Source organism: Dufourea novaeangliae, unplaced genomic scaffold, assembly GCF_001272555.1.
Source record: "Dufourea novaeangliae isolate 0120121106 unplaced genomic scaffold, ASM127255v1 scaffold124, whole genome shotgun sequence".
In the NCBI taxonomy this organism is placed as follows: Eukaryota; Metazoa; Arthropoda; class Insecta; order Hymenoptera; family Halictidae; genus Dufourea; species Dufourea novaeangliae.
In genome coordinates, this window is record NW_015374010.1 from 1523262 (window position 1) to 1629925 (window position 106664).

Genomic DNA, 106664 nt, shown 5'->3' on the forward strand with positions numbered 1-106664 from the left:
CTCCCTATTATAGAAAACAAAAAACGTGAACAATATATAGAGCTGTAGAGAAGAGAGAAAACGGTGTGTCATCGAAAGAAAATCGTAAATGGGACTAGTGACTCATTCGTTCGCACGTTCACCTTATAATCACGTTATAATTCACCTTATAATTTTTGTCTGTCGAATTCCCATTGTTTTATTGCGATCAAGATCAAGAACTACCGTAAACAGAAATAAATTGATAATATCGATTCAACAACAATTATGTTGGAACTAAACAGAGTAGGTATGTGTTCACCGTTTTTTTAGTTTGTCCGCTTCAGCAATGATGAGAAAATAGGATATAATACACAGAGTACCATTAGAACGTCGATGCAATGATGTGATAAATATATGACTTTTAATTCCCTTATATCTAAATACTTTACTGAAATATAATTTTAATTACGCTACCGGTGTATATGTACAAAATCCTACTAAATATTAAATCTAAACCATACAGATTATGCCGTTCACGTCAAAACAGAAATTTCCTTTTTTTTTCCTATCTAATATGTAAATATACTTCCATCTCTAAGTGTCCTTTAAGGCAAAGACCGTTAATTTTCATATTCTTTCGGATAGAAGGTTCAAGCTCGACGATAAAAATTTCTATTTTTTCTCTCGACATTATGACACTTTTGTGAATTGTGATACATGAATGATTCAAATTATAATAGATAACGCACGATGATTTTCTCTGATGAAAGTATGATTCGGAAATTATAATACAATTAGAATATAAAACAATAACAAACTCTATGAATAGACTCGACGACGATAAGACCCGTTATGAGACGACGAAGGGTTCATGCGAATGATAATGGGAAAATATACAAATGTCGACAATTACGGCGAATTGTCTAAGAGATTATTATAACTATGGAAATTAAATACGGTTACGCTGATAACATTTTGCGGTGTTATGAGACTGAATCCTTTTTGTTTTCGACTCTGCAAGAAAATGTAACGATAGATACGAGAATTGATGTTACTGTAATGTCATATACAGGGTGTACTGATTGACATGATCACCCAAAACATCTTAATTGTTTCTGGAAAAAAATTAACAGAATGCAAAGTGTAAATTACATTTTTAATATTCAATAAATAATAGTCAATGAACAGTAATAATACTAATTCTTCAACTTTAGAATAATTTAATTAAAATGAATAATAAAGAATATATAAAGGATAAAGATTAATTGCCAAATCCCTTCGACGGAGACAAAATTGAAGAAGAAAAATAAAGGATATTTATGACACAACTGAATAAATGATATAGAAAATATCCTTATAATAAAAATATAATACAAATTCAATATAAAAAAACATTTCTCGGAAATTATTAAAATCAAGATGTGTACCATCTGCTCCTGTCGAAAATTAAATATCTTTAATACTTTATAATATATAATAATTAAAATATTTACATATTTTCCTATATTATTAAAAACAATGAAGATGTTTCATGCAGCTACATTAAATGGAACACCCTGTAAAAATGTATATTTCTATTAAATTTACGAATTATATTAATCGCATAAATTATAATAACGTATTACAATAATATATTAATGTGACGAAACTTGAAAGGAATGTCCTCGGTGCTGAAAAATCTGAATATAATATTAAACAAGAAAATTGAAATTCTTCCGAAGCTTGGAATAAATATTTTTGAACTGCTCGATTCGAAATAATTGTGATGTCATTACGCGATAACGAGGACTTATGCTACAACATATTGCCTTATACTTGCACTTCGATTACGTGTTATTGTACAATAGCTCGTTAACAAATTTTTTTTTACATGATTCACGTATATGAAAATTATACGCGCTGATCGTAAGCTCGTTGCCTACGAGCTGATCACGTAGAAATACGTCGATGAATAGGATTAATACATATACGTTTATAAGTTAGAGTAAATATTTCTTTCTATAAGGAAGAACGCATGGACGGCAGAAATCTTGTGTACACCATCTATACTCAAGCATAAATAAAAATTTCAAATAATTTCGAATGAATTGTTGATCGTCTAGTATCATGAACAATTTAAAATAACACTCTGTTTTGGGATGTTTTAACTATTTTAAAAAACAGGAACAAATTTTATGCAAAAGTATATATGTACGACAATCCCTCCGGATCGTATTATTTCAGTAAGACATCTTAAGTCCAACTTAGAAATAATAAACGGAATTGTGATGCTTAAACTGCGGATGTTTATACCTCATTTATGTTTCTTTTGTTTTTAATAAACTGATTTGCGAAAAGAGTTCTATTGAGTTGAAAATGGAATAAAAGTTTTATCAAAGTCTTAAAATTAATATTGAAATCCTTTTAACGTTGCCTGTGAGTACATAAAATCCACAGTCTCAGTGATGTGGGGTTGTTAAATATTATCGAGACTCTTCGATTACACTTAGAAATGAATTATTTAACAGCACAACTTTACGAATCTCGCAAATGGAAATCATCACTAGAATTCACTGCATACGTTGATTATACATAGCGACGTTAGGTAATAACAGCAGCATAAGTCTGATTACAATAGTATTGCGGCAATAATAGCAGCAGTAGCAACAATAATGATAATAAGTGGGTAATCTACTTATATGCAATTAATAACTATATTCATGTGGGTGGTGCAAATAAGGTGTATCCGCCTAAATTCTAACATACGAAATTACACAATTATTATACAATACCATTTAGGAACTTGAAATTCTATGATATCGCTTGTTGTTTTTTTTTTAATAAACATCTATTATTAATCAGATTAAAGTAATCGAGCGTAGGATTCGTTTCAATGCTTTTCGTAGAAGAGATACGAATTTTTAAATGAAATATATTCGGAAGAAATCAAACCCCGTGAATGATAATATTTCTTTAAACAACAAAACACGAGAGTAGGCGCTTTGTACGTCGCTTCGACTTTGATCGTCCGATTGCTGATCACAAAATTAAATTAACTGAGATTGTATCACCTGTTGTCACGTTTTCTTACGCTACGTATTTTGTTCTTGTAAAACCTCTGTTAATACAGATTCAGATATAATATTAATAACTTAATGCGAAGACGTGGAATATAGCGTTAATTGAAATATCGATACGATGAAAATTTCTGTTGATCATCGTTAATGGACCTGTCTGATAATATTTTTGTACATAAGTATAAATAATGTAAAAACTACTGAAATAATGTACTAATTCTACGGTGTGTGTAGTTGATGGGTGTATTGTTCTTGTATGTTCCTGTATGAAAAAATATTTACATTGTTTGATCATTAAAATTTAGGATTTAATGTTAAATAGTTCTGTTCACTTTGTACATTATTTTACACTTGACGTTGTCACAGCACCGAACCACAAAATTGATCGAATAAACGTGTAAAACATAACTATTGTTCCTGCGTGATCAACGAAGTGTGTAAAGATCGATAGTTCAATCTCTTTGAAAGTTTCAGCAAACTTCCTCTGTCACCCATCAACTACATTTATATGATATATTTTCAGTATTATTTCATAACATCCAATATATCTTCGACGAACTTCTCTAATGAAATGAACGTTCTAGTGTCTATTCCGTTACATTTACTTCTTGAGTCTGTAAGATCTAACCGTATCTGTTGATCATCATTCTCACACTACATAGTAGATCCCAATAACATATAAAATACAGATGTAAATTTATTTGATAATATATACATATATTATCAAACATACTATATATATATATATATAATTTTATAGCTGGACAAAATAGAGACGGAATACGTTTTTTTTTTTGCGAAGGCACGAATAGGGCCTGCTGAATAGATTTAAAACCAGTTATTCAGATAAAAAGGTAAACTTTTGTCATTGAATTCTCTGTGAAGTGTGATGACGTTTAAAAAAATTATTTACTCGTCGCAATCTCGATAGAACTGCAATGTGTACTCCGAGTAATCGACACCTGGTTTATTTTTACAAATATTCTGGAATAAAAGGGAAATTTATTAAACGGTAATGTAAAATTGTTTTACCTTGGTGCAGATCTTTATGTAAAGAGTGAATAAATCACCTCCTGAGGCTGTACAGTAGGCACACGAAACCTCAACGTCTTCCTGAGATAATGAGCAACATCAAGAGAAAACGACTGATCCCCTGGCTGATTGTTATTCTCCATGTATTGAGCTGGTTGTTGCACCGTGTACTTTCGACCGCACATCATCGTCTCATCTACCCCAGAATTTGTCGATAGAGAGCATTGTTGTACCACTTGCCAGTACCAAGGCATTCCACTGAAAATATAAAATAAAGGAAGAACGAGATTAGTTCGTTTACATCATTCTAGTGGGTAACTAATTGTATTTGGTTATTAATAATGGTTTAAAAAGTATTTCCTACGATATAAAAGAGATTCATAGAATTATTTATAGAATTATAAATAGTTTAGGAACATATTTCTTTATTCGTATTAAATAATCCAAGTTATGTCTGAGTAATTCAGGTGATTACGTTAGCTAAACCACTCTGTATATTTGATATAAGTAAGATTTAAAGAAGTCCTGCAATAGAAACAAATACGTCATCCCTTAACAATGACCAACAATATAATCATTTGCAAGTATTGTGAAATAATATGATAGATTAAAAAAATTCCAGAACACAATGAATCTAAATATACTAGCCTAAAAAAAAATGAAAAACTCACACAAAATGTAAGGTAAGATGTGTATCCGGCATATACTTGGACAGAGGTACGATGCAAGTAATATTATTCAATGTATCCTGCGAAGATGCAGAGCAATACTTTTGATCGAGAGAAGTGTTAAAGCTTTCCGCCACAATCCACAATTGAGGTTTCGGCTCCGGTGGCAATGATCCAGCCGCGTTGCTGGCCACCTCTCCCCAATCACCGCCACTGTTCTCCCTTCTTGTCCTCTTATGCAGATATTTATAATTATTCTGTAACAAATCAAGTTTCTCAGAGTCACAAGACACGATCTACATATTCACTTCATCCATTACCTCTTTCACAAGCGTCTGCGTGCTCGGATCGGATGGACTGATGCCATTCTGGAAACCCTTACTTATCTTACGTTTCTCCTCGTGTACATTCAATGGCTGCTCTATATGATCTGCTGGAAAGGTTAACGACAATTTATTTACACCGAGATAACCAGTATTTATTCGTCTATTTCAACGACGCTTTATAGGAATTGGTACAGCTCAATATAAGACTTACAAATGGATTTCTTTTCCGGGGGATGATCAGGCTGCTGATCCTCGAATTGGTGAATTTTGGCCGTGCAACAGTACACCTGAAAAAACATTTTTCATTCAACAGAATAATTCATAAATGACCGATTGTCACCGTTAGAGGATAAATAATAAAAAAATATTTCGTTTTACCTGACACGGGTTTTCGAATTCAGTGAAATGTTTTGGGCAATTCACCGGTCTGCCGATGGGCGTCGGACCTTTGCTCAAAGACGAGTCCACGTCTGAACCCTGATCGTTCTCGTCTACATTGCTAGGAACAGCACCTGCGCCGCTTTTGCTCAGCCAATTTCCAGGAAATTCACTGTAGTAGTTCCAAAAGTATTTTATTTTATATTTCATTTTACATAGGTAGTACAGTAAATCATCGATGAATGTTCGAAGAATCCTCGACACTGAATGTTCAGACGTCATCCCACCACTGGGCTGGATAATTTCTGCGAGACGCCTTCGAACACTTATCGATAATTTACCGTATTTTGTTTTAGAGTACGTTCAATAGTAAAAGAAAACAATTTATGGGGAATACCAACCTGTTCTTTTCGACTTTCAGCTGCGGACCCGAGTGACTAATCGGGTACCAGGTGATTTCTTGAGAATAAAGCTGCTGTTTCGTGTGCGGTGCTTGCGTGGAGAACGCGTTGCTTTTGATCGATAAACTACCGTCTGATCCTCTTGTGTGGGAGCCGTGTTTAGTGAACGACGAGGACAGAGTACTGTCTAACAACGAATTATAACGTGGATCGTAATTAGGCGTACTCGACACCGTCGACGGATGAGCCGGTCTGATGGCCAGCATTCCGTTGCTGGCTACTGCGGACCATTCCAGACTGCTACGCTTCTGATACTCTAAGAAGTATAAAGTTGCCATCGCGACTAAGCTGAAATTGAAATTTCCCGTCTGAGAACAGGTTCCAATTATGGTACTACGTAAACATAGTGACACATGCGGCACTGTTCTTAGATGTATTTACCAATAAATAATCCTATTATTTCTCGATGAAATTAATTTCTATTCCGAACAAGGATCTGTATCTACTGTTTCATTTATGTTCATAATGAATTTGGAGATGTCTACACAATTTTTCTCAGCGAAATTTGGTGAGGATATCTTTAGTTTAAAATATGACGCCTCATAATTAAAATAGAATAGCGAGTTACTTATTGGTACACCAAATAGTATCTCTTTGGATGCAGGATGTTATGTTTGCATTTGTTAAAAAATATTTCCTCTCTTTACATTAGGTTCATTGATAATAATAGAGGAGGTGGTCCAAATACAGGGTGTAAATATGGGATAATTAAAAGTACAGTAAATCATCGATGAAAGTCCCAAGTCCAAACAGATCTAACGCCACAAGTATCAACAATATAAAGCAGAGTCACGATCAATTACCAAAACGCCATAATAAGGATAAGAATAACGATGATAATCTGAATAAACTTGTTGCTGCAAAGGAGTTCGTCCTCCCGCTCGCACTTCTTCGCCTTTCCCTGTACAGACGTCTTATTATTCATAGAGGATGAGTATTTGTTGCTCGATATACTAGATATTGTACTGATAGAACTCTTGAGGCTGTCGCCTCTCTTCAGCTTCGCCAGTCGTTTGTTTATTCGTTCCAGTTGGTCTATGCGTGTCTCCAAGCTGTCAGTCACCTGAAGGAATTCCAGATTCTAAACCACGTGTCCAACGAAAATTCGACTAAAACCAAAACAACGCAATTAGGCAACGCGTACTTTACACAATTCCTTCACAGCACCAACGTTCTCCATGAATATCCTCTCCTTGTTGACCACCAAGAAATTCTCGATCCTTTGACCATTTGGAAGAACTATGTCCCCCGCTGGTAGCACAGCTTCCGGTAGTATTTGCTGCACCTCCTGCGCTATCACACCCGTGTCTTCTTGTTGTTTGATACCCAGGCCGGAATGCTGCGCGAATTCTGGATCGTATCTATACCGAACCACTCTCAACTGTTGCACGTTCCGCAATTGTTCGCGAGTGTCGACCTCCTGCACGTTCTGTTTCGCTCGTGCGTCGCTGGGCTGAACAATGTGACCTGTCACCTGTGTGCAGGTGTCAGTATTCGTGAAAATTTCAATGTATCTGGTTAGTGGATTATTATAGAATACAGGAAATTATCGATGAATGCTCGAAGGCTTCTTAGTACTGAGTGTTCTGACGTCACCCCCACAATTAGAGGGTCCATTGTGGAACCATTCAAGCGCCAAGTGGTGGGGATGACGTCTGAACACTTAGAGCCGAGGAGCCTTCGAAAACTCATCGATGATTTACTGTATTCATCAGTCGAACGATCTTCTTAACAGGTTCATCACGGAACCTATCGACTGACTTTCCGTTCACGTAGACTGTAGGTATTATTTGAAGTTTGAATTTGTATTACATGATGGTCACCGGTGATCGACATCTGTTGTGAATGTGTTAATATATTCATTCGACATGACGAACTTCAATGTGACCGAAATATCTGAGCAGCGCCGGATCAAGGGGGGATCTAGGGGAAGTTTAGCCTCGGGCCCCGTTCTGAACCTTCCATTTCGTTACGATTAAATGTTATTTACTTTTATTTAATATAAATGTCAGTTTCGGAAGATTTATATATTTTGTTAAGCTGTATTACAAAAAATACCCCACCCCCCGCTTTTCGACCAGGGGGGCCCCCGAAAATCTGATAGCCCTGGGCCACAAAAAATCTTAATCCTGCATGTGAGCAATCTTGTATCTATGTTTTAAAACCTCAATGGGGCTTTAGGAATGACGACCATTCCACGACACTTTTACTGCTTGTGGGTTAGTGAAATAATAGTGGTGGGTGTAGATATAAGTATCATACCTTCATGTTACCGTGAACAACTAGAGCTTCGTCTGGTCTGTCGGTGTTAATCCCGACTCGACCAACATGGTAAACGCTGTCTGAAGCTGCCCCCCTTTGCCAACCCCCTTCAGCGCCTACACCACTGCCTTCCGACTCGAATTGTCCTGGATTACTTGCCTGCGTGAAATACAAACGATGATGCTATCTAGATTCTTCGTAATATCGTCAAGATAACAATGACATTATCAATTTACTCTAAAATTGATAGTTCTACTTCATGAATTATGCACAAAGTTTACAAAAAAAGTAAACATTTTTTTACACAGTTACTGAAAAACTAAAACGAATTAATGACGTTGCATTTTCTGAGATTTTCAATCAATCGTAAATATGTGAAGTTTAGAATCTACTAATATGTATTTTCTCGTACATCTGTAATTTTCATAATTGTGATCAAAATAGCTGTATCTTATTCCGTGGTAGTTCTAATCTTCAGAGAATACATTATTACAAAAATACTTTCGTTCTTTCAACGAAAACTGTAGTTAAAAATAACAAATGTATTACAGTAATATCATTAAAATGGAATAGATTTCTGGTTCCTTAGGAAGTCACCATTGAATTTGACAAAATATAGTGGATTACTTATTCGTATACTTACTAAATGATATCAGAAGTTAATAATGATTCTGTACCGAAAGACAATTACCCTCACTATTATCCTCTCCGACGCATGAGCGACCACCTGGTAGCTAGCTTGGTCCGCGGTGTGCACGTGCAAGCCGACAACCAAATGGAAATATCTCTGATCCGGATTCGGTTTCCCTTTCTTCCTCATGTTGTTGCTGGTCGTCTCGCTGAAGTGAAGACGACCGACGGTCACCTTGGTCACCCGTTCACCACCCAGTTCCACCCTGAAAGCAGCTCTATTTTAGCGTAACGCCGTGACTTCTTGCTGGTCACCAAGAATAAAAAAGAATTTCGCACTAAGGTAGTTCCGAAAATTGTTTCTCACAGTTTCCAAATGTAAAAATAAAACAAAAGAGCAATCTTACATACAGTGTTCCACGGATACTTACACCAAAGTGGCAATAAAAGAGTAGGAATTTAAAAAAAAAGAAGGATGTTTGTATCCAAAAGCTGATCAGCCAATAGCTTAATACTGCCAAAATAATGAGTGAAATTCGATGCACAGGAACTAAATAGACGTACATATATGTACGAGTTTTTGTACATCGAAAGCACAAAATATGTATTAGGTTGAGTCATAGATAACTTCTACTTTCCTTTTTTGCATTTATATCGATCCAAAATATTTTACTGTTGCTACGAATGTACGAAAAATTCCTCATTACCATAATGTTCGGTTTAACTGTTTTTATTATCATAGCTATGGAATTATTATTTAATATGTTTTCTTTTAGTGTCTATGACGTATGTTATTCGTGACTCAGCCCGATACAATGTCGGTCGAACGGGTCAACCAACTGAATCACGCTGACATCCCTCATTTTCCGTATTTCCTAACTCTTCTGGGATTCTGAACCCACAAAAGTAACCGTGGAACACAAAAATCTTTCAATGGAAATTCATGGATGGACACTTTCTTCAGCGTACTTACGTCACAGGATGAAACGGTTTTTTGCTCCTGTCGCTCTGGCTCTGCTCGACACGGATCGTCTGGGTCGGAGACTCCACTTTGACACCGTAAAAGTGTAATTGGAAACTACTTATCTTTTTCAAACCTTCCCCGGTTCGCACGAATATAGCTTCGCCCTGGAGCTGAGCGTGACAGGTGATCTGAAATGACACGTCCACCATTAATGTTCATCTATCACTTTTCTAAGCACTGACCATTTAAATTCTGAACAATTTTTTATAATAATTTTTATTCTAGATACTTAAAAGCTGTTCACATACAATACTTCATATTCTTAATATTTTTGAATTCAAATAGCTAAATATGGTGTTCCTCCACCATTTTACAGCATCCCATGAGACTTCAAATTACGAGTAATACATATTGACAAAGGTATCCTGAAAATTCCAATTTCTCTTTAAAACTTCGCAGATTTCTAGGGGTCTCAATAAAAGTATTGGGAAATTTTTCGTTTTTTCTGATACTCGGTTCTTCAGGGTGAAACCACCCCTTAAACGTTAATATGTGTTTTCCTTCTGTATTACAAGATACTGATATTACAAAGCACCACCAAGACGTAAGGGGTTAAAATGTGGCCAATCTACGTTGAACAGTTCGACGTGGTTCTGCGGGGTGTCTACCTGAAAATGATTTTTCTTCTGACAAACGAACGCGTCGTCCGAGTTGCTGAAATTGAAACCCTTGTCCGCGTCCACGCGGTAGTGCGGAACTGGAAGCTCTTTGAGATTGTGGTCGCAAAGAACGTGCCAGGATGTCTGCTGAAAGGGGTGAAACCGAATGCACTGGTAGCTGGCGTCGATGTAGCTACTGTCTGCCACTTCGTCCCCGTCGAGGACTGCGCTGCTGCTGCTGCAACTGTGCTCCACCGTGCCCAGTTCCGGTTCCTGCAAGACAAAACCGCTGGTAAGACGAGTAACACTCACAAATAGTAACATTTACAATTCCAAGAAAATCAACACATTTTGTGCCGCGTTCGGTTCCAAGTCAGAATTGCTGTATATGAAAATTTATTCGGTATTTCGACAGAAAACTATAATTGAAGACGTTATGTTACAAAATTAACGATTAATGATATACAGAAAGATATGGTGACTTTAGTCAATTAAGAACATAGTATCCAGTACAAGGGTCAGATGTTCTTCGATTTTAAATTTCTAGTAAAGAAACATTCTAATATTTCAATATTTTTCCTTCCAATTCCAGGATAGTAAAATTGTCGAATTTAATATTGTACTTACATAGTACCTAAGTACCTACTGAACCTGCTGTCCGATTTTATATTGTAATTCGGGAAAAAAAGTGAAGTAAGATCAATGTTTATATAGACGTTTTTCATCATTTTCGTGTACTAAAAATTCATCTGAAGCTATGAGTCAGTATTGTGACACACTATAGAATACCGTTTTTCAGACCCCGTGAATCACATCGTGACTCTTTCACACCTGACACACGGAAGGTTAAGTGCCGAGCACAGTAAAAATATAATTTATGAATCTGAGTAATAAAAAATGTTACTCGTTGCACCTGCTTGACGTGAACGAGCCCATCCTGGCTCAGTTTCCTCTTCTTCGGCGCTGACTGCAGCGACGGATACAAAGTATTGATGTTACCGGGACTGTGCTCGTGTGGCAAAGGCACCAGAGTCTGAGCTATCGGTTGCTGTGATTGGAGATTCGGGGTTGTCGGTTGGAGGTGCGAGGTCAGGACTGAGTGTGCCAGTAACAGAGGATCCGTGGAGGAGGATAAGGTCCTTGGGGAAGAGGGTAATAAACTTGGGGCGTAGTTTGCCTGATTGCCTTGATGGTGGAGAAGCATATCTTGAAGAGCTACCTTTTGGTCTGAAACAGAGGAAGAAATGGAATTTAAGAATCTTGAAAATTGTTATGAATTTTTCACACAAGAATTATTTATTATATTCTATTCCTACTGATTATGTAATTTTCTTGTTAATTTTATAACCACTGATCTTGTCAATGATTTATTATTGCGATAAACATAAGTCTTGAAATGTTAATCCCTTGATCAAAAAGGCTGAGTGGTACTTGTGACCAAGGACTTCATGTATATAAATTTAAGAGTTAGTACAGAATAAGTAATACCTGTTTAGAGTCATTTGTTTATAATTATTATTCTTAGCTACTTACAGGAGCATTATATGTGGGATATAACATTCAAAGTAAAGTGATTTTGAGTATCGGTTATAGTGTAAATAATATTATTTTCTGTTCAGGCAATGGTAGAAACTTGATTTGAATTTTCCTTTAGAAACTTACGTGGCGAATGTACGTGTTGAGTGTCGTTGTGACCAGGAGGCGAGTACGGTGGTTCGCTGCCGCTGTCCGGTGGACTTTCTGGCAACGCGTGTCTGGAAGCGAAGGACATTCTCGAATTTTTAAATATTTTCAAACTTCTTTTGAAACAATGGATCCTCTGAGATTTAAAAAATATTTATAGAATTTCTTTAACAATATTATCCTTATGAAAGAGTAAGACTTCTTGATACTAAGATTATTGATACTTCTATGTTATATTACGTGTACAAATAAGTAGTCCACTGTTTTCTTATGATATCGGTCTTTCTAAATTACTTTAGAAAATTTTATTTTGCATAAAAATCCGCAGTCTACTGATACCAATAGTCGATCACTTATTCATACATCTAATAAAATAAATATTAGAACTAAGAATTGAGATCGTGTTTTTGTGAGGTAAATTCAACTTACGGATGAACGTACGATTGTGGATCCTTGTAAGTGGCGCCATTCGGCACTGTCGTGGTGCCAGATGTGCAGGTGCTCGAAACCGGACGATTTTGTGTAATCGGCGATGGTAGTCGAGACGGGGGTTGTTGGGTGACTGGCGCTTCGACCCGACTGTTGTGAGTCGTCGTAACACCGCCATTTTCATTGTGTGCAAGAGTATCCGCGAAATATCTAGGATAAAACGATAATCTTTGTGATTATACTAAATGGTATCGTTACAACGTAAGGAAAAAGGACGAAGGGTGGTGTAGTGTGTCTGGAACTAAAATCTCTGTAAAGAAAAATTTTTAAACCAAATTTTACTATTATTGTTCTTATCATAACGATTGCTGCTTAACAAGATACAAGATCTTTTAATATAGATTATAATTCATAATAAATAATCAATTTATACTGTCTGTGAATCAAGATTATATTTAAAAAGAAATATAACACGTAATCCAATATTCCAATTTTTGTAGAACATTTGTAATTTTGAAAATTATGTTAATCATGGTTTTATTGAATTCTTTCCTGTAACAGAAGTTAAACATAAGGTGTAATGTGATGTTCGTATAAAATTCTTCTTTGCGATAGAAATGGGTTCCTGTTGAATAAACATTTATTCTCCTGCAACAAAGGTTCCATCATGGAGTCGAATTTTGTTAAATCATGTAACCTTCGAATGATGTTTTCGTCAATTTGCGAATTGTTTAAGTAGCTGGCAACAGGAATTTCCTAGAAAAATGCGCTGCACGTGTAAACGGAACAAAGAAATAAATTATGCGGACGTTACATCAATCGATGTGACGCGATTGTCTTTTGTAAAACGCTTGACTTTCAAATCATTTCATTTTCTTTTTTTGCATTTTAACCGAAACTCTAGATATAATATACCGTTACTCGGTAGTTTCTCCAACAGTGACCCACTCCTGCGTTATTTCCACAACGACACGCTCGTGAAATACCGTATTTTTTCGTTACTGGAGTATCGTCGGTTTCCTGACAGAATGTCGTATTTTTTCCTTCGATCGTGCTGTTCGGAATCTCTTGGTCAAGAAAATTAAAACCAACAAGTTAATCGACACCGACGATTATAGAATATAATGACTATTAATTTATGCTGATTGTTGATCAATGAACAATCTGATAACTTGATCTAGGATATTTATAATTAGAAGACCAATTTGTTTTTCTTTCGGTGATTCTCATTTGGAATTTCCTTGAATTCTGAGACTGTAGCATAATCCATGCAACAATGCACGTTAAATAATAGAGTCTATTATACTATTCCTGCCAATTATGTATAATTATCTTGTCATGATATCGAATTCACGATCCTTGAAACTTATACCGATCACCAATCGACAATTGTTCTTGCCAATTTTGTTCCATCGGGATTTCCATACTTCTACTGGACACTTCAATTACACAGGATATAAATTCAGATAATTCGTACAATTCACAATATGTTACCTGTAGATCAGTAATTAAATTTTGAATAGATAATCGTTTCGTGACTATTAAGATTCTTCAAAATAGATAACGTAGAGTAAAGAAACGTTGGAAAAACTCATGCAACATACATATGCAACGCAGCATTTACATGATAAGCAACATTTCAGGCGTCTAAAATGGAATGAAATGAAACTGTAGACATGCAATTCTGGACACGTGGAACCCGGCAAAGATTATATCGAATTCAATAGACTCGGTGCAGACCATTATGAACTCAATAGACTCGGTGCAGACCATCCTGAACTCAATAGACACGATGGAGACCATCTCTAACTGAATAAACACGATGGAAACCATTGCGAATTCAGTAGGTCCGATAGATACCATTTCTAACTTAGTAGACACGCTAGAGTCCATCCAGAACTCCATAGACACGACGTAAACCATCCCAAACTTAGTAGATACGATTATCCAGAAGTCAATAGACCTAACCCAGATCATTCACAAATCAACAAACGCAATGGAAATCAGCCTGAATGGCATGGACTCGATGTAGACCATCTCTAATATCATAGACACGATGTAGACGACCTCAAACTCAATAGACACGATGCAGACGACCCCAAACTCTATAGACACGATGGAGACTATCCCAAACTCAATAGACACGATGGAGACGACCCCAAACTCAATAGACACGATGTAGACGACTCCAAACTTAATGGATAAGATGGAGACCATCATATACTTAGTAGACCCGATGAACACGATCCTGAACTCAATAGATCACCTTCTGACCTCGTGACCCCCAGGATCCTTCAGATCCTCAGACCCCTGGGACCCCAAGACCCTTCACCCTGCAGACCTCCAGAACCTCTCAGACCTTTGAGACCTCCCAAACCCACAAGCCATCAAAGCCTAGGGATTGGACAATCCCTCCAGATCTCTTTAAATTCTCCTAAATTTGAAGAACCCCTGTTTTAAATAAAATAGTACCACATGCCTGGGACTACGAGTACCACAACTTTTAAAAGCATATTGTATTGAGTCCTACTGTTCTGGTATCATGTAATAGTAATTTGTGGATACTTGGGCCATACTATACGATACTTTGTGCATCCTTCGATTTAATTCTATCGAGTTCTACCAACCTATCATCTAAGCAAGTCCTATTTAATTCTAGGAGATCCAGACGTACGTTCTATTGTTTCCTGAAAGTTTACCATCGTAACGTATCCGTTAGGGTCTTACGTACACATTCCATTGATTTCTACAAATCCAACATCGTGTCCTATCGAGTGTTACATGTCAGACATTTGTCGAATCATTTTCTACGAGTCCAGTACCTTGTAGCAATGAATTCTAAAAGTCAAGAACCGTGTAGAATTAAATTGTACGTGTTCGGTGTCAAGTTGTATTTTGTTCTGGGAATCCGAGACCGCACTTCATCAGGTTTCACGAATGCGAGGTCGAGTTTACCTTGCTCAAGGAGTCCTAAATCACTGTACATTGGAGTTTAGATGTCTGATATCACTGAGTATTGATGCTTAAAAATTCAGGACCTCGTTTTATCATTCACCACATGCTAAGAGTAATTATCAAGTAAACTTCTACTAACCTAGAATAGTCTCACAAAGTATCAAGCTCTAATAGCCCCGGATCCTCTTGTGTAATATCAAATTTTATAAAGATTTCACTATATGATTTGTCTTAGCCCATATTCGTACACTATATTTTGTTGGATTCTACGACATTAACGACCTACTTTATATTATTCTATACATTCAGAATCCGTTACATCCTAGTCTAACATGATAATTCCCTATTTCTCCTTGCACGCGTTGATTTTTATTCCTATAAGGACATGTAGGACAATCACAGCAATTCCTGAACGAGCACAATCACTCCCCAGTCAATCTCAGTTTCTCAGCAAAACCCGCGACGCAAGAAAGATCAAGGGTGAATCTTCCATTCGGTTGATCCCGTGAATGAAATCTGTTTCTGAGATCAGCGCGGGGCCTTTAATGGATCGAGTGCGTTAGGCTGGATTACCCAGGCTTAACGCGGGGCGAGCACTGATTCCATCAATTCCGACCAGGCTGTCTCTGCCATTATATCATTACACCTTCTGCGGTCGCTACCACATGATATCTGTCGGCTGTTTCTACACGCGTCCATATTCGTCTCTGTACGTGCACATAGTTCACCATGTGTTCAACCGGCCACATGGACACGGTTCATCCTATCCTCTCTCCCTCTACCTCCTCTGTGTTCGTTCCATGCAGACGCGTGTACACTAACGGCCATAAGTATCAGACTAAAATCCTTTACCGTTACTGCTCATAATACACACGATAGAGAAACTTTTACAGTATACCCACGATTCTGCAATTCAATATCGTTTGCGATCAAATTGGCTAGTTAGGATTACTTCGCACGGTGGTCTTCTGGCCCTGTGGGAAACTCGAAGTAAGTCAGTCGGCCTGTTAACCCGGGAGGACAGGTTAATTCGCCATTGGTAGTTAACTAGATTATAGACATTTCTGTACGTCAGCATCGTGCAAGCTACTTACTTTGATAGGAAGTATTTCGATTGAGTTCTTTCTCTAAAAAGTCCTGTGAAGATAGAGGATGTCGCGTGATGTGTACAAAGATTTTAATAGGGAACAATAATTCGATTACCAAAGTTACGATGGAAATACAATAGGAGATTCGAAGTTTAGTTCTCTGTAATTTATGACACTATTTTAACTTAAACAATCGTGTGGAGAACACGTAAATTCTGCTATTGCGTTCACAAGCGTTGTAAGTTTGGGAATTTTTTATTTACAACGAAAATTCGGAATTCTCGAATGTCCATAAAGCAATCGGTTTTCAATTCATCGAGCATTGGTTTCGATACGTATGATTGTCACTTTAGAAGGTAGTGCCGTTCTTATACGTGCAGAAAAGCACTGGGTCGACTAACCAATCACTTGAAATAAAATCAGAATGTATTCGTGTATACGTCGATATCCACCGTCGAACCTATCGAAATCACTGTTGTAACGCAATTCATTATGTAATCGTTGCAACAACGTGTAGTAAATTGTCTCGGCGAACTCTGACTTCGCTCTTCCTAACGTGAATGTAACAAGAACGCTTCATTGACCCTTGGGCACTGTTTATGATCAATTTAACCCGGACCAAAACATTCATTTTCAATCGTTTCACCAGATTGAAGAATGTGTATAGACAATTTTACAAGAATAATTGATGAACACTATTAATTTAACAATTTTAATTTTGGCTCAATGTTACTCGATTGATGCATATGTAATATATTAATTGATAAGGGTACAAGAATTACCAAAGAATTATACGTTGACTGCTGGAGAAGTACATCAAAATTATCGTCTTAATCTTTTTATTAAAACAATTGTTTATGCTATAGAAAAGTGAAATTTGTAGTAGTAACGGTTCATTTAAGTGAATTTTACTTCATTAGAAATAATTTGAATTTGTTACCTAAATTTTATCAAATTTCGGAGTTCTATAATCTATAATGCTACATATTTCTATATTTCTATATTTCTATATTGCCATATTTCAAATTTGATGAAATGCAAAAGATCGAAAAAGTTCGAGATTATTGAAATATTTATAAGGAATTTTATTGGCGGACACAGTACCGAGCGATTGAGTACATTGTACCTAGACCATTCAATTCAGAGATTCAACGCGACGAGTAAGCGCATTAGATCTGAATTCTTTAATTGGCTTGATTCGAAATGGGGTGCTTGAAGTGAGAACGTTTTGTCCGTGCCGTCGGTCTTCAGTGTCTGCGCCAGTGGCGCAGCAGTTTTTCTCTCGTAAAACGTAGACAGCAATTGTCCCCCTGTCTCACGAAATCACATACGCCATCCTCCTTCTGGATTAAATAACTTCTATCGCAACTGTGTTGTTAATTGTCTTCGAATCTTTTCAGTACATAATTAAAGTGTCGAATAGGTTGCACATAATCACAATCTATTGTATTTACAATTATAAATAATAACGCAACAATATCTGTCATAAGTAAAATTACAAAACAACCGAGTAAAGATAATTTTCCTTAGAATTTTCTTTATATACTCAAATTTCGTTGTTGCAAATTCAATGACAGTTTTTTTATGATATTCTGTAAGAAATTCGAATTGTTATCGAATATACAAAAAATCTGTCACATTTGGCTAACAAATTAATACATGATTCTCTTTTCAAGCGAAGTTTATACACAATTTTTATATCTACTAAAATAGTAGCAATCTATTGGTTTATACATTATTTTAAACCTCAACCAATAGAGACAAGCTTCTGTATCTATTCCAAATGTAAATGATCTAGCTTTAACGAAACGAACGTTACTTCCACTTATCAAATTTTTATATACATGCTAGTCCATTAAAAGATACCACCTTAAATATCTTTAGAACTAGAAGAATAAGAAAGAAATTTTTTAAATAAACGTTGTTTAGTGCAAAACAGGCCACCGTACTCCCACAGTTTCAGAGACAAGTAAGGTGGTCATTTTTATAAAGAAAAAAGTCACCTGTTTTATCTTTGTGCAATTACAAATGTTAACAACATTTCACCCGTGACAGACTGACACACTAATGTTGTAACATTTGCAACAGGAGTTTGTCGATGGACAACGAAAACGAGCCTGGCGGATCTACTCGTTAATCATTGACCGGGAACGATAAACGATCATTTTGAATGCAAAACAAGGTACCGAAAGTGGTCCCAACGCCGATGATTGATCGAACGTGAAGTCGAGATTCTGGTCGCGGTAGAGACGTTACGCATGTGCACGCGTGTGCTCTCCGATGTAGGCGTTAACGATGGCTTCCGAAGTTCAATTCACCAGAGAAATATTTCAAGTCTGGATCGTCAACCGAGAGAGGGAATAAAACAGATGTTCTGATTTCACGAGAGCTTCGAACACGGTGAAGAAATTTGGTTGCTTTAGCATAGAAAGCAATTTTTGTATAGCCATAGAATTATCTTTCTGGCCATAAAAAGAAATATACCATTCAGAAATAATTTAAATAATTGACTGAAACAGAAAGTTCCTGTTGTTCCTTCATCAGAAAGATTTGATTTAAAATTGTAAGTCAGGAGCTTTAAGAATCGATGTTGTCAATAATAACCCTCCAGCTGGATTTAACATTAAAAATAAGAGGAAGGAATGTAATAATAGTAATGTAAATGTGAATCTACCATGCAAAACAAATGCTGAGGTACGATCGAATCATCTTTTTGATACATTTGTCTGTCAATTTTCATGTGTCAATTAATTATGTAATTAGTGTAAATTATGAACTTGCAAGGGGATCTATAGTGTAATAATAAGTGTATAAATATTATAGATTCTATTGTAATTTGATTTTTAAATGAATTGGATGATTGAGGAAAATCTGTGATTAAATTAAAAACAATGTTTACTATGAGATTCGTTTAAAGTTTGCCACTGAAAGTGTACCGTCGCTGATAAGATCTGCCAAACGGAAATAGTCCATGTCATTCTACATTATATTCTACCGGGAGAATTTTAGAAAATTACTCACGTGGCCGGTTGTTCGCTATCACTATTAATAAAATCTTCCAATTGCGAGAAGTCCAGAGCCTCGTTGTCTATGCCTCCGACGAAGTCGCCCCGACCTGAAATAAGAGGAAAACGGAAATTTTAGTCGTTTATTCCAATAAAAGTCGTTAATTTTAGTCGTCGCCGCTTCTCTCCGAATATAAGAATTACTATCTGATAATGAAACTGCAGTTCAGTGTTGTTTAGCATTAATATGGTTGACATTTTCCTTTCATTACATGTCTTTTTAAGCAAAAACTTAATAGAAAAACCTTGATTGAAGCTTCAATCCAATGATAACAAACTGAAGATACCACGATAACGTAATTCTCTATAAACATGTGTCTTTTTGTAGTGATAGTGTAGAAAGACAGACTTTAACAAATTCTGTCACTGTCAAAAATATTTCAAAATTGTAGAATATAGTATAAATCTTAATTCCCGAACAAAATAGAAAATTCGTTGCACCTGGTAAAAATGTTCTCTCTCATTCTTTTCCCAGAGCCCTGTAGGCTATAAATGCACAATAATCCACACTCTACTTATTGTATTAACAATAAAATAGAGAACTGATCGTATGATAAAAGTTTTGTCTTTTATTGTATTTCACAGAGCTTCAAAAACAATAAATGCATCGAATCCGCAGCCTACTTATAACGTTTCAACAAAGAAAATCCACACTCTACTTATTGTATTAACAATAAAATAGAGAACTGATTGTATGATAAAAGTTTTGTCTTTTATTGTATTACACAGAGCTTCAAAAACAATAAATGCATCGAATCCGCAGCCTACTTATAACGTTTCAACAAAGAGCTATCTGCAATACCCTGCACATTCCAAGAGGAGACTGTGTCCCAATAAACAAATATATCACCGTCGGTATTATTGTGCCAATTAAGTGATACAGATGAAACGAGCTCGGCATGGTATTCTAATTGTAAAAGTAAAAGCAGGAAAGGCTTCAAGGCGACCCACGACGCGACGACCGGCTGCTGCGCATAGTCAAACGATTTCGACACAATTCCCTTGCGTGTGTCCGTCCGAAAGACCTTTACGACGAGACCTCGAGGTGAAATATGTGTATTCGTGGCTCTGCGTCGCGGTTGTTCTCACCTGCAACGCCTAGCTAACACCCACGCGGACGTCTCTCTATCACGGAATACCTGAATTACCTGCATCCTCGTTCTTGCATCGGGTCGGTGCAAGAAATACCATTAACGACTCCTTCATAAAATTTCCGTAACACGATATTTGTAATTCTGTTATTTCCTATATTTCTTGTAATTGCATTTCTGGTAAAACCTTCCTGCGTGTTCGTAGAACGAAGGAATTAATGTGATATCTGGACTGAGGAAGTTCATGCAAAATAATTTCTGGTTCTAACAGACAATATAAAAGTTAAAATTGGTCAGAATATTATTTCGCGGTCGAGGGTTTTAGTATTTTAATAGGAAAGCATAGATAGTATCACAAAGGACATATATAGAACCTAACATTTATAGTAGGTATGATCTAATTGATATAATTCAAGAACCAATAAAAGTATCTGATGAAACTGTTTCCGTGCAAGTACTTCTTTCACTTACTTGTATTAAACCGTAAAACAACTTTAATATCTCACGATACTAACTCACAGAAATAGCTTAAATGTATACCTATTTCTACATTCCGTTCCTCTGTAAAACTTTCAAGATTCCAATCGAAGAACGAGATCATGAGAAAATTACTCAAAAACCTCGACCATTTAAATACTGTAATTATAGAAATCCGTATTTCATGCCTGTTACGATATTTCACGTAATACTGAATGATTAAAAAAAAATAATGTTCAAAAACGGCTGTTTTCCGTACGTTCCCAGATCAGGAACGCAGTAAAATGCAATTCATCAAGACACTAATAACTATAACCGTGCCGGACGCACCGTAATGATCCAAGCGTAAGAGAAAGTGCGGATTCATTGAATGGACAGGAGCGAATTTCACGGGCAATTGGGTCCCCGTCGACGACGCAGTTGAATGAACAAAGTGTCAACGTGTGCAACGGGCGTGTTCCATCGGAAACTGCCAGAATTTTTCGCGAACCAGTAAACTCCCGGCGAAACTCCGCGGTGAATTGTTGCGAGGCTTGTTTCCGATTTACGGGTTTCCAATTACGAGAGAAATGCTGGACGATCGCGTCGGGTGAAATCTTGCTACCTGGTCGCAAAACCACGATACTAATCACGGAAAGAGAATGGAGTTGATTATTCGCTATGAGCTCGTGGCTCAAGTGACGTGCTTATAACGAGGTCTGGATTAGTTCAGTTTCATCTGGTGACAGGCTTGTCTACATTTAGAGATCATGAACGCGATGAATAATCCACCAACTTCGTTGAGTTTAATATTTGTATCTTAAGAAATTAAAGGTTTACTATACCTCTATACATAATATATGTTTGTATTTTCTAATAACTTTCGTCATTCTTAAAAAAGAAAAGAGGTTGAAAATGTTTTGAATTTAACCCATGTGACTGGTTCATTAAGAAAAATACTGGGATTACATATTGGTACACCTAATATTATAATTAGACTGCGGACGTCTATGCAAATATAGACTAATCTGTGTAAAGATCGGGTCGGGTGAAATCTTGCTGAAATCGGGCAAAACCACGATACTAATCACGGAAAGCGAATGGAGTTGATTATTCGCTATGAGCTCGTGGCTCAGGTGACGTGCTTATAACGAGGTCCGGATTAGTTCAGTTTTATCTGGTAATCATGAACGCAATGCAATACTTATGGATTATACAGTGTTACATTTCATTTTTTATTAAGAAAAAAGAAAGTACAAACTGAAAATCTTGTGTTGTTCGCAAGGTTATCGCGTATTTTTTAACCCTTAGACTGCGAACCATATGGAAGCAAGACATTTCTTGTATAAAATATTCTTTGCTAATAATTTATAAAACATCCCATTGTTTGTATATGTTTTAGAAAATTTAACGATTGTAGTTATCATAGAAGAAACATACGACAGATGGCAAAGCAACTGGTCTTCTTAAGATCTTCTAAGATTCGTTCTAATATCTTGTGAATGTTCTTACCTTTAACCACGTGATTGGATGAAGGAAGAAACAATTGTACAATATAGGCAAAATTATATTCAAAATGACTGATTATACATGTAACTTGAAATTCCTTCAAATCGCGAAAGGAAGATCCATGCAAAGTAAAGGTCAACACGTATCCATTTCAAAGTCCATTAATTGCTCGATCTATCGATCGTTACAGACGATCTCAATCGTTCTGACTCACTGTGAGAATCAGGGCGGCTGTTTTTCAGAGCTACACGTAAACATTCCCGTGTGTGTGTACTCGAGGAACACAAAGGGATCACGTAGCTTGGCTACTCTTCCATGTCAAGTGTCATAACTCGTTACTTCCGGTCGGGCTATTCACGGCGGCCGCCAAGTGTAAGGGCGCCTTTAAGACTTTGGATTGGAAATATCGTACGAGGATACTCCTGTCGATGAATGGAATTGTAATTTGTTAATTGAACACTGGCTTATAGGATTTTTAGAGTGCACTCCGATCAGCCGTTTATTTCTACACAGAATGTGGTTAATTGATAACAAAAATTGATGTAAAATGACTAACTTTGCTTTTCGAATTTTTTCCTCAAATTTTAATGCCAAAGCACTTCATTGATGCATAACTTTTTATATTTAAAATAAATTTCCTTGACAATTTTCGAGAAGTTGATCATTTTTGTGTATTGATAATTTTTTGATAATTTGGACAAATGAACGACTTATATAAAGGGATGTTGCTTAATGTTTATCAAGAAAACAGACAACAAAATAGCGGTAAATAAATAATTTTATTACTTTAACAGAGGGTTACGTTCCTGTCGCTTCAGAGAGATTTTGCAAAACTTCATTTAACATTCTTGGATTCAACATGAGTGAACACGTGATCTTGAAAGGTGAATATCATAGTCACGTCTGTGTCATTGTACGTTTAGGTGAGATGAGACGATCGAACGGTATAGGAGATCAAAATTAATCTAAGAATACCTGTCCACGGGGATCCCTGATTAATCGAACGATCCGTTCTGCGTAGAAGATTGTGGAGTTATTATAAATGTGGCTGTCATTCGCGATGCTTATGGATAAGGGCAAAACAAGACCATGCATTGGAACAAGTTTAATAGAGAACCTGTTTTCACGAAGCTGCGTAACAGCTTCTGAGATCCTCTTCCCGGAGGAGTTTTATAGCGAATGTGTCAGGGAATGATTAAAGTTATTTGTCGAGATACGTGGCTACTGGTATTCGCATAACTTATTTGTCACTGTCAAAACTAAACTCTATTACTGTCACAAAAGTCTAGAATAATAGACTATAGTGTAAATATGAATTCTTGAATGGAGAATTGTAAAATCTCAAATACCTGTATTAATTTAGCAATATGTGCCTTTTCTTTATTTTAATTTCGTAAATCTGTCACTGCCAAAACTGAACTCTGCACTGTCAAAAAACTTGTAGAATTAAAGAGTATAGTATAAATTGTAATTCTTGACAGAAAAATTGTGAATCCTTAGATATAGTATTTTAGCAATCTTATGTGTCATCTTTTCAATGTGTCTTTTTATAAATCCATTTAATTGGTTGAGTTTCTCAAGTAATCTTTAAATAGTCGGTGCATTGTCCCGATCATTTGCGTGCTCACACCGATCGTGGTCGTTTTGCAATATGCGAACCCGCGTATTCGAGCGTTTCTCTCGTTCTTTTCTTGGTCGGCTTCTTAGGAAAATCCCAGGTGAACATCGAAGGTGAAAAAAGACATAGTCGGCAACACGTGATGAAAATCGTAATGTCCGATTGGTCGTGTTCCGTCAAACGAGACTGTCCTAAAGTGGACGTCGCTTTGCATAGCCACGGATGCAACACATTTTAAGGAATACACGCAGTATGTATCGGATAAAAATATCTACAAATTGGTGACTTTTACAGATTTTTTTCTCCCACTGTATATGCTTTAAGATGGCAAACAGAGTTAAAATTTTGGGGAAATTTGTTGAATTGTAATAAGTCCACTTTTCGGTCTTTAGGCCAGCACACAAAATTTTGCATAAAAATATGTTGATTAAATACACTCGGGTGGTCTTGTCACGAAGCTAGAAAATGAGACGTCAGTGTTAATTGCTGCTTTTTTTTATTCTGCAGTATTCGTGAATTATGATGATTACGATAATTGGACAATTACATACTATTCTCGCGAAGTATTATCAGTACCGAAGGAAGAAAAAGAGTTTATACATTCTAGCAGTTAGTATACGTATTACACACTTCGAAATTAATTTACACTCTAAAAATTGATCACAAAATTATTTTCACTCTCAGATCACATATCTACAATTGAGCCCTAGAATGTATTAATAATGGAAGTCAATTTTTTATGAATATCAGTGAACATCATACAAAGATAGTCCAAACTTCGTGAAATTCAGTAAACTAAGTTAGATAAACTTTAGTACGATTTTCATTTGATGTAGATCCTTGGATACAGTAAAGAAATTTCTATGTGTTTTCTAGTTTCTGTAAAAGATTGACATTTGATCACAATTTACCATTTGTTCTCAGAATTACCATTTTCAATCAAGATTTACCATTCACCATTGTTAATTCTAAACATAAAAGAAAGACGTATTTCACGTAAGAGAATTGGAAATTGCTCAATTATTTTTTATCGAGGAGCAGAAGTTCTTGGAAAGGCTCCCTGCCAAAGTCGAGTCGCCATGTTGAAATGGTCAGTCGAGCTAGGGGTTGGGGGTTTGTGCGCGCGGAGGCCAACATAATAAACGCGACAGAAATCTGTGGGGTGAATTACACCGGTGGTTGGGCGGTTGCCAACCAATCCCTCTTCGAAGTATCGACCAAACACCGCCCCTGGGTGCAGTAAGATGGACTTGAATCTGAATATTATTACTACAGCCGAATACATACACGTAAACGTAGGCGGACGACTGCAATTTCGACTGTACAATCACGAGCAGCATAAATTTCGTATTTTAATCACGTATACATATATTACCATTATCCTTGACATAATATTATAGAGTTTTCTTTAATTTAGATTTTAATGTTGCAGCAACTGCTCGATTATTAACGACATTTATTTACGGTAAAGGGTTTAACTATTGTATTATACTATAATATTGTGTTCAGTAGTTTAATTCCCTTCGAGAACTCGACACGGTTGGTCAATTTTATCTTTGTCGAAGTTGTTCTCAAGATTACACAATAAGATTGTCGTAATGGAAATTCGTAAGGAACTGGTCAGTTATTCGTGTGTGAAATTAAAAAAAATGCTAAAAATGTTCGTCTTTCATTAATGAATATACACCAGACAGGAAATGTAAATTTATTCGTACAGGAAAGTATAGTAATTTTTAGTCGTCCTCTTTCTCAGAAATATTGAGGAAACGAACAATTCAGTTTGTACAGCTGACAGCGTTATAATAATTCAGACAAAGTATAATAATAGAGATCTAATATTACTTCTAAGCTTTGTAATCTTTTGTATTCTGTTGTAAACTCGATATATTAGTAGAGTGCGCCGATAAATAATCCACTCTACTTCGTTGAGTTTAATATTTATTTCTTAGGATATTAAAGGTTTACTATATTTCTATACATAATATCTGTTCGTATCCTGTAGTAACTTTCGTCATTCTAAAAAAAGAAAAGAAGTTGAAAATGTTCTGAATTTAATATTGTCTATGCAAATATAGATTATGAATATATGTAAAGATTCGAGTATAGAAACTTTTTTTATTAAATTTCCTGTAAGGTTCTCGATAGAAGATAAGAAGCTCGGTAGAATTTACTAAAAATGTAACTTTATAAAGTTTTAGAGAATCGTGTGTATGCGACAGATGCATAAAATCCACGGTCTAATTATAATGCTTTGGCTACAAGAGAGAAACCTGTCTGCACGGTGTCGAACGTTTCAAGAAACCGAAAAAGGAACGTGTTTCTCGTAATATCGGGCTGGGAAACAGGGAACGCTGATTTTTTCTTCTTTACACGGTGAAGAAAACGACGGGTTTACGGGCATGCACGCGAAAGTGAGAAACGTGCAAACATCCACATTTGTCGACAACAATTTTATTGTCCGGGTAAAATGGTCGCGTCGTCGGGATGAAGCGTGGAGTAACTTTCTAAGATAAAAAATGGAAAAGATTGTCCATTTTTTTCCACGGTTGCCGGCCTAGGTACCATCGTCGACGGAGTTTCACCGGGTTTCTGCCTTTTGCGTAATAATTACATTGTTATTTAGGAACAAAGCAAAAGGAAGTCGCTAACGACACAACCGTGCGGCCGTGATCGTGCATTAAATCGGTCGACTAAACGGTGCAACGACGAAATTCTAAACGATTCCACGTTTCGTACCTTCAAGACACTCTCGATATGTATATTTCCTTTTTTATTATTAAATTATTCACTGCGTCACCGTTCATTCGAATGAATCTGATTTCAATATTGTGATAGTTGTGCCATTTATTGAAGGTTTCACCACATTGTTTTCATAATAATGCAAGAGTTTAACTCCGATCTACACGACTGAAAACATTCATTGCGTCATCCACGAATCTACTTAACGTCCATAATGTATTGCACAATTAGGTAATGTAAATCGTAACCAGTTTGTTTTAGCCTAGATATCAAGCTGTATATATATATTTTTACGACAACTATTAGGTTGTTGCATAACAAATGTCGTTTTTCAACGCGCTTCGTTTCGTTCACCTAACAATCATTAAACGTGGGATCAAGAAGTTCTGTGATTAGTTAGAATCTATCGATACAGATGGATGGTTCGTCGTTTAAAAATGTCCTATTCGAGATAAGTCATAATCGTTCGAACTCTACAGTTCAGAAGCAACATTTATTATGCAACAATCGAATAGTTTCATTTACGATAAAACGACATGGTTTCATTTTCCGAGGATATTTAATATCGTTTGAATTTCCACGTCTGCACAGATGGTTCAGTGGATTCATATTCTTGTTTTGTAGTTACACAAATGTGACTGGTGTTTTAAACATTTGTTCTGTTTAAAATTTTCTTGCGAACGTCACAGATCAGACGATATCAACCAATCCGCCGAATCGTGCAGATTAGGCCTCGCTTCGTGTACACGTATATAATTAGTGTTGATGGTGTAACGTTGTTACGTGTTTACGTAAGTTCGTGCGCGAACAGTTTAAATCACGTTTGGTCCATCAAACGCGCATAACCTTGACTTCGCCGGCGGCTTCAGATCGGATCTTTTTCGACCATCGATCCTCGCCTCGAACCGTTCGAACGCGTCATTTCACTAGGTCAAGGTTTCTATATATAATAAATCTTGCAGAAAAATTCGTCGACGAGCATAAGAATAAAAATAAAACAAGTCATACACAGTCACGGAGATAAATTTCCATATCAGACTTCGTTACATAACTGATACAGTGCTTTTGGTATAACTTCTGTTCGATTGTAAGACAATTTAGGCTTTTGAGCTTCTTAACGTTTGACTTGGTGTATTCCTATAAAAATTTGTCAGTTTTTTTCAAAAATATCATAAAAATTTAATGAAGAACAGTGCTGTATCATTAGACTATGAATGTCTACTAATCCACAATTTTGAAGATTTATTCAGAAGAACAAAGTTTAATTAGTAGTTTAAGCCAAAAGATTTATCAATCTGTAAATAGAAGAAGAATGTAATTATCATTTAGCAATTTCATTATTTTACTACATTTTGTATGTTTTTAGTTGTCTGATAAGTTTTTTATGTAATATTACAAATGATAATAAAGGTGCATAGAAACAATGTTTCAATCCCTTCTCTTCTTTTCTTAAGAAGAGTCTAATAATTGGCGCACCTCTGTACACGTTAAGTTGTACACGCAACGATCTTCATGCTACACGAGAATTTTGCGGAAAAGTTACATGATTGACGAGCAATATTTACTGCAACGTAATTGACACGTGACAGAGTGGGTGGGATTCATCGACATGAGAAGCGGCAACACGTGTACAACGTAACAATCTGCACGTGTTTCTGATTCTTATAAAAAATATTCTGATTATCTATAAATTTCATGATTTCTGTATAGTGCACTAAATAATAAAAGGAAAACAGATACATACGTGATACTTTTATTAATTAGACGGCCTTAGAATTCGAGGACTTTGAAACGTTACGTATTTCATAAACGTAAAACTGTTCACTATTTTCTTCACCATTTTAACAAACTACAACGTTTTCAGAATTTCCTTCACACCATTTAATAAACTAATCTTTCTAACCTCGTAAAAAATTCAAGTCACATGGTCCAATTTAAAAAAAAAAGTTGTTCTGTTTCAAAAAGTGTGTGGAGACTGTTTTAACTGACTATACTTAATAAAAAGAATATATTTAACTATAAGAAACGTGTGAATGTTACGTTTGTAAGTTCTTCGTACACGTGATACCTACAGGAAGCGCAAAAACTCGTCCGGCGACATTGTTGGTGTGTGATCATGGATCGCAGGAAAAGACAGCTTTACGGGGGACAATATATCTCGTCCTCGACGAACGTTAATAAACCGCTGAATAAATTAGAAAAGGCTACCGTTTTAATCACAGCGCGAAAATGCTTGTACACTTGGTGCACCGGCTCGGTTGATCGGATAGCAAACGATGCAAAAACGCGCCAGGTCCGCGTTACAAGCGCACGGACGACTTTCTCCGACAAAGCAAATAGAAATGCGCCGTAAATGGCGGTTCGAAGCATGTCGCGTCTATGAAAATTGGCTCACTTTCGTTCGACGTCGTAAAAGCATCGTTTGTTCGATTCCCGATATTCCTACGCCCGGTGAAACTGGTAATTATGCTGATCGTTCCTGACGGAAAATGAATAATAACGACAATTGAGGGCGATAAACGGAAAGGAAAGTCCTTTTCCGGGTAACGAAAATTCGGTTTCCAAATACTAATTCAATTATAAAGAATGTGATATTATCGGGTTGTAGGTGATTCGATGAAAAAATAAAATGATAATGTGAGGCGAAGTTTTTTAAAATTATTTACTTTGCACTAAAGACAATGACAAACTGCATTCCGAATGAAAACCTTGCCGGCCTTCGAGTAACGGACGAGTCGGAACACATTAGCATCACCTCGGAAGTCTCTAGTAGTCAAGACTTCACGTTTTGTAACGGGGAGGACACTATCAACAGTTCTTGAATTAATCGATGCAAATAAATGTATTTTTTGATGACTTCATTCATGGTAAATCTACGTATAGGGTAAACCAGGGAGTAGAATGATGTAAATACTTCAGAAGTAAGATCCGTGTAGTCGGTATTAATTTCATTCTCCTTAAAAATGTTTTCTATTAAAAAAACTTAACCCTCTACGTTGAAAAAGATTAGAATACTGTATTATCAGATAGGAATTCCATTTTGAAAAAAGTGGTTCCATCAATCTTTGCATTGCACATTTCAGCTTAGAATCAGCAAGTGTGATAATCTAGCCACTCAAACTTCTATAGTAACAAATAGTAGAATATATGGTAATTATTTCGTAGTACGAAAAGTGGATTTATATCCATTTAACTCTCGTGCACTGTACAGGTCAATTGAACCCAAACTCAGACTTCAATTTTCAATTATATTCTTCATCCCAGAAACTTGTAAATTAATTTGACTAGTTTACACGTACAATAATCAATCGATATATTTCTTTCATTCAATTTTACCTTCGACGAAGTTTAATTCAAAGACCAGTAATACAATTTATCGAAACAGTGCACCAGAGGGTTAATGGAAAATTCGCTGTCGAAATTTATGCGACAACCTAACGTTTCAATTTCGACGATCGGAACGCATACGCCTGTAAAAAATGAAAACAGACACCGGTGATTGTCCACGAAATCGTTTTTCGACCAGCTGACCCGTGAGACTCGACGATCCCGTACGATACCACCGGACCGGAAGGGCGCGTAAACGGAGGAAGTTAATAGAGCCAAATCGTCGATTTCACCCCCTTAATCGTCGGGGTGGTAAGTACAGCTGCCGAATTCACTGTTACCGCACCGAAACGATCAGGGGAGGGAGAACACGAGCTTCGATGCAACTTGTTTCGTTTTTCTCATTTTTGTTTTCACGGTAATTAGATGGTCACGGGGGGATGATCGGACCCGTCGACAGGTGTTGAACCCCTTACCGACACGCAATCCGACCGATTTCCGAGCGATAAACGAGCACGACACGTTTTCACCCGACGGTGGTCAATCGAGAACCGGCGTCGAAAGAATGTCCCGATAACAGGTACAATTATTGGGGTCGTTTTTTAAGTATCTTTAGGCAGAGAAGAATATTATTTAAGGCGAATATTCGATTGGTGCATGTGAAATGTCGTTTTCTGGAGTTCGAACTTGCTTGGCCAATAACATGTCTATATACATTGAATTTTGTCCGATCTTCTGCCTCTTTAAATCATATAAAAGAAGAAGAAACGTAACAAAAATGTAAAAATTAAAATATTCAGTTTCTATGTGTAAAAATATCTGAAGAGATCTATGAATTTGAATCTCAACCATGTTTGGAATGTGAAACTTGTCGAAAACTCGCACGGGAATCACTTTCTGACATAAACTTCGATGATTTTTATTGAACAATTATTTAATCATCACTGTTAGTGTCAATTTTCATTAACCGTGGGACAGTATTGTACTCGGAGACGGTACTTAATTTTTATTGACTGGGAAAATGGAGTTTTTATGGAGAACTGTATGCAAATGCTTACTGACATTCTTTTTGTCCATTAAAAGTTATGGGGCAATGTGGAAATGTTAATTAAACAGAAGGTTTCGGATATTGTGCAATAAAAGTTTTTCTTCACTTCTGTAAACTGAGAAATGTTCATTAGTAAGTTGCATTCTTCGTTTCATTAATAGTGAAATAAATTAAAAATAGACTTAAGAAAAAATCACGTCAAACTCTAGATTTTTTCACAAAAAAATATGCATCTGAAGATTTTTAAAACTGTTGAAGGTAAATAACAATTAATAAATTAACAAAATTGTTCCAATAACTTATTCAGAATAAAATTCACTTTCCATTACAGTCTATTTTCAGTAACTTGAATATAAATTACTTCCCGGAAATAAAAACGAAAGATAACGCGCGAATCTGCAGATTCCAGTCGATAGCCATTTCGACAACAATAAAAACAGTTTCATTAATAATCGGAGAGAGTGGCGAAGGCACTTTTCACCATTGTTTTACGCTCGGGGCATTATAATCTAATTTTCTAGAAACAGCTCCGAACCGTGGTAAACGCGAAACACAATATCCGTTCTAATGGCACGGCAATTTCTGTATTACTGAAGTGAATACCAAATTGCTCTACCTTAAATACCAAACACGGCACAGGTAATTACAATTTCTGATTGCTTCCTGATTTAATTTACCTAAAATTCGTTTCAATCGGTTGCAATACCCTTTATCTTAACAAATTATTAATTCGACGTCGAGAAAAACTCTGCCAGTGCAATTCAACGTTGCTGAACGGGCAAAACAATCGCTAAATCCATCCGAAACATTATGCGAGCGTCATCCAACTTAATGAAAAATTCGACGAATCGTTCGTGTAATTACATAACACGATGCGTGGAAACAATGCTATGGTACCGTAAAATCGTGATTCTACGGGAAGTTGTAATAAACGCTCAAACTTCCTAGCATTGTTCTCTTACTCCGCGAACAGAAACTTTTGTCGCATAAGCTCTAATCACTAATGCGCAGGTAACTTTACACAGTATTTCAAATTCAAATATACCTACCCAGACTTCTATCACTCATAGTGTCTTTAACCCTTGAACTCCCAGACTCTTAAATAGTTGTTTCAAAATTATGAGACTGATATTATACCTATGTATGTTGTATCTTGTTATTTTGAACTGTAAATAAAATTCTAATAAAAATTCTAAATAAAATCTTACAACGCGTATTTCTGAAAATCCGAAAACAGTTGATTGATCAGGATATTTTTGATATGAAAAAAGACACTACAGCAAATAGAGGACTAAATAGTACAGTTGATTAAATAGTATAGCTGGACCCTCAACAGAAACGAAAGGATGCAATTGGGTTCCTTACTTTCTTGAGTTTGAACAATTCTATATCAAAGCTAAAACTGCATGGACACCTTTCCTTGGAGCAGTGAGCGATTTTATCAGAATATTATTTATATGAAAAAAGACATTACAATAAAAGGAGATCTAATACAGTTGACTAATATAGCTGAACCCTTAACAGAAAGGAAAGGACACAGACTACCGAAGAAAATCGACTAATACTAACACCTCCAGACACCAGCCAAACCGATTTAATCAACGTTTCTACACAGAGCCTGAAATAGGGAGCGAATGATACCGGTTTTAAGGGCAAACAGTTTTGTTCAGACCAGAACACTAATGTTTCTCAACGCAACTACGCCGTTGGTATTTAACAACCGGTCTCGCGTTCCAGTTTTTCGTGGCAGCGCGGTCATAAGATTTTTTTTTTTCTTCGAAAATTAAGCTAATACCGGTTTCCACGATCCGGTCTCTGGATACACTTTTTACCGATAGTTTTCTCGTTAAATTTACCTGCCACGGTCAATAATCGACGAGTGGTCCCCTGGCCGATCCCGGAATCGTCGTGATGCTCGTTCGGATGACCGCGTCCATTTTGCACAGGTTCGGCTGTTTGGTGTTGAAGAGCCCACGGGAACTCCATGACGGCGTTAAAAAACTCTCGATCACACCCGATGGAGAACGTCTCATTAGAGATTCGACGAAAAACACCTCAGTCACTACATAATTAATGTCTTCAGGTATCTTCTGTTCGGCAGCTGTGCCCACGCGTCGATCGTTTCATTTTTTCATAATGAAATATCGTCCGTATTATTGTTAACCAGTCTTCGTGATCCAAGGCCGAAGAACGTTCTGGTGCATCGCGTGTCCGTTGGAATCGAGCCGAACGTTTATTTCCGCAACCTTTCTGTCCCCGAATGTCGTACCATTTTTAGTCACCGTTGAATGGTAGCTTACGTTAAACGTCTGGAATCCACTGTTTACTTAGAGGACAATTATGGTTTCAGGTGTTCGGTCGAAGTCTTTAGGGGCCGTTGCACCCGATTGAGGGATCGATGCTGGTTCTGATCGAACTGCAATTGACAGAATTGCGGAGAATACGTTCGATGATAGACAAGAATACTATTGGTTTGTTCACGGCCCTTGTTTTCCCGTGGCGATACGAAACGGCATTATTGCGGCCCTCCGCGTATCGACGAGGGTCGCTCGTGCCACCACCATGTTTGGAACGATGGTGGGGGTTACCCCTGGCGGCCTCGAGGGCGGCGCTTATCTGGAGACTCGAAGACGACGGGGGGTTGTGACCATGCAACCCCTATCGTTCGCCGCGTCGTATCAAAGTGCCCTAGAAGATTCTCGCTTTTATTACCTGGCGTTCGAAAATGGTTATGTTAAGAGGTTTCGTTGTTTTAATAATCAAGCGTGACGTTGTTCTCCTGGTATTTTCAAACTCGTATTTTTTATTTAATATTTATATCGTGACGATTATGATTTATTTTGGTAATGTTGAATAAATGTTTTTTTTTTGTGGATTCTGGTTTTGTTGATGTTAACCCATGTTGAATACCGCAGTTTTTAGTCTTGGGAGAATATCGTGATAAGTAGACTGTGGATCTTTATGCAAATTTAGATTTGTACATATAGGTTAATTTACTGAACTGAAATTATGTCAGGTTTCATTCAACAAAGGTTTTGTCAGGTCCAGAATAAAGTAAGATTTATACTAATGTTTACGAACATTTTTACTGTATTGTGTTTTAAATATCAGACACATTTGTTTAGGTTTTTCGTGATTTAACCCTCCGTGAACTCCTGAGTCTTTTATAGCACAAATGAAATGTCGTCAATCTTCAAGAATTATTTACTTTACTATTACTTCCGAGTTGTTCTGAATGAACAATCGTAGAAGTGATTCATAAAGATGTTCAGAAGACGCATCATCCATTAACAGACGCGGACTGTCAGTTGGAGCTTTAAATAACGTCGACAAAAGTGATTTATTCGAGAATCCCGTTCCGGAATATCGTAAATTGTGTTAAAACGAGTTACTAACCACCGTATACTTAAAGTGATCAATTTGAAAAACACCTTCGCATTAAAAATCAATAGGTTCGAAGAATATCCGGGGATAATTTGCATTAAATTATTTACAAGGATCGATGTTACGTCTGCAAGAATATTGAAAGTATCCTTTTTATTTGCTTCTTTATTGCGACGTAGGTCCACTATAACACTGGAATCCCAATATAAATTATAATTCTCCTAAGTAGACCGTGATTCTTTATGCAAATATAGATTTTTATGAACTAGTTTATAGGGACTCGAATAAAAAAATTGTTCACTCTAATAAGGGTCCCGTCAGTTTTGAAATAAAATAAAAACCTGATTTAACTTCAGTAGTCACTGAAATCTGAATGATCGTGTACACTATAAATGCATAAAATCCGTCTTTAAAAGTACAACTACCTCAATTTATATTTTCTATGATTTCCTTATTATTTATTATTGTATTACTATATATTACTTTATGTTTTTCTATTTGCGCATCGTTACTCTCTTCATGTTTATGGATCCTCCCTAATATTATTTTGTTAATTTTAGTATAACACTAAAAATTTAGCACGTAATTTTGTTAAAGATGGCAGCAGTCTGTGAAATGGATCGTGGAATTAATGCGTATTGATGAATTTACGCCAGTTTCGCTTTCGACGGAAATTGCAGCGAATAGGAGTCACGGAGGATCGTTATTTTTAGAAGAGAAGTGCAAGAGGTTTTTTGTCGGGTACCGTTAAAAGTATAATCGAATTTCATCGGTGATTTTGTGGTAATTTCGTGGTTCTAGACCCGTCGTCCATTTGCGGTTTCCTGTTACTGCAACCAGGCGGAGAAGAAAAGAGGAACGGACGATTTAGACCTTTTAGACGAATGTCGCCACTTTTTCTGTCTGTTCGGCTCGAGCTGACGGCATTCCGCTAAAAATTATTTGAATCCAAGAGAAACACGCAGTAAACGGAATTTCGAAGTATCGACCGAATGACTTTTCAGAAAGAAGTGCAGAATAATTACGGGATTTCTCAATAGCAATTAAGAGATACAGATAAAAAATATTCATTAGGAGAGAGGAAAACATACAAAAATGAAGTAAGACTCCATGTTATTTTAACACTAGAACTATCAGCATTGGCTGTATACTAAGTTAAATTGTCCAATATATTAATACCTCTAATATATAAACAATATAGCTCAGTACAGTGTAATATAAAGTCTATGAGAAATTAGAGAGTAACATAAATTTCGATGAAAGTATCTCTAGGATTACAGTAATTGAAAAATAAAAAATCTGCAATCCGTCATTTTGACGGGGTCGGTAGAATACTGGTTCCGTCACGAAATACAGCAGATTATTTAGTGGCTCACCTAATATTTAACCAGTACATCAAATCTTTAACGTTATCACATATATGAACATTTCTACTCTGTAACCCTTTACGATTCAACAGTGTTGTAATTGTCACCAACGAAATCCATTATACGCAATAAAATCACACACAAATGGACATTCCTCGTTTCTACCCCTTAACCATTCAATTACACTGTTTATTTATTTAAAGAACAAAAAAGGGGGCGAATGAAACGATCACGACAAGGAGGAAATGAAACGGATCCAAATGTATTCCGAGCGAAATTCTTTTGGTAACCACCTGCTCGGCGAGCCTGCACGAACCCACGAAGCTGGTCGCGTGCGTGAACCCACGGGTGCGTGTAATCGCACGCATTAAACCGGCCTCGTGTGTTCTATCCACCCCTCCGGTTCCATTACCGTTACACACGAGCAACTGGGGGCACCCACCGATCATTCCCAAGGGGGGCCCCCGCTTCGAAATTCTTTCTCCGCGAGCGTAGACCGGCCGATAACACGTAAACGTTTGCTCCCGGTTAAATGGCCACCTATTTTGCCCCCAAAGGGACCCCTAATTACGTGAACTGTCGTTTATAATACCCATTAGGCATATCAGATTTCTTACCCTGTCCTCGAGCTTCGAATTCTGGGAGCACCTTCGAACTGTTTGGTGAATCTTGGAAAATTGAATTCGAGAGGAGTTTAATTGTTAAGATTCCTATTCATGTTAGCGTGGAATGTAAGAAATGGTAAATAGAGATTGTTTCTTAACCACTTGCCTTAGAATATAGAGTTAGAGTTTCGTGACGATGATCTGAAGGTAAACTTAATGCATACGGTTCTTTGCTCTCGGTTAAATAACCTCCTATTTACCCCCACAGGGACCCCTAATAAAAGATTTCTTATCTTTCATCAAGCTTTGAATTCTAGGAGCACCTTGTTTGGTGAATCTTGAAAGATTGAATTGGAGGAGATTTTAATCGTCAAAGTACCTATTCACAAGAAATGTTAGCAGTGGAATGTTAAAAAATGAAAAATAACTATTGGTTTGTAATCCATTGTCTTAGAATGTTCATTATGAAAATCTGGAGGTGAACGCAATACATATGATTACACCGCGGATGTTTATGCAAATGTAGAATTGTACGGATTTATTTGCAGAAACTGGAGCTATAACTGCAATAAAAATCTTATTGAGTTTTATTAAACCTTTTACTATATACACTGAATTGTCGACACCTGAGTATGCTATAAATGCATAAAATCCGTAATCTACATATGATTATTCGCATCGTTCAATTCCAACTGAAATGCCACTTAGCTCTTATCAGTGTTTACCCTTTGGGTTCTGTTTCCTCTAATCTTAACCAGGATTCTATTTTCCTCTGGCAAATCATTAACGGTAAGCTAACTGTGCCATGGTCGTGGTAGCGGACAAAATTTCCTACTTCTGTCTTTAAGATAATGTAATTTATTTTTCCATAAATATATTGTATAAAAAAATATATAAAGCAACCCGATTCCTAGGATGGACCTCCGGTTTCCTAAATTAGACGATTGGATTAATATATAAATCCAAGTGTAGTTCAATTTAGGCAACTTTACTAAATAATTGACAATATTTCATTTAACCTTACGTTCAGGTTGAAATCTTTATATCAATACAATAAATTGCAACTTAATTAATAGTCCAATGTTCTAATACTTACTTTAGAACGACTGGAGAACATTCAGTGTGATGTCCAAATATCTAATTCTTGACTGTTACAATTTCTTCTGTAGTCTTCGTTTACTTTAACATGAACTGGCACTTAACAAACTTTCTATATAAGCAACACATATTGTCTATCACGCAGCGCAAATTCCTCACATATGACAAGTTTAAAAATTTTATAAAAATTTCTGCACAACGCATCACGTCGTCCTCTAGTCAGTCCCGGATCCTTACACACCGACTTTTCTGCGTGTTTTCCACTGAACGGGCGCACGAGACGTGGCCACGGATCGGCGAGCCGCTCGTTCACGTGAATATTATGATAATACACATCGAGCGAACCGTTGATCAGCCGTCCATTACGACGACCGAGGAAGAAAGCAGAAAAACCATATACGTGCACACATACATGTATATTGTGCAACGGAAACGAGGGAAAGAAGCGCGGGCCCGTACCGGTGACGGATGGACTCGCTCGAACGTGGAAAAACCGCCATCGGCAATTTTCCAATAACCGGTATAACTGGCGATCGTTCGCCAATTTTAATCCACTCGCTCGTTAGCTTCGTTCTGTAATGTATGTGTGCAACAGGAGGAACAGAAAGAAGAACAACAAAAAAAGTGTTACACCGTATTAATTTACCGGCTGAATGGAATACGCGCGATGAATCGATGCCGTCGTGTAAATAGAAAATTCGCATTTTTCAAATACCAGGCATTACGGGCCGTTCGATGTCTTCTTGTTTTCGCCGACCGAAAGTACATCGACTGTCGGACGGTATGTGAAAATTTAATTAACGACACGATACACCAGGGGGAAAAAAGTACGATGCCCAGTTGAATTATTTATTTGTTTGTTGGCGTGTATTCATTGTCGGAACGGCCTCGGTGTCTTTCACACTTGTGATAATTTTATACAAACAATATTTCTTTATGATTTGCTGAATGCTTAAGTCTTTTTCGGATGAATAAAATAATTAGAACAAAAAATGAAAAAAAATTAACATGGGTTCATGTCCATTTTCGTAGCTTAAGTAACATCCAGATTCTATTTATCAGTATGGTGACGCAGAAGATCCTGAAAGGTTGCCCCGATTGATATAATGCCGCGATAGAACCCCTGGAAATATGATTATGGTCGATTTTGATGCCCTACTTTTCGGGTCGACGTTGAATTTTTCAGACAATTGACACTTATTTTAGTTCTTAGGAAGTTCAATCCTGTAAGTTCCAACGATTATTTTCCACAAAACTAATTTAGTATCTGGGTAACTTCCCTTATTAGTATATATTACATAAACATTATATATTATATATTCAAAGTGTGTTATTGGTGGACAAGTCTGTTACAGGAAATGGAATCGAACTGTAATTCCTTCCAAATAAAATGAGCACGCTATTAATCTTCTAACTGTACTCGATTTCAGAGGATCGTGCACGCTATAAATACATTAAACCCGCGGTTCTAATTATCGATCGCAATTCGCGGTACCGGTCTGTCAGAAGTTGTTTTCGGTTTTTCCAAGTTTTCCACGATGATCTCATTGTTTGAGCTTTTATCGGCCGCTTATCGAGGATCAAGAACGAATGGTAGCACCCGTTTCGCGCTGTGTTTCGCCGATTTGTTTAAAACGCCAGGAATCGGGCACTTCGACGCTAGTCAACGGGCTCGGTTTATCGTCGATTCGTAACGCAATACGCGTTATCTTTCGCGAATTAAACATCTATTTTTCACGTCGGTGCTGCCAAGGTAATCGCGTGTTTGAGAAAGAAACACGCGTGGTAAGTACGACTCTAATCGAACAATTTTTGTATAGTTCGAGAAAGGATTGAAAATCGAATTATTTAATATAATAATTTTCTAGCTTTTTTTGTTTTTCTTTGTTTGAGTTAACAGTAAATTCCGACGGTGGTGTTGTGTAAGTGGCTCGTTTGTACCACGGTGTGAAAACAAAGGATTACGTCGCCAGATATCTACGGTGGAAGTTTACAAAGCCCGTTCTTTCCGTTTCCATGTGCAATTCATAACAAACGATTGTCTTCGCCGACGTGCTTCGACACGGAAGTCAGTCAGTCGGGTTTTTTCTCGTAACTACTGATTAAGGATCATTTCAATTGTTATATTGGTTGCAATATAAATCTGTCAATAAATCGACAGAAGTTATTGTTTACTTTAATTATTGTCACGCGTAGGAGTGATCTAGCTGTGCATACTAACGCTGAATATCGGTTTTAACTACAAAATAATCGAATTCTTGTTATACGTACATTATCTATCGATCTTATCCACTTTCATCATGTCTGTAAACATAGAAAATATTCGTAATCAATAGAAACCTTGAATAAATATCGCTTATACAATATTAACCTTGTGGAAACGAAAATATTTTTCTTGTTTAGAGTAGTTTTCATGTGACAGAGAAATAGAAGTGCAGTAGAATAAGACTCTAGTATCGGAGTATCGGTAAACAACTTTTTTGACCACTATATTTTAAAAATAATAATACAAATGAACAAGAAGAAAGGTCACGAGGAATGGGTTCCATATCTTTCTAGTCATTGAATTGTCTAAATTTTTTAATACACGTAATTCTGTAGAACTGCATTCCCTTTGTACTTCTGGACAGTAGTATGAGTTTTAAACCCTTTTTCTGACAAAGTTACATAACATGCTCTGTAATAGTATACTTAGAACTAAAACATTCTTAACCCTACATTCGTACCTTAGGGTATTCCAACAGCCCATGTTCAAAATTTCTTTTTTAAAAAAGTAAACATTCTTTTATATTCATATATTGCTCCAAAATATTCCTCATGTCATTCTTGAACATGCAAAGTTAAATTTGGCGGGAATTGTAGTACTACTAAACACCTCGTGCAAATGGAGTTGCCAATTTATGAATTATTCCACAATTAATTTTGATGGGGTGTTTAACCACCCAAGAATACTACTTACGATTAACCTAATATTACATTGAAAATATTTTAGTAATAAACGTCACTAGGTGAATACTTTTTTCTTGTAACTTCTTCAATGGTCGAGTGACATACGCTGATACTCCACACTGCCATCGGACGAATGCTTGCGAAGCTAGAGATTAATTTTGTCCAGAGAAATTCAGTTCACACTGGACAGCGGTAATAGTAAGAACTATATTTATCGTACGGAATTGCTGGTTCACGGGAGAATAAGAAGCACCTGATTCAATCGCGCTTCTAATATTGATGCTCGTTCTATGTACATACCGACGAACCGTCCTCTAACGAGAAAGATTACACTCTGCCCGGCCTCCGCAACCGCACCGAAAGCTTTCAAGCCGTGACCTTAACTAGCTGGAATTAGTGTGACAACGAGAAAATTGTCACGGTCATTAGCTAATCGTCCCACACGACGACCGTGCCGAGTTAATACGAAAGCCGCGTACGCGAAAATTAAATTCCCAAATGAAATGCAGCCACCGTAGCCAATGCACCGGCGTAACTTCGTCGATGCTTCTCCACTTGGTTTTCTTTTTGCGATAAATACTGTTGAAAATATTCAGTGTCGATACCTTATTTTGCATTCTGTTGCAAATTCCTATATTGATATCAAATAATCTTAAATATACTTTGTATTTGTATTTTACTGCAAAGTATCTTTTGAGGTCAAAATGTTGTGCAAACTGACGACTGGTGGAGTCAAAAATATCGACCGTCGTCCTTAGGTACCCTAATCTTGAAGAAGAATTATCTGAGCCATGTCTAGAATTTCTATCATTATTATAAACATGCTCTTTAAAAAAAAAACTATTTTTAATATTGCTAAGTGAAGCTCTAAAAGAAAACTTTTTAATACTTGTTGATAAAAAAACATCGTTTTATAGAAAACTGCAGTTTTATCATTGTGACACTCCGATTCAATCGTTCTCCATTGTCTTTGGCGACGAGCTAACCTCTTTACAAATATGTAATTCGTTAAAAAAAAAAAGATGCATTTTTCCCAGTGTGTCAAACAATGCTGCTGGCGTGTGGACGTGGCCGAGCACGGAACATGCGATCGGAGATTTTTTTTCTTCTTTTTTGTTAGGAGACAAGCAATGAATTCCCCGAGGTACGCCGATAACCGTATTATCGTGCTCGAACGTTTGACGTCCACGTGCACGTGTCTATCATCGTTTCGTGTCTGAAAACGAACTCCGTGTTCGACGGCTCGGGCCTCGGAAAAAATTCGTCGACTCCAATCCTCGATCTGATATGTATACGAATTATAAAAGTAAAAAAAAAGGATACCTACTGTATATCCGACAGATCTAGGCGTATCCTCATTTCATTTGGTATTTTTAGTCTTATGGCTAACGATGTTTGGGTCATTCGAGATTCAGATTTAAAACGTTTTCGTAACACTCAGAGGACGAACGTTGTAGAACTGACACGGTGAACAATGCTGGGTCAATTTGACCCATAGAAAATTTTTCATTATGCACATTACTGACTAAACTAGGTATTCATGATATTATAATTATATAAATTGTGTAAAATTGTATAGATATTTATCATTTATTATTTCCATGGCATCTGCTACATTGATGACTGATGCATAATTTACAGAAAATGAACACTCCGTTTTGCCATCGAAAATAGAATTGAGAATAATTCGTGCTCTTCGTCGATTGAAAATAATCTTATCCGAACGTACACGTTTACAAATATTCACGTAAAGAAATCTTATGTTTATGAAACGTACGTTAACTTTATCCCTAACTGTACATTGTTGTCGGTGATCAATAATGCCTTCATATCACGCTTTCATTAAAAATATCTACTGGAGCGTGTGAAGCAATTGTTGTATTTCGTCATACCAATCCCGCATAACGAACGACTTAACGGCACCGTGAATATACCAATAATTCAACACGCGTGAAGAATAAAAACGCAGCTTAACATTGTTTAACGCGACCCACAATTGTATAATACGCATGTATTATTAGTAAGTGCAATTTTATGAAAAATTCACGATCAACGTGGGAATATCGGCTGATCTAACGCGTTCCTTTTAATGAGTCCTGTATACCACGTTAGTCTACCTCTGTGAACACCTATTATGACGAAGTGTAAAACTTCACCCCTTTTCTGTAATAACACCTAAATAAGAAATTGTGCAAGGATTTATACACCGATTTACATAAACTTTTTCTTTCGAATGGTGTAATTTTGGCAATTTTTCAAAATTCAAAAATTGGCCTCCGACAGATCATAGTTAATACAATAAAATTTTATAAAATCCCATCCATTCTCATATCGGATCACCAAGGGAACCTGAATCATGCAAACAGTGCAGGAATATTTGCATTGCATGCATGTGAGGAAATTAATTTATTGGCCATATTTACTTATGCACAACTTCGACAATATTTTCAGATAATATATAATGTATCTCCGTTCTAATGAAAAGAGTAGTTTTTCTTGAATAAATTCTTGGAAAAGTCCTTGCTTTTAATGCAGTGTCAAATAAGTGTAGAAGTATAACAAATTGTGTTATCTATGAAAATAGTGTAACTACTTTATACGGTAAATATAAAGCAAGAAATAACGAAAATAACTTCAATTTCTTTGATCTGAGAACAAATCGTTATTGTATAAAATAGTACACATACAAAAAATACTGATTAGTTCAATTGAAAATTGAACAAGAAATGTCGCTTACGTATTTTATTTCACACTTTCGTCTTGGTATTTGACTAACCATTGTTCACGGTGGCTCGATTAATCACACTTCCGGTAATTTGTGACTCACGCTACCGGTCCCGTGTGAACTTCAAAACATTACGGCTCAACGTACACGATATCTTAACGGAACGATAAATTCTACGATCCTTTCACTCGATATTCCGACGGTCTCTGCTGTGGGTAATAAAAAGAAAATTCATTCGATGGAGAATCAATGTCTTCTTAGACTAAATTTTAGAGTTACGCAAAAACAGGACAGTGACGTAAATAATCGTAAGGCGCATTAAAACTGACTTGTACTATCCTGTCTGTATTTAAAATATTCATTTATTCCTTTTCTTTATCGTTGAGAACATCGGACGATTCGGTTGCGAAAAACGGTGAACTAATTACTCTGTGCAGATGTTTAAGGCATTAGAAGTACTTAAGCGTTCAAAATTCCGTTGTAAGTATTGCACATTAATATGGTCAATAAATTGAAAAGAAAACGAAAAGCTCGAAACATGTTCTGGAACGTAACATTAGTGAGTAATTAACTGTTTTCATGGTGAGACGATAGTATACGAAACAATTACACATAAAGTAGATAGCTCTTCAATTTTCCACTTGAAAAAATAGTGTAGCCACTTTGAGAATGACAGTCATATTATTAAGATATACGAAGCTTTCAATTTCCTTTGAATGGAATATAGCAAAAAATTATGTATGTATTACTAATTGTAGTAAACTTCCTCACGTTACCATGCAAATCAAAAATTTGTCTTTTTGAATACCTACAGTAAAATATTGATATCGAAATACTAAACTAAAACAAGAAACATTTTCAGGAAGTGGAAAATAAAAATAAAATAAGAATGAAATTTTAATGAGATCACATAATGAATTGATGAAATGTAACATAATAAATCCATTATACATATCTCTGTATATTTTCTTCGTCACTGCCGTTGTAGTTGCACGTTATGAAGTTAATTGTACATTACAACACAGTATTTACAGACAACGTACGACTTACACCACTATCGACACGAACGTAAAACTGTCGTGGCTCATTATCAATGTATGACACCTGCATGTCACTGTTTATTACACGGCGATCTTGCATTCTTTCATATAGTGAAATATAAATCGATGTGACATTATATCAGAGAATAATTCCATTTCGTCTTGGTTGTTTGACTTACACCACTTACATGGCACATATCACAGCAGACATGATAAAATTGACCTTTTGGGACGTGTTCTTCCGTCCGTCTCGAAAGTGTTTAAGTGTTATTAGTAGATATGTCCGGACAAACAAATATTTGTAATGTTTAGAAAAACAAGTTTAAACATTTTCACACACGCTGGACGACTGTAATTGGCTCGTCGGAACGCGAGTTATTTAGCGTTTCGCGATTGTGCATTGTCCACGGTTACGTTAACCACACCTGTACACCTTTCACCCGGCACGCCGTCGTCTACACATATAATTGAATGAACCCGTATCTACACACATGCACGATCGAACTTACAATTACAGGTCCATGAATTGCCAGTATAATAACGATATTTTGTTCGTGTATGCAACAGAGATAGAACCGCAACAACCATGGAGGAAGAAACACGGATTTAAATATAATTTAAATCGAACGTCTCTTATTTACATAATGAAAACATCAGGATCGCTAATGAACACTACATAATACTTGCTTACGTTTATCGCTCGTTGCGCTCAAAATAATGACAATATCTAGCTAAATTGACATAATTCACAATACGGTTTTCCTTTAAGGAAAACCAAGGTGAAACCATCGAGATACATATTAGTTAACTTTTGCTTGTGCGATAACGATCGTGTTCGCGTAACGATACGTAGTTTCGATTCGGTTAATTTAATTGGAGTAATGTATAAAATATTACTTGTATTCTGTAAGGTATGTTAGGTTGTTGCGAAACATTTAAAATTATGTGGTATATGAAAAAGATCCTTGATTGGGTCAGTTTTCGAGTGGAGTAATGAGTAAAATATTCGTATGCTGTAAAGTATGGTTATATAGGTTGTTGCAAAATATTTAGAGTGATATGTTATATGATACAGACCGTTGATTGAGTCAGTTTTCAATTGGAGTAATAAGCAAAATGTTTATATTCTACAAGGTACGTTAATTTCTTGCACAACATTCGAAATTACGTGTTATTTGAATTAGGTTCTCGATTCGATTGATTTTTAATCGTAATTAAAAGCAAGATATTGTTTCAAATAGCATTATGCAGTAACTTAACATTATTGCATAGAGGTATGAAAAAATTGAACGCATTTTCTATTTCCTTTACGAGTTCGTCCCAATTCCGAGTCATTCGCGATAATCGTGGCTTTAAACGCTGTATTTTTATGCACTCTTCGACTGCATTACAAGCATAAAATAAATCCGACGATACGTCGTAGTAGTTTATGTGACAAAAATTGATAAAACTGTCCTTTTCGTTGGTAGTAATGAAACTTGGAAACGAGGTACTTCATTTGTAAACAATCTAATATTTTATAATACTATACCTTTATCGATTATTTGTAGAAAAAATACCCTGAAATTGCTTTTATCTCTCGAAGTACGTATAAATAAATCATAAACAATTAAAATTGATTTCTGTCCTCAAATTTCCTTCTCTCGACGCAATGTGCACCAGATAAAGAACATTTTTTTCTCTTCTGGAAATCGTTTCGATCCCTTTCCCTGGAACATGCGTGCGCCGGTACGCTTACCCTAAACGCCTGACCTCATCCGGACATCATTCATCCGTGACGTATTCGTCCACGGGCATAAATATTGCTGGTCAGGCAATAAATATGGTAATACGTTTAATGTGGGCGTGCATACGTAAGTATACACGAATGTGAAATAGACTCGCGTCGAAATGGGACCATGACTGTGTAGTACACGGAGGACACAATCTCGTTCGCTATCGTGACACAGTTATTAGATTTTTAACGAAACCGGTGTTTACGTGGAAAAAGAAAACAAGTATTAATCAAGAAATTTTTGGACGCTGCACACTACCAATGTACCATATATGGACGACACACACACAATGGTAATCATCGTTAATGTCCTGCGTGAATATTATCGGTAATAGTCGTACTGTGACACTTTTCGAGGAATGTAGATCAACCGCTAGAGTTGGGTATCATTTGTAATTTACTGTTGCAGCGAAATGTTAGAATTCCAGATCACGGATGTTCTTGATAAGTAATCGACGTGATTCCTTTCAGAAAAATATTTCAATTTCGGTGTAAGCTGAATTAAAAAAAAAAATAGCGTTTTAGACAAAACTTCGTTTCCTTTACTGAGAATTTTATTGGGATACCAGTATAATTAAAAATTGTTATTAAACTGTTTTAAATATTCTATTTCACATTCTGGTAAAAATATCGTCACTACCTAGCTCTAGAAAATTAATTCCCACAAAAAGAAAACATGAAGATTCTATTTACCAATGTTCGGCTTCAGTGTATACAGAAAAGCAAGGAATTGGAATTCAGAAGTAAGTGTTCCATGGTGAATTCTGTTTTGAACATCCTCAGATTTTCCCAATTCAATTTGAATTTCAATTTCTCACACAAACTCCATTACCAGCAAACAGTCAAAGGACTCTCCGATAATTTCAAGCGGTGTGTTTCTCTAACAATCACACAGACAATAGAGAGTTCCAGCAGAAACTCGTGAATTCGCGATCGTCCGCTAATCATATGTACACTCACGTTACTTAACAAGGTAACATGTCCATTAACAGTCTCATCGATATTCATCTCGCGCCGATGGAAATGCGCGTTTCAAAACGAAACCACCGTTCGCGGTTCGTGAAACGAGGGCCCCCAGAGAGTGTATGTGTATTTACAATCGGGCAACATTGCGCGCACACAAAGCTGTTCATTGGTGAACTCAACAGTATGCAAACTTCGAAGCAGGAAGATCGAGCACGAGCGTATAAATCGTCGCGGTCACGTTGGATGGACCGAATAATACGAGAGAAAAGAAGAGAGGATGAACCTAGCGTGACCTAAACAAGAAGACACGGCAACGAGGCATCAAGAGGAACGGCGGTGTGTGTTAGTCCGTAATGGAGATACGTTCTACGATTCTCTGTCTGTGGGATTCAATACGCGTTAAATCGTGACTGCGTGCAAAACAACGGTTCAGGACGATTTGTCTTGGGACTCGTAGACGAAGGTAATAATTGTCCCCGTGTGTAGGAACGTTTTGAAGTTCGAAGGAAGAAAGGAGTGTAATTGATGAGGTCATGCTGAAGTATAGGGGATAGGGTTGTTAGAAAAGTTATATTACCGAAGACATGTTAAGGAACCATTCCGTTGAATGATGCAGCGATAAAATCGGCCGATCGAGGATTTGTACTGGGGTTAACTTGGGTTCAGCTTGAACTGGACGGAATTATTACTTTAGTGGTGAATTGGAAGTGATGCTGAGCTGGAAGGAAAATGTAATTAACAAGTCTTCTTTCTTGGGAGAAAGGTTCAATTTTACACTGTCTGTTTCTGAATGCATGGTGGATAATTATTTAATGGTTGCTTTATGATAGTAATGTTGGATGAGCAACCTTTTAACTTACTAAAGGCCCTAACTGATAAATGCGATCGAGCCAGGGTAAAGTCTCGATAACTGCTCGGAAGGATCTATAGGTTAGATACTTCTGCTTCATCCCCACTATTGGAGGATTCTTCATAGGAAGGTCGGCCCGAAATGCAGTTCATGAAGTGCAGAAATCATATCCTTCTGCGATAACTGCTCTAAAACGGTCCCAAGTTTCAATTCGGACCAAAAACTAAGATCATAACCTCCTCACTAAATGCGATGCACCTAATTAATATACATATACCGACAAGTGAGTAGTATTCCGATTTGCTTTTCAGTACCACATTCAGGTCCATTTGCGAATTAGTCTCGTATACTCGTACCCATTTGAAAACACAGTTATTTATTAAAAATTTCAATTGTATATTTCTCTTACATTTGTGGGTTTTCAACAGTAATACGTTACTGCATCAGGTGCATCTTGTGGCTACAATCATCGAAGTACACTATGTAAGATATACACCTGAGAATTGGTTGCAGAATCTTAGGAACAGTCTACAACAGAGTGTCTTCACAATGGGAAGAATAACGTATAGTTTAGCATCAGGTCTCCATTCACCTATGCTTTATAAATCAAATGAAACCTTTACGCTGTTCAAGATTCATTTTAATCGATACCTCAACGCGACAGCTACTACTACACGTCCACTGTGTGCACCACTACTGACAGTATCGAATCGTATATGTATACGCGAATCACCTTGCAACAGCAGCGTGGCAATGAGTGATCGATGCGTTCCTCTCATAGTTCGAGCGTAGAAAAGTCGCCTGATTCCCACACTGATACGCTCGGTGAACTTTACCTCGTGGAATCCGTCGGCTTTCACCAGTTGCGTCACGTTACGATGATACAAATACAACGGCCGCCGGTTGCGGAGAACGCTAATGTTACACCAATATCGAAAGAGCCATCCCTGGTAAGAAGAACTATGTAGGAACATCAAATTCAACACTTAGACGACGCATTCTTCGATAAACCTACGCCTCTTCAAGATGCAAATATTTTTCTTTCCCTGGTGGACTCAAGGCTTTTCGATGCGTTTACGTAACAAGTGTTTTTCAATTGGTGGGCGCAACAGGACAACCAAAATTAACAATCCCCTAATTCTTTTGAGCAAAGTTGAAAACAATAGTCTTCTGATAGGAAAGGTAAAAAGTAGAGTCTGCATTGGTCCAGGCGAATTAAGGTCATTTTAGTAACTTGTCAGTTACATAGACAATGGGACAGTTAATATAGGCCAACTGGTACAAGTATACTTCCACTGGCTGGATCACTGAAGTGCTGTGTACTCGCGGAACGACAGAGCTAGATACAATACTATTGCTCGTTGTAGAGTGATCGCAGAACATGTCTCTCGGTGAACGTAGCGCCCACGTGAAATACCAGCGCGACACGTGAGCAACGTGTGCCAATAAGAGGCAGAACGATCGACAGGATTAATTATCGTGCATGGTATACCGTTTGATACGCTTGTGACGGAAAATAGAATCGTGATCGTGAGCGGCAATTATCTCTGTAGACGGTAATCAGATCGTGTAAAGAAAAAGCAAACGGGGGCAATAAACTGTTTACTATTACTTTAAGCGACTTCATTTCTTGCACGATATCCCGGTAGAAGGTATTTCGGATAACCCTTGATCTCGTTATTGGTATAACAGTACCATATGTACTTTGCATGCAAGTAAGGCAAATGAAAGAATTCAATATACACTCTTTATTATCATAAATGAAGTAAATACAAATACAACAGATCATAGCCCAAATAATCTACAGGGCAAATATACGAATCATAGCAAAACAGAGTTATACAACATTAATGAAATTAATGCACAAAAGACACGAATAAAAGAAATTCAGAACTTTGAAATCCTTAAAAAAACTTGTGAAATTCGTACAAGGATAAGAGACCCAAACTGGAGAACCCTCGGACTCAGGAACCTAAAAGAATCCCCAAACTCAGGAACCCAAGAAGGACTCCCGAACTCAGGGATTCAAGTTAGAAAACCCTCGAAGCTAGAGACTCAAATTTTAGGATACCCAGATACAAGCGTCCAGTATTGAGGCCTCTTAAATCTAGGGACCCAAACCTGGGGACCTCAGGACCCAAGCCTGGGAGTCCTCAAACCCAGGGACATAAATCTGAGGACTCCCCAACCGAAAGTCCTCAACCTACAGACACCCAATATACATATATACCCCCATATAGGTTCATTAAATTGACATCTCTTTATACGGACAACGTACAATAAGCAATTTCTTCGAAAGACACAAACTTCTCTGTTCAAGAATAATTAACTCCAGGTTTCTATCGCGAAGATTATGTCTAAATGAAAAAAAGAGTTATTCATTGCGAGGTCTGAGTCACGCAATGATTCAATGAACGATTAACCATTGTATATGAAGCAGTCCAGGGATACAATTGAACGGTTTGTTCGACGCTTTTGTGGACAGAGCTGGATTTCCGTTTTCCTCGGGCAACTCCTGGCATCACGTAATTCTAATCGAAATCGTTGTGGCCTGTTAGCAAAATGTAGAAGAATTTAATCGTAGCCGGATACAAGGAGACCATGGCTGTATTGGTGCATCCTCCTCGAAGACGATGGCAATCAATGAAGGTGTTGCTTAAGACCGCTGGCACAGAGAATGATTAAGGCGCCTCGTAGGCTTCCACGAAGATAAAGGAACAACAACCATCATTCCACCGGTATTGAGCGTTTTTTTCCCTGTCTCTATACCAATACTCTTCAAACGATCCTCTATTATGCATCGTCCATCGCCAGTGTGTTTCAAGCCTTCAATCATTTGATTCTTCCGAACATCTTGGAAAATACAAAGGTGAAAGATACGAAAAAAATGAAGAAAAAAGAATAATCGAAGTACGAAATGAACGTTTAGAAAAATCATCTCTCTACTCGCGTATAGTTGTGACAGCGAAATTCACGTGAACGGACGGAAGCTCGAGTTCCCAAGCATCAGCCTTTCCGGTTCTGATTCGACCCAAGACATCGATGTAATTATGCTATTAATATTTCTCGCTGCACTACTACCAGTACAGCGGTAAATGGCGTAAAGTGCTTCGAGAACCCCCACCACACGAAAGTTCGTTATTTATTACAGAGAAAGTGAAACGAGCGTCGATCCTTAAACGACCGCGGATGCCTAACTTAAAAGTCTTTGGACATTGAACAGATGTTGACGGACATTATACAGATGGATATTAATGGACATTGGATACAATTTATCACTAGAAACTATGGATCCAGAGGACAAACGTATTCTCGACAGAAATACGACTGAGTGACGTCAATATACGATAAATCCCATTTCTAAATTTCAAAGGCCCACGTGACACACGAAGCAGAGGTATTATCGTCCACGATAAACGCTAATCACAACAGCGACGGTTGTTACGCTACCATCGACCTTTTATGGCAGTCTTAACCTACTTATTTCGTTCGTACGGAGATTCAAACAATTTGTCGGCGAGTCATTTCCCGCGAGCTCGAGGTGTTTACAGGAGCAAAGAAAAATGGTAGACGACGATTTCCGTGGTTTTACGGGGCCCGTCCGATCCCCCACACGGTCGTTCTACATGTGGAACGTCCGAAGCCGCGTTTTCTGATCGCGCGACGACTCCAGCCGGTGCTTCGCAAAGTAGTCCACACATCCTCTCTCTCTTGCATTATAAACAATCTCCCATGAAAATCTAGAACGGGCCCAGGCCGTAGTAAACTCGCCGTGGCACGTTTGCTCGCCGACGCCGCCGACGCGAGAAACGTTCGACTGGGATTCTGTTAACCCTTGGAAAGACAGACGTTTTTAACACGTTGACTGCCACAGTGAAAAAGGCCGTACGTAGCCAGACACGCTTGAATTCGTTTTTTAAGTCATAAATAGTCGAAAATGTATGCTAGCTATGGTGCAGACGCGTTCTGTTTAATAAGAGTACATTTTTTCTGGTTTCGAAAATACGATTCATAGGTTGATGAGTTGGATGTAGCTTTTAAGAAGTCCTGGAATAGACATTAACACGGTAATATTCGCGTGTAGCCGGCACCTTTGAGGACGCTGACTGGCCGATTGGCACCTATGAAATTACCATAGGGTCGGAAGCCTTCTCTCGATGATATGGAAATTATACGTAAGGTGTTGCAAAGTTGAATAGGTCAAACTACGATGGGTACGCTCTGTGAATGAGAATAAAACAGAATGTTGTGTAAATATTGCTTAAAAGGCTGTATCAAAAATATCAATGTGTTAAGTGACGAGAACGTATTCACTTCGCACTTGGATCTAACTAAATCTTTGGATAATTGTCTTTTTTCATTCTTTCTTCTTTGTTATGTTGTATCGACTACAGTGTATAGGTCATTACTAGACTGCGGATTTTATGCATTTATAGAATATCCGATTGTCTGAAATTCAGTACAATAAAAAGTTTAAAAAATTGATTTAAATGTTCTCTTTGTTTCGAACTGATTTTTTTTTTATTTAAATTTTACTAATGTCTCTATTTTACGCTGAGGGATTCTATAAATGCATAAACATCCGTAGTCTATGTTGTGATTAGATTTTAGAGTAAAGGCTTGTGTCGTATAGAAAATTGATTAGTGTTCCTTAAGGCGTTTTGAATAAGTATTATTCAGTTTATATTATATCCCATTGACAGCAATATAATTATTAATAATACAAAAAATTCTGATGTTCCTCCAAACTTATATAAAACTGACAATGAACGTTTTGATCTAATTTCTCCTACTTGCAGTTAATTATAGACAATTATTTAGACACGCTTGAAATTTTCTAGGTCTGGATTATCGAAATTATCAAGGTAATAATGTATGTATGACGTTGAGAGAAGAGACCAAGCGAAGATCCCAAGAATGTATATTTATCTTTGCATGCATAAGTATCACGGAACAACTTCCAAGTAGGCACATATACATACGATTATCGTGAGTGAAGCGAATCGTCATTAAACCAACAACCGACTGCGACACTTGTGAAATCTTCCACGGTTTCCGTCAAAACCCATTCGCGATCTCAGCCTGTCGATCCGTCTAGCTCGAGGAATTGTACGGAGCGAAAGTTTCCCACACGTGTTCATCGAGACTTTTCATTTTTAAATGCTCGCTACGACAACCAAAATTGCTGTCTAATGTTTCAGCATCGAAACGCGTCACGACATTAGAAATCCTCCATCGAAACCGTAAATAATACTTGCGATTGTAGAAATAAGCAAGAATTAAATTTTTACGTAAGTAACAGTAAATTTTGCTATGAGTTTACAAACCTAAGAACGAAACAGACCTGGTACCAAGATTTATTAGATCGCTGGATAAAAATTATAACACTTGGTAGAAATATCTACTTTTGTTAGAAATCGAATTTTGTACAAAGCATTTGTATCTAGAATCTAGAATGACATTTTACATTCATTAGCTGATGTTTAGACTTCTTAGATAGTACGAATAAACATTATTTATCGCAATGAACATGACTTATTCTCCTTATCTTCTGAAGAACTATGATACAGTGTTGAAGTAGGAATACTAATATCTCGATTAGAAGAAAATTTTATTAAGATTAAAGTAATACATAATGTTTCTGAAGCTTTATGGAAGTTGTTACTGCATTTTGGTTTTAACTAATAAGTTTATAACTAGTAATGTTTATACTTCCTAAACAACAAAAGTAAACACGGTTTATCATAGGTTATATGTATACATCTTCTGAAAAGCTATGATATAATCTTCGAGTGGAAAACTAATATCTCGATTAGAAAAGAATAAGATCGAAGTAATATACAAACTTGCTGAAGCATTATTGGAGTTCTTACTGTATTCTAGCTTTATCTAATAAATTTATAACTAATAAGTTTAGACAGTAAAACTAAACACAGTTTATCTCCATAAATACCACTCACTCTCCACATCTTCTGAAAAGCATAGTCTTTAAGTAAGAAACTAATATCTCCTTCAGAAGAAATTTTATTAAGATTAAGTTAATGTACAAACCCAATGAATCTGTATTAGAGTAATTACTGGCCTCTAACTGCAACTAATAAGTACAAATGAATAAGTGATAAAAAGTACATTACATCCCGCCAATAAAGTTTCCATTTAACGTATTAGTCTCACAAATAACGCCGTCCTCATAAAAACAAGTTATTTCGTTTTCCTTTTAGAGATAATCGTGGCTCGCGCAGTCGTTTCCAGAGTTAATTCGCGGATTAATTCGCGTGTTGGACATTGCCATCGCCACGGATGACTCTGACTTTTAACCCGGAAGTCTCGAGCACCGCCCTGCTTGACGTAATACCAAATTAGAGGTTCCGTGCGTGGGCATAATAGAATCCCGAAGAGACACGAAGGAAACGTACGACAGAAGAAAAAAACAGGCGGTGATATATGGCTCGAAGAAAGAATCTCAATCGGTTCGATGTTAATTGTCTTTGGTTAGAATAAAAGCTCCGTTTAAAACCCTAATTATCTATCGGTCGAAGACAAGCGAGAACTTCTCCTCGCGAATATACTCGATGTAATTGGACGGGATCGATCGTTCGAATGGCGGACACCGACGCACAGAATGGGATTTTATAAATCTGACTAAACTAAATTCATGAAGCACCATTGGTAGGTTTCAGACAAAAACGTTCAGAGCAAAAGTTATAGCTATTGTAATTGCCTTTTTATTGCACGAAAATTTTGTTTATTTTGGTTAATATAGTCACGTTGATTATTTTTTTTAAACATATTTAGATGAGCGTAATATAATAACAATTTACATCATTTTGTACGAGAGTAATTCGTATCAAATACAAATGAATAACTATCACTGTAAAAGTGCGAAACTGAAAATTTTGAATTTTTTAAAAAATAGATTTTTTTTCAAAAATTGTATGTTCTGGGGGAAAAACAGCTTGCAGATTCGTATTCAGCTAATGAAGATGTATAAAAGACGTCTAAGAGTGCAAAAGTTTGTTATCCGAATTAACAACTTTTTTTCAACGGAAAGCAGTCAGAGAAAAATACTTTCAACAAATATTAGTAAGGTACTAAGTTAGCATTAATGATATGCAATATAAAAAGGATGACATTTGAATGATTTCTTTTTACGTTCTTGAAGTTCAATAATTCACTTTCTTATTGTCGAGACTTGAGAAAATAATACATGTCAACAAAATTACCTTATTTTAAATATTCAGCCAATACTTATAAACCACAAAAAAATTTTCACTTACGAATGTTCGAAAAAAATTAAATTTCTATAATTCTGGACTCCTCAAGATATGATATAAACTAAAAAATATGTACAACATATCAACTTTGTTTTTTAATTAAATTTAGTTGGATTGGGAAAATGCCACGCTAGACGACGACGCGTTCCGGTTCATAGAATGTATGTATCCCCGTTTTGCATTTTTATCCGAACAACAGTACAATTTAACGCTCGATAAAACTTTCGGCGACCGACATCAACTTTCGCCGCGGAGCTTCGAGCAATCTTTTTTTGTTCCCCCTCCTCGATGACATTATTACAATAAACTGCGCTGAGGCGATAATTACTTCGTCACCGCTGAATTGCTTCCGCGTATATAAGCATATTTGTCAATATCGTCGATTTTCCTGGTAAATTCTGTTTAACGTTCAAATTCTCGAAAGTCAAATTGGCTCGACAACGTCTAATCGGTTCGAAATTGAATTTGTTTTCTGTGTACGTGTGTACTTACGGTTTCGAATAGAAACAAGGGAAATCTTTCGTAAATCGATCCGTCAAATGGCACTAGTGGCGCTATTATACCAATTGACGTATGAAGCAACGGGAACATTATCCGACGTAATGGTTAATGACAATTTTCGTGTCTCGTTACTCGCTCGCACCGCCTCTCCCTGTTGTGCAACGACAATTTGTTTAATGCGACCGGGGCAACAGTGCTGTCTGCTGGACGTTTACAAACAACGATCACCAATATTCTTAAAACAGTGAAAATAAGGCCGATAAAAAGAAACTTCCGTTATTCTGTTAAGTGTAACAATAAATAATAAGAACATCTTCCGTCATTTTTACGAGAAAAAAGGCTGAAGTGTGTTCTGAATTATTCAAACAAAATGGTGGATTATTTATTACTAACACCTAATATTGATAAGGAAATTATTGAGTTGTTAAGTATCTCTGGTTTGCAATTTTTACCGACAATAAATGAAAGACGATTAAAAAAAGGACCACAAATTAATGATGAAAGTAATTGGTGATATTGACCTTAAACCTTGAACCTTCTCGAAACAATAAGATTGAAACGAATCCGTCACGAGATGAAATTGATTCTCTTTGTTCACAGACGAAGACAGAAAATTAGCAACCAAGAAGATATTGAAAGTTATTTAATTACGTCAGAGCATGGACAGAGTCCTTGTTGCTCGTTCGATCGGTTCATTCGCTGAGTAGACAAGAATGTAATCGTATCAAAGCATCTGAGAAACCCGTCGAGAACTCGAGACCGAAGAGAGACTCTCGAGATGATAGATCACGGCGTTCGCTAGGCGAGAACATATCCTTGAAATCTCTCGGTTCTTCACTTCAGGATCTCCGTTAATCTGCAATCAAGATGGTCTTTCTAATCCATGCACCGCATCGCTGTGACCGAACAGACAGGTAATCTCGAGAATAAAACAAACCTGAAATTCTGATGTATACATTTTTTTACTGAATAAAATGACATCCAATTGTTTTCTCTAAAATTCGAAACAGTGACGAGAATAAGATGAAAATATGTGACATAAGAGAAAGATCAATGATGTTAAGTGAAAGTAAAATGAAATAGATCCTTATTTCCTTACTCTATTAAAAATTCTTTTCAATTCCAGCTAAAATAAGAACCTCATTGGACTATATTAAATTTTTTATCATAGTGAATTATGGACACCTGAGTACGCTGTAAATATTTATATCATATCCGAATTCCGAGGTCTACCAATGAGTAATACGTTATTTTCTTAAGATTACGGTATTTTCCCCTCCAATTTGCGTTTATTCACTGTGTAGCATCAATAACTCCAGGTTTTTTCTCATAAAATCGCTCATTTTAAACTCATATATTAGTGTTTCATTGACACAACTACTTGCTAGCTTTATAGCGTTATTTTGTTAGATACAAAAACAAAACAGTTTGAACTGAATATATTCTTCACGTTTGTGAGTTTGACAAAAATAGCAAGAGAATGCGTTTTAAGCTTTGATAAGAAGAAATATAGAAATGAAGAAAAAATCAAAAAAATAATATTCTTAAATACAATGCCAATAGAGTTTGAATTAAATATACGATCATCTCGCTTGTGGGCATGATAAAAATAACAGACGTCGGAGAACCATGAGGAATTTTATCAAGGGAGCATGTGTTGCATTTCTCAAGAAGAAATATTGAAATTAAAAAATTGACATAAGTAACAGAAGTACAAGGTTTTTTCCTGAAAAATCACACAATCGAGGGTAACTAACTTAATGAGGCATATTGTAAACATATTTTTCCAGAGGTTGCCAGCCCGAACTTAATTTTCTAGGGGCCCCCAGTACAAGAATAGGCCGCTGTTTACTTTCAACGAATCGGTGGCATGCAAGGGAAACAAAGGCCGCGTTGTGGGTGATCCGCAGATTGTGAAAGCGGAGGCGGAACGTTCTGTGGACACAACGGGATCAAAGACTAGGTGGCATCGATTAAACAAACCGACCTCCCCCATAGTTTCGTCCCCTTTCGTCCGTCCGAGTTAAAGGACTCGCACGGAACCGTTCCTCGCACGTGGATGTATTTACACCTGGACGATCGGAGCACCCTCCCCGGTTTTCCGACGAATCGTAGGCGAACATCGAAGGGAGCCACAGCACGGGGAAGGAAGTTTACGTCTATAAACAGGCTTTAGAACAGGTTCACCTACAGGTGCGTACGCGAAAACATATCTGCACGTGTCATTTTATCGCTGGTCAAATAGGGTAATGAAAATTTAATATTTCACGCTTAACACGTTTAACCTGACGGGAATGGATATCGAGATTTCTCGAAGGATATGTAACAATTTTAAACCACCTTGGAAGAAATATTCATATCTTATATATACAATGTTAAAGATATAATATAGTCGTACGTAACCAGACACGCTTTATTTCGTTTTTTTAAATCATACAACGTCGAAGATGTATGCGTCCAGTTAATAGATGCAGTGTATCTTGCTTTAAATTATACTACGATATTAATTTTACGCGAAAATTTTATAACATCGAGTCAAACTCGTGTTGACGATTTGAAAATCGATTCAACAAAGAAGAATATTAATCAGTTTTCTTCGAGTCGAAGTGAAGTACCACGTTGCTGGTATTAATATTTAACTTTTACAGTAAAACTACAGTTACGATAGGTACAGAATTCCTTTCGTTTCTGGGAAACTATCGATAACAATATAACCTGGGAGACTGCAGACGTCAAGAAAATCATAGGGCAAAGGGTTAATTCTATTTCACGTAATTTAAAATATAAAACTGTACATTTCTCATTAATATCCCAAGTTAATCTCACAAGATCACCATCATCGTATCGTACAAGTCATCAAAAACTGTCATTATAAATTCGCCATGCGAAGTGACTCACGCGCAAAAAAATAGAGGACGACACATAAAAAATGACGTGTCTCGACTAGATAGGTATTCATTCGTGAAACTGATTCCATGCATCCGACCTGAATTGCAACGTGGAAACTTCAGTTATTTGGCCGGCGGAAGTCGATGTAGAACGTCGACGTTGATGACATCCTTGTTTTTGCAATTGTCGCGCGGCACGTGCACTTTATTCGCGTACGTATGCAAATAGAGAAAACCACGCGCGCCGTACACGCGTCTCCGCGCCGCGATCAGAACCGGCCGATTACAGAGATTTTGACACACGAACTTTTGTTTACGCGTGTAGGGTCGTTGAACACGCACGCACGCGTGCACGCAAGCCGGAACCTCGATGTATGTACATGGACGTCGTTGCAACACAGCATCGTTGATTGGACGGAATATAAACGGTGTTTTGGAACGCAAACGACAAACTTTTATAATATACAGGGCATTCTGAATCAAAAACTATGAGCGTACTAGTTATAATTTGTTTAACCCTTAACTAGAACACATTCGTTTTAGTACGAAACTCTTATGGAATTCACTTGATGGACAATATCTTTTTAGATGACTTAGTGATGACACATATGTATATATGTTGCATGATCTTGTTCCTAACTTACTGATTCTTCTATAGTTTAAATGGATGCATTACACTGTTTTTATTAACTAGGATCTATCCTGCGTTTTATAGTAAGGAGAATTATTTCCTCTCGAATTGGATATATTTATAGGTCCTAGAGGATGTCCTTATTTCTAATCAACCAAGGAGACTCTTACTACTTGTCCAAAAGAAATTGCTCAAGCACTCAAATGCTTTACACCAGTATTTAATTTACAATGCCCGCTAGTATTTTCTATCCTATACCAGTCATATAACCAACACAAAGCACTCAGAAAGAAAGTAATAAATAGACTGCCGACGTTCATGCATTTATAGAAAATTTTAGTATGAAAAATAGAGTAAAACAAAGACTTCAATAAAGCTTAATGATATTTATATACTATTATCAACATAATAAGACATCTAGTGCAGGAAATCAATTTCTAATTTTTATGTTCATAAATTAATGCATTTATATATGAATTAAAACATCCGCAGTCTAGTAATAAAATATAATATATAACCTAAAGGCGAGGTACTTGTTACAAACCCTTAGTTTGGAGGACCAACGTAAGACAAACAAAACAGAACGACGAATGAACTTCAATTATAAACTCTGGAAGCGGTACAAAATCTACTTCCTGGCTGACAAAATGTTCGTTCGTGTCTCATCGTTATTTATATCCACCGTTGTTGTCCATACCAGCCGCTTGGCATGACAGAAAAGAGTACATAGTTCCGAACAAAGGGAGGGAAAGAAAAGAAAAAAAAAAAGAAAAAAAGCCAATAATCAGGTGGCCAATAGTTGACGTCGACGTAACGGTGCCACGGAACGGCGCATGCCCGAGCTTTTCGCCGAAAGGCGGATCCGTGGAGCTTTTCATCGACCAATGTGCTTTTGTGGGTGGTACGTGGCCGGCTTTAGCTTGCGCTGTGCTTTCCTGAACGGCCATGTCGTACGGCCGCAGGTCCCCATAACTCATCCCTGAAGTCCAGCCGATCACCGATAAGCAACCGCGATCGAACGGGCTTTATTGTCGCTGGAGCGTGCGTTCCAGCTTGTCGAAAATATATATTTCCATACGATTTCACGGGAAGAATAAAATCCCGAAAGTAACGGTGAACGAACACGGAATCACGAGTAATGCATACGAATGTATTATTACAGTTCGCGAAAGATATTCCGGCGCATCGGAATTCGGAATCGAAATTCGTCGAGAAATAATACGTACTTTAGGAAGGCTTTTTTTGGGAAGAATCTGAACGGATGGGAAAGGATGTCATTGAAAACGGGAGAGTCGTGAAAAAACTTTAGAATTACAGGTAACCCCGGTATAATACGGTCGCCTTGACTTTTATCTAGTTGGACATCTAATATCTTTTTGGCAAAGGTTCAGAGTCATTTTGAAGTTACGTCGCCATCATACCGAACGATTGATGACATTTTTTTTTCCTTTTTCTAACAGAAAAGTTTAGAACTACCAGCATTGGATATACTCTAAATTAAATTGTACAATATAGTAACATACATAATGTACAGTACAATTTAGCGTAATATAGTGTAACATAAAATATGTAGTAAATTGAAAGCCAACATAAATTCTACCAAAAGCCCTATTACAATTTCAGTATTCGTAAAATAAGAAATCTGCCATTATTTTGACAGGTTTGGTAGTTCTGTTGTTAACTTTATATCTACTATGAATAGTAAATCGCCTAGTTTAAATTTATTATACATATAACCGTGTTGGAGAAAAATTGTATCGTAGGTTGGATACTCCTGCCAAATAATACTGTTCAGAGGTTTATTTACTAAAAGTATGTTTTCTTTTATTATCGATATCGACTCTACGATGTGGATCGAAACGAAAGTAGACATGCTAGCAGAGACGCAAGGGCGCAAGTAGTAAGTAGTAAATTGGCTCTCGTGACGACACCGTTTGTTGCAATTTACGGCCGCCATTACTATATGGAGTATAATAAACTAGTGCTACCGGTACAGCTTACCTACCATTCGTTCCTATTTATAGACAAATTCGACGAAGGTGAAACTAGAACGACAGATGCGCTCATCCGCGGAAGAACGGAAACACAGGAGGATGCTCGTTCTAATCGATAAATGGATCTATAGTTTATCGTTGATCGTGTGCATTCTATCGCGAACGAGTTTTCAACATTTTTCGACTGAAAGCGTGGAGTGATGACTGCTTTTTAGGACACGTTTATAGAGGATATTTAAATTGTTTTTGTAAAACTTTCTGATCCAGTCATTTACTGCATAAACGAATCAGAAAGAATCTTGTTTTGAACTATTAAGAGAAAAAGAAGCGAAACTATGTATTTTCTGCTTTCTCTGTTCGTTTAAAATCGTCGATTAGAGAAGAGGCATAATGCTGAAACATTAAAAGCGAAAAACAAAATCGGAGAATGTTCATCGAGTTGTATATAATCGCTTCTACTCGTCTATTTGAATCGAATGCCAGCCAAAATATTACCTACGGTCATTGCAACATCATTGAAAACTCCACTTCTTTTCTCTAGACAACTCCAAGGATTTTTGTTTAAAACCAAACAAACCACTCCGATGATGACTCGTTGAAGGAGCGTTACACAAAATCGAACCGCTGTTTATTCTCCCATTTAGCGTCCAGTTTACAGTTATGGCTGCTGGTAAAACGTTTTCAATACAACATCGACGAGTGGAGTCTAGCGAGCTGGACACGCTGGTTCTTTCCTTTTTTGCGTGAAAGAATCTATGCAGCTCAATAGCTTGAAAGTCAGCCGAGGTTTTTACCACTTCGGCCGTGATAAATCTTTGTGCTGAACAGTTAAATATTCTGTCCCAAAAGTTGTTCGATACAGAGACAGAAACTTCGATCTAAAAAATGAATTCGTGGATTTTAGAAAGTAAAATAGACTTCGTATTGAAGTGTAATTTTTCATATCATACAGTTACTAAAAAATATTAGCTGAATTTTTTCATGTAATTTATTTCAGCTGTTTATTAGTTGTTATATAACAACATCCACATGTTGCACTGAAAGCAGCGACGTAATAACCAATAACCATGACTGAATCGCTCAGTAATTCAAGGTAAAGAAAAGGCCAACAGATTATCCTTTTTCCCGTTCTCTCTGAAGGAAATTTAGTTTAGTGGTACTTGAAATAACGAATCATATTAGAAAATATTGGAGTGTCGTGTCTAATATGTAATTAATGGAAAATTAATCAGAAAATAAAGAGAAATCGAAAAGAGTGCAACTACAAGGAAAGGTCAGGTCCTTAAAGTCCTCGTTTTCTGGTTCGAGACAACTTCTCTAATGAACACTTCTGGAAGTCATTAGATAGTTAGTCATATAGATGTGGTGACCCAGAAAGACAACTTTACGGCCTTAATATTCGTCAATCTTCCGAAACTCTACTTGGAGCTGTACAACATACGATCAAGAACCTATATAGTAAGTTCTCATCACTTTGTCTTCGTTGATCTCCTCACAAAATAATCACGACTTTCTTGCCCCTCTTTCCTTTTCTTCACATATGGAAGAAAACAAACCTGTGCAATCGTAACTAACAAATTCAACGAAACGTATTGAATTATATATACATATAGTATTCCTATCATATACAGGATGAACCACGAATCGTGATCAGTAGAGATTACTCTGTTATTAACAGTCCGATCGAAAATATTTTTATCAGGTATAGCATGGTTTCAAGAGAGCTTTAACGTGATTATAGCAAATTTTTTGTGAACTCTTTTTTTTCATGATTTTTCAAGGTCACCTTCAATTTTTTGCAAATACATCTATAATTTTTTTACGCCTATCTGTTAGAGGATTTCAAGACGAATTCGGTAAGTATCATAACATAACATTTACGTTAATTTTTTAATTATATACATATTACATTAATTATTATATAAAATAAAAATAAATTAATAAAATTGACAAACAATTTGCTATAATCACGTTGAAACTCTCTTGAAACCGTGCTATACCTGATAAAAACATTTTCGATCGGACTGCTAATAACAGAGTAATCTCTACTGATCACGATTCGTGGTTCACCCTGTATATGTACGTGTGCACGTGTACAGACACGTTGCCCATTAACGCTCATTTTGCGTCGTTACGCCGTTCACCACGAGGACTGCCGATAAGCCGCGTCCGAATCAGGAAAGCCACTGTGTCGCATTTGACTCCGTGGATTATAAAGGGTGGAAGTGTAGGCCGCGGGCAATCGTAATTTTCCGGCGAAGAAATTGCGTATCAATCGTGTCCAGCTCGAGATACAGCGGGGTTCGCGCGATTTCATATGGAATCCGTCGATCGCGCAAGAGCGGGGCGGGCTTGCATAATTTACCGCGGAGAATTAATTAGCGACGAGGAAAGTACCGCCGCTATATTTAACGTTACCGTACTAATTTTATTAAAGCGACCGAGACACCCCGCGAGAGGCGATTCTCTTCTCGGGACTTTCGCGTGCGCTGATGACGCGGAAAGAACGGTAATTCGCGAGTCGAGAATGGGCCACCGTTAGCAGCGATGATCGGGTGTATGATGAAATCAGGCTGCCACGAAATCGGAACCTTTGGCTTCTGGAACTATGAACGAAATATACGCTGTGTTGATTTTAAGGATCAACGAAACTCGTGTGATTAGGGAGTGTGAAGTAGATCAAGAGTGAGGATGGATCGACTGGGAGACGCTGTTAACCCTTGTGTGGAAAATCAAAATATTCAATTAAAATTATCAATCTTCTATTAGTCAGAAATGTGATTCTTCTAGTATCGGAAAGTTCCTCAATCGGAACATTTATGTCTTCCCATTAGTTCGGATCAGGAGGCTTCACTGTATTAGGAATATCAGTCAGATTATGGTAACAATTTGCTGCTAGGTGGAACTTACGTCAACAGGTAAGTGTCCTCCATATTTTATTTTCGAATTTTGAAAAATAGCCATGGTAAGAAGAGAGATTCTGTCGGTGCTGTTTGAGGTGCTAATTTCTAAATTTCTCGTGCTTATTACTTAACCACTCAAGCCAAATTCTAAAACCTGCTGCCGTTTATGATTCCGCTAGATTTACTGTCTTACTTTTACTGCCGATAAAACATACGATCGAGCACATTAATGCCTTTCAGGTCAAAACTTCTATGTATAACGTTCCACGTGTTTCCTTGAACTGCTGGGCCCTCATCCGTGTTCGCTGCTGTTAGAATCGTGCGGATTGACCTACCTTAATGGTAGTAAAAGTGGATGAGGCTCAGTAGTGTACAAGAATACACGAAAAGCTGTCGACGTGGCAAACTTTAAATTTTCAAATAAACTTTTCAAGCAAATCGAACATTTAGATCTAGAGTATTCTAAGCATTTATCGTTAATGTGACTATGCAAAACGTAATACAGTACAAATTTGCGAAAAGATAAGTATAAATTTCACTTTACTTTAAACCCAACGAATCCTTTAATAAAGACAACTAACCTCTGACATCATTTCAATTGGGTAAATTACTCTACAGAAATTTTAATTTACCTATTAATACATTAATGGGTAAACTGTTATTTGTCTGTACACCTAATATTAGCAGGAATCGCTGCAAACCCGCGGCGTTTCGTTGACGTCGATTGAAAAACTCGGCCACCATCGACAATTAGAATGAAAAATTAATGACGGGTGATGATCAAAAGTGAATGGAACTGATCGCAACGCGTGTACACAGACGTGGGTCACGCCGGAGTATCAGGCCGTTAATTTCAAATAAACGGAAAAGCACGTTCACCATGCGACTTTCACTGTCGGCCCGCCGGCAAGGAGAGAACACTGGAATTGTTGGTAAAGACCGACGAATTGCGGTAATAGTATCTGCCCGCGAGAAACTTTGCTCACCTCTGGATGGTAATCATGCCCGGCGAGAGGTCGTAATTTTCTTAAAAACTTTCGGCTAATCGCGTCAGTTAAATATCATTTAAAGAAGAGGAAAGAATTTAATGATAAAATTATTGCGGCACGAGCGACGCGCTCCAGAGATCGCAAGTAGTGTTGGGTCATCCCGTAAGTAACGCGGCATTTCGGTATGTATGTTAATCAGAGCAAATTTAAACTTTCCTAGATTAGTTTCGAAGAACAGGCACTAGACGGAAATTTGTGTATTCTTGTTATCGATTTGAAATGACTAAAGATGAAATAGAAATTTTATTTCATATACGCATTTTAATCACTGCTTAACGAACATAAAATCCTGCTAAACACATGAGCAATCTTTTGAAATCCAAAGTCTGGGAACAAAACTCCCAATTATGTATATCAGCATATCAAATTCTCTAACATATGTTCCACACTCTGTCAGATTTTTTACAGAATTCTTGCATGCTGTTAAATAGAGAAAATAGAGGAAAACCGGATTATCTGAATTTTCCCTATTACTACCTTTCTGGTAGGGATAAAGGGTTGAAAATTGATGCAGACTGTTTTCGGTAACTTATTGATCCAATTCCATAAACTCATTCTTCCTAAACGAATGTGATTTTATAAACAACAAACCACGGAATATAACGCAAAGCTAATTAAACCGTACAAAAAACATTCTTTATTCAAAACCAATTACAAAGTCGCTCCTCAGATGAACAAGTAAATAAGCCAACATCGTGAATCACTGAATAAAAATGCTACTACGAGATCCACCGATTATTTCCAGCAGTGTAATAACAATCGCAGGTGAAATGTAGAAATCATTAAGCGCGTATCAGGGTGTCTAATCGTATTTATTCAAGGTGGGGATTGGGAGTAATTTGTAGTAATCCGATAAACAAGGATACGTGCGTGTATACATTATTCGCGAGCGTGCACACAAGGATCAAGTTAAGCAGAGAGAACTCGGCGTTACATTGCAACCTCCGACCCAGATAAAGAATGCTTCAAGTGTGTACTCGTTGCAGGTGAATGCACCCGGCGCGGAAGAGACCAGCTTCGGCCGCGAGTGTGTTCAGAAAATGGTGCAAATACCGGACCGGCGAACACCGAATATCTCGTGGATTATTCATATCCGCGTGGCTGATTGTCGTATAAATTCCGAGACGTTTTCGTTTGCCACGCTGATGAATCAACGTTTACACAGACTCCGTGGATCGATGGAACTTTTCAAAACAAGATCATTCCGTATTAAATGCATACTCAGCCAGCGTATCGGTGTAAATTGGCATCTTAATACCAATCGGCTCTTTTATCGCCCCGGGCTCGGGAACTAGAAATAGTAAATTTGACTGGTGTTATTCGCCAACTAAAATTCCGTTCTCTCTCAAAAAATCCTCGTTACGTACAAATTGTCTATTTAGTTAGGAAACAATTTACATTATCGCCGGTATAAGTACTTTATGCACGATATTTATTAGAGTTAAATTTTGCTAGACTTCTGTTTCACGTAATAATCACGTCTAGCATCAATGAACAGAAGCGATTGAGAGAGAGAAAAAAGAAGAGTGAAAAGAAAACGGGAACGTACAATTTCCCGCGTTCCCACCCCGCGTAAGTATACGGTAGATAGGCGATCTGCATATTTGCAACCGAATAATGGCAAGAAATGATGCAGCACGATGCATTGAACCAAAGGTGTAACAGGTATGCGAAGGCGGTTTTTCCGCGAGTGTGGAGGGGAGGGAGCACAGTCAAGGCAAAAGTAGGGTAAATGTATCCACGTAAGCACCACGGCTCTCCTTTGGAGATCAATCAGAGCGAGTTAAGAATACATACTGCGGTCGTTCGAACACGATTCAAGAAAAATTCATGAATGAAATTGACAGCGCGAAAATGGTCCCTTTTTACGTTGACTCGCCTCATCTTGAGGATGCAGGTAAACTAAAACTAATCCGTTATAATTGGGGCATGAAATACATCTAATTCTAGGTAATACTCTAGGTGAAATAGTTGGACTACGTTGTCCTGTCCCCAAACAACTTTACTGCTTAATACTTTTGAACAGGTTCAATTAAACTATTGAATGAAAGAGAAGCTGTAGTAATAGTTAAGAAATTTTATAGCTGTCACTTTATGTGATTTACGTAACACTTTATACGGCTTATTCAATGAAACCATTTAAATACAACTCTACAGGATGGTCCACGCAAGTGGGACAAGTAATATTTTTTCCTGTTTGTATTAAGCAAGAAATGGAGAACAAAATCGAATGGTTGCAAAAGATCCACATTCATATAAGGTAATCCACGTATGTGGAATACGCAGTTTTTTTTTTAAAGAAGACGTATATATTTTTGCATAAATTAAGTCCTCCCATACTTTTTTGTTGCAAAAAAGGTAATAAAGTCTGTTACTCGCAAGTTGAGTCACGAGAAATTTCTTCTATTTAAATTCGAACTCATTAAATCACTCAACTTTTTCCTCCATGACTTTTTTCCAAATGACAGTCAGAAACAGGGTATGACCTGTCCCAGCTACTCGGACCGCTCCATACGTTACCGTTAAAAACACCACTACATTTCTAGGTGACAGTTTATCCTTGATACATGATTTATCCCGCTATCACCCCCCTCTTACCGTTCCATAAAAACGATCCGCTAATTATTTCGAGCACTACAATTTACGCCGCGTCGCGTTCCCAGGATATTACTACTTGATTCGTTGATCCGCTGCGCGACAACGGCGGCCGATACGTATGGCGCGTAACGATCGAGAAACACCGGAAGCGAGAACGCAGTGTTCCTTTTTTTTCATCCGTGTTCCGTTAGCAGTTTAATGACTGTGTTGGACAATTCCTATCCCCGATTTAATTCGCTCGTCACACACACACACACACGCGGGAATTTATTCTACCAGGGGAAACGAGCGGACCGTGCAAAACGGAAAAGGTCAAAGTGGAGCAGGATGAACGCCTGTTCTCGAACCACCCGTCGACTGACTGTCAGTGGCAAGGAGACCGAAACACGAAAACCCACGATGAGCCGTGTCCGGTGCGCGTTTAAGGTCAATGGACGGGAGCAACCGAACGAACAACGCGCGTCTCGTACACGTACGAATGCATTTACAAGCGTGCGAAGGTAAATGGCGAACCGAGCACGACAGCCTCGCGACATACCATAGCTGTCACACGCTTGTCAATCGTCGCGAACTGGCTGGCGGTGGACGTTTCGATCTGCGCGCGCCTTTTTCGACCGAAGTTAAGTAAAACATCGTTTACTACTCACCGAGAATCGCCTGGAGGGTCTGCTCGTCCCCGTCCCCGATGACATCCATACCTCCGTTATTAATCGGACCCCTGAGATCTTCCGGGCCCGATCAGCGGGCCCCATTTTGTCTCCAGGCTACGATGTCACTCGACACGACGTCCCACATAGTACACAACATTTCATGTAATTCTCTTCCGTTCTTTTTTCTCTCTTTCTCCCTGTCTGTCTGTCTTTCTTTGTTCGTTTTTTCACTGTCTGTTATTATACTCCCACTCTGTCTTTCCTTTGAAAATCACGAACGATACGTTTTACGATGCTACTTCCGTGTGACCACTATGTTTCCCCGTGCATACGAGCGCAGCGACACACTCGATCTACGATCGATTCTCACCGAGAATCGGCACGGTGAATATCGACGATAACGAGACCATCGCGAGAGGTCGTAAAATCAAACAAATGAAGAGAAAAAAAGGAATCTGTAACCCGTGCCGAAGGAAACGCGCGTGCACTCCCCGAGAACACTTCGACTTTTCCTACGGGTTTTTTTCTCGTTCCGCAGAAACGATTTCTCTGTGTATTATCTACCGCTGGCTCGCCACACCAGGAGCCGTATAGAATCCCGAGGCGCGGACTAAACTTGAGCTCCGTACCGACACCACACGCGCACGGAATGTAATACATGCAAACGCGCCCCGTGCATGTCGCGCCGAGAACGAGCGGGGTCACGTGACACGTTCCAGTCTCCTCCGGGCCGAGTTTGAAAGTCGCGCGCGAGCTCCGCCGCTCGTGAAAATATCGACTGTTTCGCGGGAAAATATATTCGGATTTCGTGTTCGTCGCGTGTATATCGTTATTGTTACTTTCGCTATGGATATCCATCGACAGATTTCGACAACTCGTTGGATATATTTCGGAAATTTGAATGCAACGGTGGGCCTCGGTCGAAGAAGTAGTTGCTGATACAAGATGGCCGTGCCGAGGTTCAACTGACGCGGTAAATCGAAATGGATGGATCTATCGGATTGAAACGTAAGACCACTCCGTTGCTGCATTTCCTCTGGAACATGTGAGTAACCTTTTTGTTTATCAATTATGTATTTATTTCTATTGTGTATACTATTTGCGCATGTTCAAATGTTTAAAGACAATTTGCACATGTCCTGCGAAAATGTACGAATAGAAAGATGTTTTATTAAATAGACAATAGAGTTAGGTTTTATTTGAATGGAACATTCTGATAATGATTATTCAGATGATATGTTCACTCGTTTTATTGGCAATTGCTTTCAAATACTCTTACATTACTTTACATGTCCTTGTTTAACCGGTATTTTTATTGCCTCATCTCGCTTCCACAATGGCGTTTGTATGGTAGTGTGGTTATATTTCAGATTAATCCAATAATTAGCTAATATGGTAAATAATTCGCAACAAAGAGTATAAAAATATTGCATGGGTACTATAAACATTTATTACGTCACATAAGTACAATTGAACACCAAAGGGCTTCTAAATTATTATTATTATTGTTGTTACGTTATTAATACGTTTACATTAAAGTCGCTTAAGGCTTTACATACTCATAAATAATTTACTCTTGCTTTGCTTACACAAATACATATTCTCTTAAATATATTTTACTCTCTGTACAACGTATGTACAAGTATATAGTATATATGTATACATATCACAATCTTCCGCTCAAAATTCATACGTTCATACCGCATACAAGATAGAACTTTGAGGCATTTCATATACCCACAATTCGACTGAAAAAGGAAACTGTTACAACACGATTCTTCCAGTGAATAGATTGATTACGTCTGAAATAACAACTGTCTTGAGTACGGCACATCCATTGTTCACGATAGCTCGTTTATCGAAATGCATATAGAGTCAATTATACAAAACAAATTAATATTCAGAAAATAATCGTTAACAATCGAAAATTCTGCTAAGTCTGCAATGTATCCCTTTAGCCTTTACAATACATCATAATTAGTAAATACTAATAACAACTTTGGTATTATTAGAATGTTGAAATCTATAGCTCGATAAAATTCACTTGCTCAATAAAGGAAATTTCAGCTGAGAAACGTAATCGTTTGGCTATTACCATTCGTGCTAACAGAGACGTTTTCGTCAGAATTTGTTTAAAGCTTTAATAACACTTATTGTCAGCTACAGACTAATCTTCCAACTGAACGAACCAATTGCTAATCATTTACAAAATCAGCAGTTTCCTTCAATGTAAATTCACATTACACCAGAATCTTTTTAAACGTTAATTCGAAATAGTAAATAGAATAAATAATCAGATTTGTACATAATACTTGAAGAAAACGCTGTACAGTGACTTCAATCGTGATTTAATATATCAGGAATAAAAACTTGCACTATTCATAAAATTTTCAGGTGAATGAACCCTCATTATTGGAATTACTTTTTCCTTTTTTTAAGTGAAACCAGTATTTTTATGACTGTAATAGTACCTCATGAATTTCGCTGTGTGTTACTGAAGCACATTATTTCTAGTTAGATTTATAACTTATATAATAAACGTATTGTACTACCTGCATTCAGTCTTTATTGATAAATTAAAGGTCATGGAAATCATTGTGCACGTTAAACTGTAAAATTAACTAGGAACTACAATTAGGATAAAAATATTTAATTGATCTGGGTCCCAATTTTATAATGCTTGGATCTGCCTTTCTGCATTCGAGATTTTATCATTCCAATAAAATTATTATTTACCATCAGCATTAATATCTGTAAGTGTGTATATAGATATTAGGTAGCTGTGTTAATTTTGCAATATATTGCTGCATCGAGAAGCCAAGGAAAAATTCTTTAAATTGTAGAAAGTACTAGTTTTCTCAGAATACTATATATTTAGTTGCAAGTGTTTTAACAGACAAATCTAACTTCTGACACATAGAGAATGCATAAAAATCTGAACTAATGTTCAGTCTAAACCCTGATCTCTCGTTTTGCAGGTCAAATTGTAGTATATCATTTTTATATGTCGAACAGTTTTAATTCCGTTTAAGAATAGTAGCATATTTCATTTAATCATCTCCCTTGAGCTTTGTGACTGATATTAATTGTCAACGAATTGTCATGGCAGTATAGAAATGGCAGCTTATTAAGTGAGACGAAACTCATCCTTAAACAGGTTGAAAACAGACAAGACATCTGTTGGTCTTGACAGATTGAGATTCTCTTCATAGTGTTCCTTTCGTGGTAGAGGTATTCATACCTGGACGAAATAACATGTTCCAGACAATACCTCACAATCGATTCGCGAACCTTCCTGTAGTAACGCAGGTGAATCTTTCTTCCAATGAATTCTGATCAATCCCCATGGTCACTTCTTAGTCGCGTCAATCTCCTACACTCGACGATTTACCACCGTCCAGCGTTTGTTCATACAAACAAAGTGCACGATGAACAAACTCATACTGCTCAGCTGTTTGAACCATACCTCCTCTATCGTACCTAAAATAGAATAAATATGTCACTAAGTAGGTTCAGCATCTCAATAATTTGAAATAGTAAACCAATGCTGTCCATGTAAGAAACTTTTAAACGGAGTATCTCCCCCCCCCCCCTACACGTAGCGTATTGTAAAAAAAGTTGAATTTTATTTAGAACACATTTTCATACCTCATTTGACATAAAATTCCTAAAACATCCACGTTTCCATCCCGCAATAGTTGTGTCATTCCCGTTGCTAAAGCTATGAAACATCCAGTCCGTCCAATTCCTGCGCTACAGTGAACAACAACAGGTCCTGGTAGAGTGTTTACTTCCGCTGCTAAACTAACCAAAGTATCCGCAACTTCAGGGACTGCATGGTCCGGCCATGAGTCATACCTACAACCAATTAACAATTTTGCATTGACACATTAGAACTATCGTGTTTCTTCTTTGATTGTCGTAGACTTAGAAACATATGATGAGGATAACAAAGCGACAGTTAATAAACTGCGATAACTAGAGAAGCATTAGTATAAAATACTCTAATAAATATAGAAATATTGGTATTACATACCAATAATGCTGCACGTGTCTTCTTTCCCCTTCAAATCTAAGTTCTAAATCCCTGACTGTATAACCGTCCCTGGTGTCAATAGAAGTAGCGGTAATAGTGAAAGGTCCAGCTTGTATACGACTGTTTTTATCCAGCGGAAAATATGCTTCGCATTTGGTTTTAGCAGCTTCGTGTAGCTTTGTCATCATAACGACGACAGGAACTTTCTCTGACCAGACCATTTTCCAGAAGTCAGCTACTGTCTGAGCCAATGGTCCCTGTGTTGCAATGTAGCGTGCATCTTCTCCATCGTATCCCTATTAAAATAAACATATGATTTAGAGTATTCTATAGCAAGAAATTTGAAATTATAATGAATGTTGTTTTCTCCCATACATACCCGAATGAAATTGGCATTGATGTAGCTAGAAAGAGGATCATCGGAAGAACCTGGTAGAACCACTCTCGACTGTGGATTTGGTAACACGGAACAGTATCTATTTTTCGACCAAGATCCACAAATATCTAGTTCCTCGGGAAAATTTAATGGAACTTCCCAGAATTCTTTATGAAGCGATGACGGATCACTGACCGCCTTCTTTAGTTGAGATCTCGATAAGACATTTCCAGCGCTCAACAAAAATTCTTCTGCGGTACATTCGCGTGTAGGTGTAACTACGTGTGGTGGACTTTCAGGAGGAGGTGCCAATTCTATAGTCAAGCTTGCGCTTGAACCGCGTCGTTCGAGTAATCCTTTAGCTTTTATCCGTATAGGTTCTGGTCTACGTTCTGGTGTTGCCACTGACATTACCTATAAATAACAAATTATTCATGATAATATCCACGCTTTACAATTCTCTATTTCATCTTGTCCTTCATCTGTTGGGATATATACCTCTGGTAAACCAGTGGCCTGAGTAACTGGTCGGACAGATTGAACAGATACAGATGGTTTCACTGTAGGTTGGTGAACCCATTGGCCCTCAACAGATACTTTTGTAGATTTAGTAGGCTTCTCTGAATGACAGACAGTACCTTCCTCTACCAAACCTCTCCTATCACCATCCTCTGCATCCTTTTCACGCGACATTTGTTTTCTTAGCCATAACAAAATCTAAATTTGAAAAATTGGTGTTATAGATTATTTTACTCGACAAGACATATTAAAGCTTCTTAAGACCAAAATCTTACCAAGTATGTAAAGAGAATAGCACCAGCGATGGCACAAAGTGCTATAAAGAGCGATAACTGCCAGTCTAGCCATGATAAAGTTGCAGTGGAGTGTACCTCCTGTCCTGCACGGGTACTGAGTTGAGCTGCTTGCAAATCCATTCCAGCATCGTCCAGTCCCGTTATGGACTGAGGAATCCTGTATGCAAACAATTGATATTCAATTTGACATCCAATCAATTATAAATGTACATCTAATATGATGTTTCAATAACATACCTGTGATGAGATCGAGCAGACATTCCCTCTGTAGATGGCAGTAAAGGGATAGGTAGCACTGTGTCTGTGTGCCACCTTTGTTCAGTAATTAAATAAAACTTCTCCAAAAGATCTGAATTATCGTCATTGCTTGAGATGTCATAATAGTTTAAGTCATTCACATAATGATTAGTCAATGGAGTATTAGTACCTCCTGCAACACAAATGAAATAAAGACTGTGAGTTTAGTTCATAACAAATCAAATCTATTCATACAATTCACTAAGATTTAATTTCAATAGAAAAAAAGAATTAACAAAATAATTTCACAGCTGCGTTTAATACTGTCAAGCACAGTATACTAACAAATAAACTATTTATCAAGTGCATAATTTTGCACAGACGTTCACACATACACACACACAACCAAATACCAATCATCACAAAAAAAAACAAAAATATTTTTTTCCAAGCCACGGCAATATACTGATCACGTTACACGTGGACGTGGATCCAATTAAATCAAAACCGAATACCGTTACACATTTTTTTACCGCAACACCGAACACATTCCCCGTTGTCCCTGATGAGAACGTAGCCCGGCCGACGGTGCCACCGTTCGTGGTTCTAACCGTCGGAAATAGATCCTCGTGAATCGGAGGAAACAGCTTCCGTGCGGTTGCACAGGAAGTAAACATCGCGCGTTAATTTTATGAACGGAACAACTCGGAAATTCGGAAGCAGGGATGGATGACAGGGGTGACGGGCAGATGTAGTATACCCCGATTCCGAGGAGTGCATGTGACAAGTGGATGAATAGCATCTCGTTCCAGTCACCAACACACACATACACATCGCACACACGTGCGACGTGTCGCGCGATATGTCTCCACGTACACGCGGCTCGCATTTACACACAAACACGAAGAAAACAACGTACACACACATGCAAATAAACTACATCCTGTTTCGCGAGCGCGTGTGCGGTCTGTGTATGTGTGTGTGCACACGCGGCGGTTAACAGATTCGAAGAGCACCACCACTGTACGAAGAGCGGACGACGAGACGGTTTGAACGGTTTGATCGATACCTTTAGCGAATAGCACGCACGACAGGACCACGAGGTGGATCGTGTTCTCCTGCGCGAACCGTGGCCCGCGGTTTGAAACTAGCGGCTGCGTGGACGTGTAAACAGCCATGTTGAGAGAGAGATATTCCGTTGGCAGCGAACCAGCCGGATCCCGTCTGCGCAAGCCTTTCGTTCGAACTGCCGAAGCCGAAGACGCCGTTCGTGTACCCTGACCTGGGCTTCGGTTCGGCTCGGCCTTGCACTCCCGGTTACCGTACGGGAGGAAATACCGGCCAATCGGAGCGAAGCCGCACGCAACCGACGTCCAATCCCGGGGACGGTTTACTACCAGTACCGGGAATTTGGCGGGAGGGACTCAAGGTGAATGAAAGCGAAGCACGTGCAAACTAATGATAGTAAAACGCATTCGGATTCAAGTTTTACGTTTGCCCATTGAGACCAAGCCCCGAGAAGGTTATTCCGTTTCGGGCGACGAATGCATGCTCGTTTCGAGTCATTTAGCCAGACGACGACGCGTACACGTACACGCGTGTTCTCACGCGGGACGATGTCACGCCCGCTAAACGGAAATGTACCATTTTTACGGCCACTATACCGAGAAGTTTTTTTTCCTTCGCTCTTACGGACGCGTGAAAGAATTTGTCGTAGACCATTCCATGTGAACCGATCAATTTGAATATACTGTGTACGTTTTTATTCGATTAATTTGACAGTATCCAGCCAAGCAAAACGGTTGCAATAGTAGTTGCAAGAATATAAGACAAATAAGGACGAAATGGAAAATAAAATGTATAAAATAGGAAGATATGTACAACTTAAGTAACTGCACAAGTAATCTGATAAATTACGGATCATCTTTCGTAATTAAGTATTTCTTATATGTAGTGTGCATTCTACAGTTGTGGATGCACTATTTGTTTTGACACCAAAAGTTACACCAAATCAATTGTATCAAATTGAAACTTTACTATTTTAAAGCTCAATCCATATGTACTTAAACTTCATAGAATATCATTTCTGATAAGCACTATTGTTCAGTAAAGGGGGTCATTAAAAAAGGTAAACAATAATTAAAAATACTTTCGAGGAATAAATGTTCCAAAATTCCTCTAGCATCAAACCATACATAGCCGACGATCAGTGAAAGAATAACTCTCGGAATGATATGCTCGCGATTATTGGATTGCCGAAGGAACGCAGCGAAAGAAAGAAGAACGATACGAACGTCTCAGCATTGTCTAATCGCATGGACGTTTATGGGTCACGGATACCCGTCACGGTGGTTAAACATTAAGAGAAATATTTTTACGTCGCGCTGACGCATCTCGGGGTTGAATCATCGGTCGTGCGTAGCTCAGCGATATGAAATTAAAGTTGAAAAGCATAAAAAAAAAAAAATACAACACCGTTGAAGAATCGTTAGCCGTTGATTGAGTTCGAATTACCGTGTACTAAAATACCATCGAAGCACGGCCTCATGTTTGCGCAAGTGTGACTCCCGTACTTTTCCATCCGGAATTTGTAAAACGATCGTAGCTCCTCGTTGGTTTTCAGGCAGTTTACGGCCTGGCCAATTAATTAATATTTAACCGCTGACGAAACAATCTCCGGTTATCTCGCAACCACCAGTGTGTTGGAAAGAACCACTACTACGGTATTCACCGAGATTCTTGGCCGTGTCGAACAAATTAGCTTACCCTTTATCGACCATTCGATTGGACATTGTTCCGTGCTGGAACGAAAACCTAACCCCCCCCTGTAAACCGTCTTACGCGTTTCTCAAGAATATCTCGGTGATTCAGAAAACCGGATGTTGCCCATTCATCCCTGCCATATGCCCGACCGTCCAATATTCGCTCTGTCGAATCATTCTTCCTCTTCTGTTTATGTTTCGTCTATCTTCTTCCCTCGCGAAAAGAGGCGATCAGCGAATTTTAAACGATCCCGTGGAAGATTCTACTTAATTTCTTCATTTTCACCTTGTCAATCATGTCGACGATACGTATGTTTATTTTTGTTTTTCAATAATGGTAATTCAACGTCTTTTCGTTTTTTTTATTGCTCAGTTGGACGATCTTTTTGTATATGTATTGTATAGATAAGCTTTTTCTCTGATGATAGTGTTGTTGAACGTTGCCGTTCTGTTATACAATATTTCTACTGTATTTCTCGCAACGCCGACGTTCAATGAACTCTCTCATTTCTCCGAAGCTACAACACGTCGTCGCTTACCGATGCCTGTCACACTACAATGGTAACCGGCTATCATTGTCGTAGCAGCCGCTGAAAAATCAATAAGCACCGTACCGGAACCGAAACACCCCGCGGTGCGTTTCCCATTTTCTCTAAATTCGTGAATCCCTTTGTCGAGGCCCAGTCATGGCCGAGCGAAGCCAGTCGGACGCGATACCGGGCAGAAACTATTTTATCTCCATCGGCCGGCGCGGCGGGCCGAACATGTGATAATAGCGTCAGCGGTTGATAGAATCCATGGCAGCACGATTTCAATTTAAAATGTATGTTGCTCGAGGTGCACTCGACATTTCAATCGCGACAATTTCAAATTTCATAACACTGTGTACATATTCCTTTCGAGGTACGTAATTGTCTCTTTCGCGAGAACACGTCCATCAGACAGTGTAAAATATCTTAATATCACTTGAATCATTTATAACTATTTCTTATTTTTACAGAAAAATTAGTATATTATTTTTTTAAATGTTACAATGTCGTCACGATTACACGTTATGAAAGAGGATAGTTCAGTGGATTATTAGCCACCAAGACGGAAAAATCCTCACTCGGAGAGGAACTTTCACGAAAATCGACGAGCGTAGATCCGCACGAATCGTAGGGCAGTCGAGCCACTGACTAAATTAGAGCCTCCATTCACCCTTCTGAGGGAGCTTGTGTGCTTTCGTAGGGCGCACGCAGCCGGACAACGCACTTGCGTAAAATTGCGAGACGCCGATTGGTCTTCGAGCGTGGATCCCGTGGGTGGTGCCGGGGTGTTTTGCAAGGCACACGGCTTCGAAATGTATTATAGGGACGGGGGGGGGGAGAGGAGGGCAAAGACAGTCGCACAAAAAGTTATTGTGCTCTCGAGAACACTGAACTGAAACTAATTGGACGATTCAGTAACTTTGGTAAGTACTCACCACCCACGGTCATGTCAAATCGTATATTTTTCTCTTAAAGGTATCCTTTCATTATTATAAAAATACGTAAATTGCAAACAGTAAATAGACTTTAAATCTTGATAGGATTTTATGTAAGTGCTGATTAGTATAATAATTTTGTTTCTCTGATTGTAAAAAACACTTCGTTTGTGTTGCTTAGTATGAAAATAAAATATATATCTTTAAATAACAAAATTAATTTTTTTGAAGAATACCGAAATGTTTAAAGACATGATTAAATTAGTATAGTAATCTACCTAGTTAGGATTAGTCATTTATTACGTAGCATTAGTTGCATTCGTCAGAAATCTGTTTAGATTCTTATTGCATTGTTAGTCAATCTTATCTATGTATATATAATCACGATTCCGCAATCGCTTCCTTTTTGAATCACAGATATTGCCAGCTGTACATACTTGATGCAATGTGTATTTTATCGAAAAGAATCGATCGTTCGGATCAACTGATCAGCGATAAAAATATTATTTAAGGTTTACTCGAATACACACGCGGATTCTAAACACTTCAAGCAGACATTAAAGATAAGAATGAAAGTATTGACTGTATTCAAGATTTCATAAGTGGTTAAGCCTCATTTCCTCAAATACTTTTTATTAACGCGTAACTGTAAATAAGTACTACAGCTAATATATATTTAAATAATGTCAGTAAACACTGTTAGTAAATAAAAAGACCAAAAAGAAGAATGAATGAACAAGCAATAAGAATGTTACTGTGAATGTTATGAAAAAATTTAACAGAATTTAGTCCTCCATTGTCACACTGGGTCAAATTGACCCAAGAATTGACTTTGAAGTAAAATATCTTTGAGGCATCATTGAAAATGGTACTACTGGAGTCATGTAGTACTAATTTCACGTATCCTAAAAAAATTTGTTTTCAGAATTTTTGTTTCAAACATTTTTTTAAACATAATGAAGTTTTCAACGTTACTGTTTAACTGTGAAAATATATACTACAACGTTCAAATTTCATCTCGGAATTTTTGGCGACTTAGTGTAACAAATTATTTGTAAACAACAGCTGATTTGAATATTGGCTTGGGTCAAATTGACCTAATGTGACAACTACTTTTGAAACCAGGAGATTAATATTACGGAAATTAATATTAAATTAACAACAGAGAGTTAATATTATTATTAATAACGCATTAAAACACCTAGTACAGGGATTAAAATTCTGTTCAATTTTCATTTTCATACATTAGTATCAAAAATTATAATTCTGCATAAACATCCGCGGTCTAATGACCATAGTCCCAAGTATGTGCAATTCTTCCTCTAACACTGTATACGTGTATAACGAGGTGTAGCACGGATAAGTAGCTAGTCAAAGGATTTCACGACTCGCACGTCTGGATAGGCACATCTACAATGTTCAGTGAGTGCTCAATGAAATCTCGTTTAGCGTATACTATAAAGCGTTCGTTATTCATCGCGAGTCATTGGCCGAGAACGGTCCCCGGGACCAACGTTGATAAAGCGTCGTTGAAAATCAGCCGGAGGTTCCATTGTTTATTCTAGCCGTTCCTCTTACACATACACTCCGATCCTACGGTCTTGTTAAAAGAACCATTACGCTGTAAATGTATCAATTAAAATTTTCACCCCCGCGTATCGTGATTTTATTCGTGGGCGAAGTTACGAGATTTCGACTTTGAACGTCCTTCGGCTCGTTTCGTCTAGAGATCAAGACCAGGGAATAAAAGTGAGGGACGATTTAACGATGCAAAAGAAAACGAAGAAAATCAGGGTGAAGTTGTCGGTAGCCTTTATTCCCCGTCGTGGCGTAGGCGACGAAAGAAAAATCGTATTACGTAAAGACGGATTTTCCAAGGGCAATAAACGTGACTATGTGTGCGAGGGTGTTAGGTACCTTGACAGTTCCTTTCTGGCTACGTCGCCAGACAGTCGAAACAACTTGCTCGTCTCGAAAAGTGGCCGTCCCGACGCGTTGGATGGCGAGAAAGAACAAGAAAAAAAAGAAGGAACGAGGATAATCCTACGGCGATTTTCTCGAGATGCTTATTCGTCGAGCACGTGCGACCGTCTACGAGCTTCTTCTTTTCGTCCCTGATTCCCGTTCTTCCGCTTCGCACCTGTAAATTTACGTGTTACAATCAGTATGCAGGGGAGAAAATGTTGAACGCGTATAAGAATGATTTCCGTAAAATTTGCATCGTACGACGCGGATTTTATTCTGAAATCCGAACAAATGCCAATCAACTGAAGTAGTCAAAGGAAAAGACACATTCTGAGTTAGGTAGGCTTCGCGTGATTGCGTTTTAAACGAGAGATGACACGAGTTATCCCCGGTAAAGTAGATTAGACCATGCCGAATCGATTTCTCGAGACTGTAGGCTGTCTCGTGATAGAATGACTCATGGGAACACTACGTGACTGGGTTCATTCGATTCCTCTAAATGCAACTTAACAACTACACCTGAATGCATACCACGAAACTTTGCATCAATCGATCTATCACAAAATCTTCTACTGATATTCCATTCTATATTATAATTAATACGTGTTAAAAAGAATACAGTTTCGAATGTCCTTGGAGCCGATCCATACAAAACATAATTTCGAACATCGATCAATTGCTTCTGTCAGGCTTACTTGAAAAAAAAAAATATTACTAACATTAAAAGGCCATCAGAGACATTCGGAACTATAGCCGTGAGAAATATTATTCCTCAATGAATTCGTTATCTATCCATTGAAACATAACCGTGAACCTGTAGCTTCCAAAGTTTCGTTCTAGACACTTACCCCTTCCGGTCGAAGCAACGTCTTCCCCGGACTTTAAACACACATCAACCACTCAGTCTCGATTTTTTTCTCAGTCAACATACCGCCCATTATACGTTCCTTCTCACTGCGCGCGATCATTAAAAGATTCATCGTGTGTACGTCCCTCGTGTTCCGTAAACGAACGGCCAAGCACTACCGCGAGACGGTCCATTCAAGTGGCGTCCAACAAAAATACATAGGTGTCCCCGTTCTAGCCCTTCGCGATTCCCAACGGCTGACAAGGTCCCATCGGTCACGCGCGACCTGTCCTTCCCGTTGAAACGCTTAAATTGGCCTCGTCGTAGACACACACGTAAGATATCAACGGGACATTACCTTCCCGTGCAAACTTTCATCCCTTCCATTTGGACAGAACCATCAGTTGCACGAGGATCTAAGTCAGCTTCAGTTATCTCGCGGGGACGTAGTCAGCGACGACGAGGGTGTCGTCGAGTAATACGCGGTACGCCGGCTGCCACTTGCATCGGACGCATCTGAATGGCGTCTGAACGGGTTGCAAAATGACGGCCAACTGCATTCACCTCTTTCGGTGGCCGTGGAGGGTGGACGGGTGGCGAGGTGGAGTGCAGACGCGCGCATTCGTGACACGGATACGAGGAGACCCACCTTCCCCTCTTCTCGCGGTACCGCGGCCTCGCTTCATCCCCCTGAATGTGTATACCACCCAACAGGGTGAGCTACCGATGGTGTGTCGTTCTTGTCTCACCCCCTTCAAAGTGCACCTCGACCTGATCTCCCCCTATTCCGTATACCTAGAGTATCTGCATACCTAGCGTCCACCGCTCTCGATTCACACACCATTCTCGTGGATCATCAGAGTGATGCCTGGGGGTCTGTCTCTCGGCTCCACCTGTAACCAGACGGCTTTTCCACGTCGTATTATTTCACCGTTGTTAAGGGTAATTCGGTTTCGACAGCCCCGTTCATCGAATCACTGGCTGGAAAGCCGACGGATCGATATACTTTTAAAATAAATTCACCCCTAAAATGGGGACGAGCACGTTGGGGCAGTCCTCGTTACGCAGTTGAACGGTGTTTATGGGTTGGATAGATTTTGGGGGATGAATTGTGGTACCGGAACAAATCTATCAACTGATTCGCTGAACTTAAGGATAATCCTGTTTCTAATCTATCTCTAATTCCTATGACCACCGCATTCATTTCGCTCTAACTTCTATTTCTAAGCTACACATTGTCCACCGTACAAATGCAAGAGCCATCCCTTTGGACCAAGCGTGGCTCTTCATCGCGCCAGAGATGTCCCTTCTTCGTAGTACATACATATTTCCTCCGTTTCCTCCCGCCGAAACGAGTCATTACACTAATGCAAAGGAGAGACAGTGAAAACACTCCAACGGGGAGGGGGGCGTCAGCTAAAGTGGATGAAAAACAGTTCGGTTCGTTCTCCCGTTGTGTTCCCGTGTCGCGACAACTATTGCCGCGTGTATCGACCTACATTGTGCCCTCGGTCAATTCGTGTCTCGTTGGGTCCATTCAGCTAGCCCACTGAAAGGGAGCACGGGATTTCTTTCAGACGTTTCTCTACTCGATGGCTGATCCTGATTCTTTGGTTTTAGCCACCCCTTCGCTGGGTAATCCCCTTCGTCTGAACGTCGCCAGGGCTTTTCCCCTTCGTCCCGTTCATCCGCGTTCCGAGTAGCAATTGAACGGCCTGGAGGTCGTGAAGGGGGATGTTGGGGAAGCTGAACGCTGAGAGGTGGGAATGTTGAATGAGGACTCGAGCCTGGCCTCGGAGGAGCAACGATGGAGGGGTTGGTTGGCAGAGGGGCTCGACAGAGGGTAAGGGAGGAAAACAAGCTGGCCGAGAAGGGTGAAGCGGAGGGACTAGAATGTAGGCTAGTCTCGTGAGCGAACCGCGTCCCCAATCGATACACACGCAGCAAACCACTTTTACCCCACCCCCACCCCCCATTTCGCGAACATTTGATTTCGTTACGATCCCGAATCGAATTGGCCCTGGGGTTTTATCGATCCTACGGATGAGGACTCGGTCGCCCGTAAAATTTCTAATACCTCGCCGTTGGAACATTGCAATCTTCGATCACAATTTTCTTCGGTTCAACGTCGTCTCGATTAAACGTGTAGCTACGACGGGTGGAGTACGATGAACCTGGTACGTGGGCACTGTTAATCGTTCCATGAATAATTTAATCGGGCCGGGTAATAAATTTAATTACTCCTGCACTTGGCAAGTGTTTCTTTGCTTATATCAATGATAGTGTACGAAAATTGTCTTAGGTGCGGAAATTAATTCGTGGCCACCTTTTTATAGATTCGTTGTTTATTTACAAAAAAAAAATATAGTTTAGTTTTGAAAATATTCCCCATCGCTTTCTGCAGATTTACGACAGTTCTCGGGCTGTTGGCGAATCTTCTCTCAAAAAAATGATGGCGGTTTTTAATCAATAATTGATTGTGAGAGTCACGAATTAATTTGTACAGCTAATATAAATACTGTCACTGGCTGAAGGATATTTTCGTACGTTAATGAGTACTTAAATAATTTAATTTTATTACTCTTGTAATTCTTTAATGATTCATTGTTAATGAATAGACGGCGAATGTTTATGCATTTATAGCAGATATGAATCTATAAATCACAATAAAATAAAATCTCTGATAATACTTCCTAGTATTTATATCTTATTATCAACAGAATAAATTTATATTGTAAACATACTGACATTTTTATCGAAGACAATCTTCTACTTTCAAGGACGGTACGTATAAGTCTATTAACACCCTCTTCGTAGAACCTTGTACGTGTGTGCCTCACACGTAGATCACAAGACGCTTTTCTGTCGCACAGGTGTGTATGGGTACACACACGTGAAAGAGCACCTACGCTTGGGAACACGTAGGAAACCGAGTTAATTTTATTTCCCCGAGGTACGACAGCTTGTACTAAGCGACGTCTCGACAAGGCCTCTTAAAATCAATTTAACGAAAGAGTTTCTGTTGTCATTGGCCCCCCGGCCTCCTCCACACCTACCGAAATGAGATCTCGCGGGAATTAAATTACCGTTGACTCATTCCCCCCTTGTCTCTGGCGCACTAATGCAAACGCAAAGGATAATCATCGCAAAGAGAATTTAACTGTACCCTCTCATCAAACACATTCGGAAATTCACAGAATATATTAATGAACCGTGATAACAATAACCGATCGTATACATCCGTATAAAATTAATTCAGTTTAATTAATTCACTACCTGTAATATAAATAATATAAATGTACGTATCGAGCAATAAATAGTAATTGATTATTACCATGCTATTTTAACTTAATTATCGGAAACATAATACTATTTTTTGTCACGTTGAAAATATATAATTATTCTTCATTTTTTCGAACGGTCATTCCATCTATATTTATATATTAATATTCACGTCCTAAATAACTTTGGCGACAGACGTTAAATGTTCCAGAAATAAAATACTTAAACTAACGGTAATGAGATTTTAATAGGAAGATGGAAGAACATAGTTTATCACTTAACTCGGTACTTTTAAGTTAATTTTATGATAAACAATAGAATATTCTGTGTTTAATATAAGATCAGTTTTATCGTATTTAAAACGATGAATGTCAAAGGCTCGTCGCATTTGTCAATCAGTTCGTATAATGGCGTTTTCTTCGTGACCACTTTAAGAAGAAGCCCAGACCAGACTTAATTCGATTTGTTCTGATTAGCTTTTCCGATCGGCCACGGAAAAATTCGTATCCCGATTTCCCCCGAGCTGTTTTCTTCGAACCGGTCGATGTCGTAAATTAATAAGACCTTCATTCATGGGCCGAGGCGTCGGGTCACTCGTGCCTGACAACGACAGGTGATTGACAAAGTGCTTTGACACACCACGTGAGCAAGATCTCGCCCGAAGGAAAGAAGAAAAGACGAAGGTGACATTACCTACGCTGTTGCTACCGGCTGCAAGGTATGCGAATCTAAAAAAGCTTCAATTAAAACTGAAAATAACAACGATGTGGTATGTAGAAATGTATACGTTTGCTACAATATGCAATTACACTGCAAGTGACACGGAAACAATTAATTCATTTCGAGCTTTGTGAAACGTTAAAACGTGCATTGTCAGGTTTGTAGAGATATTCCACGATTTGAACATTTTACATCAGAGATGTATTACAGAAATTATTATAATGTCATCGCTGATAATGAATTTATTTAATTTGCTGAGGTCATCCAGTTATTAATATTATTTAAAAATAATATAGATCTTGATATTTCGGTATTATTTGTTAAAACGTGTATTTCCAGATTTGTAATTCTATTCGATAATGTAGAGTGTTTTGCATCAGAGATGTATTATATTACCGAAGTTAGTATAATTCCATCAATAATATTAGACGATGAATTTCTTTAATTTGATAAGGGCATCCGGTTATTAACTTTATTTAAGAATAATATAGATCTTAATATTTCAGTGGTTTAACTATGCAAATTGAGTTTTTAAAATTAAGTTTTATCGTAGTCTTATAAAATTATTCCTCTGTTTCACTTGGACTTATCAAATTATTCCTTTATACATTTATTTCAAAAAGCCATATACCTTTTCACCCAACAGATTATTCCCCTATTAAGTTACAGTCCCTTTTCCCTAGTAAACGACACAAAGATCAGAAAAATCAACAAAAATAAACTTACCATGTTTCTCCCCTGTGGTCTTCAAATGTAATACAATACTTTCAATACCTGTCATATGTACATCCATATCAAATCGACACATACTTACATTCTACAAATCGGTCAATCATCAGGTTAATTACAAGACAATATTCCAATTCGTATATACAAACAATATCGGTATTTATTCTGACAGTATCTCGCAAACACGCGACCAATCGTCACACAATAGATCGCGGAAACATGAAGCCCACGATACAGCTGGAAGCTGCCACTCACCCGCCAGTTATTTTGCAATTCGATAGGTAACAAAACATCCGGGGATCTGGACACTTCCGGTTTGGCCGTGATATCGCGTTTTTTTTTTCCTCTCGTCCAGCCACGTTAACCGAACTGACGCGTCATTTCCTGTTCCGGTCGGGAGTTTTCGCGTGGACAGAAAACGTTCGATCCGTTTCCGAGGACACGTTCGCCGGATAAAAGTGCCTGGGGGATCGATAAAGATCCCCAGCACGGGATCCACGAGATCGTTCCATAAAATTCGTAAATTCCGCCAGGTCCCCCCCTCAATCCCCGTTCTATTTTCACGCCCACCTCGACTCAGCCGTAGGTGTTGATGAACGGCCATTATGCTCAACGACGAGATCCTGATGTTTTCCTTTCCGTGGCTACATTAAACGATCCGTGACCGCGTCATATCCGCTTCCGGTCAGCCGTGACGGGATACGAGAGGCTCACCATACTCCTCGACGTGTGTATATTCCACGAAAGATCTCTTTCAACCCGAAGGTCAAGGTTCATTTAACCGCGATTTCACTACGGGCCAGTTTCATTCAACTATTCTGTCTCTCTCTCTCGAGCGCGTGCTGAATGTATCAACGATACACTCCCGGTCAGTTTGATCGGGTGGATTACAATGAATACGTAACGAACGATAGGAATCGGAAAGACGATTAACAATCCTTTCGTTCTGAAATTCCGTATTAGGTGTACTGATAAGTAATTATTAGACTACGGATGTTTACGAAAATCACAATTTTAGGCAGTAATTGATAAATATACGAATGAGATGGAAATTTGGTTCTTGCACATGTCTTATTATGTTGATAATAATGTATAAATAGCATTAGGTTTTATTGAAGTCCTTTTCGTGTATTTTTATTGGAGAATTGGTAATTGAAAAGTGGCCAGTGTAGAAACCTTAATACTTTGATTTTATTTTTACAGAATACAGAAGGAATTATATTTTTCGTACTGTGGCTGTAACAATTTGGATTCAGAATATCTTTTCGAAGTTTCTGTTTAGTTGGAATTGCGAAGAGTGATTGAAAGAAGTAAAGTATATTGTTAAAACAGGATTGATATCTGAATTATTTTGAAACGAATACATAGTTTCACGAGAAATAGTTGAATACTTATTGGTTACACTTAATAACAAGTACAAAATACCTTTCGGTTGAATTTTTGTACATATTTTGCATGGAAAATAACCGATTCGTAAAAGCGTTATAACATTCGTAGGACTTTCTCTAGTTTTATCTATTTTGCAACAGTGGAAAGTGACAACATTGTATGGTAGGTGCATACGCTTTTAGACGTGTGTAATTGGCGCCAGGTTTAATTCGCAATCTTTTAGCGTATTTATAATGACTTTTATCGCCCAACCGAAACGGTAATAAACGAAAGATTATAGTGTGTATCCTACCTGACCGGAAGTCCTTAAACATAACTTAACAAACAGAAATAAATTGTCGAGGAGTAGTAAACCTTAGAACGCACACACCGTTTTTACACGAACATTTATTTTTGAAAAAACTGCTTTATTATAATAGTTATATTTAAATATTATTTAATATACTACCTGTTTTAATATTTTCGTCTTTTTTTTATTATTAAAACGCACATATCTACCAACCTAAAGACATTAGAATTTTACATAAAAATGTCCTTGACGAGGATTTTATTTCGGAGAACGCCAATCTTACGTAACATTCCGCGAACGGTTCGTCCATTCGCGAACTCGACTGGTTCGTTTTCTTTCCTTTTTTTTGTTTCGTGAAACTTTTTGCAGACGTGCCTCGTTCAGCGTTGGAAATATATATTGTAAAGTGAATTCGAAGCGTTTTTGCTTCCGTTCCCGAAAGGACGCTGTCGCTGCAGAAAATTGTTTTGAATAATCATTCATACAATATTCGCTTTATTCACATATTCTAATTTATACTAATACAAAACGCCATGATTTACCGAAATTTAGAAATCTGCAGACGTGTAAATGAAAAAAACATCAAATGAATTCGTCTTGGCCTGTTAACAAGTTAATATTTAAAGTATTCCGTAGAAGCAATTTCGTCCATCAACTGGATGGTTTACTGATTATATTTATTTACATAAAGATCGCTACATTTTATCATTGATGTAACAGTTCGTCGAGTAACAGCAAAAGGAACATGATTCGAAAGTGATATTACAGATATTAATAATACAAATAATTGATTCGTCAGAGTAATAATTTGTTAGTGTAATTCGTCAAGTCAATTACTTGTTACTGAAAGCGTTAATATTAAACGTAGTTAACGTAATATTTCCAAGTCTTCTGTCAAGATTCAATGAATCGATGGCATCAATGATCACTGGTGGGCAGCGAGCCACGGATTAAAAGGTATGTAACAAAAAGGCGAATGAATGAACGATATTGCTTTCTCGATCGTGAAAAAAACCATCGAAGTTTCTCCTCCTGAAAAACTGCACCGTATTGAACGCAAGTAATAATTAATTAGTTCTAATCTCTACACAATATCGGAACGCGAGTTTCATAAACTGTCTGGCTATATTTATGAAACCGTATCAGGTAGCAGAACTTTTCTAATTAAACTGTCGATAATTTTACAAATTTACGGATCTCTTAGAGTTATTTACAGAGGCGGAAATTGAAGAATAATTCACTGTGTTCGTAAGATTTTACTGATTTAAAAAGTAATAAAAAAACTCTTTACTAAACCGTAAGCACAAATGAAATGTGGTTTACTTGATGTTTTACAGTAAAAAGTTCATTTTTAACTTCAGCTCAAACATTTTATTCATTTTCTCAATAGGATATTAAATTCGAGATTTCTCTTCGATTGTATTTTAAACACCAATAAATGCTATGAAGATACATCAAATGTACAGACACTTTGTCATCAATATTTGATCAATCAGAACAGCAAATGAAATTATTGTAAATACATACTTTGAACCTTTAACATATTATGCATAAAATCTATTCAAATTTTCATTTGAAGTCCCCAGCCACGATCAATGAACCGGTTGGGAAAGGTAAATATCGAATTCTGATAAAACCTTATTCGTGTCTGTATATAAAGGTATTTCTTCGGCATCGCTGCATGATTAAACGTCACGTCCGGTTTCCGGTCGCAACACGCCGGAAAATCGACGTCCTTCGAACGTACGTACGCCACGCCGTACCGTTCTGTTATAAATCCATGCGTAAGCGAAGAACAATCGATGATTAATCGGAGCGCGAGCACCGCGGAATGCATAATTGCGAAACGAGCAGAAAGGAGATTGCCTGCGTTTCACTTTGAGAATGAGAGTGCAGTACCGTACGTTGTATGGAACGGTAGAAATCCTTGCGTTGTTACGAACAGCCATGAGTTTTTGCTATGATATATCATAGATTGACTTCTTTAATTTTCAACTTATCGATGACACCAATTATACGATATTTAATTATCCGCCAAAAATACAACCTGTGACGAATGTATAAAAATGATGAATTGACACGATGAAAATTAGTGTAATTAGTATGATCCACTAATTTAAGAAGAATAATAATTTTCCTTTCTCTTTATTACATGTACGCCTGTTTATATTATTAGTTACCATACCTTAACAAAGTGGCCATTATTAAAAAAAAAAAAAAATATGAAAAATAGAAAAAGGTTAACTCGCTTACGAATAACCCGACACCAGCATCGTAGAATCGGTTATTCCGGTTGGAATGTTCAATGTTTCCCGTGTGGAATAACGTAAATAATAAGTCGTTAACGAATATGTACGTCTTCATCTCCCGTTACGGTTGCCCGGTAATCCCTCGGATAAAAGGAAATATAGAATTAGCTTCCGGTTAGCGACGGGAAGTGCTAAAAATGTTTCCTTCCCACCAGGGCTGACTGTCCCAAAACTGGTACAAGGAAACAATGGGAGACGAAGCGCCGTCCTCGCGTCCGTCGTGGCGGAAGTAACGACCTAGGGGTCCTAAGAGGGAAGCCGGATGAACCTTTAAACGCCGATTCGTAGAAACGGTCCCCTGGACCCCGCAGTTCTTCGAATGGGTCCCTCCATATCCTTCAGACTCTCGTATACCTTTTGTTTGCTTCTAGCTCCGAACCGTGTTCCCCCTGAATAGAAAATCAATCCCTCGTCCGTTACAATCCATAGCGTCTTCCACGTAAATGCCAGTTTAAAACACTGGTAAAAAAAATCGTCTTGTCTTTGTGGACGATCCGTTGAATAGACTTTTGTTGCTTCAGGTGTTTAGGGTTTCTTTGGAATTCTTGCAAGATCAGAATTTCTTACAACGTGGTACGTTGTCGGAGGGAAGAGAAGTGTTAGTCTAGAAAACCTTTCCGTCTTGCCACGAATGCTCCGAAATAGACCGGAGTACGTAGCGCTCATCGAAAGATTACTGTATTAATTTTGTCCACGGTTCTGGAAGAATTCACCACTATTCGACACGGATATGAGTCAGGATGATCGTTGTGATGCCTAACCGGAATCACAGAGCCCATGCAATAATTAAGGTGCGTGAGAAGGAACCGCTCGAACGCGATCACCGAGCAATCAGCGATGTTCGTGGGACGTGTTTGCCCCCGTGAGAAACAGCGGCGGATCCAGAAGCCTCTCTTTGGGGGAAGGGAACGAATACAAGTGCTTTTCTTGGGAGGGAGGCGAAATGTGTAAAAATACATAACTACTTTATTTTGAACCATCTTTTACACGTAAAGGGTGTCCCAGCAAGAACTTGAATTTTAAATAAATTAAAAAACACATTAATTTAATTGTTTTTTTACATTTTATTATTGATACCTTCAGAGTTATTAATGACATTAAACGTGAAATAAAATGTCAACAAACGTTCTTCCAAAGTGTAACGCGTCATTTTCGTAAATGTCAATGTATTAACTAAAAAGCCGCCAAATATGACTGACTCACCATTTGACAGACTAAAATGGCGCGCGATTCGAAATTCATGTTCTTGCTGAGACACCCTTTATAACTGACGTACTATTTTTATATTTTATTACCCTTAATAGGTTGTGGGGGCGAAATGCATAAAAGTACTTAAGTACATTTTTTTTTAACCATCTTTTACAAGTATGTGTGACATAATATTTTTATTACTCTTGGAGGGAGGGGCTATTGTCTCCCTCTGGTTCCGCCACTGGTGAGAAACCGTAAGAACCGTACCGAAATACGTATCCACGTATGTACGCACGTATGTAACTCTTTTTTTAGGTAGGAACGTGGGACAGGAATCACGCATCGGCGGGCCGCGTTAAAAGAAAAGACGAAACACGTGTTTCGTGTAGGACGGAATTCCTCGTAACGAACCCGCGTTTCCTCCCGTGCATAATTCATCGACAACTCCGAAATCCTCGGGCCTGTAACGTACGTACGTGCATCACGTACACACACGAGGCCCGTAATCTCGGACACTCGTCGAACAATACCGTTCTTGTTGCGTGGACGCTTAATAAGATGCAACTTTCGCGTTCGCCGACCTGTTTAACCCTCGTATGGCGGATGGTCCGACGAACGCAAGCTCATTTTGTGCCAGTAGTAGCATTTCCATTCCTATGTTAGTTTCATGATGGAATTGTGCGTAAAACTTTATGTATACTTTCAAGTTTATATTATTACGTTTACGTGTAGTATTAATTTGTTTGTTAATTAAGTGCTACGTATTGCTCCTAAGTGATGTTGAGGTATATTGGAGTTTATATTTCACGCAGTTTCTTTTTTGTTTCTAAATTGACCATTTTGGTATGAAGATATTCCTTGACAAATTCAATCATGCTGGCAAAAATATTTACTTGATATAATTGGACTGTGGAAGTTTATGCGAATTCACTATTTATTCTCAGAATCTTGAATTCTGTATCAGAGGAATTTCTATGTCAGTATGGACACATAAATGAGTGTTAAACTGTATCAAAGCGTTTATTTTATTGCATTTTTCAAGTTAAGGAATAGTATAAGTGCATAAACATCCGTAGTGTAGATATAACAATTTATTCTAATTTAACCCTCAAACACCACGCTAGTGCGGGTTCACAACAGCGAAACATTGCTACGCCTGTGACAGTCTGGCTAACTTAACGGTTTCTAATTTTCATAGCTAAACAATTATTTCATTGCTATTAAATTACTGAGGAAATTTTACCGTGAAAAATACGTTACGAGTTTAATTTGGTTCTATTCGTTGTTCTTTAATTTGTAGGAAATACAGTAAAAACAATTATTGATTGAAGAAGCCACATTACTCTACCAAAGGTTCCATCAGGCTCTAAAAGAAAAAAATTCCACATTGAAGTATGTTCACATTTTTACCGTATTGAATTTTGAATAATCGAGGACGCTATAAATTCATAAAATCTACCGTCTATTTAGATTAGTGGAAAATGTAGAGCTAAAACGATACACATGTTTTCCTTGGATCAAATAGGTTTGGAGGAGCTTTCGGTTAGAGTTACGGTTAGAAGGAAAGACTTGATACTACAAAAACGTTTCTTCTATTGTAACGTTAACAAAAGAAAGGCGAATAGCAGCTAAAGTGAATGTTGTGAACTCGACAATGCGGTATACGGTGACCAAATACAAGGATATACGGATATATACCTGTAACGGTGAACAGACCAGAACAACGCAAGAAAATTACAGGTGCTGAAGATTAATGTATCGAAACACCCACTGAACCAGGTAACGAAGTGTAACGACAACAGAAGTTAATATAGACATTATTAGTTAGGGGACGATTTAATAATTAACGGTTACTAAAATGTGGTCTTGCTTGATATGTTTCAATTAACAAAACGCCTTAAAATTCTTAATATATCTTCGTCCCTTTAGAGATGTTAATACTATGTTGTCGATAAAAGCCACTTGATGAGATTCCAAATACTTAACACCAGTAGTGTGAGTATTCATCATTTGAAATACGAATACTATTCAATTATTGAACATAATTCATTATTATCGATAATTGTTCATTTATTTATTGAATAAACAAACTTCTAATAATTTCATTGCACATCCTTATAGAGCATAAGAAGATTAAATTTTCGTTCTAACAGTATCTTGACAAAGGAAGAATAATACCTTATTTCACCCATCAGCTTTTAAATACATATTCAAATTTGTGTCATATCATCAATACAAGACCAGAAGAAACTATAATATATCTTCTCAGATATGAAAATACATATTTTATTTCGTGATTTAGAGTACGTAGTCATATGGCAACAGTAGGAACGAAGGGGTTAAGAACAAATAATACTAACTTCCTTCACTTTTATTTATAATACGTAACCTGTTGTAGGTACTCGATTCACGCGGCCGAACAACACGTGAAATATGTTTGAAAATCGGATAAAATTCGAGATATCGTTTTATTGTAAGTAACAGTCAGTCCAGTGTCTGTTCTCGGTTTCGTCCGTACGAGCCCAAGGGGGATGACTCATCGTTCGTAATTTTATTCCGAGCAATTATTCGTTTTACCCCGGGACACCCGACCGAATGCCGGATTATGTTCTCAAAGTGAAGCGGAAGCACGCCCACGTCCAGCAGAACGGCTTCGTTCGTTAAGCCGCGATACTCCTCGTGTGTTGTGTTGTAACAGACCGCCACGCCACGCCAGACGACCCGAACGTCGGGGAGCCATTCGTAATTAGTGACTAATTAGCGATACGTGGTGTGACGATTACACCGTAAACGAACCGTGGAACATTTTTAGAGCGGAAGCCGGATGTACCTCGATTGGTCCAATCATTTTTCGGAGCAGATGTGTGCCGGTCCAGGCAAAGGCGTGCACGTTTTATTTCAGTCCTATTACTGGTGAAATATTGAGAGTGAAACGATCTTCGAGTACCAGAACAGAGTTGAGCATAATTTTATTCGTAAAAAAAGTTGGTAAGAAATTTGTACAAAATTCGTATAAATAACTACATTACGAAAAGCAACAGTATCTGAGATCGTTATCCTGATCTGTGAACTGTTGATGAGATTAAATAATTGTTTTTGTCGAGTGTCTACTTATTCGAGAAGAAATATCATTTTATTATAAAATTGGAATTTCCACAATTGAATCGATTAGAAATAACGAAATACTTTTTTCATTATCGTTTAGTCGTCATTCGAAACTTTTAATCTAGGTAATGAGTTTTGCCCATCTCTGACACCGGAGAGTATTATTTGCTTAGGTCGATTGATTGTAACAGATAACTGGAACTCTGAAAATTTTTTTTATACACCCTGGCGGGCATAAAAAAGTTTGAAAGGTGGTTCTTGATAACCGAAGTTCGCTGTGATTATTACGAATAAATAAAATATAACCGTCAATATGAACATCAATCTATTGAGTTGAAGCGTAATGTAACTTCCGTTGTGAACACTCGAAAATTGGAAGAACCACCAAGACTAAGACTAATTAATATTATTCCATTAACACTACAACTACCAACGATAAACGCATATCTTTTTCGATCGATCGATAACTATGGCAAACTTTTGAAACTTTACTAATTTATAAATTAACTAATTCTTTAATGTCATGTCATAATTAAAGTTACAAAATTTCTGAAAAAATGTATTGTTACAACATTTTAATCGTTGTTGTAAAAATGTATTGACCATTAATTTTGACTGGCTTGGTAGTTCTAGTGTTAAAGAATATCCATCGAAAAACACATTAAATCAGTGACTGTACACTTCCCCGTAAATCATCATCAGCGCAGAAAAATGGAAGGATAAGTAGAACTCGCTACCACGAAGCAAAAACGGGCGTGCAGCATAATGTAACGTCTTTCGCATAGAACGTGCGCTGCTGTTATGCTCGCGCAGAACAAAAATATTCATTCCCGTCCCCGTTGTCGCGATACTAGTAGCGAACGACGCGTGGCGTTCGTGGTCGTGAACAATGAACAATTTGGAGCGAAAAGAAATGTGGGGAAAGAATAAGAAGGAGGTAGATACACATACACGTAAACGGTCGTCGGACCACGTTAGAGGGAAAGACGTATAGTGCAACGAGTTGATAAAAGGGGAAGGAAGGAAGTTGGAGGGATGGAAGGAAGGAAGTTAGAGGGGTGGAAGGAACGGAGAAACAGGGGAACCTGGGGGAGAGAGTGAGACAGAGACGGTCGATTGCTCGATAAAGAGAAACGTCAACCCCGCGCATACGCATTGCGAATATCCGAGGGTATCTTCAATGGGCTGGTTGCCCATTCGCATCCGCTGCAGGGGTAGAGGCTCTTTCATTGAGCGGCTCCGTTGCTTCCGCTTTCCGTTCATGCGTCACCCTCTCCATCTTTCTCTTCCCCTTTCGATCTTCCCCTACTACCCTTCGCCAGTTTTTCGCTTCTGTCTTGGTCTTTTTTTCATCGATACTCGCTAGATATACGGTTAGCAGTTTGAAAATTATATATCTGTAAACAACGTTAGAACGTGCGGATAGGTACCGTACAGCCTCCCCTATCGGAACTAATTGGGAAAAATAAATTGTTCGGGTGAAGGAATTTTCGAGTAACAGAATTTGATATTGAACTTCGTTGAATTTTCTTTATATTATGGTAAATTTGTATTCTTTGGGCCAATGAGGCAAGTGTAGATTGATTAACTAAATTTTGTTGAAAAATGAAGATAGAACAGTTAAGAACTCGGGCGACAATATTTTAAATAGGCGATATTGTAAATAGACGAAAGTTATCCAGTACTTACGACCTAGTACTCAAAAGAATTAACATTGACACTCTACATCCTCGATTCAACCGAAATTTTCAATGCAACATTCAACAGACTCGATACCAATTATTCAAGATCCAACAGACTCTCGAGACACCCCAAACCTCTTGAGAACCTCGGGACTCACCAAAGTCTTTGGGGTTGGGCTACAACCGTTGCAATGATCTCGTAGGTTTGAGGGTTCCGAGTTCTCGACGGTCTGACTGATCTCAGGGGTCTAACAAATGGTCCCAGAGGTCACAGGGATTTCGAAGGGTTGTCGGATGAGATACTCATCTGTATCTAGTTTACGAGCTTTCAGTTGTTAGTCTCAAATCTGTCGACTCCAAAATTATCGATGTCGGACCTAATTAGGTCTTAGACCATCCATTTGATCTTCACTAAGTTTTAGGTCGTCGGAAGGGTCCTTAGTATCCTAGGATCCACTCCCTAGAATCCCTTCGTGAAGACCCTGGTTAGCCACTTTCAGATAGATTGAGTCTTCGATCGTTTCTTTCACATTTCTTAATCTATCAAATCTCTAGGATCCTGGTTCAACCATTTAACCTTGACCACTTAAAAATTCATAACATTTAACTCGTCTTTCAAACAAGTTCTCAGCGAATAACGACTACATTTACAATCTGAAAGCAAACATCATCTGCTGGACGTTCTTCAACAGGCTTCCTTCCTACCATAATCTACAGAAACAACAATCCATCTCTCAAGATTCTCTATTTATATGACAAAGACTTGTTCACCAGGTATTCCCTCACATTCCTCACAGCTCTCACACGCCTCATGCGCATAATTCTTCCATGTTCATCGCCGTCGTGACGATTCCGTTGAACTATGTTCAATAGACAGCTCGTCCCGGTTTCCATAGTAGGAATGAATTCAGTCCACCCAGAGAGGGATGGTCTCATTGCGTTCGTTTCGCATTGACACGACGACACTCTATCCCGTTTCTTTCATTTTCCTCGTCTATCTCGAGGAATCCTTGCTCGTGCTTGCTGCGATCTGGGAAATACGGACACAGCGGAGATAGAGAGTTAGGAAAGGAAAGACGATTTTATTGGCGAAGATGAGGGAAGCAGGAAGGGAGCAAAAGTAGAACCAGCGCCACGACCTCGCCGTTTATTTCTCACTGGCGGGAAATTTATCGTCGCCCTTTTATTTTCCCCGCCTCTGGAATGCTCCCTTGTTTCCCTGGCAACAACCCTGCTTTAGTAATTACAAACTCGAAAGAGGCCTCTCTCAGCGCCCCTTCTCTTACGCCTTCCAAAAGTCCTCCCCTGTCGCAACATCGATATCGACTTGGTAACGTCGACTATTTCTCACTCGACCTTCCCCCGGCGTTATCCATTTTTTTTTTTATTCGACTGCATGCCATTCGACCGTAAATTTCTGGTCGTTTGGGGTGTAAATTATTTTCGAGCCGGTGGTTAAGGCACTCCGCCTAGACCCGTTTAGTGCTGTTCACCTTTCCGTGACCTTAAGTTTATTGTATAACGACCGGGGGTGGACGAGTGTAATTTTATTCCTGGATTCATTGGGTCTTTCCCTGATTAGGTTGCGACGGTAAGGTTATAGTAATTTGATGTCGGAGATTGGGAAAAGATAGAAAAGTCGCTGCTTAGTTTTTTCTCGATAAACGTGAGAAGTTTAAGAAAAATGTATCTTTCTTTTTCGATGAAGTGGATAATAAGTCTTAAATAATGCTTCTTTAGGTTATAGATTTATTCTTGCACAAGTTTTTGGCATACGTAAAAAACGCTTGTCATAAGTCACCCAAAATTTTTTCGGAATGCTTTGAAAATGGAAAAGAATACCTGTTTGATGAGGCAATTATAGAGAGCTGTAGATACGATTTAACATCACTATTTAAATCACAACACCTTTTAACGTTTAGTAGTATAATTATGAAGACCATTAACAGTAACCAAAAATCGTATCTTATTTTCACTCAAAATTGACATCGAGGATATGACGTATGAAATGACATGACAGAAAGGTCGAGCGGTAAAAAAAGAAACGACGGCAAAGTGAGATCTTGACCTAGGCCAGATGGTAATCAATCTCCTGAATTAGCGTTTTTCGAGCTTTCAATGAACGGCGACGGCGCGTCAGGGGTGGTGGTGGCGCGAGGGAAATGTGAACTGAATTCGCCGGGGCTGACCCAGTTTCGCGAGCGGTGGATGTCGACTGGTCCATTCACCTTGCATTTCTTTCAGAAACGACGTGCCAATCCCCCTGTTACCGAACGTAAATTCGATAATGGACGGCGTGTTGAATCAATCGCACGATTTCACATTTTCTTTTCAAACGAGTGAACCGTTTTACGATCGAACCACTTAGTTAATAAATTAAAATCAGCAAAAATCAATTCATTTAAACATACAAAATCCGGTAAACTTGTAGAAATTACCCACTACTGAAAATTACTTTTCTTCTTGTACTATCTTTAGCCTTCCTAGGATATATTCTTCCAACAATAAATAACGCAAAGTGCAAAAGTATAAATTCCAGCAAGTAGAAGAATTTTTATTTTCATAAATTAAAATGTTGGAAACTTAACTTTTCTCGGGCATAATGGGTGAATTGAACCTTGTGATATGACATATTTGTGTTGCAAAAGTTTTATCTAACTATAAAGGTGAAATATAGTATAGAGTATAGAAGACGGACAAAATGATGACCCATTTCGGGAACAGCACTGTCGGCGGATTCATTCATGCTGGGACACTTTGTGAACGACCAGCTTTCAGACGTTGCGCGCGACGGTAAATCTCATAATGGAATATCATGTACGTACTATGTACAATTTGAAAAGCGATCGTCATTATGAAAAGCAAGATTCAATTTCCTGGATCCACTTTCTCGATATTTAATTAATATTTAATAATCTGAAAAGAACTATTACACAATGTGTGGTGCTTTAATTTATTAAAACGATACAAACTATACTTGTCGATCATATTAAACACTGACTACCACACTGATGTGCAAAAAGATTCACAGGGTTAAATCCGCCCTTTGATAAAACGAATGAAAAAAAAAAAACTTTATGAAACACTTATCACTGAAGATCCTGCAATCTATATATGACAGTTCCCATTGTTCCAATGTTACCAAAATTCATAAAAGTTAAACAAATTTGGGTCATTCCATATATTACTCTAAACATTATTTTTCACATTTAGTCCAAAAGATGTGTCAACCACGGATAAGAGACGCAGTCCAATTGTAGATCCAATCAGAACAAACATACTAAAACGAACATCATCGATCCACTTGTACCTCGTAATATGTACTACATTGTACACTGTATCTGCCATCGACTACATGTTTAATATGCCTGTCATAACTTTTTAATGAAACCTTTCATGACCTAGATTCGCGTAATACATTTTCGATCTGACAGTTTGATCGCGTTCAAATTGGCAATATCCTGTATAGATTGTTTCCCCTGTATAAACTTGTATCGACTCAGTGCTTTCGATCTACTGCTGGTCACAACGGTGCGCTAATTTACGGAAATCGTTGGCCATTCTCATTAATTCGATTTTCTGCAAACGCTTCGTTAGCTCCCGTAACAGGGGACGTTAACGAAACTCATTTCATTTATATAGTTAGTATACACTAAATTCTATTGAAAAGGTAACAAAAAAGTCTTCTTTACTTTTTTTCCTGGACGAAGGAAAAATCGTTTGATTCACTCAACAGACACTATTTTCCAGGTGTGAATTAAATTTATTTGTATATATCAAATCATATACTTGTAAGCACAAAGTTAATTTTTATTACGTTCTGTCAAACTTGTCAAAAAATTACAGTACTTCGACTAGAAAATTTTCTATCATCTAACCAACTGATTTGACTTCGTCCAATCACATGATTATTCTTTTAGATCGCTAGAATATTCTATAAAAAAGAACTTCATAAACAAAATCCGTTTAGAAGCAAATTAACTAATGTTCTATTTTTTTTGTTATCGATCTAGTAAGGGATTATATCCAATAATATGTAATGATTAGAATCGCAGAAAGAAATTTTCAAACAAGCAACAAGTAAGGATATCATATACATAGTATGAAAAATATAAATTGCAACTCTGCCCTTAAAAACCCTCCAAAAGACGTGTTGTACCTGGTGGTATTGATTCAGTGTTTTCGATACGGTCGACCCGAAACGGTGCGCGAGCTTACGAAAATCACTGGTTATTCTCGTTAATTCGATTTTGTGCAAACGCTTCGTTAGCCTGTGGAACCCGTGACAGGGCAACCCACCGCCCTCCACAACCCCTGAGCCTTTGACAGAGAACCACGAACGGTATATAAACGTACATACACGGAAATTCTATGGCGACCCAGTTCGCGAATGTAGTGACGTCGATGAGACCATTCAACCAGCAGTTCACCCAGGAACACCGTGCCGCCGCCGCCGTGAAACTGGGTCATCCTCGTATAATGCATCCCTTTCAGCATCCTTGGATGCCGTAAAAATAGTCTCGGCTGGCTAAACGCGATCGCCTTGATAAAAACACACGCATATTCTGTACAAATAAGTTTTCCATTTGCTTCGAAGCAACGTCATGTCTCGTCGCACGACACCATCGATACTGATCGAATGAGACATTTCGAGTATGTATGTACAGTTTTCTCAGTGAAACATTGTGGATTATTCGGCTAGTGTGGAAGTGATTCGTTTTATGGTAACGTCAGATAATTGCAAATGAAATGACAGATTTTACTGATATATTTAACGGTATCTTTATGAATGAAAATTATTAACGTGGATCCTCTATTTATTGCAAAATTAAAGATAGTGTTGAAATTGCTTGTTTGAAGGTAATATCTAACATAGTAATAAAATCAGTTATGTCAAAGACTAAAGTTATAATAACCCTCAAAAACGATACTATTTTATGCTACCGATTTGATCACACTTGGATTGGAAATTTTGTGATAAAACATCACAGTCTTAATTTTCCATCTTTTACGATTCAGAAATGCCAGGTGTCTTTCGGACGGACTCGGACGGATCGGAATTAAATTCGGAAATTTTCTCCACGTATATCGAAAAATGAATATTTAAGCAAAATTTATAAATAATCTTCACAAAAAGATCTGTTTAAATGTTTGCTGGAAGATACTAATTTATTAAGGGCAGCATTCAGTGAAAAGATGGTAGTTAAATGTGTCTTCGAAGAGTCAATTTATGTAAAATTTAATACACTGCAATTTTATGTACAACAACCTAACATTAACAAAAACTGTTCTAAATGACTAATTCATGAACTGTTCATATTAAATCAATTTTTATAACGGGATGAATGCATGGTGGAAGAACATTTAATCTTCACCCTGCATCTAGTTTGATACCATCAGAATTTCAAAAATAGGAAAAAAAATTGAGAAATTTTGATGGTTACCCAAAATTTTGAGACCATTGTATTACATTTGTATTACAAGAATGAAATTTTTTTGTTAATTTATGTCATGCCATTTTTGTTCGAATAAATTTTCCAGAATAACAATTTTCCGTTTCAACGTAACACTCACGCGAACAATATAATACACAGATCAGTCATAAACGGATAAAAAAAAGTATATGACATGCTTTATTAATGAGAAAGGAAGAAAGTCATTCACACCGTTTCGTCATTCTCATCGGTAGATTATGTTTCATAACGTTATAACGGTGAATTCATAATTTTCAAGATTCCCGTTTCACCTGGTGCACATAATTTCAAGTTAAGAAACGTGGAAATTTTCCACGCTCCATTTCACATCTCGCTGTAAAATAGAAATCCACGACCGCAAGTCTCGATCGATGGTGTAACTTTTGATCGCGACTTGCGCATCTAAAAAATATATGTAAGTTGACTTCTCTTGAGTCGTGACATTATTAACTCTTGATTGTTGCGAAACATATTTTTTCCTTGGTCAAATTATTCCGTCATCACCATTCTTAATAATCGTTCTGCACAATTCATAATACGATATGATTCATAATAATGATTTACGGATTTTACGATTTACGAAATTTACGATTTAGAAATAAAAAATCTTAGTTGAATTTTTTCCTCTTAATTCATAACGTTAATCACTTTTGATTATTGCGAAACGTATTTTTTTCTCGAATTATTCCGTCATTCATGATAATCGTGTAGCACAATCGATAACGATTTATGAACTTTACAATTCCCAAATGAAACATATAAGTTGATGTTTTTTTCTCTTAACTCGTGACGTTAGTGACTTATGATTATTGCAAACCATATTTTTATTCGTAAAGTTGTTCCGTCATTCTCGATAACCGTATTGCACAATCGATAACAACGATTGACAAATTTATTACCCGACGTTAATATTCGAACTCGTAAATTTTTTAAATGCAAATAGATTTCCATGTTTATTTTCCTTTTTAAAAGAAGTGATAAGGTATTCTGGTTTTTATCCTACACGGTGACTAATCGCACGAACAGTTCAGCACCAGTTCAACGACCTATGACACAAGATCACTCGCGACTCGAGGTTACGAATACAAAATAAAACTATCTTTGAAATGTATCTCGTAAACAAGTCGAACCACGTCTATTGTTGAAACACAAAAATGATACTAGAAGATGTACCTACTCCGAATAAACATTGAACAACCTTGCGCCAGGGGTCGTTCAACTCTTCTTGTAAAATCGCTATCGTCTCTTAAAAAACATAGCATTCCGTTTAAAATTTGCATAGGAACTCGGAGAATGTCCTAAACATTCTGAAACATTAACATTTGCATACACAGACATTATAGAAAAATTCTTGTGACAGCAATATTAATCTCAAAGTGCTTGACTTTACTCTCTACACCGACGATGAACGTGTTTCTATTTTTATCACATTGGTGAAAGGGACGAGTTTGTTGAAAATATGCAAATCGATAAATTAACGAACAATCTTCATTTATATAGGTTGTCCCACTTAAAGACCGAACACCTAAGTGCCTTCTTTATTTTTAATGATATGAAAAATGCTTCAGGCACAGTTTGAATAATTTTAGAAGAGAAATATCTTATATGGAACAATTTTTCGCATTTTTTAGGTCGCCAGTATTTTTTTTCATACAGAAAAATAATGAATTGAACGATGAAGAAAAAAAAACGTTCACTATTCAGTCTTCAGTGAGACGCCCTGCGTATTGGAATAAAAATTGCGAAGAATCTCCAAAAATGCACTGCAACGACATCTTAATAATTTTTTTTTAAATCTACGAACCACTCATGATCACTGCTTTCGTAGTTCCAGTGTTAAATCACGATCTTGTTTATACATATTTTCCTCCATATCTTCAGTACAATTTTACGAACTGCAAACAATAATTTCATACTCTTATAACAATCATTTTACTCGTTTTCACTGAACAGCCAGGATATACAGCAACATGTCCCAGTAGGTAAATACGACCGAGTCGTAATCGGACCCAGGGGATCTTAATTTCAAAGAAACTTTCGAAGATTCGCGTAAGAAAAATTTCCTCGCAGGAACGTGGAAAACTTTGAAATTGGGGAAAATCTGTGGACGATATGCGACGAAACCTCCGTGATTTCGAGGAACGGGATATGTACGAACGAATCTTTGGCTTCTATTCTCGTAACCCTCGTCCTTTGGACCCTTTTTCCGTAGGAAAGGAAAGAGGTCGTGCGTTTCCGGCTTACCAGTGCTTGAGAAGATTCTCAAAGGACCGAAACCGGTGTGTTTCGCCCTTTCACGCTGTTGCGTCGTGGTACGCGGTCGTGAATAAAGCTCGCGGATATACGACCTGCTGAAATTCTTTACGAGCCGGTTGTCCCGACCTGATGACGGTCGGGAACACGAATCATTTGAAAATGTGAAACGTACGGTGGCACCAGAGATGGACAAAATAATTATCTGGATAAAAAGTTTCGAATAACGAATGAAAGATAAAAAAAGTATTTCGTCATTTTTAATTGTTTAAATGTGGAAATTTCAATTATTATAATAAAATAATACTTCTTTATGAATGAATCGACATTTGTCGAACAATTATTTAATATCATTAACTGTTTAAAGCTCAGAATGACGCTCTTAGATACTGCTGCTTTTCACTGTGTATTATTCGAATAAAATTCTGCTCAATTCTGGATGGCACACACACATCGGGTTCTCGCTGACAAATCTGGTGATTTTTTAATCTATCTTGTTTTTCAATGTTTATTGACGTCGTGTTGATTGCACCGTACAATTGGTTATCAGTAGACTACGGATGTTTATGAATTTATAGCCAAATTTAACATGCGAAACACGTTAAAATGATGGCTTTATTAACGTTTAGTAATATTTATGCAGTGTGTTCCGTTTCAAACAGGCCACTTAAATGTCTTCTCTATCTGCGATCATACGAGAAATATTTTCTACGTAATTTAAATGGTTTCGAGAGACGAATCGGAGGGTGGAAAAAATTATATGAGTGAATTCAAAATTTTTTGAGTTCAAGGTCATATCAAGGTCATTCTATTATACATGGATAAATGCATAATAATGTTGGCTGTAACATACAACAACAAAAATTATCTCGATAATTCCTATATTTGATAAAAAGAAAATATAAATTTACATGAGTATCCACAATTTGCTCATTATTCTTTGGGAATATTTAAGATTAAGAATTTAAATTCTTCCAAAAATGAAGTGATCAGTGAATTGTGAATATTCAATCGTTTTCAGCATCTCTTAAACGCTATGGTTTGGTATAATTAAATTCTTAATCTTGAATATTTCAAAGATTGATACTTAATCGTTTTTAGATATTTTAACTTCTCCAAGAAGATATAATTGAATTCTTAATCCCGAATATTTCCAGAATTGAAGCGATCGGTCAATTATAGATACTTAATCGTTTGCAGAACCTTTCGGACGCTATCGTCTGCTATAATTAATGATACCAAACCATGTCGTTCAAACTATTCTGAAAACGATTAAGCACCCATAATTGCCTGATCATTCCACTTCTGGAATCATTCGTATCAAAGAATTTAATGATATCTCATCATAAAATTCAAAAGATCGTAAAAACGATTTTTACTCGTATCTTGGAAATATTCAAGATCAAGAATTTAATTATAGCTGATCCGTGGCGTTCGATAGACCCTGAAAACGATCGTCCAGACAACAGTTGCGTTACGCATCGGGTACGGGGGAGGGCGAATATGTGGGTGAACAATGGGGGCTCGGCTGAATGAATTAGAAGAAGAGTCGAACGACCTGCGTCATATCCGGATGCGCAGCCGACACCTGCCTCCGTCTCCAATGATTAATTCGCAGCTAAGCCCACGTCTTCCTGCCGCTTTTCCTTTTCGCTTCCGCCTGGTTGACATCTGCCCGCGTGCGATTCTCTATTTTTAATTTTTTTTTTTTTTATTCCATTCACGTTTTAAACCCGCCTTGTCCAGCCTCCGCCTTCTGTTATTCCAGATTGAGACGGGCGGCGACACGACGGTATATCTATTCTTATCACGTTGCATTAACCCCTGTAAACTCGAGATACCAACGGCGACAGAGTGCGAGGTTTACACAATATGTATGTGTACATCAGAAAAACATGAACATTCTCGTGTTCGCAACACGATTCACGCGGCGATATAGTTACGTAAGTTTTCAACGCGAACTTGAAACACATTGTCGCTTGTACTTTTCCGTGATAAATAAAACGTAGCCGCTTTATTTTTAACCGTTTCCCAGAATAGAAATTTTCTACTTCGTTCACGGGACGTTCTAATAAAAAATAACAGACTGGCGTCGATCGATCCTCGTGAAATGAAATATTTATTTCTTACTATTGTCTGTCGCGTGAAATGCTGGATAACTTACCTTTTTTTGTCCGGAAAGTACGTATTTGTAGATAATTTACTGAATTACTTAGTCATTCTTGACCGATAGGAACAGATTGACGTAACTGAAAGTCTTTTTTGAACCGTTGTATGGGATATCTAGATTACGGATGTTTAGGTAAATTGATCGTTTTGCGAGCTAATTTCTGAATATAGAAATTCATTGTTTTGTGTTTTATTGAGTTCAAGATATTTGAAATACTTTCACTGGTTGATTTATTGTGATTTAACTATCGTAACATTTCTATACCATTTATTAGTTTCAGTCTACTGCATGCATCATTTTCTTTATCAATATTCGTCTATAGAATACTAATCCAGAATCGTAAAGTGTAATACACATTTGTTTGTTATCCGGGCTGATACCTCTATCTTGTAAAATTTATTACGAAGGTACACATGAACCACACTTCCCTCAGTTTCTTATCACAACCAGAAGTAATTAACTGCAACAAGTTACGTAACATGCACTGGGAGTCACGAAAATTCTCTAAATAATATTAGGTGTACTAATACGTACTCCACAGTTAAATACTTGACGAAATTAATATTAGTCGTTATAAAACTCGAGGATCTATAATAATTATCATAATTATTACATTTTTCCTCAGTGAAGAGTCCGAAAGATATTATCAAAATAAAATATATCGCCTCATAATTTTAAAGAAGTGATCAGTGGAGGCCAGGTCTCCGTTGGCCCCTACCTATTACTTACGACACTGCATAAAACACTAATAAATTATTACCAATCCAAGTCCCTATTCTAGGAATCCCAGTATCCAATTTAGATTGCTGATATAATGAGAACAAACAACAAAATCAGGTCATTCAACAAAACACCAAACAATTCTTGCTTCCACTGTTATTCTCCGTTCTGGTTCCGGAGGCTCGCGCTGCAAGGAC

General features: G+C 37.7%; 2 protein-coding genes across 2 annotated transcripts; both read right to left on the minus strand.

Moving 5' to 3' along the window:
• Window positions 1-3926: 3926 nt before the first annotated feature.
• Window positions 3927-69068, minus strand: LOC107188362 (myelin regulatory factor-like protein). Its single transcript, XM_015576638.1, has 18 exons — window positions 68649-69068; window positions 19574-19667; window positions 12510-12719; window positions 12060-12151; window positions 11311-11624; window positions 10407-10670; window positions 9748-9926; window positions 8836-9040; window positions 8145-8303; window positions 7027-7356; window positions 6686-6945; window positions 5823-6170; window positions 5422-5593; window positions 5255-5330; window positions 5038-5150; window positions 4721-4974; window positions 4088-4307; window positions 3927-4001 (listed from the first exon to the last, which is right to left on the minus strand). The coding sequence occupies exons 1-18, from the start codon at window positions 68695-68697 to the stop codon at window positions 3927-3929; spliced, it is 3414 nt and encodes a 1137-aa protein (XP_015432124.1). The 5' UTR covers window positions 68698-69068.
• Window positions 69069-71963: 2895 nt separating this feature from the next.
• LOC107188433 (tyrosine-protein phosphatase non-receptor type 7-like) lies at window positions 71964-75293 on the minus strand. Its single transcript, XM_015576727.1, has 8 exons — window positions 75185-75293; window positions 74116-74308; window positions 73858-74035; window positions 73562-73780; window positions 73067-73477; window positions 72688-72983; window positions 72300-72509; window positions 71964-72131 (listed from the first exon to the last, which is right to left on the minus strand). The coding sequence occupies exons 1-8, from the start codon at window positions 75291-75293 to the stop codon at window positions 72017-72019; spliced, it is 1731 nt and encodes a 576-aa protein (XP_015432213.1). The 3' UTR covers window positions 71964-72016.
• Between the last annotated feature and the right edge of the window lie 31371 nt (window positions 75294-106664).

What these genes read in the sequence shown, in the direction of transcription:
- LOC107188433 (XM_015576727.1), bottom strand. Translation starts at nt 75,293, where the DNA reads ATGGCTGTTTACACGTCCACGCAGCCGCTAGTTTCAAACCGCGGGCCA. An exon ending in CTATTCTCTTTACATACTTG is followed by an intron (nt 73,781 to 73,857) that starts GTAAGATTTTGG and finishes TTTCAAATTTAG; the next exon opens with ATTTTGTTATGGCTAAGAAA. An exon ending in GGAATTTTATGTCAAATGAG is followed by an intron (nt 72,132 to 72,299) that starts GTATGAAAATGT and finishes ATTCTATTTTAG; the next exon opens with GTACGATAGAGGAGGTATGG.
- LOC107188362 (XM_015576638.1), bottom strand. Translation starts at nt 68,697, where the DNA reads ATGGATGTCATCGGGGACGGGGACGAGCAGACCCTCCAGGCGATTCTC. An exon ending in TTGTTCACGGTAACATGAAG is followed by an intron (nt 7,357 to 8,144) that starts GTATGATACTTA and finishes ACCTGCACACAG; the next exon opens with GTGACAGGTCACATTGTTCA. An exon ending in CGCAGACGCTTGTGAAAGAG is followed by an intron (nt 4,975 to 5,037) that starts GTAATGGATGAA and finishes GATTTGTTACAG; the next exon opens with AATAATTATAAATATCTGCA.